This window comes from Schistocerca serialis, chromosome 6 (assembly GCF_023864345.2).
Source record: "Schistocerca serialis cubense isolate TAMUIC-IGC-003099 chromosome 6, iqSchSeri2.2, whole genome shotgun sequence".
Classification (NCBI taxonomy): Eukaryota; Metazoa; Arthropoda; class Insecta; order Orthoptera; family Acrididae; genus Schistocerca; species Schistocerca serialis.
This window is the reverse complement of record NC_064643.1, coordinates 460,210,134-460,328,456: the sequence shown is the minus strand read 5'-3', so window position 1 is coordinate 460,328,456 and position 118,323 is coordinate 460,210,134. Positions and strand designations below refer to the sequence as shown.

Below are 118,323 nucleotides of genomic sequence, written 5' to 3'. Positions count from 1 at the left end.
GATCCTCCATGACCATTTTGTGCACTTTTGCAATGATTTCTGGAGTAGTGACACGTCTTGGCCAACCACTGCGTGGATCATCATCTAAGCTCTCCCAACCAAATTTAAATTCATTTTTCCACTTGGCAACAGTTGAATATGAAGGAACAGAGTCCACCAGTGTATTCTGGAAATTGGCATGAATGTCCTTTGCTTTCATACCTTTCTTTACGAAGTACTTAATCACCACTCTAATCTCGATTTTTTCCATCTTGCAAATCACAACGTGGGAACAATAACAGAGCCACGTCACCGCCACAGCTCTCTTCCAAGAGCACTGACGTGGCACGTGTTTACAGTCCAATGAATATCACGTGAACAACCCATGCGCTAGAGCTGACCTCTAGTGGTGATTCCGAACTTTTCAAACCACCCTCGTAATACGTGCACTTGGCAAGGCAACAAGGAAGACATGGTAATTAAAGATTCACCGTGTGAGAATCCAGTTCTAAATCGTGAAAGAACTGAAATAACATAAAAAGAATAGTGAAAAGGGCCATAAGCGAAATCTAACGTTATTGTGACATTTCTAAAATTCACGCGATACCTAATCAACTACATCGCATTCAGTCAGTTAAATTCAAATACAGAAGCGAGAACACCCCCCCCCCCCCTAATCTGCTGCCGTGTCACCTGTATAGTGCTGTTATAAGTGAGTGTTCAGTGTTGTGTGTTCTCTGTCAGTGTTGCGAACAGCGACCATACTGTCGCTAGTTGTGTTTTTTATCTCGTGTGAACAGAAATCAGACTGTCGCCGTGTTTTTTAATTGAAGGGCTGGGAGAGATATAGTCATAAGCCACAACTTTCACGAAATTAAGTTTTTCATGTTGTGGCATTCTTAACTATGTCTTCTTCACAATGTGTTGAAAAAGTTCCGTGTTACTGCAACAGATGCCAGGCTATGACGGAGTGCAGTTCTATGCTGTGCCATATGGTGGTATTTTCAGGAGATACATAGTCACAAGCCACGGCAAAATGTCAGGTGGGTCAGGAACGTCTGAAGCGTCTTCGGGTCTTCAATGCATATTTGACACAGACAGTAGTGGAAGTGAAGAGCCTTACACTCTGGATCCTGACAGTGATGAATCTTGGCATCCATCGACCAGCAGTTCCAGCGCAGATGATGTTTCGGTAAGTATATAAAACGGTTTATTCTGGTGATTAATTTCCTGTGGCTTGTGACTTTGTTTCTCTCAACATTGCCAACGCATTTGAAAGCCATCCTGTGTGTTAATGATGAAACTTGATGGGCACATTTATATTACTGCTTAATAGTGCAATAATGTAGTTTCAAAGGCAAAAGATGTGTAAAAAATATTTTCTCATTAATGTGATTTTAGTGAAATTTAATGTTTTGTGTGGCTTATGACTATATCTCACGCAAATTCTTGGACTATTTTGCTCTTCATATTACAGCTTGAAATAAGTAGAATAAATGAAGAATCACCCAAAAAACCAAAAGCCTTCACAGAAAAGAAAGCGAAATATTGATCAGTGGAAGAAAAATAAAGCAAAACGTCGACGAAATGCTGGTCAGCAGTATAAGTCTTTAAAAACCCACAAGACTGTTCAGGCTGCTACTATAGGAAGTCCCTGTACTTGTTTAAATAAATGCTTCACAAAACTGCTTGGAGAGGAAGAAAACAAATGGTTCAAATGGCTCTGAGCACTATGGGACTTAACTTCTGAGGTCATCAGTCCCCTAGAACCTAGAACTACTTAAACCTAACTAACCTAAGGACATCACACACATCCATGCCTGAGGCAGGATTCGAACCTGCGACCGGAGCGGTCGCGCGGTTCCAGACTGTAGCGCCTAGAACCGCTCGGCCACTCCGGCCGGCTAGGAAGAAAACATTTTTTATTCATTTTGGGACATAGGAAACATGGTAGGTATACAAATATTTCTATTAGGAAGAGGATATAAGCTCATCTTTCTTTTTCTTTCAGTAAAACATGGAAACTAACCACATAAATTTCAAGACGAAGCTGTACAAAGTGTTAGAGAATTTCTCAACGCCATACCGAAATATAACAGTCATAACAGTAGGCAACAGAACCCCAATAAAATGTATTTGGATTGTGATCTCACAATTGCTTCCTTATTTCGAGATAAATACTCGGAATATTGCAAGGAAAAGCAGGTTCCTGCAATATCTGAAAGTAAATTCACAGAAATTTTCGTATCTGAATTTAACACAGGCTTCAAACTACCAAAAAGTGACACCTGTTCAAAATGTGACGGATTTCTAATTGCAATAAGTAATCCAGAATTATATGCAGAAGAAGTCACAGAAAAGAAACAATAATATGAACTGCATCTCAATAAGGCTGACAGAGGACAAAATATGATTGCGTCTTTAACTGCTCTGGATAAAGAAAATTCGAAAGAGCATCATTTGATAGCAATGGACATGCAGCAAACGTTCCCCACACCTAAACTAACAGCTGGTCCAGCATTTTACAAGAAGAAAATGTGGACATACAACTATGGTATCCATGACGGTGCATCAAATCCGGGTTATATGTTTCTGTGGAGCGAGAAAGATGGCGGACGGGGTTCAGATGAGGTTTGGAGCTACTTATTGAAGTACTTGAGATAACTAATCCTCAGACAAAACATCTCCACATAATCACAGATATCTGCAAGGGTCAGGCAAAGAATTGGACTATTATTGCTTTGGAAAGGTCCCTTGTTGCTACCAAAAGATTTGATTCTGTCCAGCGTTACTTCCCTGTGGTAGGTCACACCATGCTACCTTGCGATCGTGATTTTGGTTGCATTGAACGGTATGCAAGAAACAGACGTCCAATAGTGTACACTCCAGATGAATGGGCAGAAGTAACAAAATCTGTGAGTCCAAAACTTTTCATTGTAACTAAAATGGAAAGAGAAGACTTCAGAAGTTTGGAAAGCCTGGAGACATTGACCTCAAAACGTACAGAATCGACGTCTGGAGATCCCAACCATTTCTGTGAAGCTATTCAGTTTAAGTTTGAGTCTGAAGATCCCTTCAAGCTAAGTGTAAAGCACTCTTATTCAGGCGTAGGAGCTTTCATGTCAGTGGATATTCGTGTCAAAAAGAAAGGAAGGCTAGTTGAACCAAATCCATATCAGCTGCCAATAAAGTACAGAAAGCCACTACCAATTAACCAGAAAAAAATTGATGATGTACTCTCTCTTATGATATACATAGCTGCAGCAAATCAAGATTTCTTTCCGTCATCTACTGGAAATAACGTGTACAATGATGAGGTAGAGGAACTTCCTTGATGTAACTGTATCAATGAAAAAGTAATTTATACATCTCAGATACCTGATATGTGTATATTAATGTGTAAAAATTATATATTCTGCTTGCTGTGTAAGAGTAGTTAAAATAAATCCTTACAAATTCATACTTTGTGTTTTAAACAATTTTTTTGGGAGATATAGTCACAAGCCACCATTGACTATATCTTAATTAAAATCATTCTAAAATTAATATTTTATAGCATGCAGAGAGTTGACTATTTAACAAAATGCTTCGCAAGTATTAAGCAAGTGTTTGCAGTAGAAATAAGGTTTCTATTTTGTATTAAACATTTTCAGACCTCTGTGGAACTTTAAACTCGCTGTATCTCAAAACAAGTTCGATGTGGCTTATGACTATATCTCTCCAACCCCTTCAATTGTGCCTGTCTACTTCTTCTGTGTCTTCATCCGCATCATCACCGCAGTATTTTTATATTTTAAATTCCTCAACTTATCGCCATTTTACAGTTTTTTTACAATGTCACCGTTTTCTGGCCTGTTTTTCTTGTTTGTTTCTATTCTCATTATGTTTTTTAACTTTTCTGTAGGCTGTAGATCAGCATATTACGCTGCTGCCAGCCCCCCCCCCCCCCCACCCAAATCCAATAAAGGAAAAAAAGAGGACATTTACTAGTCTTCACCACACCAAAGTCGGAAACCGATTGCTCAAAAAACTTTGCGTCTCTCTAATTCTGGCGTTCCTTTGAAAAGAGTCCGCCAAAAACCTGCGTTAGCCAACCAAGGCGCGAGGCTATTTATTGCCCTATCAGAGTAGAGGAAATTTTCCACTCGATTCTCCCCCTCTATTCTGATGAATCTCAGAAAAAATGCAAGCAAAAACATTAGTAGCCAGTCAGAGCTCTAGGCTCGTTGTTAGACTGTGAGACAAGAGGAAACACTAAGCCTTCCCTTCCCATTGTGAGTAATACTGAAATATCTTGACCATACTAACGTATCACGAAAAAAGGCGCGCGCTTACTTAGCACACAGTCATCCGCTGCTGCTGACGCTGCCGAATCGTCCGTTGGCAATACCCTCGTAAATCAGAAAACTAGCTACTCCAGCACATTCCAGCCAAAGCTTGCCACACTCCTGCCTTTCATGAAAGACCAGTGACGGACCCTATGCGCTATGGTGTCGCCTGTGTATGCGCCCTAAGACAAAAAATACGATGTACCACAAAGGAATTATCCTAATGGGATGGAATGGGTAGATGTGATCTTCATGTGCAGCCAAATAAATGATTACAATTTCAGAAAAAAATGGGTGATTTATTCAAGAGAAAGAGCTTCACAGATTGAGTAAGTCAGTAGCATGTTGGCCTACCCATGGCGCTTATGGAAGCAGTTATTCAGCTTGGAATTGATTTACTGAGTTTTTGGATACACCCCTGAGACATATCCTACCAAATTCTACCCAACTGGCGTGCAAGATCGTCAGAATCACGAGCTGATTGGAGGGTTCCTGCTCCTAATGCTGCAACTTTCTTAATTGGGAAGAGATCCAGCGATCTTGCGCCTGAGGGAGGGTCTGGCAAGCACAAAGACAAGCAGTAGAAATTCTCGCCATGTGCGGGCGGACGTTATCTAGCTGTAATGTAAACCCGGAATGGCTTGTCATGAAGGGCAACAGAATAGAAGACAGAATACCGTTGACGGACCGCTATGCTGTAATGGTGCCGCAGATGACAACCAGTGGGGTCCTGCTATGAAATAAAATGGCGCTCCAAATATGGCTCTTGTTTGTCAGCCTGTATGGCGGGTGACAGTCAGGTTGATATCCAACTGCTGTCTGGGGCGTCTCCAGATACGTCTTCGCTGGTCGTTGGAGCTCAGTTCGAAGCAGGACTCATCACTGAAGACAATTCTACTCCAGTTAACGAGGTTCTGGGCCGAATGTTCCTTTCACAACTGTAAATGGGCTTGTTGGTATACAGAAGTCAATGGTAGTTGTTGCAAGGAGCGCCGGGAGTTCAGACCCCTTTCTGTGAGCCGCCTATTAGTGGTCCTTGTGGTCAATGAAGCACCAATTGCACATCGCGTCGATGATAACGATGAATCCAGGGCTCCGAGTGCCTCTCTGAGGACTGCTCAATCTTCATGTTCTGTCGTCGCTCTAGGTCGACTGCTTCCTTCCTGAAGCTGTGTTGAGCCATGGTGCACCCATTCCTGTCAACATCGTCGAATAGTGTCATTGCTCGTATCCAAATGTCGAGCGGTTTGTCGATTACGCCAACAAGCTTATTTGAGCCCAGCTACACGACCTCTCTCAAATGCTGATATCTGCATATATGGGTCACACGCCTGTTTGCCAGGCATAGTTACTGTCCAGCTGAGTACACAGAATGAAATTCACTAAGACTTAATGCACTGGTAACGACATGTCCCCTATTCACTGTCGTTGCCAGCTGTGCGGTGAATTTGCATTGCAGCATCACACATTCATCCATCGGCAGCCGAAGTTTACAGTTTCGCATTTTCCGTGGCTACATGTGTGAATACCAATTTGTGGCCATTTTCCATAACTCCTTCATGGTGCTCGTTTTCTTTGTCTTAGAGTGTATTATGTGGAAGGAGTCTCCATTTTCTCATAAACAGTCGGCCTGCTTAGCTGAGTGGTTAATGTGCTTGCCTACCATGCAGCGTGCCCGGGTTCGATTCCCGGCCCAGTTGGAGATTTTCTCCGTTTGTGGAGTGCGTGTTGTGTTGTTCTCATCATCACTGACCTGCAAGTCGCCCAAAGTGGCGTAACCTGAAGTAAGACTTGCTCCCGGCGGCCGCACTTCCCCGGGCGGAGCCACCCGCCCAACAATGCCACCCGATCATTTAATTTTTTTGTCTGGGAACCAAACGGGCATGCAACTCAAGTAAGAACCCTATCAGGTGAACGCTACACCAGATAGTAAATACTGTTATTTAAATAAAATTTGACTTACTTATTTCTTCCTGTGTTAAGAGAGACATTTAATTATAGGTAAATAGTAGTAAAAGGAGTTAAATACGTGTCAGAATTAAAACCAGAAAGCTTCCTGTGTGCAGCAGTAGTCATCTTTATAATTAATGTCACAAATAGGACAGTAGACAGAGCCCTCGAAAATTCCTGTCAAAGTTCTAGGACTTGTAGAGGGGAGTGAGTACATAAAATTTTGAATAGGGACCAATGTCCGGAAATGTACCGTTTCCGTTCTACGACGGTTTCAGTTCAGATGTTTAATTCACCCACTTCTGCTTCAGCAGTTCAATTAGGCATGACGCAGTACTATTATTAGGTAACAATTCGAAGATAACATAACAAATCATTCATTTATCACTTAAGCACATTTGTTTGCATTAACACACATACTTGTTTACATTATTCCAAAACAAAAAGGAACCCAGCATACTGTACGTACAGAAAAGTGCTGATGCATTATAACAGCAGCTCGACGTGGCGATCACCAACATTGTTACTGACTTTGTACCTATGAAGCTTGTTTTGTTACACATTCGCCATCCCACCTGGTGTCTCTTAATTTCCGGAGCAGCGGCTAGAACTCCTGTTAGCAGATCTTCCTCTCTCTCTCTCTCTACAGGAATCTCGCAAATTAAACATTGCATACGACCCCAAAAAATTGCCCACAATAGTTATTGTCTACTCTATTGACCACGAGGACAAGCAACTGTGAGGTCTTCCTCTATCCCTCAGCAGACGTGGACGTGGTACGCATCTGAACTGAAACCGTCATAGAACGGAAATGGTACGTTTCCAGACCTGGGTTTCCTATTCCAAATATTATGTACTTACTCCCCTCTTCAGGTCCTAGAAGTTTGTAACGGGAATTTTCGAACAGCCTGTATGTGTTCGCTTTTGCTGTCTAACACCAACTGTTCGCAATAAGCTTTCTGGTTTTAGCACTAACGCTTGCACGTTATGTGCTCGCTTTCAGATCGGATATATCGCCGTTCATTAACAGGGTAACTGTACAACACATCGACACCTGCTGGGCTTGAAAGTGGCTTGTAAGGCTCAAATTGGCCAGTTGTACAGGGTATAATAAAGTGAACACTTGTGAAAAACAGCGGAGTTGGAAAACTTCGAAATGTCCATTAACAAATATGCAGCCATGGTGCCCAACATCAAAAAGATGCGAGCTGAGTTGATGACCCTTTTCTCACAGCTCCGGCTGTGTTGCTTCCATCACACAGGTTGAGGTTGCTGCCAAGGGGCATCACTGTGGGGGGTCAGACGCGGGGATGTGAGGCACGTCAAACCCATCCCACGTCTCCCCTGATTGGTCCACTGCTGTGGCCACCCTGGGTACTGCCTGCACTGAGGTCAACTCCTCACCCGTGGTCAAGTTGGAGACCACTCCAAAGTCTACATCTACATCTACATCTACATCTACATCTACATCTACATCTACATCTACATTTATACTCCACAAGCCACCCAACAGTGTGTGGCGGAGGCCACTTTATGTGCCACGGTCATTACCTCCCTTTTCTGTTCCAGTCGGGTATGGTTCGCGGGAAGAACGACTGTCTGAAAGCCTCCGTACGCGCTCGGATCTCTCTAATTTTACATTCGTGATCTCCTCGGGAGGTATAAGTAGGGGGAAGCAATATATTCGATACCTCATCCAGAAACGCACCCTCTCGAAACCTGGCGAGCAAGCTACACCGCGATGCAGAGCGCCTCTCTTGCAGAGTCTGCCACTTGAGTTTGCTAAACATCTCTGTAACGCTATCACAGCTCCCAAATAACCCTGTGGCGAAACGCGTCGCTCTTCTTTGGATCTTCTCTATCTCCTCCGTCAACCCGATCTGGTACGGATCCCACACTGATGAGCAATACTCAAGTATAGGTCGAACGAGTGTTTTGTAAGCCACCTCCTTTGTTGATGGACTACATTTTCTAAGGACTCTCGCAATGAATCTCAATCTGGCACCCGACTTACCAACAATTAATTTTATATGATCATTCCACTTCAAATCGTTCCGCACGCATACTCCCAGATATTTTACAGAAGTAACTACTACCAGTGTTTGTTCCGCTATCATATAATCATACAATAAAGGATCCTTCTTTCTATGTATTCGCAATACGTTACATTTATCCATGTTAAGGGTCAGTTACCACTCCCTGCACCAAGTGCCTATCCGCTGCAGATCTTCCTGCATTTCGCTACAATTTTCTAATGCTGCAAGTTCTCTGTATACTACAGCATCATCCGTGAAAAGCCACATGGAACTTCCGACACTATCTACTAGGTTATTTATATATATTGTGAAAAGCAATGGTCCCATAACACTCCCCTGTGGCATGCCAGAGGTTGCTTTAACGTCTGTAGACGTATCCCCATTGATAACAACATGCAGTGTTCTGTTTGCTAAAAACTCTTCAATCCAGCCACACAGCTGGTCTGATATTCCGTAGGCTCTTACTTTGTCTATCAGGCGACAGTGCGGAACTGTATCGAACGCCTTCCGGAAGTCAAGGAAAATAGCATCTACCTGGGAGCCTGTATCTAATATTTTCTGGGTCTCATGAACAAATAAAGCGAGTCGGGTCTCACACGATCGCTGTGTCCGGAATCCATGTTGATTCCTACAGAGTAGATTCTGGGTTTCCAAAAACGATATGATACTCGAGCAAAACACATGTTCTAATATTCTACAACAGATCGACGTCAGAGATGTAGGTCTATAGTTTTGCGCATCTGCTCGACGACCCTTCTTGAAGACCGGGACTACCTGTGCTCTTTTCCAATCATTTTGAACCTTCCGTTCCTCTAGAGACTTGTGGTACACCGCTGTTAGAAGGGGGCAAGCTCTTTTGCGTACTCTGTGTAGAATCGAATTGGTATCCCGTCAGGTCCAGTGGACTTTCCTCTGTTGAGTGATTCCAGTTGCTTTTCTATTCCTTGGACACTTATTTCGATGTCAGCCATTTTTTCGTTTGTGCGAGGATTTAGAGAAGGAACTGCAGTGCGGTCTTCCTCTGTGAAACAGCTTTGGAAAAAGGTGTTTAGTATTTTAGCTTTACGCGTGTCATCCTCTGTTTCATTGCCATCATCATTCCGGAGTGTCTGGATGTGCTGTTTCCAGCCACTTACTGATTTAACGTAAGACCAGAACTTCCTAGGATTTTCTGTCAAATCGGTACATAGAATTTTAACTTCCATATTCAGGGATGCTGCACAGGCCTTGTGATCACTGATTCCCTGTTCTGCACTTACAGAGTCGAAAAGTTCGGGTCTGTTTGTTATCAGTAGGCCCAAGATGTTATCTCCATGAGTCGGTTCTCTGTTTAATTGCTCGAGGTAATTTTCGGATAGTGCACTCAGTATAATGTCACTCGATGCTCTGTCTGGCAGGCAGTGAAAGACTTTTCGAGGGGCTGACCGTAGGGCCTCCCCAGTTCGTTTGACGAACAAGTTTCAGGCGTTGTCTGTGGCTGACAAAGAGTCTGAGCCAGATGCAGTCATCTGCCCTGTTCCAGAGGAAGCCAACGTTAGACGTGTAATGGGGCCCTTCAGGAAAATGGCTGCTAAGGAGGGGAAAGAAGCCAGTGTGCACTCCATGTGGATACCGAGGGGAGTCATTCCAGATGTGGATAGGGTATTTCTGGATACCATGAAGAGTACAGGGTGCAACCAACAGCAGGTGGTGGGTCATATCAGTACCAGTGACGTGTGATGCTTTGGATTGGAAGAGATTCTCTCTAGTTTCGGGCAGCTAGTGCAAATGGTAAAGACTGCCAGTCTCACTTGCGAGATTAAGGCGGAGCTCACCATCTGCAGCATTATCGATAGAACCGACTGTGGCCCTTTGGTTCAGAGCCAAGTGGAGAGTCTGAATCAGAGGTTCAGGCGGTCCTGTGACCATGTAGGCTGCAGATTCCTTGACTTACGCTATTGGGTGGTGAGTTCCCAGGTTCAACTTAATAGGTCAGGAGTCTACTACACACAGGAAGCAGCTACACAGGTAGCGGGGGCTGTGTGGAAGGAACTGGACGGTTTTTTAGGTTAGAGGGTCTCAGGAAACCACAGAAAGAGTGTCTGTCTAAAAGGGGGCAGGTAAAACACAGTAAGGTAGTTGCAGAAACGATCGGTCTTGTAGATGTAAATTGTCATAGCTGTGTTGGGAAAGAACCAGAGCTCTAAGCCCTAGTAGAAAGCAGTGAAGCTAAAACAGTTATAGGTACAGAAACTTGGCTAAAACCGGAAATAAGTTCAGCCGAAATTTTTTCAAACAGTCTGGCAGTGTTCAGAAAGATAGATTAAATACAGTTGGTGGTGGCGTATTTGTTGCTGTCAGCAGAAGTAGTTTACTTTCTCTCTCTCTCTAGGGCATTCTCTCCTGTGCTAACCTCCTCATCTCAGTGTAACACTTGCAACCTATGTCCTCAGTTATTTGCTTGTTGTATTCCAATCTCTGTCTTCCTCTACAGTTTTTGCCCTCTACAGTTCCCTCTAGTACCACGGAAGTCATTCTCTCATCTCTTAACAGATGTCCTATCATCCTGTCCCTTCTCCTTATCAGTGCTTTCCACAGATTCCTTTCCTCTCCAATTCTGCGCAGAACCTCCTCTTTCCTAACCTTATCAGTCCATCTAATTTTCAACATTCATCTGTAGCACCACATCTCAAATGGTTTGATTCTCATCTGTTCTGGTTTTATCACAGTCCATGTCTTACTGTCATACAACACTGTACTCCAGATGTACATTCTCAGAAATTTCTTCCTCAATTTAAGGCCGCTATTTGATATTAATAGACTTCTCTTGGCCAGGAATGTCCTCCTTGCTCTGTCCATCATTGGTTATTTTACTGCCTAGGTAGCAGAATTCCTCAATTTCATCTACTTCATGTCCAACAATCCTGATGTTAAGTTTCTCGCTGTTCTCATTTATACTACTTCTCATTACCTTCGTCTTTCTTCGATTTACTCTCATTCCACATTGTGTACCTATTAGACTGTTCATTCCATTCAGCATTCACTCAGGATAGCAATGTCATCAGTGAATCGTATCATTGATATCCTTTCACCCTGAATTTTAATTCCACCCCCGAACCTTTCTTTTGTTTCCATCATTGCTTCTTCCATGTACAGATTGAACTGTAGGGGCAAAAGGCTACATCCTTGTCTTCACCCTTTTTAATATGAGCACTTCGTTCTTGGTCGTCCACTCTTATTATTTCCTCTTGGCTGTTGTAAATATTGTATGTGACCCGTCTCTCCCTACAACTTACTCCTACTTTTCCCAGAATTTCGAACATCTTGCAACATTTTACATTGTCGAACGCTTTTTCCAGATCGACATATCCTATGAACGTGTCTTGATTTTTCTTTAGTCTTGCTTCCATTATTAACCTCAACGTCAGAATTGCCTCTCTCGTGCCTTTACCTCTCCTAAAGTCAAACTGATCGTCATCTAGCGCATTCTCAATTTTATTTTCCATTCTTCTGTATATTATTCTTGTAAGCATCTTGGATGCATGAGGTTATCTATCTCTTCTGCCTTGTTTGATCTAAAGTCCTTCAAAGCACTTTTAAATTTTGATTGTAATACTGTATCTCTCTTCTAAATCGACTCCTGTTTCTTCTTCTGTCACGTCAGATAAATCTTTTCCCTCATAGAGGCTTTCAAGGTATTATTTCCACCTATCCATTTTGTCCTCTGCATTTGACAGTGGAATTCCTGTTACACTCTTAATGTTATCACCCTTGCTTTTAATGTAACCGAAGATTATTTTCACTTTCCTATATTCTCAGTTTGTTCATCCAACAATCATTTCTGCTTCGATGTCCTCACATTTTTCCTGCAGCCATTTCGTCTTAGCCTCCCTGCACTTCCTATTTATTTTATTCCTCAGCCTCTTTCTATATTCCTGAGTTTCCCAGAATACTTTTGTCTTCCCCTTTCATCGATCAATTAAAGTATTTCTTCTGTTACCCGTGGTTTCTTCGCAGTTACCTTCTTTGTACCTATGTTTTCCTTTCCAACTTCACAGTGATGGCCCTTTTTAGAGATGCCCATTCCTCTTCAACTGTACTGCCTACTGAGCTATTCCTTATTGCTGTACCTAAGGCCTTTGAGAACTTCAGCCATATCTCATCATTCCTTAGTGCTTCCGTATTTCCACTTCTTTGCGTATTGATTCTTCCTGACTAATGTCTTAAAATTCAGCCTACTCTTCATCACTACTATATTGTGATCTGAGTCTGTGTCTGTTCCTGGGTACGCCTTACAATCCGGTATCTGATTTTGGAATCTCTGTCTGACCATGATGTAATCTAACTGAAATCTTCCCATATCACCTGACCTTTTCCAAGGGTAGGGGGGCTACAGGGGCATCAGCGCAATTTGTAAGTGTGGGCTGCCTACATCAGGGGCAGGTATACAATCAGGGGCAAACCTACTGTCCTCCTTTGATTGACAGGCCTTTAACCTACTGTTGTGCTAAAAGGATCCCTCCTTTTGGTTGACAGGCACTTAAGTTTGGAAGGTAGGAGACGAGATACTGGCAGAAGTAAAGCTGTGAGTACCGGGCGTGAGTCGTGCTTCGGTAGCTCAGATGGTAGAGCACTTGCCCGCGAAAGGCAAAGGTCCTGAGTTCGAGTCTCGGTCGGGCACACAGTTTTAATCTGCCAGGAAGTTTCATATCAGCGCACACTCCGCTGTAGAGTGAAAATCTCATTCTGGAAACATTCCCCAGGCTGTGGCTAAGCCATGTCTCCGCGATATCCTTTCTTTCAGGAGTGCTAGTTCTGCAAGGTTCGCAGGAGAGCTTCTGTAAAGTTTGGAAGGTAGGAGACGAGATACTGGCAGAAGTAAAGCTGTGAGTACCGGGCGTGAGTCGTGCTTTGGTAGCTCAGATGGTAGAGCACTTGCCCGCGAAAGGCAAAGGTCCCGAGTTCGAGTCTCGGTTGGGCACACAGTTTTAACCAGCCAGGAAGTTTCAAATCAGCGCACACTCCGCTGCAGAGTGAAAATCTCATTCTGGAAACATTCCCCAGGCTGTGGCTAAGCCATGTCTCCGCGATATCCTTACTTTCAGGAGTGCTAGTTCTGCAAAGTTCGCAGTAGAGCTTCTGTAAAGTTTGGAAGGTAGGAGACGAGATACTGGCAGAAGTAAAGCTGTGAGTACCGGGCGTGAGTCGTGCTTCGGTAGCTCAGATGGTAGAGCACTTGCCCACGAAAGGCAAAGGTCCTGAGTTCGAGTCTCGGTCGGGCACACAGTTTTAATCTGCCAGGAAGTTTCGTATCAGCGCACACTCCGCTGTAGAGTGAAAATCTCATTCTGGAAACATTCCCCAGGCTGTGGCTAAGCCATGTCTCCGCGATATCCTTTCTTTCAGGAGTGCTAGTTCTGCAAGGTTCGCAGGAGAGCTTCTGTAAAGTTTGGAAGGTAGGAGACGAGATACTGGCAGAAGTAAAGCTGTGAGTACCAGGCGTGAGTCGTGCTTCGGTAGCTCAGATGGTAGAGCACTTGCTCGCGAAAGGCAAAGGTCCCGAGTTCGAGTGTCGGTCAGGCACACAGTTTTAATCTGCCAGGAAGTTTCACTTAACCTATTGTTCCCCTGCCCCCTCCCCATCCCTCCAACTCCCCTCGCCCTCACTGCTTTACGTACACTTTCAGGTCTTAGTTATTGGAATAGCTCCTCCCACTCTTATCAATTTGATTGAGTACTTAATTAAATTGATCATTTAATTAACCTCTCACACACTGACAAACCTCCTCCCCTCCCCCCTCCCCCAGAAAAAGGCCGGAAATACAAATTCCATCAGGACAATGCAACACACCATGGCTGCTTCTACTAACCTAAGAAAATTGCGAAAAATAATGGGGGGATAGGTATAAATTGACCAAATATGCACCAAAATGTGAGGAAATTGAGGAAGTACTTGCGTATCTTCTGGTTGGCGCAGAGCAATTTGTACATGGGAACAAGTATGCAGTACCAGGAGGAATCCGAGAAAACATCGACATGGAAGCAAAGGGACACAGGGGAGCAGTAATTTTTTTTGTGTTGAGGAGCATTATACTGTGTGTCTATTGAGGTACCAGTAATACATGCGAGTTGACTACTGTATTTTACGCATTGCAGGAAGACAGACAACCATCCACCTCTAAACTTACATGCATCTGCATTAAAGGATGACAGAGAGTAGATGGGATGATCGATTGAGATGGAGCTGTAATGATTTACAATTTAATGGTAGACTGATGATGCATTCTAGAGAGGGAGAAGTCGCTGTAGGTCAGTTTTTCCACTGTTCTGTCAGGATGCATCAGTTGCGTGATATAGCCTGCATTCAACTTGTATACAGCCACGTGTTCGGTATGTGATTTAAAGCACTGTTTACTTGCGATCGTTAACGCTAGACCTGTCGGTCATCAGAGGACTTCCACCTCATGTGTGATGAAACGTGACACATTCCTCTAAACAGGCTATCGCATGTTGGATGTAACTAACTTCTTAACTAAGTTAGCGATAGGTGCTTGTGAGGCACTGCAATCCCCGTGTATACATTTGCATGACAGATGTGCTGTTTACATAGTTAGTGGTGGAATGACTTGTAATTTTCACGTCGGACACTGCTGCTTTGCATTTATCTGTTCCTTGTAAGAGATATTTCCCGTTACTAACCACAATTTTAAATAGGGCTGATGCAGGCATACTATAATTTCTGAAACGTGATCGGATGTGAATAGTGGACACTATACACCTCTGGAAAGCTATATTGTGCTCGTATCACGTAGAGCCAGTGTTTTAAGGAATAGTTTTCTCATTTTACGGTTCGATAACGTAGTTTGTCGTAGAGAAACTGGGAAGAAAGATGTATGTCACACGCTTGAAATATATTTCTTATATTGGAATATTAACAGCACTACATTTCATACGACTGATAGGTCAGAAACGCAGGTGATATAATGTTATAGCCCGTTTTAAGTGCAGAACGTTGTAGCCTTAGGAATGCATGTGTTTATGTTCTCTCTTACCAATACCTTCCGGGTACTGATCCTAGACTCTAGAATAATTCTTTAAAATTGATAGTTTGGTTGATTTACGTGAAAATGCTTCGAACTCCATCCGTCCGGAGCTCCATCACGCATAAAAATCACCCATTTCGTGTTCTTCTTCGCCGTTTGCTATTACATCACAACACTTTCCAATCTGTTACTCAACATCGATAAGGAGTGCTAACCTCCTCGACATGTACGCATCTCAAGAAATCTTGTGCGCTTGGATGGGAAAGCACTTGGCAAGCTCCATTGATTCAGGAGACGTGGAATGTGGTGGTATACTTATGGTCGAGTGCAGATTAAATTGGTAACAGTGCTGCAGCGTGGGTTGATCAGTGGCAGTGTGAGGGAGTCTTTCAGTCTCTAATCTTACCCTAAGACAGCGAGAATGCTCTGTGACGCTCATCAGCATAGAGATAGATCATAAATTAAGCACTATGTTCGAAGTGTTAGAAATACGTAGTGCACTGTCTGATATACTTTGATGATGGATGTGTTCAAGAATTAACAATGCGTGGACGTACTGCACAGTCATCTATCCACATTCGCAATGATATTTGCGAAGTGGGGGGGGGGGGGGGGGGGGTAGCTATGACACTGAAATTGGGGAGCATGCTGTCACATCATTGGTCGGTGTTGAAATTACTGCAAAATTCTTCACAGAATCAACTGTAATGCTTATTACTTAAGTACATCGGGGGTGTCTTTTCCATCCCATATGTCCATTGGTATGCTGTTGGTTACCACATAATGATTCATGACATCGCTTGTTTGAGTTGGAGAAAGAGTTTTGGTGGAGGTATAACATCTTCTGGGGACAGATAGCACCAAAACAGTGATCGTGTACTTGACTGCAAAATATGAGGAATCAGTTGAAATGGAATGCGGATCCATCAGCTATTCCGTCACTGTGACAGATGAGTTTAAATGTAGAGGTAGGCAATCACTTTCGGACAGCAGTTTGGAAACTCTCCACAATGCTGCCAAACTTTTCCAGTTCCCTTATGTTGTAACTGTCTTTTATTTAAAATCATCCAGAGCGTGTGGCGTGTTATGGTAGGCGGAGTAACAAGATGATTTACACCGTGCGACATCTAGTTTTCTGTGAGAGACAATGGATCAGAACGTGTTGATGTCAGTTTAGAACCTGACACAGACCTCGAAGTCATGGTAGAAAAACAAAATGTATGGCAGTGTACAAAGCATGCTACAGCAGAAATAAACAATGTTTCAAACAACGACGCAGAGTCACAGGGAGCATCTCTTGCGACTTACAGTATGGCCTGTGGGATACCGTTATCCTCCTACAGTACAGGTGATGAGACTTTATACTGCTCTGTGCAGTGGATCAATACCTGTATACTGTATTTAATAGGTTCATCACGTGTGCTCAATGCCGACACTCATCTGGTATTTGTTTTCGATACATGGGAGGAGAGAGATGCGGTAAAAATCTTATCGAGTTCTCTATTGGATGAAGTTAGTGGAGCTTTTATAGTTCGTAATTTTTCTCTGGTGGGTGGAATAGAATAACGATGATAGAATGTTGGGGTGATAGACGTGAATGAGCTCTGAGGGCCGTGGCTCTATAGTAACTGCTTGTAGTTTGAAGAAGCACCACAGTGCAGTAGCAAAATCCACATCCTTCCCCCAGTCCCTGTACTGCCTTTCATACTACCTCGTGTTGCAGGAGCAGGCTTCATTTCCATTGAATGGTCAAACACATTTCCGTTGCAGTAACTCAGCTTCGCCTGTTTCTACACGGTTTGCAGAAGGTGGTAGATAAAGTTTTCCTCCAAACCCTACTCAGTCCCGACTTGCATTGGAATGACCGCGTGCACAAAGCTGCAGGGATGGTAGTGAAGAGTCTGAGGGAGCAGTTGTAGGATGCATAGGGGCTACCTAAAACGAGGTGGGAATTTTACTGTAGCAGATAGGTTTGAGAAAGGTGACTTGTTTCGACGTTGGCTCTGAGCACTATGGGACCTAACTTTTGAGGCCATCAGTCCCCTAGAACTTAGAACTACTTAAACCTAACTAACCTAAGGACAGCACACACATCCATGCCCGAGGCAGGATTCGAACCTGAGACCGTAGCGGTCGCGTGGTTCCAGACTGTAGCGCCTAGAACTGCTCGGCCACCCTGGCGGCAGACTTAACATCTGAGGTCATCAGTCCTCTAGACTACTTAAACCTAACTAACCTAAGGACATCACACACATCCAATTCCCGAGGCAGGATTCGAACCTGCGGCCATAGCGATTGCGAGGTACCAGACTGAAGTGCCTAGAACCACTTGGCCAAACTGGCCGACAAACATGATTCACTTGTGGCTGTAATCATTAAAAGACTTCTCTCCATTGGATCCAATGCATGAATGCAGTTGAATGGAAAGACTTAATTCCAAATCATAGATATCATTTCTAGTGGATAGCATAGCACTAGAGATCTGAAAAGCTTGTGTACATTTCTAACGACCTCAATCAGCACAGCATCTACTACTATTTGTGATCCTTCTCAATCAGTCATCACCTATAACTCAGTGGATATATCACAGAACCTCTGACATGGTATCAAGACAGAATACGTTACAAATACTGGAGAAATATCCAGTGACAGCGGCATGAGAGGGTTGCAGATAGCGGTTTCATACCACGTTCCTTAGCCAATCACTTTCAAAATTCAACGATTTTACGACGAGGTTGCATCGTGGGCTACGTGTAATTGGAATGCTGGTCTGATAATATACACTTCGGCGATCACCATCTCGGTATTTGTCTGGAAAAACCACGTGATTCGCAGGTAATGCCGTATGTGGATTTATAAAGCCGATATAGCTTTTAACACAGATCCTTGTGTGCACATTTAGAACTAAGGCTGCTTGTGACAGTAACATACAGTAGTTGTTAGGATCGGTTTTTTTTAACATCTGGCAGTTTGTAAGATAATTAAACCTCTCTGTCTATGACACGGTGGTATCACTCACAAGAAAAACTTATGAGACATGTCCATCCATCATTGATTTTCGTTCAGTATTCTTTCATATTGCCAGCGATCAGTTATTGACGAAGTATTATCCTTAGTAGTAGGGGGTGCTTGATAGGATCGCCTTGAGCATCAGGCTTATGAAGTATGTGTTTGTGTTCCAACATGTGCAATGGAAATGACTATGTCCATTCGTAAGGATGGTATGGATTTGAGGTAGAGTACTGCGATAACGAAGAGAAGAGTATGTCAAGTCATAAGAATGGTACTGATTTTTCTATTTCCAGAGACACAGCCTTCATCAAGGTGCATTTCCGATACTTCACACATTGTCGTATGTCATTCAACTGAGACCGTGATCGTAACATTTAGTTGTAAGTACAGGTATAAAATATGTGACCGATTTCTTAGGATGATGATTCTACCTGTGAGTGCTTGGCGTGCAGCTCTGGCGACCTGTGCGAGGATGATTCATGTCAGCAATGGTAAACACACGTGCTGCCCAGAGGTGTCTCATGTATGGGACCAGTGTGAGCGCGCCTTGAAGTTCTGTGACGTCAGTGTAACACTTGAATAACTGTAACTGTATACCCGAAACTAGACCCAACTTTCGCCTGCTCACTGTAGGAAGCTGCGGCGTGAGAGCGATTGCTCGCGCTGTCTTGCGTCTGGTGGTGGCTCGTGGCGGCGGCGGCACACATGCGCCCTTTGAGCGTCTGCACTCTGCAAGTAGGTCTTTGCTCCCATCCGCTCACATCAGCAATGCTGTCTAGGTGATCACGTATTTCGAGAGGAATTTCTCAGGTGTCAAGTAGGAAAGGGATGCCGCCGCCTCATGCTTGAGGGACCTGATCTGACACCTAAGCATGGTTTGGCAGCTGGTGGCAGTGTCAGTGTCGGGTGTCGAGTGGCAGGATGTGTTTTTTATTAGCAATCTTTTGTTTATACTACTTTCCATCAGTTTCACTGACCAATAGGATGCTGCAAATTAAAAAAATCTACCCCATACATGTGAAGGATATCGAATTAATTAATTTGCACAATTTTTTTATATCAGCGTGGTAATAGCGGTGACATGGAGCAGAACAGCAGGTTAAGTGTAGAACACTATGTTAATTCGCATAATGTTTATGTAAAATGCAGTACAATAGTTTAAGGGGGTGGGTGACAAATAGGAATGGGGCAGAAGTGGCATTCAAAAGCATGAGAAATTCGAAAAGTGTACCAGAAAATGGTGGGAGGACATAACTAATTATTTAATTTGGTATCAAAGGCGATAAAATAGCTTACGAAAATGGGGGTGACATGGAAAACCACTTAACAGAACAATAGGTAAAGTACCAACAAAGGGCCAAACATTAGGTTAAGATGCCTAGAGTACAGTGCTGAACATTAGGTTACGCAGCATATTTACTCCATGTAAATACTTCTTACAAGACCTACATGTTTCCAAACAGCAGAGAATTATGAGCAACAGAAATCCAACCCCCACAAACTGAGTTTTTCATAAATAAACAACACACCCTTGGATTTCCTGTTACGAAATCCTTCCTGTCCATCACCAGACCGCCATCTTGGATTACATCACGGAAGGGACGACAGGGCCCTCTGATGGCAGTACTATGTACTAGATCAGTTGGACTCCAGACCTCGTGGCAAACACACTTGATGCTGGTACTGCCTCTAATTGCTTAAATAAAAGCACACGTCCTTTTCCCGCCATTTTCCCCCACCCCAGACCACCATCTTGGATTACGTCATGGAAGGGATGACAGTGCCCTCTGGTGGCAGTACTGTGTAATAGGTCAGTTGGACTCCAGACCCCATAGCGACCACACTTGATAGTGGTACTACCTCTAATTGTTTAAATAAAGACTGCATGCAAAACAAAGTCTTACATCCAGCACAGGCCGAGTCCTTTTCCTGTCAATTCCTAGGAAGAGGTGGCGGTCGGATGACTTAGTTTAGTAGAGGTAGCTGTGGTGTGTTGCATTGTCCTGATGGAATCTGAACTTCCCGCCATTTTCTGGGGAGGAGAGGGGAGGGGGAGGGGAGGGGGTTTATCAGTGGTTGAGAGGTTAATCAAATGATCAATTTAATGAAGTACTCAATGAAATTGATAATAGTGACAGGAGCTATTCCATGAACTCAGACCTGAAAGTGTGCCTGTAGCAGTGAGGAGGGGGGGGGGGGGGCAAGGGAACAATAGGTTAAGTGCTTGTCGATCAAAAGGAGGCATCGTTTAAGCAGAACAATTGGTTAAGGACCTCTCAGTCAAAGGAGAACAATAGGTTTGCCCCTGAGTGTATATCTATCCCTGATGAGGCAACCCTCACTAACAAAATGCGCTGATGGCCCAATCAAAAGGAAGGATACTTTTAGCAGAACAATATGTTAAGTGCCTGTCAGTCAAGGGAGAACAACAGGATAAGTACCTGTCAATCAAAGGAGAACAATAGGTTCGGGCCTGAGTGCATACCTGCCCCTGATGTAGGTAACCCGCACTAACAAAACGCGCTGATGCCCCTGTAGCCTCCCTACTTCCAAGTATACCTCCTCCTCTTGTGATTCTTGAACAGTGTATTCGCTATTACTAACTGAAACTTGTTACAGAACTCAATTAGTCTTTCTCCTCTCCCATTCCTTGTCCCAAGCCCATATTCTCCTGTATTCGTCTGTCGTCTGTTTTTGTTTTGAACGGCCAGTGTCAGTTGGTCACAGCCAGTGTGCTTCCTGCCGCCGTTGGATAAGCAGCTGGCAGCAGCAAGTCCTATACTCCTAGCTTACTTATTTGTTACATAGTTTAATTCTTAATTTCTTTGAGTGTTTTTGGGTACTTGCATTGTTTAATTCATAAATTTCGGGCGTATTATAGTATTAGAGAGTTGTAGCATCGCGCTTCAGTACCTGAATAGTGTAAATTCGCGTAGTCGTCTGTCTTCTGTTTTTGTTTTGAACGGCCTTGTCGGTTGGTCAAAGCCAGTGTGCTCCCTGCCGCCGTTGGATAAGTAGCTGCCAGCAGCAAGTCCTGTACTCCTAGCTTACTTATTTGTTACATAGTTTAATTCTTAATTTCTTTGCGTGTTTTTGGGTACTTGCATTGTTTAATTAATAAATTTCGGGCGTATTATAGTATTTGAGTGTGGCCTGAGCTCCCAGTTGGTGCACATCGACAGCGCAGAAAGATACATATATAGCTTCTTCTCTGTGTTTACTTCGTAGATTCTTACTTAAATTGCATGTGAGTTTCGTATAGGAGGTGTAATTTCGAGTTTTAGTTACTGTAATCGTAAATTCAGGCAGATTGTAGCGCAGTCGTTAGGCATTTGTCTTGTTTTGGTACGTCAGTGGCACTTGCCTGTCTAATAGGCTCTCAGAGACCAGTGTGGCTTGAGCTCCCAGTTGGTGCACATTGACAGCGCAGAAAGGTAGGTATATAGCTTCTTCACTGTGTTTACTTCGTAGATTCTTACTCAAATTGCGTGTGAGTTTCGTATAGGAGGTGTAATTTCGAGTTTTAGTTACTGTAATCGTAAATTCAGGCAGATTGTAGTGCAGTCGTTAGGCATTTGTACAGATTAGTTCATACATTATTTGCGTGTTTCCTTGCGTTATCTAGGCACGGACTCGTGTTTCAGTAACTGTTTTTCAACATCGTTTAGAATAGACAGGGACTGTGGTTGCTGTGTTCGGATGAGGGCTGGGTTGGCATCCCTTTGCTCACAGCTCCAGGTGGCGCTGATTTCGGTCGCGCAGCTTGAGGCTGTTGCCAATGGGCACCACTGTGGGGAGCCGGACTTGGGCATCACAGGGATGTCAAACTCGTCCCGTCTGTCCCCAGATCGGTCTGCCGCTGTGGTTGCCCCGGTTGCTGCATGCAGTGGGGCTGAGCCCTCGCCTGTGGTTGATTGGGAGGTCGTTCCAAGGCGTGGCAGGCAGTGAAAGACATCCCCGGAGGCTGATCAGAAAGCCTCCCTGCTGCGTCTGACAAACAGGTATCAGGTACTGTCTCTGGCTGAGCCAGATGCAGCTGCCTGCCCTGTTTCAGAGGATGATTCTCAGCCTTCAAGGTCAGGGCTGTCGCAAAGGGTAGGCTTATTGGTAGTTGTGAGCTCCAATAATAGGCGCTAATGGGGCCCCTTAGGGGTATGGCGGCTAAGGAGGGGAAGAAATCCAGTGTGCACCCCGTGTGCATTCCGGGTGGAGTCATTCCTGATGTGGAAAGGGTCCTTCTGGATGCCATGAAGAGCACCGGGTGCAGCCAGCTGCAGGCGGTGGCACATGTCGGCACTAATGACGTGTATCGCTTTGGATCTGAGGAAATTCTCTCTGGATTCCAGCGGCTATCTGATTTGGTGAAGGCTGCCGGTCTTGCTTACGAGATAATGGCAGAGCTCACCACCTGCAGCATCGTTGACAGAACCGACTGCAAACCTTTGGTGCAGAGCCGGGTGGAGGGTCTGAATCAGAGGCTCAGACGGTTTTGCGACTGTGTTGGCTGCAGATTCCTTGACTTGCGCCATAGGGTGGTGGGGTTTTGGGCTCCGCTGAATAGTTCAGGAGTTCACTACACTCAGCTGGCGGCTGCACGAGTAGCAGAGGCTGTGTGGCGTGGACTGGGCGGTTTTTTAGGTTAGAAGGCCTTGGAAAAGTACGGGATGGGTTGCAATCTCAAAGGGTGCATGGCAAATACAGGACGTGCTTGGATCAGGGAACAGTCGGAATTGTAGTTGTAAATTGTTGTTGTTGTGCTGGGAAAGTCCCTGAGCTTCAAGCGCTAATAGAAAGCACAGAAGCTGACATCGTTATAGGTACAGAAAGCCGGCTAAAGCCTGAAATAAGTTCTGCAGAAATTTTTATGAAGTCTCAGACGGTGTTCAGGAAAGATAGATTAGGCAGGATTGGTGGTGGAGTGTTTGCTTCTGTCAGTAGTGGTTTATCTCATAGTGAAATCGAAGTAGATACTCCGTGCAAATTGGTATGGGTGGAGGTTATACTTAACAGCCGAACTAAGTTAATAATTGGCTCCTTCTACCGACCCCCAGACTCCGATGATGTAGTTGAAAACAGTTCAGAGAAAATTTGAGTCTTGTAACAAATAAATACCCCACTCATACGGTTATAGTTGGTGGGGACTTCAACCTTCCCTTGATATGTTGGCAAAAATACTTTTTCAAAACCGGTGGTAGGCAGAAAACATCTTCCGAGATTGTCCTAAATGCTTTCTCCGAAAATTATTTCGAGCAGTTAGTCCACGTACCCACACGAATTGTAAATGGTTGCGTAAACACACTTGACCTCTTAGCCACAAACAATTCAGAGCTAATAGAGATCATCATGACTGATACAGGCAGGGATTACTGATCAAAAGGTCGTTGTAGCTAGGCTCAATACCGTTTCTTCCAAATCCACCAGAAACAAACGCAAAATAATTTTATTTAAAAAAGCGGATAAAGTGTCACTAGAAGTCTTCCTAAGAGACAATCTCCATTCCTTCCGAACTGACTATGCAAATATAGACGAGATGTGGCTCAAATTCAAAGATATAGTAGCAACAGCAATTGAGAGATTCATACCTCATAAATTGGTAACAGATGGAACTGATCCCCCATGGTACACAAAATAGGTCCGAACGCTGTTGCAGAGGCAACGGAAAAAGCATGCGAAGTTCAGAAGAACGCAAAATCCCGAAGATTGGCTAAAATTTACAGACGCGCGAAATTTGGCACGGATTTCAATGCGAGATGCCTTTAATAGGTTCCACAACGAAACATTGTTTCGAAATTTGGTAGAAAATCCGAAGAAATTCTGGTCGTATGTAAAGTACACAAGCGGCAATACGCAGTCAATACCTTCGCTGCGCAGTGCCGATGGTACTGTTACCGACGACTGTGCCGCTAAAGCGGAGTTATTGAACGCAGTTTTCCGAAATTCCTTCACCAGGGAAGACGTATGGAATATTCCAGAATTTGAAACACGAACAGCTGCTAGCATGAGTTTCTTAGAAGTAGATATCTTAGGGGTTACGAAGCAACTCAAATCGCTTGATACAGGCAAGTCTTCATGTCCAGGTTGTATACCGATTAGGTTCCTTTCAGATTACGCTGATACAATAGCTCCCTACTTAGCAATCATATATAACTGCTCGCTCACCAATAGATATGTACCTACAGATTGGAAAATTGCACAGGTCGCACCAGTGTTTAAGAAGGGTAGTAGGAGTAACCCATCGAACTACAGACCTATATCATTGACGTCGGTTTGCAGTAGGGTTTTGGAGCATATACTGTATTCAAACATTATGAATCACCTCGAAGGGAACGATCTATTGATATGTAATCAGCATTGTTTCAGAAAACATCGTTCTTGTGCAACGCAGATAGCTCTTTATTCGCATGAAGTAATGGCCACTATCGACAGGGGATTTCAAGTTGATTCCGTATTTCTAGATTTCCGGAAAGCTTTTGACACCGTTCCTCACAAGCGACTTCTAATCTAGCTGTGGGCCTATGGGGTATCGTCTCAGTTGTGCGACTGGATTCATGATTTCCTGTCAGGAAGGTCGCAGTTCGTAGTAATAGACGGCAAATCATCGAGTAAAACTGAAGTGATATCAGGTGTTCCCCAGAGAAGCGTCCTGGGACCTCTGCTGTTCCTGATCTATATAAATGACCTGGGAGACAATCTGAGCAGTTCTCTTAGGTTGTTCGCAGATGATGCTGTAATTTACCATCTAGTAAGGTCATCCAAGGACCAGTATCAGTTGCAAAGCGATTTAGAAAAGATTGCTGTATGGTGTGGCAGGTGGCAGTTGACGATAAGTAACGAAAAGTGTGAGGTGATCCACGTGAGTTTCAAAAGAAATCAGTTGGAATTCGATTACCCGATAAATAGTACAATTCTCAAGGCTGTCAATTCAACTAAGTACCTGGTTGTTAAAATTACGAACTTCAGTTGGAAAGACAACATAGATAATATTGTGGGGAAGGCGAGCTAAAGGTTGCGTTTCATTGGCAGGACACTTAGAAGATGCAACAAGTCCACTGAAGAGACAGCTTACACTACACTCGTTCGTCCTCTGTTAGAATGTTGCTGCGCGGTGTGGCATCCTTACCAGGTGGGATTGACGGGGTGCAAAAAAGGGCAGCTCGTTTTGTATTATCACGTAATAGGGGAGAGAGTGTGGCAGATATGATACACAAGTTGGGATGGAAGTCATTAAAGCAAAGACTTTTTTCGTCGCCGCGAGATCTATTTACGAAATTTCAGTCACCAACTTTCTCTTCCGAATGCGAAAATATTTTGTCGATCCCAACCTATATAGGTAGGAATGATCATCAAAATAAAATAAGAGAAATCAGAGCTCAAACAGAAAGATTTAGGTGTTCGTTTTTCCCGTGCACTGTTCGGGAGTGGTATGGTAGAGAGATAGTATGATTGTGGTTCGATGAACCCTCTGCCAAGCACTTAAATGTGAATTGCAGAGTAATCATGTAGATGTAGATGTAACCTGCTCTTCTACTCCTTCCCCTGCAACTGAATTCCAGTCTCCCACGACAATTAGATTTCCATATCCCTTTACAAACTGTATTGCCCTTTCAATATCCTCGTACACTTTCTCTATCTCTTCATATGCATGTTGCGACGTCGGCATATATACCTGAACTATCGTTGTTGGTGTTGGTTTGCTGTCGATTCTGATAAGAACAACCGTATCACTCAACTGCTCACAGTAACACACTCTGTGCTCTACGTTCCTATTCATAACGAATCCTACTCTCGTAATAAAATTTTCTTCTTTCCATTTCACTTCACTGACCCATACTATATGTAGATTGAGCCTTTGCATTTCCCTTTCAGATTTTCTAGTTTCCCTACCATGTTCAAGTTTCTGACATTCCACGCCCCCCAACTCGTAGAACGTTATCCTTCCATTGATTATTCAATATTTTTCTCATGGTAACCTCCCCCTTGGCAGTCTCCTCTCGGAGATCCGAATTGGGGACTATTCCGGAATCTTTTGCCAATGGAGAGATCATCATGACACTTCTTTACCTTGTAGTAAAATTGAAGTAGATAGTTTTTGCGTTTGACTCCCCCCCCCCCCCCTGACTGATAAGATTATAGTTGATAAACAGTTCAAAGAAAACCTGAGTCTCATTTCAAATAAATTCCCCACCCAGACAATTATAATCAGTGGCGACTTCAATCTACCATCGATATGCTGGAAAATTACACGTTTAAAGCTGGCTGCAGGCATAAAACGTCATCCGACATTGTACTGAATGCTTTCTCAGAAAATCATTTTGAATAATTAGTTCATGAGCCCACTCGAAACGTAGATGTTTGCGAAGGCGCACTTGACCTCTTAGCAACAAATAATCCTGGACAAATAGGGAGTATCATGACAAATACGGGGATTAGCGACTACAAAGCAATTACTGCTAGGCTGAATACTGTAACACCTACAATCATGAGAAAGAAACGCAAAGTACATCTATTTAAAAAAGCTAATAGAAATGCTCTTAACGCCTTTTTAAGAGACAGTGTTCACTCCTTCCGATCTGATCATGTAAGCATAGAAAAGATGTGAAATGATTTCAAAGAGATAGTATCGACGGCAGTTGAGAGATATATACCACCTAAATTAATAAGAGATGATACTGATCCCACATGGTACACAAAATGGGTCAGATCGCTGTTGCAGAAGCAACGAAAAAAGCATGCTAAATTTAAAAGCACGCAAAAACCCCCAGATTGCCAAAGTTTTGCAGAAGTTCGATATATATCGCATAATTCAAAGCGAGATGCTTTTAATAATTTCCACAACGAAACTCTGTCTCGGATTCTGGCAGAAAACCCAAAGAGATTCTGGTCATACATAAAGCACACCAGCGGTAAGACACAATCAATACCTTCACTGCATGATAACAACGGTGAAGTCACTGATGACAGTTTACAAGACCCCTCGCTTCTAAACTGCTACTGTTATTACTCAGCTTAGCCACAAGTCCGTAAAGGGTGGTATATGTGACGTACGGTATAACTGGTCAGCATTTCCACCCGGAATTTGCGAGTGTAAGTCGGACCTTCCTTGATCCGCCTTGATGGGTCGTGTCGTCGGATTTCCTCCTACCTGTGCGCGGTGCAGCTGTCGTAAATTGCGTCCCGTGCAGATTCTTCATTAGCGCATTGGATGTCTCTGTCGGTGGAAGCTAATTATCTGAAATTGCTGTCGATCAACTTTGGGGTATCTGTTTCCTCGAAATTAACATTCAGAATGCCGTAATATCACATTTATTCCTATTAGATCAATAATGGAACACTCATGTCACAAACTACTCGTAACCGAGAGCATGGCTACCATCGAACAAGACAGGAAGAGCTCTTAACGCCGACTGCCGACTTTGGCGCGCAGTTCGTATCTCTTACTAGTTTCGTCACAGTTCGTGGATTTCCGATCACGTTCGTACTTACTAAGATATGCATTTGTTAATGAACGGGTGTGAATTTTAACGAGGGAAAATTATGATAAATAGTTTTAAACATCCAGAGGCTCCTCCTAGTGTTCATGTTGTCATAAATGACTTCAATTATTAAATGTAAATAAACAAAATCGATGACTTTGGCGCCAAGATGGCGGTACTTCCCTTCATGTATATTTCCCAAGCTGACGCTTGTTGCTACGGTCCAGCGCCGAGCCCCACCCCACTACGCGCGACTTATGGTCGCTTCGTCACCTAGCCAGCCAGCGTGGGAAATGCTCTCCGACTCATGGCCGGCTACGGACTACAGCACTATCGTGAATACATCAATAAGAGACAATAATTTATTAAAACTAGTAAAAATGTCTTCCTCACGTAAGAGGCACCTTACAAGTTCCACTGATGATGATGAAGGCCCATACTCCTTGACAGAGAGCAGGGGACGATGCGGGAGACCCGCACCGCTGTACTAGGCAAGGTCCTTGTGGAGGTTGGTTGCCATTGCCTTCCTCTGACCGTAATGGGAATGAATGATGATGATGAAGACCACACACAGTCATCTCGAGGCAGATGAAAATCCCGGACCCCACCGGGAATTGAACCCAGGACTCCATGCTCGGGAAGCGAGACCGCTACCTCGAGACCATGAGCAGTGGACCAGTGCCACTAAAGCAGAGTTATTAAACACGGTTTTCCGAAACTCCTTTACCTAAGAAGATGAAGTAAATATTCCTGAATTCCAATCAAGAACAACGGCCAAGATGAGAAACATAGAAGTGGATATTCTCGGTGTAGTAAAGCAGCTTAAATCACTTAATAAAGGCAAGACCTCTGGTCCAGATTGTATATCAGTCAGGTTCCTTTCAGAGTATGCTGATACAATAGCTCCACATTTAGCAATTAAATACAATCTCTCGCTCACAGAAAGTTCCACACGTAAAGACTGGAAAGTTGTTCAAGTCATACCAATACCCAAAAAGGGAAATAGGAGTAATCCGCTGAATTACAGGCCCATATCACTAACGTCGGTTTGCAGTCGGGTTTCGGAATGTATACTGTATTCCAACATTATGAAGGAAACGATTTATTGACACATAGTCAGCATTGATTCAGAAAACATCGTTCTTGTGAAACACAACTAGCTCTTTATACTCCTGAAGTAATGAGTGCTATCAACAGGGATGTCAAATTGATTCCATATTTTTAGATTTCCAGAAGGCTTTCGACACCGTCCCTCACAAGCGTCTTCTAACCAAATTGCGTGGCTATGGAATATTGCAATAGTTGTGCGACTGGATTCGTGATTTCCTGTCAGAAAGGTCACAGTTCGTAGTAATAGACGGAAAGTCATCGAGTAAAACAGAAGTAAGATCCCGCGTTCCCCAAGGATGTGTTATAGGCCCTCTATTGTTCCTGATCTATATCAACGACATGGGAGATAATCTGAATTGCCGTCTTTGATTTTTTTTTTTCAGATTGCCATTTACCATCTTGTTAAGCAATCACATGACCAAAACGAATTGCAAAATAATTTAGATAAGATACCTGTATGGTGAGAAAAGTGGCAATTGTCCCTGAATAAAGAAAAGTGTGAAGTTATTCACATGAGTACTAAAAGAAATCCACTAAATTTCGATTATGTGATAAGTCACACAATTCTGAAGGCAGTAAATTCAACTAAATACCTAGGGATTACAATTACAAATAACCTAAATTGAAACGATCACGTAAACAATGTTGTGGGTAAAGCAAACAAAAGACTGCGATTCACTGGCAGAACACTTCAGAAGGTGCAACAGGTTTACCAACGAGACTGCTCACACCACCCTATCCTGGAGTATTACTGTGCGATGTGGGATCCGCACTAGGTGGGACTGACGGATGACAACGAAAAAGTTCACAGAAGGGCAGCTCGTTTTGTATTATCGTGAAATAGGGGAGATTGTGCCACAGGCATGATAAATGAATTGGAGTGGCAACCATTAAAACAAATGCGTTTTTCGCTGCGAAGGGATCTTATCGTGAAATTTCAATCACCAGTTTTCTCCCCCGATTGCGTAAACATTCTGTTGGCACCCACCTACATAGGGAGAAATGATCATCACAATAAAATAAGAGAAATCAGGGCTCGCACAGAAAAGTTTAGGTGTTCGTTTTTCCCGCGCGCCATTTGAGAGCCGAACGATAGAGAGACAGATTGAAGATGGTTCATTGAACCCTGTGCCAGTCACTTTATTGTGAATAGCAGAGTAATTACGTAGATGTAAATGTAGATGTAGAAGATGATCTAGAAGAGATTTGTTTCACAGTATCCAAGATGAAGAAGTGCTTACAGCTCTTAAGCTATGCGTTTTAGGGCCCATGCCCACAAGACTGTTTTACTTCGGATGACCATTCCTGTCATATCCCTGAATATTGACCATTCCTCCTCAGGCACACTGTATAAACGATAGGAAAAGTGCTCTCTCTAGACTGACAGCAGTTACTTCTGCTGTAACTGATATCTGATTACTCTTGCACTGAAATAACTGACAGAAATTAATGTTAGACGACTGTTTCATCACAACAAGGGGATGTCTCACTAAAGGTGCAAAGACGTACCAGCATCTTCCTAGGCTTACTTCATTAGTTACTCTCTTTGTTACCCATTGTTCATTTTCACATTAGCTGGCTGTCTCACTAAAGGTGCAAAGACGTACTAGCATCTTCCTAGGTTTACTTCATTAGTTACTCTCTTTGTTATCCATTGTCCATTTTCATATTAGCTGACTTAGGAAGGGACTAAAGAGTTTATGCCCACGTAACACTATTTATTGATAATGAAAACCGAAAGAAAAGAATGGCAAACTTCCTTCCTTCGCTAACAGGTAGTGAGTGGTAAAGCAAATAAACTGTTAGAAAAAGCAGAAAGATACATGAGAGGGATCTGACGGATTCCTCTTAAGGAAAATGATCAATCGAATCGATTCGGAACGCATGGATAGCGATAAGAGGGTAGTGGCGGCAGTGAGTGAAGGGCTTAGTTGGAGCTGCTGAAAAGCATAGGGCAACTTATTATTGTTGGAGCGGTAACTCTAAGGGTAAACTTGGGTTCTACTTGTTTCAACATGATGCAGATGTCTGTAAACAAGGTGTCGGCTGTAGAACTCAGTTGCGACGAGAACTCAGGGTCCATTCGAGTAAGCTGAAATGTTCAGAGCGTGGAACACAACTTCAATAGTACCGGTTGCTAAGAAAGAGGGCTGAAATCTGAATCTTGTCTCTACAGTACAATTTGACAGGGAACGAGTACTTGCCAGGTTGTACTAACTCATGCCAGGGAAAGCTGCACAATGAGAATTAACATGTGAAAGGGTTTTGTAAATATTGCAAAAGGGATTTTTGGACTGGATTGGGAACAGTAACCTCCTGACCATTACACAGCGGTTTCTGCAACCCAGAGTATTGCGCATTTATTGTTGGGTTATATGTTCCTCAACAAGGTAAAATGGAGTTCGCAAGGAAGTATCAGACAAGAAGGACTGTACGTTAGTCATGCTGTATCAGCAAAATGATGGTCTGAAACGTGGAGTGACGATAATAAGCATGGGTGTCCTTCAGATTGTGCATAATCACAGGCACATACGAGGTCATGCTGAAAAGTAATGCTTCCGAATTTTTATGTGAAACGCTGAAAGCTCTTTAAATAAAATCTTTATTTTTCACGCCTACATATTTGCAGCCCTCTGTCACACAGCTTGTAACATGGTGATGTGTAATGTAACTATGTCAGTGAATGAGAAACAGCGTGCTGCAATCAAGTTTTCGATTCGAACAGTTCGTCCAAAAATAGAGCACCCTCTCCATCAGCACAACTATGGCATACCAGTCACGAGCGCTGTGACCTCTGCGGCAATCCAACACCTTGGGTTCATTGTCATCTATCGTCCCCATACAGTCTCGGCTTGATCCCATCCGATTTTCATCTGTTTCCAAAACTTAAAGAACATCTTCGAGGACTTCTGATAGCGATGAAGCAGTCAAGCAGAGGTCAGGTTGTGGTTCCGTCAACAAATTCAAACATTCTATAGTGATTGTATCAACAAACTGGTCTCTCGTTGGGAGAAATGTGTTAATGGCCAGTGTGGTTCAAAGGCTCTGAGCACTATGGGACTTAAATTCTGAGGTCATCAGTCCCCTAGAACTTAGAACTACTTAAACCTAACTAACCTAAGGACATCACACATATCCAATCCCGAGGCAGGATTCGAACCTGCGACGGTAGCGGTCGCGTGGTTCCAGACTGTAGGGCCCTGAACCGCTCGGTCGCCACGACCGGTTCGACAGTGTGGTTCTGTTGAGGAATAATTACGCAGGCATGAAGAATAAAGATGTGGAATGTTATAATGCTTGCTGTTTTTAAAAAACTTTAAGTGTTTTCACGTAAAAATTCAGAGACATTACTTTTCAGCACGCACTTGTACAAACACTACTTGACAATCTGCAATAGGTTGACGGCAGAAGGGGTACAAGAAACATGAACTAACTTCCTTGTTGGCTGGGTCCCCAATACAAGAAGAGCTAGAACACAAGGTAAACACAGTACAAGATGACGAGGCCAACTGCTTACCGGTTATGCACAAGGAGAGTGAAAAGAATGGCTCCTTCCCTAGAGCGAAGGCGTGGAAAGGCGCACTAGTGAAACGCTGTAAGAAAGAAGGTGCATTACCTCATTGGTCGGTGAAAAGACGGGACAGAAAAAAATTGGTACTCTCAAAAGCATTTAGTGTGAACTATCCTTCTTTCACACAAGAGGAAACACAGAACAGCGTCACGGCGAGAGACCAAGTTTAAAACAGAGGTTGGCTTAAAATTAGCTGAACAGTGTTAGATAGCAATTGCCCACCGAAATATCACAATGCAGATTGGCATCTTGGATGATTGCGATCCCACTATTTCAGCAGCGTGAAAAACAGTACCACTGAAAAATGTTCAGACTAGTCCCAGCTCACTGTGGGTACGAGGCAGACGATCCACATATTAAGTATATTAGTGGTAAATTGTCTAGGGTAATCTATTTGTTAAGGAGATTAATCCACTGTGTACCTAAAAATTATGTTAGAGTATCTTACTATTCATTTCTCCAAAGCATAATATCCTATGGTATTATTTTATGGGAAACCCCATTTGTGTGCATGATATACTATTGCTGCAAAAGAAAGCTATTGGGATAATTACAGGCTCACCATACAAGGCTCATTGTAAACCTTTGTTTAGTCAACAAAAAATCATGACAGTAATAAACCTATATATTTATTATGTTTTAATCTACACAAAAAAGAACTTACCTAAAGTAAAACGTAGGGCAAATATACATTGTTACAACACCAGGACAAACAGCTGTATCTATACGCCCTACCACAGACTGTCAAAATCAGTTAACGGTTATGAACTTATGGGCCACAAATTAATTAACAAACTTCCACAAGCTATACAAAATTTACCAGAGCAACAATACAAACAAACATTTTATGACTGGTTAGTTGTATACCCATTCTACAATATAAAGGATTTCATGACCTGTGATATTAAACTGTGACGTTATTATTATTATTATTGTTATTATAATGCTTAACCAGCAAGGGAGCAACAGTGTGAACATGAATTTAGATGAATCCTACCTTTTCTTTTGTAAAGTCTTGACAACAATTTGGTGATTGAGTCCACAACTGATCTCACAATTGTCCTATGAGGTTATTCAGAGCATGAATAAACAAGAAATTCTTGCCTACTGCTTGTTCACACTGTCCACTACTACTCTGCTAATCCTCACGAGGCTGCAGTGAAAGATCATACATCCTACTTAAAAAATGAAAACTCATTGATGTAGAATGTACAGTCAGCATGTCAGAAATGAATGGATCTGTGAAAGATCTATTATAGTCGGTGTGTGTGGTTTATACACCAAGATGCTTGATCCAGGGCTAACCATAATTTTCTCAAGACGGAAACACAGGGGTTGGACTAAAATGTGGAAACACTGAGAGAAGTTCGTGCTTGGACATAAATGCATATGCTAACCAAGCCTGTAGGTTGCGTTGTTGTATTGACCATGAATGGCATCTGTGCAATATCCTCAGTTCGTTTTGAGTGTCAGTTGTGGTTAGAGCAGTGTTCTGCGTAGCTCTAAATGCATTATGTTGGAGCTAAGTGAATTCCAACATGAACAAATTGGTGCTTGTATGGTGCATGCTTCAATAACCAAGGTAGCCAAAGTCTTTGGTGTTTCAAGAGGCATTGTATTGAAGATTTATCTTGCATAAGGGAAAACGTAAAACCATAATCTGCTAAGTCACAATGCAGAAGAAAAAGTGTGTTGAGTGATCATGACGGATGGTGACTGAAGATGATTGTGGTGAAACATAAGAGAACGACAGTTGCAAAAGTCTCTGCAGAACTGAATGTCGTGCTCATGAACACTGTCAGCATTGAAGAAACATGAAAGGAACTCCAGAAGCTGGGAACTGCAGGGTGAGCCAGGATTCCAAGGCCACTCATCAGTGATGCCAAAACCATAAAAGCTTGACTATGGAGCAAGGGAAGAAAGTTATTTGGTCGGTTGAGTCTTACTTCACACTGTTTCCAATATATGTCCGAGTTTACATCCCGAGGGTGAATACTGGCGAAAGTTAAATGATGATTTGGACAGTCACACCATAGTATTTCACAGGCTTCATAGTTACCATGTAAAGTTGCATTACTGCCAAGGACTATATGATCATTTTGGCTGATCAGTTCTATCCCATAGTACAATATTTGTTCCACATTTGTGATGCTGTTTTTCGAGACAGCACGGATCCTGTTTAGACATGTCACATTGTCCAGGACTGGTTTTGTGAGCGACAGGATGAATTGTCACGTCTCCTCTGGCCACCAGTCACCAGATCTCAATATTATTGAGCCCCTGTTGTTTACTATTTAGAGAAGGGTATGTAATCACTCCATCATTGTTACCTGAACTTGTCACTATTTTCAGGAAGAATAGTATAAGATTATCCATCCCGAGAAGACTAGAAGCTGTTTCAAATGCCAATGGTTTTTCTTCACTGCAGTATGTTTGTGGTGTTTCCATTTTTTGTCGGCCCCCTGTATATAGGTGATTTATAGCAATCCAGCTAGGGCAAGAAAAGGAGCAGACAATACACTAACATGAAATTCATGGTTGGATGTCACGAGCACACATATGGAATTCACAGGAAAGTTATAGAAGGCAGATGCAAATGTTATTCCACAGCACAATGGCACATGGAGAACATGAACGTGGCAACTAGTGGAGTGGAGCATGAAATGACACCCTGAGTGGAAACGCAGGTGGCAGCTATTAATCTATCTAGGGCTCATTAATCTGTCTAGTGCTCATGAAAAGAAATCAGAAAATGCAGCCATAAACACAAAGACATCAATCGATGTACAAGTGAACTCACTTTCTTGGTGAAATGCAAACTAACAGTGAAGCACTTGGAACCATGCGACATTCATGCTGTTGTTATGACTCAGCCACAAGTGATAACAGTGCAACAGGGGTGTGACTAGGGCCCTGGCAGCCATGTTGATTAGTGGTTTACCATCATGTTAAGTTCCACCTTCTCGCTATCTATGCATGGCTTTAGCTTGCAGGTGCTTTAAAGATCCATCACAATCTGAAACAATGTAGTGATCACACATAGATAAAACATGCTAAATCTTTTTTTCAAAATAGTAAAAGAACATATGATTTATAAAGAGAGAAATTCCAAATGTAAATTCGGTAGATGAATGGCAGAAACATCAAGGTGTAGTGCGTAAAGGGACACACCAGTTCAACACAGGATAAAAGGAAGAATCAGACTCTGGTAAATGATGAATACATAGCATCACATAAAGTAGTATGTGAGACCTGCAAAGGTGGATGTTTCATCTGAAATCAGAAACTAAGGAACAGAATATGTGTTTCTGTTTCTTTGCTTTAAGTTGTCTGTTCAGCCAGTTCTTAGTATCTGGTTTAAGCTCATGTGTTTTTGTTTTTTCGGTATCTGACAGTTATGTTAATAGAGTGCTCAAATTTCATTACAACAGTATGCAAGTGTTATTGCACCTACTTGTCATCAAGGAATTTCCCACAGTAATGACCTGCAACAACTATAATGAATTATCAGCATACTGGTAATGTGCAGTGCTACGTTCCCACCAAACAATGGATTGTGAAACTAGAGTAAGGTTACTGATACCTTTGGTCCAACCAAATACCAGTTTTATAGGATTGTAAGGTTTGAAGAACAACATACAGCAGATTATTTCTGAGATGCCAGGTGAGAGTGATTAAGCTTCCCTTCCTACATGGCTGTACTACCACATGGAACACTTGCAACAAATAAGCATGGCACTACCCTTCGATCTTACTTACTTCCTCAATGAGATGGATCAAGCTACTTTGCAGGAAAACTGTGTCAATGTACCTGAATGAGACAGCCACGTGAAATTTCACCACCAAGACTATTTCCCATATGCATTCCACTGTACTTCCATGCCAGAAGTTGAGCAGACAAACCAGTTTCTTCCACCATGTGAGAGCTGGCCAGTTCTGTTCCACAAGAAGAATTATGGTTTATCTCCCATGCCACACATGATCTATGGGGTTTCATATGATGACACCCTATGATCATATTACCTAGTGTCATAAAGACAAAATTCAGTGATGTTCCTACATCACAATATTCATTACCTAAAATGCTGTTGTTTCAACCTAAACATCCACAGACTTGGTTTATCATGACAGAGACCTAAAAATTTCGTTTTGTGTTACACAGTCTATGGATTTGCCAACTGTGCTTAATATGACAAAATTGTTTTCCATCCTTATGTTGAAGTGCATACTGTTTTTTTTCTTAATGTTAATGTATTACATACTGCCCAATCATAAACATCCTTGAGAGGGTTCCATTTAATTTCTGTAATAGGAGTTATGATGTTTTACGAATGACTATGATGTTGCTGTCATCAGCAAAGAGAACTTTTTCTCCTTGTCTTAAACTGTCTGGAAAGTTGTTAATATAGAATAAGAACAGAATTTAATCCAATATACTACACTGAGGAATACCTATGTTTATAAGTTTCTTGTTTCTGACAATTGTTTAACTAAAAATTCATCAGCTGGTGTGTGAATTACTTCCATCTTTTGCACCCTTTTTTTCCAGGTAAAACTGGAACCACGCAATTACTATTCCTCTTACACCTACTCCTTCTATTTTGTTTACTTGTATTTTATGGTCAACATTGTCAAAAGCCTTGCTTAAGTCTAGGAACATACCTGTAACACAGTCATCCTTATCAAGAGCTTCATGTATCACTTCTCTGAACTCAGTAGTGCTGATATTGTACTTCTCCCAGTTCAAAAATCAAACTGTACTTTGTTAAAAAGGTTGTATTTGTTCACATAACTTATTACTCTATTTTCATGATTTATTCACTTATTTTTAAGAATGCTGACAGTAATGGGCTGCCCTGTAATTTTCAATACTTTCTGCAATACATTCCTTACTGAGGGCACAACTTGTGTGCACTGTAGGTACTCTGGAAAAATATCTCAACAAAAGAATTCATATATTAAGTGTGTTACTTGGCTTGTCTTGATCTTTCACACCTTCAGAACAGAGACTGGACTATCATATAGGCCTGCTACCTTTTTATATTTAATTTATGTATTGTCTTCCTGACTTCAAGCCCCGTTGGGGAAATACCATCATTGGGCTTGCTGTGTAAGTCATTGTGGGCACTACATGTGTTTTATGAAGATTTTGTTACAAACTCTCTGTAACACCAGAGAAATGAGTCAGTCAAAATTTGCATTTCCTGACTGTTTTTCTACCCTCATCTCCATGTTATTATACTTGTGTCTGCCTTTTCCAGTTTCTTGTTTTATGACATCCCACACTACTTTGTTTTTATTTTCTGTGTTGTATCTTACCTGTCAATGAATGATTTTTTGCATCAAACAGCAATCTTCTACATATTTTATTATGCCTGTAAGTGCTTTTGTACAGAACTGAGCAATTTAAGCGTCTGGGATGATTTTCTAATACCAATCTACCCATCTTTTGCTGATGAATGCTGTGTCTGAAGCTTTATGTAAGTATCTGTTAACTGCATCTGTCTTCAACTTAATGTGTCTTCTTTATGGTAAGCAGCAATCTGTCTTTTCCTACATTGTTGATATTCCTAACTGGAGTTTTCATTGTCCGTGTTCAGATAATCTCTAGCTTTAACATGTGCGCCTCCTCTGACAAATGCTCTGCAAGCCACCCAACGGTGTGTGGCATGTGGCGGATACATGATCCTCTATCTTTTAAGATGGTTTACAGTAGTAACTTGCACATTCATGTGATAATAGTAGTATAAGCTGTATTTCATTATCTCTATACCAGTGCTCTTTAATGTATAACCCATGCTGTTTAAAGACTTTACTTCAAGACAATGTACTTCCCTTTTAACAAAGTGGCCATGAAGAATCGATAATTCTAAGCAAATACATATGGTATTTGTGCATTCCAGTGTCATACATTCTATCTTTAATGTACATGATGAAGCAATCTCCGAAGTGGTTTTTGTCCCAAGAAAGGCCTGTTTCTCCTATCTATGACAACAGGTGTTGGACTATGTGCAGCTGCACACAAACCTGCTACATTCTCAGTAATTAATTCCACCACCGTCCTTTTCCCAGTCCTGTTGAGGCACAGACCATGCTTAGTGTAGCCCATCCCCTGACAGTCCTTGGTGGCACCAGTGCAGTGTGTGCCTGGCCAGCACTCATCAGTGCCATCTTCACCTCCAAACTGACTCACCGTACAGCACTGCCAATACAAGGCTGACCATGCTGCTGGAACAGCTCATGTTGGTGCTACTAGTTGCAAATCTCTCTTACACAGGTCACCACCTACATTGAACATACTGTCCATATACGAGCTGTTCCCTGCTGCAGCCACTACCTGATAATCTTTCAAGAAATTCTTACACAAAGGTCATAAACATTCAATTATTTGATTCAGTCCAGCACTTTTCTTGAAACTGATACTCCTCCTCTAACTTCTCCTGTAACTGAGGGTCTACATCTCTGCCATGATGGTTACCTATCGGCAATACTCTCTTCTTCCTAACCATCTGTGATCTTCCTGTTGTTCATACTTGTGGGCGGAATCTGTTCCACATTGACCTATTCTTATACCATATTGACTTCTCTTCTCTCAACTCCAGCTTCTGGAGCCTGTTGCTGGCAGATGCAACAAAACTGCCAGACCACATCCCCCTCCTGTTAACCTTCCTACCAACTGCAGGTTTCCAACCAGCCCCCTCACCACTAATTTCCTTCGTCCTCACTATCTCTCTCTTAGCTTCAACCAAACATGTCTTTCAGGCACAGATCTTCCTTTCCTGCTCCTTTGTTAACATATTCTTGCAGAATATTTTGCCCTTCTAAGAGAAGGCTTCACCAGCCTCTAAAGTGTTCTCTTTACCCCCCCCCCCCCCCATTTGAAATGATTTGCTATAAGTCTCACAACCCCTCCCCCTCCCCCCCCATGAACCATGGACCTTGCCGTTGGTGGGGAGGCTTGCGTGCCTCAGCGATACAGATAGCCGTACCGTAGGTGCAACCACAACGGAGGGGTATCTGTTGAGAGGCCAGACAAATGTGTGGTTCCTGAAGAGGGGCAGCAGCCTTTTCAGTAGTTGCAAGAGCAACAGTCTGGATGATTGACTGATCTGGCCTTGTAACAATAACCAAAACGGCCTTGCTGTGCTGGTACTGCGAACGGCTGAAAGCAAGGGGAAACTACAGCCGTAATTTTTCCCGAGGGCATGCAGCTTTACTGTATGATTAAATGATGATGGCGTCCTCTTGGGTAAAATATTCCGGAGGTAAAATAGTCCCCCATTCGGATCTCCGGGCGGGGACTACTCAAGAGGATGTCGTTATCAGGAAAAAGAGAACTGGCGTTCTACGGATCGGAGCGTGGAATGTCAGATCCCTTAATCGGGCAGCTAGGTTAGAAAATTTAAAAAGGGAAATGGATAGGTTAAAGTTAGATATAGTGGGAATTAGTGAAGTTGGGTGGCAGGAGGAACAAGACTTCTGGTCAGGTGACTACAGGGTTATAAACACAAAATCAAATAGGGGTAATGCAGGAGTAGGTTTAATAATGAATAGGAAAATAGGAATGCGGGTAAGCTACTACAAACAGCATAGTGAACGCATTATTGTGGCCAAGATAGATACGAAGCCCACACCTACTACAGTAGTACAAGTTTATATGCCAACTAGCTCTGCAGATGACGAAGAAATTGAAGAAATGTATGATGAAATAAAAGAAATTATTCAGATTGTGAAGGGAGACGAAAATTTAATAGTCATGGGTGACTGGAATTCGAGTGTAGGAAAAGGGAGAGAAGGAAACATAGTAGGTGAATATGGATTGGGGCTAAGAAACGAAAGAGGAAGCCGCCTGGTAGAATTTTGCACAGAGCACAACATAATCATAACTAACACTTGGTTTAAGAATCATGAAAGAAGGTTGTATACATGGAAGAACCCTGGAGATACTAAAAGGTATCAGATAGATTATATAATGGTAAGACAGAGATTTAGGAACCAGGTTTTAAATTGTAAGACATTTCCAGGGGCAGATGTGGACTCTGACCACAATCTATTGGTTATGACCTGTAGATTAAAACTGAAGAAACTGCAAAAAGGTGGGAATTTAAGGAGATGGGACCTGGATAAACTGAAAGAACCAGAGGTTGTACAGAGTTTCAGGGAGAGCATAAGGGAACAATTGACAGGAATGGGGGAAAGAAATACAGTAGAAGAAGAATAGGTAGATTTGAGGGATGAAGTAGTGAAGGCAGCAGAGGATCAAGTAGGTAAAAAGATGAGGGCTAGTAGAAATCCTTGGGTAACAGAAGAAATATTGAATTTAATTGATGAAAGGAGAAAATATAAAAATGCAGTAAATGAAGCAGGCAAAAAGGAATACAAACGTCTCAAAAATGAGATCGACAGGAAGTGCAAAATGGCTAAGCAGGGATGGCTAGAGGACAAATGTAAGGATGTAGAGGCCTATCTCACTAGGGGTAAGATAGATACTGCCTACAGGAAAATTAAAGAGACCTTTGGAGATAAGAGAACGACTTGTATGAATATCAAGAGCTCAGACGGAAACCCAGTTCTAAGCAAAGAAGGGAAAGCAGAAAGGTGGAAGGAGTATATAGAGGGTCTATACAAGGGCGATGTACTTGAGGACAATATTATGGAAATGGAAGAGGATGTAGATGAAGATGAAATGGGAGATGTGATACTGCGTGAAGAGTTTGACAGAGCACTGAAAGACCTGAGTCGAAACAAGGCCCCCGGAGTAGAAAACATTCCATTGGAACTACTGACGGCCTTGGGAGAGCCAGTCCTGACAAAACTCTAACATCTGGTGAGCAAGATGTATGAAACAGGCGAAATACCCTCAGACTTCAAGAAGAATATAATAATTCCAATCCCAAAGAAAGCAGGTGTTGACAGATGTGAAAATTACCGAACTATCAGTTTAATAAGTCACAGCTGCAAAATACTAACACGAATTCTTTACAGACGAATGGAAATACTAGTAGAAGCCAACCTCGGGGAAGATCAGTTTGGATTCCGTAGAAACACTGGAACACGTGAGGCAATACTGACCTTACGACTTATCTTAGAAGAAAGATTAAGGAAAGGCAAACCTACGTTTCTAGCATTTGTAGACTTAGAGAAAGCTTTTGACAATGTTGACTGGAATACTCTCTTTCAAATTCTAAAGGTGGCAGGGGTAAAATACAGGGAGCAAAAGGCTATTTACAATTTGTACAGAAACCAGATGGCAGTTATAAGAGTCGAGGGACATGAAAGGGAAGCAGTGGTTGGGAAGGGAGTAAGACAAGGTTGTAGCCTCTCCCCGGTGTTGTTCAATCTGTATATTGAGCAAGCAGTAAGGGAAACAAAAGAAAAATTCGGATTAGGTATTAAAATTCATGGAGAAGAAATAAAGACCTTGAGGTTCGCCGATGACATTGTAATTTTGTCAGAAACAGCAAAGGACTTGGAAGAGTAGTTGAACGGAATGGACAGTGTCTTGAAAGGAGGATATAAGATGAACATCAACAAAAGCAAAACAAGGATAATGGAATGTAGTCTAATTAAGTCAGGTGATGCTGAGGGAATTAGATTAGGAAATGAGGCACTTAAAGTAGTAAAGGAGTTTTGCTATTTGGAGAGCAAAATAACTGATGATGGTCAAAGTAGAGAGGATATAAAATGTAGGCTGGCAATAGCAAGGAAAGCGTTTCTGAAGAAGAGAAATTTGTTAACATCCAGTATTGATTTAAGTGTCAGGAAGTCATTTCTGAAAGTATTCGTATGGAGTGTAGCCATGTATGGAAGTGAAACATGGACGATAAATAGTTTGGACAAGAAGAGAATAGAAGCTTTCGATATGTGGTGCTACAGGTGAATCCTGAAGATTAGATGGGTAGATCACATAACTAATGATGAAGTATTGAATACGATTGGGGAGAAGAGAAGTTTGTGGCACAACTTGACCAGAAGAAGGGATCGGTTGGTAGGACATGTTCTGAGGCATCAAGGGATCACCAATTTAGTATTGGAGGGCAGCGTGGAGGGTAAAAATCATAGAGGGAGACCAAGAGATGAATACGCTAAGCAGATTCAGAAGGATGTAGGTTGCAGTAGGTACTGGGAGATGAAAAAGCTTGCACAGGATAGAGTAGCATGGAGAGCTGCATCAAACCAGTCTCAGGACTGAAGACCACAACAACAACAACAGGTCTCACAATACGTCCCACTACTTACCTCCTGCAGCATATCCCACAAGTTCCGGTCATTGTCAAATAAAATATCTACAGCAAATAAGAAAAGGTTTAAATCAGTGAAAATAAAAGAATATTCTGAGATGTATCATGTTTATTTCACCACAAAAGAATGTAACCTTCAATGTAAAAGTACAAGTTCAGTAATGTCAGAGTTATGTATGTAAACAAAATGTTAAAGTCACACCTAAGGAAACATTTAAAACACAAGATATTTTCGAAATATAATGCAGAAAAGCCAAATCTTCACTTGTGTGACAAGAAAAAAATATGCTAGTGTGGTCATTCACAGTAAAAGGTATATATAAAAATACACACAGACATGCACAGTTTGTTGCAAGTGAGCTCATTATGTAAATGAAAGTCAGACCTAGATATCAGACTATCAAAAATTCACTCTACATATACACTTTCAATACAAAAACCACTAAATATAGGTACTGCAAAGGTATTCAATATGTGAAACAGAGAAGAAAAGAATAAACATACAATCAAAACTTCTGTTTTGAAAAGCATTAAAACACACTTGTCACTTGGTCATCATCCTGTCAAATATGACAGTCTGATGGACAACTGTTGTTTGATGTCAAGCATTTACTGAGTCATATTTGTGTATGAAATGATTTGCTGCATAGGGGATGCAAGAGTATAAGCTTATGAAGGAAAGACCTGAAATTTATAATAACAGAAGCATGTATGTATACAGATTTGTATGAATCATTTTATATTATCTTGGGTGTATTGTTTTATGTACATATTTGTACATCCCATTTCCCTTGTAATTACTTCACTTAAAATTTACATGTTCATTTGGAAAATATCCATACAGTATTTATTGCTTATAGATGGATTGACAAATAATTTAAAAATATTAAAATAATGACAGCTAAAATTTGCTCAATACAGATGTAAATGTAAAATTTTCATTTACAGCTTTGAATCATCTTATTCTCATATTTCTTCACATTATTATGAAATACAATGTATGTAGAATTGGTTTCTACCTCACATAACAAAGTGCAGACAGCCTACAAATAATTGAATGATACAGCCATGTCATGCTACTCTTTTACAAAATGAGTCACTGCTTACTGCATGAGACCTCTGTTGTTTTGTGAATTAAGAATGTTGGGCTGTTACAGGAATAACTTCACAAACATATTATGGAATTAAAATAACAACCATACAGCTAAAATTCTGAAATTATCAATGTGGTTTATCATTTCAATGTAATGATGAGCCACCAGGTTAACATCAGAGTCAGTTAATGGTACTGTGTAATTGAGTCCTATGTACTTAGATGACAACAAAGGAACAATGTTACATCAAACTTAGACTCTGTTGGCCTTCAGTCATATCTCCCCCTCTCCTCCCCTCCCCCCACTTTTCATAAATATCATTCTGCTATCTCATTTGCTGAATGAATAACAACTATGTGCGCCACCAGATGCAAAAATTTTCAGAGCCATTTTAACATTTGATGTGTTCATTGACTAAACACATTTATTGCATCTTTGAAGCTAAGGTAACAGTTTTGATGTCTTGAGAATGTGACAAGTATTTTACTTGATAACTGCGACCCATATCTGTTGCAATTTATTTACAATCTGTTCGGACTGAGAACAATTTTAAAGAATTTTTATTCATAAATAAAACAATATACTCCTATGAAATTTGTCTATAAATTTCACTAATAACTACATGGTTCCATTTGACGTCTGCTGACAATAGTGTAGGCAAACAATCACAACACACTGGGTGTAAACATAGTGAGCCTTGTTGATGCATGGTACTGAATGAGAAAGTCAGAAAAAATTATTTTCTTCTCCATGAGTTGTACTGCTGTCCAGGGCTCTGCTTTTGAAAACAGTAATCTGAAATTTTGAAAATTTAAAGGCTGAAACAGGTTTCCTTGTGTATTAAATATGTCCATTTTCTATGGCATATTTTACGTTATCTGCTAGCCGCTTGATTGTTTGCTTATTTGTTAATGGAGGAAATTTCCAAATTTCATGCTGTGGAATAAATTCTTCTCCTTCCATTAAATTCAGTTTTGGCTTATCACGGTCATCCATTGTGCTCACTGCAACAGCATCCAGTGACATAATGAATCCAACACCAGAGAATTGTTTTACTTCAGCTTCAAATATCTTGTATGGGTAAACAACTTGTGGATCAGATCCCAAATCTTGAATCATGTCAGACAGGCTTTGGTGATAAGTTTTAAGCAGATCTGAAATATTTGACTCCCTAAATTCCTTGGATGTGCTTGAATACAGAAAGAATGAGAGATCACATACTGGATTTGCCAAGCGTGACATCTGAAAATCAATTAGACGAGTATCTTTTATGTGTTGCTCATCAGAACCATCATAAAGGAATAAAAAATTTGGACCCCATGTATCTCCATTCAGAATAACAGAGTGAGGCTTGTCAGGCTTAACAAAATCAATGGCTTTATCGTAAACTGCACTTTCACAGAATTCTCTCATCTTTTGTTCATATACACTGTCAGGATATTCTAAGGAAACTGCCTGCATAGAATAATTCAGTATATTTTTCATCATTCCTCGATACCATTCTCGCAGTGCTTCACTGTACCATACTTCCTGTAATAAAGGATTGCTATTAGGTAGTGCTAACTTACTAATATAACATTTAAGACTAATGACAAAGATAACATGACAGATATCAAAATATAAAATTTGCCCCAAGGATGGTCCCTGAGATAAAGTTTGTGTGACAAATTAAATGCAAATTGTGTTCAAATGTAGACCATACAGTGTAATGGGTATACGGATTAATATTTTAGGTTGGCTTCATAAATCAGGACCTGAGTCCCTATTCACACATCAAATAAATATACAAAAATGTTAAACAGTGCGCTGAACATTTGTGAGCTCTTCTCAGGAGCACATACTTGTGTAAGATCTTGCACTCTCTTGGAGAAGAAGTTTGTTTGCATTTTTGTGATGTCAGAAATGTTGAATCATTTCTTCAGTTTTCTGAGGGTAGCACAATACACTTCAGAGTTGATGGTTTCACTATGAGGAACGACATCAAACAGAATAAACCCTTCAGAGTTTAAAATCTTGAACATGGTAGCAGTAAGCAACTGTGATTGTGGAAATCATACAGCTAACCAGCTGCATGCCAGAAGTTTATTCAAACCTTTACCAAAGTTTCAACAGATGTAAACCTGTATTCCTCAGAAGAACTACAAGTAGTAACACCTAAAAATAGGATAGATTATGATCAGTACATGGAAGACTTATGTGTATCAAAAAGAAACACAAAAATTACATACAGTGGAAATATAAAATTAACTTTTATGTTGTATGAGAAAAGAAACAAAGCCATAAGACTTAGTCGGCAGTAAAATGATATGTACAAATGGTGTGGCATAGCCATAAGGCTTAGTCAATGGTAAAATGATCCATGTAAAATCTAAGGCAGACACGCACCATACACACAAACAGACTACTAACATGCCAGAAGGGACAAGCCTGCAGGAAACTTACAACCAGGTGGCACTCATATAAGAAGCAGTGCCAACAACAAAAGACAGCTGACATGTTAACAAAATTGCATTAAAATAACATTATAGAGAGTAGTAACACAACAAAAATTATGTAACAGTATATAAATCTAAGCAAAAGATGAACAAGGCTATGATGCACATTAAAACAGGATAGTGACAGATTGCATCTTTGAGAAAAATAACACCCCGAAACAGCATGGAGAACCTGATTCAGGTGCTGTGTTTATTTAAGAACAAGCCAAAAGCCACTGAAAAAGTTTCTGTTTTTAAGCTGTAACTAATCATTACAAATAACGTCCCTATAATTGAAAGTGTCCTTAAAAATGTGAAATTACTCCAGCACATCCAATCTGAAACCCTTGTTTTCTCTATGCAAAATAACCCTCTCTCCCAGTTTAATAGGGGAGAGTAGACATTGAATGAGATGCTTGGCATAAATATAGCCATGAACTTACTGTGTCCTTTACCCAATAAATGTTATTTGAATCTAATTGTGACTGATCTTCCTGCCTGCCCTGTGTAGAAATAGGGACAATCATTAGACCTTATTTTATTGATGGCAGTATGCAGGAAGGGTTTATCATTATGCTTTAAGGAATGATTCAATTTTTTTCCCAGACCATTATTAGTTGAAAACAAAACTTTACAGCCATATTTATTAGTAAGAAGGCAGCTTATCTTATACAAAATATTTCCTAGAAAAGGCAAGGAAAAGAAATTCACATTCTCTTTACCTTCTTTTTCCAGTTTGTAATCTCCTAAAATATAATGAATTTTTGTGTTTTTGTGATCCAAAATTTGGCTACTAATGATGGTTTGTAGCCTTTATTATTGACTGTAGTTTTAATGAAATTTAACTCTTCCCAAAAATTTTCCAGGTAACATTATTTCAGTTCATTTGGCTCTCCAAAAGCACACAAGTTAGCCTTTTTCCATTCTAATATTCATCATGCTTTGGTTACTCAATTACCCTGAGAAAATTTTTGGGAAGAGATAAATTTGCTTAAAACTAGCCACTAATAGTGGCTACAAATCATCATTAGTAGAACCAATTTTGGACAGTAAAACCACTAAAAAATGTTCCACTCTAGGAGATCAAAAACTGGAAAATGAATGTGAAGAGGAAGGGAATTTCCTTTTCATGCCATTTCTAGGAATTATTTCATATAACCTAAGCTGCCTTCTTGCTAAGAAATATGGCTGTAAAATTACCTTTTCAACTAACAGCAGTCTCGGAAAAAATTTAATTCATGCCTTAAAGTGTAATGATGAACCATTTTCTCATTTGGCCCATATAAAACAAGGCATAATGATTGTCCCTGTTTTTATATAGGGCAGACAAGAATATCAGTCAAAGTTAGACTCAAATAAAATTTATTGGATAAAGGAAGCAGTTATGTTCATGACTCCACTTATGCCAAACATATAGTTGTCGATTTGTGTGTATGATGTGCATCTGCCTTTCATTTTACACAGATCATTTTACTGTTGACTATACCTTACAGCTTCATTTATCTTTCCGCATAATGTGCAACATGTACATTTATCTTATATTTCCACTGTACATAATTTTTGATGATTCTTTTTGCTGCACATATGACTTCCATGTACTGGTTGTAATCTATTCTATTTTTAGGTGTTACTACTTGTAGTTCTTCTGAGGAAAACAGGTTTATGTCTGTAGTTAAAGGTTTGAATAAAATTTTGGCATCCAACTGATTGACTGTATGATTCCCATTGTATCCCTTCAGCGTCCCAGAAAACCATCGCCATGACTTTAACAGCTGAGAGTACTGCTTTGAACTTGTTCTTCCGATGAGAGATAGTGTGGTGCCACTTGATGGATTGGTGCTTTGCACCTCAAATTCTAACATTCCAGGAGTCACAGCTGCATGTGGCTGGCTGACGTGTGGGAGATCGGACAGGTTTGTGTGACTTCATTGCAACTATGACAGATGTCTCGTCCAACAACTCACCCCGCTCTTGTTCACCACCAGGTTTTCATGGACATTCTGCAAGTGCCTATTATTATTTGCGATACTCTGGTTTTCTGCCAAAAGAAACTCAATGTCACCTCTCTGCTAAGGATGCATCTCTACTATAGATGGCAAATTTGAAGGATACATACAGCAATGCCACCTATTGGAAATATGTGAAACAATATGGAATAAAGCAGGAATATTCCACAATGTTCCATAACAGATTCCACATTTTTTCAACCAAAACTGGCCAAGAAATAAAAGAGTTGCAATACTTATTGAATGCCCCTTAACATCACCAGAATTTGGAGAGTGGCCTTCTTTAGCTACAATGTTGATTCATTTGTCTTTTTCAGCATCCATTCTCAAGAAGATGGGTGATAATAAAATTACACTGACAACAACATGCAACTGAGATGTGTTTGATGGGCAAGCCATCAAAGGATATACCTATCTGCATTAGGAACCTGTAGACTTGAAACAAGCACATAAAAGTTATACTAACTCTTTAACTTCTGGAACAGACTCAGCTAAAAATAACTATCTGATGCGTAAGAATATGGGTTACTATGAAGACAAAAGAAAAATTGTGTGATAAATAATAATTGTACAAGCTTTCAAAGTTGTACTTGATGTATATTTATAAAATTTGCATTGTATAATCTCTGTAGGAAGTGCAATGTGTATCTGATTTTTATAAGAAAAGAAATCTTGTAAATGTGCTGAATCTAAGCAACATAAAGAAAGAGTGAATACCCATTTCCTTTTTATCATTTGACTCAGTACTACTTTTATACAGTGCAACTTAGCTTTTTTCTCCCTTTAAGCAAAGCTTCCATCTTCCACTGGAAAATCTATAATTGGGAACTTATGTCAAAAGGAATATAACAATGCTGAAGTGTAGTTGCTACTACCAGTGGTGTCTCCTGACACAGCTTCCTGACCACACCCAGTGAAGTGGTATCATTGAAAGGCGTGTGTGTGTGTGTGTGTGTGTGTGTGTGTGTGTGTGTGTGTGTGTGTGTGTTTAGTTCTGATGACATTCTTTGTTTATAAGCTAACGAGTTTTTCAGTCTTTTCATTTGAGAGTGTCCTCTACTCAGTGCCACCTCCATTTGATGAGTGTTGTCTGTCCTCTTTATGTATTAATTCAGATGTACGATACTAGTGTTCTAAGGTATACGTTACCTGCAAATTGCCTGCAGCAGCTCTGAATTCTTCCGGTTCCTGGTCTTTCATAGCAAATGAAAGACCGTGGAACCTAGCTATGCATTTTAGAACTTCTGCACAATGTGCAAAGTTATATGTTTGTTGTCCTTTGGCTGCCTGGAAACCAAGCACACTCAAGTCTTCCAAAATAATGAAGTCATGGTCACCATCTGTAAATGCTTTAAAGCATCTGTGAAATTGGAATATGGTATCAGAGAAGTCAGAAAGTAATTTTAAGGCATTAAACCCATGAGCAATTGAATCAGATTTAACTGATGTGTTGGAGAGCACTCTTACCACCAGACAAATAGAATAGTTCAAGGTATCATGCAACTGGAATTTTAGTGAGACAATCAAATGCAGTATGGGAAGGACCCATGATAGAAAGTGCATATGATCGTCACCACTCAATTGTAACTAAGTGACTTAGTTCACGATGATCTCTCCACATCTACAGTAATGCAGACACTGCGCTATTCATGTGAAACCTTTTCAAGAGTGTGTCGTAATTTGCAAAAAATTGCTGCTGCCTGAGTCAGCTCTCATGAGCAATAATGTGTTATTGACAGAGGATGGCCATTGACTGTCAAGCACGGTACCCATACATAGACATGCTACAGAGGAGCATATGATTTGCTGATTCACTGCTGGACAACACAAAGTGTACCTTAGTGTACAAGTGTGCACATCACAGAACTAAGTGGTTAGCATAAACCTAGGAATACAGACTCTGGATGCTTGAAGAATGGGAAAAGGGTGCTCTGACTCATGATCCATGGTACGAGCTAACAGCAGTGACACAGCAGTGACACCCATAATTACAATACTCGAGCCAAAAGCGACTATCATAGGATACGAACTAACAAGAAAGCTACAGACCACAGTCCATATGTAACTGGGAGACAAATCTATTATGAGTTGCCAAAAAATATAAAGCAACTCCAAGGCAATCTTTTCAAGAGCAAGTTGAAAAATTTGTTAATAGAAAGATGTTTATACTCATTAAAAGAATTCTGAGCTGCAGTACTGTTAGTTTATTCTTTTACATACTGCAGTATATTAGTGGTGGTATTGTTATAATTGGCTAATTGATGTATATAATCATTATATGTATGGAGTGATATATAATGTGCTAATGTGTTTATAACATTATTGCATGGAATGATATACAATGTGCTACTTGATGTATATATCCGTTCTTGGACTGACATGATATTGATATAATTGTACAAAAAATGATGATGTCCAAGACTGTAAAGTTAACATGGACAAATAAACATTATTATTATATGAATGTTAAAAACAACGTGACAGGAAGCATTACCTCGCCAACAGGGCACCATTCAAGCAAATGGAGGTATTCCCCTGTGAAGGTGTTTACCACAAGATGAAATGGGGCCTCTTATACAGCTGCCACCATGTCTCAGTAGCCAATAATACCGGAATGTACTGCTGTATTATGTCCATTCATTTGTTCAGCCACAGCACTTGTAACTTCATACAGACAATGCACCATCCCATTTTTCATCTTCTGTGTCAGAATGGTTAGAGGAACACTATAAAAACATGAGGATGCTTGTGTGCTCCCTCCTCCAGGTCGTCCGCAGCTCGTGGTCGTGCGGTAGCGTTCTCGCTTCCCGTGCCCGGGTTTGATTCCCGGTGGGGTCAGGGATTTTCTCTGCCTCGTGATGACTGGGTGTTGTGTGATGTCCTTAGGTTAGTCAGGTTTAAGTAGTTCTAAGTTCTAGGGGACTGATGACCATAGCTGTTAAGTCCCATAGTGCTCAGAGCCTCCTCCAGGTCATCTGACATCACTCTTATCAAGTACATCTGTGACATGAGTGAAAGGTGTTTGTCTCGGCTCCAGCTTCATTGCACCTCAAAGCTCTTGATTTGTGGATAGCAGTTGAAGTGGGCATATATTAAGATGGCTTTCCCTCTCTTGTGGAGTTCATGCCATAGTGTCTCACCAGTGTCATCTGGATGAGGGGGTTAACAGTTAACACTAATAGGTAGGTTTGTGTACTTCAACTGCTCATGAGTGTATATTACAACAGAAAAATAAATTTTAAAATTTGTTTTCTTATAATATTTTATTAGGTTTTAAGATACTACGTGTACAACTCTGGCAGTTCTTTATATGACAAAACTTCCACTATAGATAATGATACGTCTGTAAATTATGCTTTCAAAGTTACAGTCATACTTGCATTTGTAACATACCAGAAAGGAATAACACCATTTGATATAATTCTTTCCCTTAGATAACTTTTTTCTTTTCTGTATTATACTGGTAGTACATTTACCATATATCCGGTAAAGTATCAAAATTTATAGCTAGATGAAATTTCAGTATAATTCATTATTCATTAGTTTATTGGAGTTCTGCTAATGCCAAATGTATAATTAGTTTTTCAGCAATGTCTTTTTGTAACAGAAATCTGTAGTTTGCTATGTCACTGCCATTAATTTCAAGACTGTGCTCCTTATAAAACAATTTGTATTTGCAGACTGCACTAAATATTCAAACACTTGTCTACAAAGTATAGCAACTAGAAAACAGGTCCAGAAATTGGAACTTACTAGCTATATGGCTAAGATCTCTATGCCAGAGTCAATGCCTAGTAATACTGTAGTTTTAGCAACATCTCCATGAGATAATCCATAATTATCTATTTTCATGTTAATATCTCAGTGTAAAAATTCATGTTTTGGATTCATATGATTTTGATGTCAGAGTTACTAATATCTGTAGATCTGAATGTTATAGTCAAACAGCGGAAAATCCAGGATGGAAAAATGACAAATCTTCATAAAAACTGATAACAATAAATAGTTCACAGTGTGAGTCACATTGACATGAAGAAGTTATGTAGATGACTACAGCTGGACTATTCAAATAAGTTCATAAAATATTTACACTGACTGACTGTTACATTCAATATTATGAGAAGGGAAGTAGCTACTCACCATATAGTGGAGATGATGAGTCGCAGATAGGCACAACAAAAAGACTCTCACAATTATATCTTTCATCCATTATGGCCTTCGTCAACAATAGACATACATATGCACATGGCTGCACACTCTTGCAAACGTGGCTCACACACACGACTGCAGTCTCAGGCAACCGAAACCACACTCAGTTTTGGTTGCCTAAGACTGCAGTCACGTATGTGAGTTGCATTTGCATGAGTGTGTGTGCATGTGTGTATGTATGTCTACTGTTGACAAAGGCCTTAATGGCCAAAAGCCATAATTGTGAGAGTCTTTTTGTTGTGCCTATCTGCGACTCAGCATCTCCACTATATGGTGAATAGCTACTTTCCTTCTCATAATATTGAATGTTACAGTCAGTCAGTGTAAATATTTTATGAACTTAATAGAACAGTCCAGCTGTAGCCATCCACATAACTTCTTCAAATCAATGTGACACACTGCAAACTATTTATTTTTATCAGTTTTTATGAAGATTTGTCATTTGTATAGACACAAGTGACGACTATCCAAGGAAATGTGTGCTAAAGGAATTACTGCGAAAGCAAAGAGAGCTTCAATCCAAGTTTAAACGCAGCCAAAACCTCTCAGACAAACAGAAGCTAAACGATGTCAAAGTTAGCGTAAGGAGGGCTATGCGTGAAGTGTTCAGTGAATTCGAAAGTAAAATTCTATGTACCGACTTGACAGAAAATCCTAGGAAGTTCTGGTCTTACGTTAAATCAGTAAGTGGCTCGAAACAGCATATCCAGACACTCCGTGATGATGATGGCATTGAAACAGAGGACGACACGTGTAAAGCTGAAATACTAAACACCTTTTTCCAAAGCTGTTTCACAGAGGAAGACCGCACTGCAGTTCCTTCTCTAAATCCTCGCACAAACAAAAAAATGGCTGACATCGAAATAAGTGTACAAGGAATAGAAAAGCAACTGGAATCACTCAACAGAGGAAAGTCCACTGGACCTGACGGGATACCAATTTCATTCTACACGGAGTACGCGAAAGAACTTGCCCCCCTTCTAACAGCCGTGTACTGCAAGTCTCTAGAGGAACGGAAGGTTCCAAATGATTGGAAAAGAGCACAGGTAGTCCCAGTCTTCAAGAAGGGTTGTCGAGCAGATGCGCAAAACTATAGACCTATATCTCTGACGTCGATCTGTTGTAGAATTTTAGAACATGTTTTTTGCTCGAGTATCATGTCGTTTTTGGAAACCCAGAATCTACTCTGTAGGAATCAACATGGATTCTGGAAACAGCGATCGTGTGAGACCCAACTCGCTTTATTTGTTCAAGAGACCCAGAAAATATTAGATACAGGCTCCCAGGCAGATGCTATTTTTCTTGATTTCCGGAAGGCATTCGATACAGTTCTGCACTGTCACCTGATAAACAAAGTAAGAGCCTACGGAATATCAGACCAGCTGTGTGGCTGGATTGAAGAGTTTTTAGCAAACAGAACACAGCATGTTGTTCTCAATGGAGAGACGTCTACAGACATTAAAGTAACCTCTGGTGTGCCACAGGGGAGTGTTATGGGACCATTGCTTTTCACAATATACACTCCTGGAAATGGAAAAAAGAACAAATTGACACCGGTGTGTCAGACTCACCATACTTGCTCCGGACACTGCAAGAGGGCTGTACAAGCAATGATCACACGCACGGCACAGCGGACACACCAGGAACCGCGGTGTTGGCCGTCGAATGGCGCTAGCTGCGCAGCATTTGTGCACCGCCGCCGTCAGTGTCAGCCAGTTTGCCGTGGCATACGGAGCTCCATCGCAGTCTTTAACACTGGTAGCATGCCGCGACAGCGTGAACGTGAACCGTATGTGCAGTTGACGGACTTTGAGCGAGGGCGTATAGTGGGCATGCGGGAGGCCGGGTGGACATACCGCCGAATTGCTCAACACATGGGGTGTGAGGTCTCCACAGTACATCGATGTTGTCGCCAGTGGTCGGCGGAAGGTGCACGTGCCCATCGACCTGGGACCGGACCACAGCAACGCACGGATGCACGCCAAGACCGTAGGATCCTACGCAGTGCTGTAGGGGACCGCACCGCCACTTCCCAGCAAATTAGGGACACTGTTGCTCCTGCTCCTGGGGTATCGGCGAGGACCATTCGCAACCGTCTCCATGAAGCTGGGCTACGGTCCCGCACACCGTTAGGCCGTCTTCCGCTCACGCCCCAACATCGTGCAGCCCGCCTCCAGTGGTGTCGCGACAGGCGTGAATGGAGGGACGAATGGAGACGTGTCGTCTTCAGCGATGAGAGTCACTTCTGCCTTGGTGCCAATGATGGTCGTATGCGTGTTTGGCGCCATGCAGGTGAGCGCCACAATCAGGATTGCGTATGACCGAGGCACACAGGGCCAACACCTGGCATCATGGTGTGGGGAGCGATCTCCTACACTGGCCGTACACCACTGGTGATCGTCGAGGGGACACTGAATAGTGCACAGTACATCCAAACTGTCATCGAACCCATCGTTCTACCATTCCTAGACCGGCAAGGGAACTTGCTGTTCCAACAGGACAATGCACGTCCGCATGTATCCCGTGCCACCCAACGTGCTCTAGAAGGTGTAAGTCAACTACCCTGGCCAGCAAGATCTCCGAATCTGTCCCCCATTGAGCATGTTTGGGACTGGATGAAGCGTCGTCTCACGCGGTCTGCACGTCCAGCACGAACGCTGGTCCAACTGAGGCGCCATGTGGAAATGGCATGGCAAGCCATTCCACAGGACTACATCCAGCATCTCTACGATCGTCTCCATGGGAGAATAGCAGCCTGCATTGCTGCGAAAGGTGGATATACACTGTACTAGTGCCGACATTGTGCATGCTCTGTTGCCTGTGTCTATGTGCCTGTGGTTCTGTCAGTGTGATCATGTGATGTATCTGACCCCAGGAATGTGTCAATAAAGTTTCCCCTTCCTGGGACAATGAATTCACGGTGTTCTTATTTCAATTTCCAGGAGTGTATATAAACAACCTAGTAGATAGTGTCGGAAGTTCCATGTGGCTTTTCACGGATGATGCTGTAGTATACAGAGAAGTTGCAGCATTAGAAAATTGTAGCGAAATGCAGGAAGATCTGCAGCAGATAGGCACTTGGTGCAGGGAGTGGCAACTGACCCTTAACATAGACAAATGTAATGTATTGCGAATACATAGAAAGAGGGATCCTTTATTGTATGATTACATGATAGCGGAACAAACACTGGTAGCAGTTACTTCTGTAAAATATCTGGGAGTATGCGTGCGGAACGATTTGAAGTGGAATGATCATATAAAATTAATTGTTGGTAAGGCGGGTGCCAGGTTGAGATTCATTGGGAGAGTCCTTAGAAAATGTAGTCCATCAACAAAGGAGGTGGCTTACAAAACACTCGTTCAACCTATACTTGAGTATTGCTCATCAGTGTGGGATCCACACCAGATCGGGTTGACGGAGGAGATAGAGAAGATCCAAAGAAGAGCGGCGCATTTCACCACAGGGTTATTTGGTAACTGTGATAGCGTTATGGAGATGTTTAGCAAACTCAAGTGGCAGATTCTGCAAGAGAGGCGCTCTGCATTGCGGTGTAGCTTGCTGTCCAGGTTTTGAAAGGGTGCGTATCTGGATGAGGTGTCGAATATATTGCTGCCCCCTACTTCTACCTCCCGAGGGGATCACGAATGTAAAATTAGAGATATTCGAGCGTGCACGGAGGCTTTCAGACAGTCGTTCTTCCCGCGAACCATACGCGACTGGAACAGAAAAGGGAGGTAATGACAGTGGCACGTAAAGTGCCCTCCACCACACACCGTTGGGTTGCTTGCGGAGTATAAATGTAGATGTAGATGTAGATGTACCATGGTTTAGAGTTCAAGTGTAGTTGATAAACTGGTTTATGTGAACTACAAAAGCAGTTGATAGAATAAGCTGATCATCATCAATATGTGTTTTGACTACTAAATGTGAAATAATCTGAAGTTTAAATCAGTTTAAACCAGTTTTAGAGAATGAGACAGTGAAACGTCAGTGTTATCAAAGAACAGCAGCAATATAAGTGAGCCAGTAACTTCACACATTGAGAGATGATCTGAAACGTCAGGCTTTCAGAACCAAAGGTTCTAAGGAACATTAGATACAAAAAAATTCAGTTTTGGTGAATATATACTGGAAAAGGTTCATTATCGAAAATCAAAATCCAGAGATGTGTAAATTGTGCCTAAGAAACAGATAAAGCATGAAAAGAGTTTGGTAAATGAACTTGGGTTTCCTATTTAAAGTGCAAAAATCAATTGCACACAACCATTTGGATGTTATGCTGGACACGAGCACTCATAACTTTCTTTTGGGAAACTCCAGTCATAGAAAGCATTGTGTGGTCTACTAAGAAGGGAGGTAGTGATATGTGTTCCACTTTTTCACATGATTTCTCTTCATGAACTCATCAGCCATCTTAGATAAGATGAAACATTGCACCAATATTTTCCAGAGGAATTATTTAGTGAATAATTCCATCATTTTCGAAGAAATAGATCACAGTGTCCTTTATTATTTGTATTTGCCACTTGACTTCAGGATTGTACCAATAAACACAAATTTTGTTACCACAGAGACTCTCAAAAGAGAAATGGGTCCCTGCTAATTCTGTTATATCCCTTTTTTTTACTTGCATAAGTAGAAATAGTACGTAGCAGTTTAGTCATAGCTAACTGTTAATACAGCATAGAGGAATACTTTCTCATACCCAGTTTTTTAAAAATTAATTTATACAAGAGGTATTCTGAAAGTAAGGTCTGATTGCCACAAAATGGAAACCACTGTGAAAATCAAAAGTATTCTATTTACAACAGTTAGCTACGACTTCCAGTTGCTTATCTACATAGTTGCAACTCCAACTTAGACATTTGTTGCAGAGTAATACCAACTTTGCAATACACTCGTCATACATGACACCCATAAGTGCTTTCTGTCAAGTCTCTATGCTGGTCTACAGCATGTTTACTGTGCCAAGATGTTGTCTTGAACTGCTGGTTCATGTTAGCAGAGATGAAACTCAGGGGGAGCCACTTATGGGCTATATTGTGGGTGATAAAACACTTCCCTCATGGCCAACCCACATTCCCACCTACATACAGTCCCTGCCCATTTCCTCCTTGCTCACTATTCTGAGATTCCTGTAGGAGGTTGGACATACTTGCGCATCTGCTGTGAAGAAGGTGGATACAATGTCCATCTAGATGAATCAATTATATGAATGTGCCTGAAAGAACAGACACCATGGATTCATATAGCAGATAATTGTCTTGAAGAAGGAAATGCATTACAGTTATTTTATGTGGGCTGCTTAGCTTCAGGTGGAATTTCTCATCAGGCCCTTGTACTTGTCCGGAGACACTATTTTCTAATCATTTTTATGAGCTTACTGTGCACTGAGAACTGAAAAAATAAAAAATAAAAACACTGTCACACGATTGATGGGCATACCAGAGACACTGCCCGACAAATCTGTGCACAGCTTCATATGATTTTCACAGTGGTTTTCATTTTGGGACCAATTGTAACTTACTTTCTGAACAGACTCGATATTTTGGCTCATTTCACACAACCCAACATCCTCATTCCTGATGGGACACATGGAACACAGTCAATGAATGGTTTTCCTTGACCATGTTCACTCCTGTTCACTAAAAATCAAGTGTCTTGAAACTAACCTTGGAATTTGTGTAAAGGGATTTTTTGGCTTTTTCTTCTTCTGGAATGCCATCAACTTCTCAAGTACCTGAAAAGTAAGATGAAAGATACTGAGAGTGTTGCTGCAGATCAAGAGAAATTAAATTTGTATGGTCTTATTTTCAAAAGCTTCAACCTTATATATCTGCAAACTGTATAACATTGTTACAAGGGTGTATGATGATTCATAACTAAAACTGAACATACAAGAGTACTGAGAAGCACCAGCTTTTTCTCACTTAATATTCCTCTTTCCTGATCTAGCTGGTTCAATTTCTTTCTTTGTCACCTACCCGTGGTCTAGGGGTAGTGTCTTTGATTCATAATCAGAAACGTCTTTGGTCCCGGGTTCGATCCCAGCCACTGCCTAAATTTTGATAAATAATCAGCATTGGCGGCCGATGACTTCCGGCATAAGAAGTCAGCCTCATTCTGCCAACGGCCTTGTCAAAGAGGGTGGAGGAGCAGACAGAGGTTCAGGGCACTCTCTTGTCCTAGGGGTGGGAAATTGCCCCTAAAGGCGGAAGAATCAGCAATGATCAACGACATGAGGGTGCAGAAGGCAATGGAAACCACTGCATTAAAGACACATAACGTGCATCCACAGGACATGTGGCCTGTAATTGAAGAAGTGTCATGATGATCTCTCCATTGGCAAAAGATTCCGGAATAGTCCCCCATTCGGATCTCCGGGAGGGGACTGCCAAGGGGGAGGTTACCATGAGAAAAAGATTGAATAATCAACGAAAGGATAACGTTCTATGAGTCGGGGCATGGAATGTCAGAAGCTTGAACGTGGTAGGGAAACTAGAAAATCCGAAAAGGGAAATGCAAAAGCTCAATCTAGATATAGTAGGGGTCAGTGAAGTGAAGTGGAAGGAAGACAAGGATTTCTGGTCAGATGAGTATCGGGTAATATCAACAGCAGCAGAAAATCGTATAACAGGTGTAGGATTCATTATGAATAGGAAGGTAGGGCAGAGGGTGTGTTACTGTGAACAGTTCAGTGACCGGGTTGTTCTAATCAGAATCGACAGCAGACCAACACCGACAACGATAGTTCAGGTATACATGCTGACGTCGCAAGCTGAAGATGAACAGATAGAGAAAGTATATGAGGATATTGACAGGGTAATGCAGTATGTAAAGGGGGACGAAAATCTAATCGTCATGGGCGACTGGAATGCAGTTGTAGGGGAAGGAGTAGAAGAAAAGGTTACAGGAGAATATGGGCTTGGGACAAGGAATGAAAGAGGAGAAAGACTAATTGAGTTCTGCAACAAGTTTCAGCTAGTAATAGTGAATACCCTGTTCAAGAATCACAAGAGGAGGAGGTACACTTGGAAAAGGCCGGGAGATACGGGAAGATTTCAATTAGATTACATCATGGTCAGACAGAGATTCCGAAATCAGATATTGGACTGTAAGGCGTACCCAGGAGCAGATATAGACTCAGATCACAATATAGTAGTGATGAAGAGTAGGCTGAAGTCAAGACATTAGTCAGGAAGAATCAATACGCAAAGAAGTGGGATACAGAAGTACTAAGGAATGACGAGATACGTTTGAAGTTCTCTAACGCTATAGATACAGCAATAAGGAGTAGCGCAGTAGGCAGTACAGTTGAAGAGGAATGGACATCTTTAAAAAGGGCCATCACAGAAGTTGGGAAGGAAAACATAGGTACAAAGAAGGTAGCTGCGAAGAAACCATGGGTAACAGAAGAAATACTTCAGTTGATTGATGAAAGGAGGAAGTACAAACATGTTCCGGGAAGATCAGGAATACAGAAATACAGGTCGCTGAGGAATGAAATAAATAGGAAGTGCAGGGAAGCTAAGACGAAATGGCTGCAGGAAAAATGTGAAGACATCGAAAAGGATATGATTGTCGGATGGAGACTCAGCATACAGGAAAGTTAAAACAACCTTTGGTGACATTAAAAGCAACGGTGGTAACATTGAGAGTGCAACGGGTATTCCACTGTTAAATGCAGAGGAGAGAGCAGATAGGTGGAAAGAATACATTGAAAGCCTCTATGAGGGTGAAGATTTGTCTGATATGATAGAAGAAGAAACAGGAGCTGATTTAGAAGAGATAGGGCATCCAGTATTAGACTCGGAATTTAAAAGAGCTTTGGAGGACTTACGGTCAAATAAGGCAGAAGGGATAGATAACATTCCATCAGAATTTCTAAAATCATTGGGGGAAGTGGCAACAAAATGACTATTCACGTTGGTGTGTAGAATACATGAGTCTGGCGACATACCATCTGACTTTCGGAAAAGCATCATCCACACAAGTCCGAAGACGGCAAGAGCTGACAAATGCGAGAATTATCGCACAATCAGCTTAACAGCTCATGCATTGAAGCTGCTTACAAGAATAATATACAGAAGAATGGAAAAGAAGATTGAGAATGCGCTAGGTGACGATCAGTTTGGCTTTAGGAAAAGTAAAAGGACGAGAGAGGCAATTCTGACGTTACAGCTAATAATGGAAGCAAGGCTAAAGAAAAATCAAGACACTTTCATAGGAAGGTAAGGAATGAGGAGGTTCTATGCAGAATCGGAGAGGAAAGGAATATGTGGAAAACACTGATAAGGAGAAGGGACAGGATGATAGGACATCTGCTAAGACATGAGGGAATGACTTCCATGGTACTAGAGGGAGCTGTAGAGGGGAAAAACTGTAGAGGAAGACAGAGATTGGAATACATCAAGCAAATAATTGAGGACGTAGGTTGCAGGTGCTACTCTGAGATGAAGAGGTTAGCACAGGAAAGGAATTCGTGGCGGGCCGCATCAAACCAGTCAGTAGACTGATGGGGAAAAAAAAAAAAAAAAAAAAAAAAAAAAAAAAAAAAAAAAAAAAAAAAAAAAAAAAAACTTTATTCTGTCATTTTTCCCCACCTTCAGAGAGAAGGAATCTCTAGATGTGAAAGCCAGTAAATGTGAGGATCATGTTATATTTTCCATGCCACCTGACTGGCAGAAGTATATTACTTTACTTCTCATTACTCATAATACCTGTTAAAATATCGTTTAGTAAGAGCAAGAAATAATAGAAATTATTCTTTTAACAATATTTTGTACAACCAAAAAGCCACAGAAAATAGTGTGTAGTATGGAATGCATATGTGGGAGATACAACTGTTCTTCCCAAGTAACATAGTCATACATTTTTCACTTGCCTGTGAATAATCAAAAGCTCATGGGAGAGGGGAAGAAGTAGAGAAGGGGAAAGGACTATGTAGGTGCACTGGTGGGACAGAATCATCATCATCATCATCATCATTTAAGACTGATTGTGCCTTTCAGCATTCAGTCTGGAGCATAGTCCCCCTTATAAAATTCCTCCATGATCCCCTATTCAGTGCTAACATTGGTGCCTCATCTGATGTTAAGCCTATTACTTCAAAATCATTCTTAACCAAATCCAGGTACCTTCTCCTTGGTCTGCCCCGACTCCTCCTACCCTATACTGCTGAACCCATGAGTCTCTTGGGTAACCTTGCTTCTCCCATGTATGTAACATGACCCCACCATCTAAGGCAGTTCGTCCTGACTGCTACATTATAGAGTTCATTCCCAGTTTTTCTTTGATTTCCTCATTGTGGACACCCTCTTGCCATTGTTCCCATCTACTAGTACCTGCAATCATCCTAGCTACTTTCATATCCGTAACCTCAACCTGTTGATAAGGTAACCTGAATCCACCCAGGGACAGAAGGCATGTTTAATACTGGAGTGGGAGTAGTGGCAGTAGAGACAGAGATAGGGAAGTGGAGGACAGGGACTAGCGAAAGTTGAGGCCAGCGGGATTATGGGGATGAAGGATATGTTGTAAGGAGAATTCCCACATTACAATTCAGAAAAGCTGGTGTCAGCGGGAAGAATCTATGTGGCTGAGGCAGTGAAGCATTAAAGAGAAGCACATCATGCTGGGTGTCATGTTCAGCAACTAAGTGGTCCACCTGTCTGCTGGTCATTGTTTGGCAATGGCCTTTCAAGTGGACAGACAGTTTGTTAGTTGTTATGTCCATATAAACTGCAGCTTAGTGGTTGCAGTCAAGTTTGTAGATCACATGGCTGCTTCCACAAGTGAAACTGTGACAGGACTGAAGTAGATGGTAGTGGAAGGATGTATGGGGCATGTCTCGCATCAAGGTCGGTTGCAGGTATATGAGCCATGAGGCAAGGAGCTGAGGATAGGAGTGGAGTGGGGATGGACAAGAATATTGCATAGATTGTTGAAATATCAGTGTGGGAGATGTTGCGAGGACAGTGAGTAGTATATTTATCATTTCAGGACACAATGTGAGATAGTTGTAACCCTGATGAAGACTGTTCCCATTGCTTTATTTTGAATATTACAAGTTTTTGTGGTTACTCTCCTAAAATTAGTTCACAATTTGTTTTTTAGTTGGTGACTGAAATTCATAAGTTTGAATGCAGGGTTTATAGAAGACATTTTAAAAGAATTGCTTCAGTTAACTTTTTCTAGCTGGCCAAATTATTCCATTAATTATTATATCTTTCAGTAGCTTGCTTCACTTCCTGTCAAAGTTCATACATTCAAGTACTGGCTGTTTGCAGTTGATTGCCTCCAGTGCATGTGTACATGATGTCATTGGTCATTCTGAATTGATAATAATAACCCTTCAGTTTTCCATATCCCAATGCTGTGAAGTTAGGAGAGAGGGGTAATTTAATCACCAGTCATTGGTACACTGTTAGAAAATATTCTTTTGTAATGATTACTGTTGTAGTCTGCAGTCATTCTTTCTCTCTTTCTTCAGGAATTGATTTTCATAACATTTGTACTACAGACCTATATCATTGACGTCGGTTTGCAGTAGGGTTTTGGAGCATATACTGTATTCAAACATTATGAATCACCTCGAAGGGAACAATCTATTGATACGTAATCAGCATGGTTTTAGAAAACATCGTTCTTGTGCAACGCAGCTAGCTCTTTATTCGCATGAAGTAATGGCCACTATCAACACGGGATTTCAAGTTGATTCCGTATTTCTAGATTTCCGGAAAGCTTTTGACACCATTCCTCACAAGCGACTTCTAATCTAGCTGCAGGCCTATGGGGTATCGTCTCAGTTGTGCAACTGGATTCATGATTTCCTGTCAGGAAGGTCGCAGTTCGTAGTAATAGACGGCAAATCATCGAGTAAAACTGAAGAGATATCAGGTGTCCCCAGGGAAGCGTCCTGGGACCTCTGCTGTTCCTGATCTATATAAATGACCTGGGTGACAATCTGAGCAGTTCTCTTAGGTTGTTCATAGATGATGCTGTAATTTACCATCTAGTAAGGTTATCCGAAGACCAGTATCAGTTGCAAAGCGATTTAGAAAAGATTGCTGTATGGTGTGGCAGGTGGTAGTTGACGCTAAATAACGAAAAGCATGAGGTAATCCACATGAGCTCCAAAAAAAATCCGTTGGAATTTGATTACTAGATAAATAGTACAATTCTCAAGGCTGTCAATTCAGCTAAGTACCTGGGTGTTAAAATTACGAACAACTTCAGTTGGAAAGACCACATAGATAATATTGTGGGGAGGTGAGCCAAAGGTTTGCAGGACACTTAGAAGATGCAACAAGTCCACTAAAGAGACAGCTTACACTACACTCGTTCGTCCTCTGTTAGAATATTGCTGCGCGGTGTGGAATCCTTACCGGGTGGGATTGACGGAGGACATCAAAAGGGTGCAAAAAGGGGCAGCCCGTTTTGTATTATCACGTAATAGGGGAGAGAGTGTGGCAGATATGATATGCGAATTGGGATGGAAGTCATTACAGCAAAGACTTTTTTTGTCGCGGCGAGATCTATTTACAAAATTTCAGTCACCAACTTTCTCTTCCGAATGCGAAAATATTTTGTTGAGCCCAACCTACATAGGTAGGAATGATCATCAAAATAAAATAAGAGAAATCAGAGCTCAAACAGAAAGGTTTAAGTGTTTGTTTTTCCCGCGCGCTGTTCGGGAGTGGAATGGTAGAGAGATAGTATGATTGTGGTTCGATGAACTCTCTGCCAAGCTCTTAAATGTGAATTGCAGAGTAGTCATGTAGATGTAGATGTAGATTTGAAAGTTTTAGAACATAACTATAGCTAACTTCCTCTCGTCCATCTTTGTTCAGGTTGTCTGCAAATTCATTTCTACAGATATTGTTTTTTATAAAGAACGCTGGCTATTTTTATGAAAATTACTATTCCTGTGCCTGCTCATTCTATAGTTCTATACTCATCAGTGAATACTTCTATCATACATTGCCTCATTACTACTTTATTGGATAATGACAATATCAGTCAGATGAGGCCAGTTTTTATAATGAACGTCACAGTCTAAAGTTTAATTACTATTTCCAGCTTGCATTGCATTGTACTGATCCAGTATTTCCTAATTTTAACATAAGCAAACAACAGTAACAGAAGAAATTGTTGCACACTACTTAAGGGAATGATATGTAATTAGTTCATCATGTGAAGTATTATAAAACATGGCACGCCTGTAAAAGGAGCTATTAAAATATGGGCAAATTGATTAAGAATTTCTAAGTGAATGATACATCAATAATTACTGGAGGCTCAAATGACACTGATAAGCAATTGAAACAGTTTCAAAGGAACAAGACAGATTCTCTGTAATGCATACTGAAACTGGCATGAACATAATAATTCATGCAGTACCTGTTAGACATGACACCCAAGGCCAGACTAGAAAAATAAAGACTGTGTATTACTTCATGATAGAAAAAAATCAATATTACTACAAATGTGAATTTTGTTCCTCTAAACAGACAAGGAAAGATGCACAACTGAAATAGGGTTGTCTCTTTCATACTTCTGATGAAAGTAAAAATGCCAACAACAGTACCAGTAATAAAATACACAAATGGACAAATAAGTGACTATCCTGAAATGAAAGGAACAAACTGATAACAATGGACTACTATGTGAGCAGAAACATGCGTAATTGAAGAAACAGCAACATGCCTGGCAAGCTGAATTTTAAACCTAAAAATACAGTAACAAGGCAGTTATTAAAAGACAGATTGGTAAACAAGGTCACTAATAAAGTGCCACAACAAAGCAAGAGTACAGGTTTACAAATAACTATGGAAGGGTGAGGAAACAAGAACAAAAAAGAAAAAGCAAATATAAACAAACTGAATTTAAAATAATAGTATGCTATGCTGCAAATGTGACACAAAACTACTAAGATATGAATGGGCCCAATCTAAAAGTTTATCACCATAATGTACAATCCCAATCCCTGCATAATAAGACCGATGAAACTAATATATTGCTAACACATGAGCTACATGATATCCCAGTAACATGCAATTCTGAGCCCTGGTGTAAACCTAAATTAATATGACATACAAAAATAACAAGCAGGATGGTGTAGTGAATTACACAAAGGAAAATCTACATTTTACTGCCATACCCAACTCAACTTGAAAGAATGCCAAAAAGAACTATGAGACTGCAGCTATAAAAATTACTAAGTAGAACTCGACAGTATAATTACAGTACAGAAGGTTCTGGCAGAATGTAAATACTTTAGGAGTAAAGTGCTCCCCCCTCCTGTGTACCTTCATTGTGCTGGTTCCATGGAATTGCAATTTTGCAGGTGGACTGTGGTGCAGGATTGTGTTGGATGGTGTCAGTGGAGGGAGAAAGAGATGGGAAGCAGGAGAAGGGATTGGGGACATGTAGCTAGGGGCTCAGAGAAAGGCAGAGGATGTCACCTCCTGAACGTTGACCTCCACTTCTCTGATGGCTCAATTCATAATCCTGTTCATATTAGCCCACTAACCACCAATACTACCTGGATTCTGACAGCTGTTACCCTTGTAAACCAAGAAAAGTGCTCCCGCACAGCCCAGCCACCAGTTGACAGCATATCTGCAGTGATGAGAATTCCCTTGCTCAGTATGCTGAAGGTCTCACAAAGGCATCACAGACAGACACTATCCTGCATCACAACCTCAAATACCCCTAATCCTCCCATCTACTCCAAGAATCATCTGCAAAGGAGCACTCCCCTCTTCAGGCAATACCATTCTGGGGTGGAGCAACAGAATCACGTACTTGTCCAGAGTTTTGATTTTCTATCATCATGTCTGGAACCGAGGAACATCCTACCCACAATTCTACCAACCCCTCCTAAAGTGGTACTTCATTGCCCTCCCAACCTGTACATCATCCTGGTCCATCCCTATGCCATTCCCACACCCACCTCCTTGCAACAGGGCCATATCCCTGTGGAAGACCTTCACGCATGTCCTGCTTAGTTCACTTATCCAGCACATCCCACTCCAGACCCATCAAAGGCTTATCCTATCCCATCAGAGGCAGGGCCAGCAGTGAAAGCAGCCACATCAGTCATCAGCTCTGCTGCAATTTCTGCACAGTACTTTATGAGAGCATGAGCACCAACCTGCTGTCCACCAGAATGAATGGCTATCCCCTGCTGTGGCCAAGAACAGAGTCAACTATGTGGCACAAACATGACAACATGCTGCTGAGCACAACATGCTTCAGTTCAATGGCTGCTTTACAACCTGTGCCATGTAGATCCTTCCCTCCAGCACCACCTCTTCTGAACTTTCCATTGTTTGATTTTGTCTACCATTTTTCTTCAATCCCACAACTCTGTGATGATTTCCTTTGTTGCTATTCTCTGCAGCATTAATCTTCTCAGTGCTTTTACTTTGGCTTCTTTCCTGTTTTTTTTTTCACCACTTTTCAAACTACACACACTTCCAGTTCCTTATATTCTTGATAATCCAGCCTGGAATTCTTTATAGTGTTGATATTCTTATGCATTTGGGAGTTATTGTTGCAACACATTCTTTGTTCCTGTAATCCTCCTAACTTAAATCTCTGCTAAACCACCATTTCCATCCTCTCTACCTAATAGTTCCCCTCCTCTCTACTGCTGACTCCTCCGAATACACCCCTACATGTCATCCACATACCACACCACACAAACTCTAGTGTCCGTGTTCAATCTGTTCATTTGCCACTCTTCCCAAATAGAATCTTTCAACCCAGTTCACCAGCCAAATTGTAATCCTGGCATTGTGTGTCTAACTGGCATAATGTGGGTGTACAGGTATGTGTGTGTGTGTGTGTGTGTGTGTTTGTGTGTGTGTGCACAAAATCCATTTGAACTAAAACACCACCACTCATGAAGAAGCAGAAGCACTGAGTCCTTGATAGCTTCTGGATTAATCCTTTTTTGAACTCAAATAACACATGGTGAGTAGAAGGAGAAAGAGGCAAGAGGCAGGGAGAGGGAAAGGCCATGGGTGGCTAGTAGTTTGGAGGCAGCCAGTTTGCCAGCTAGGAATGTGAGAGGGAGAGGTGGCAGGTAAACATGTTAGGCACCTGATGCACAGTTGTTAGAGCCTTGTAGAGTGGCGCACACTGATGGTGACATGGGAGTGGGGTGATGTGACAGAAGAATGGGAAACTGTTGGGTGGACAGTGTGGAGACAGTAGGCTACTGGGCATTGAGGCGAGGATGGTTGGGGGAGCAAAGGGTGTGTTGCAAGGATAGCTCCCATCTGCATAGTTCAGAGAAGCTTGTGGTGAAGGGAAGAATGTTGATGGCCAGGTAGTGAAGCAGCCATTGAGGTTGAGTATGTTATTCTCAGTTAAATGTTGTGTCGCTGGGTGGTCAACTTTGTTCTTGGCAACAGTTTGGTGGTGGCCATTCATCCTGATGGACAGGTGGTGTGTAGTCATATCAACATTAAAAGTTGTCCAGTGTTTGCAGCAGAGTTGGTATATGACTTGGCTGCTTTCACAGATGGCCCAGCCTCTGGAGGGGTAGAATAATCCTGTGACACCTCTCCAGGGGACACCACCTTGACGAAGCACTATCCTGAGGGTGGAGATGCTTGCGTATCCCTGTGAAGCTGAGGGCTATGCCAAAGGCAGAGGACCTATTGCCTCAGCTGATGGATCAGATTAAGAGTGTCCCACTATGTCCCATCTTCCCTATCCACTCCTACTCCTTACCCAATTCTCTGTCCCAACCCAAGGTGTGATGCGATCCATGTTGAGGGTGCACATGTTGAGGGTGCATGTCACATGGGAGGATGTGTCATAAACAGAGCCTCAGGGATACTGGGTGACCTCCCTGAATAAGTAGCCTTAACCGTGCAGGGTATTCCTGGTGTGGGCCGTGTAGATCCCCAAATCTTGTGGGATCAATATGGACACGACTTAAGAAAATAAATTAAAACAAACTGAGGGGCAAACTGAGACCTCAGACACCCAAACATCGGGGTCAGGACTGATGGAAGGCATTCCCACTAATGAATCAGGGTATAGACCTGAGCCAGAAGTGGGTACTGTAACCGAGAAGTTGGACCAGATCAAGATTAAAGCCTTGTCGGGGTCCAGAGGAGGAAACTACTTAGGGAACAGAGAAAATGGGAAGGAAAGAAAGGCTTCCTAAAGACAAGTGGAGGGAATTAAAGGGGCTTGAACCCTAAGAAAAAACTGTCTCAGGTTGAAGGGGATACACAGACCCTCACAATGAAGAAGACAGGCAACAAGAGGATAAGGAGGAATCTGACTCCTTCCTCCATGGATAAGCAAGCCCAGAAAAAACCGAGGCAAGAAATAGGGAAACACACCTATAGTACTGCAGTCTTGGATTTTAAGAAGGCAGTTATCCAGGAAGGCTATCCAATGGTAGCCATCACCTCACAGCAAGAGGAACTCGTACAGATGGCCCTCTTTGAAAAGACTGGGAGGGGGACACTGGTCCAGGACCCAACTTCAGGAGGGTCTATCTAGATCGTGGTGCCCTCATTTTTGTCTGTGAGGGGGTGCACATGATGGAATGGCTTAAGGACAAGGTGACCATGATATCCCTGTGGGAAGATGCAAAGCTACTGGTCAAGATGGCAGCGGAGCTTCTTAAGACCACAAAGGTATCAATATGGGTACCAGAGATCCTTAAGGATGTCTCCCCTAAGACTCTGTTCGAGAAAATAGGGGCCCAGAACCCAAAAGTCTCAACAGAAGACTGGAGAGTGATCAACCAGAAGGTCGTACTGGAAGAATGAACCCTGGTGGTGGAGGTCGGAGAGAAGTCCCTGAAGGCAATGCAAGAGCAAGACCTGAAATTGTTTTTAGGGTTCTCGCAGGCCACTCTCAGGGTTATCAAAGACCTCAAAGGCAATGATGGCAGCAAGACAGAGACTGGAGGTGCTGCAGATTAATCTTCAGCACAGTAAAGGGGCCTCTGCTGCCCTGAGCCACTGCCTGGGGAGGCAGGAAGTGGACGTGACCCTGATACAAGAACCCTACTTATATAAAGAGAGTGTAAACGGCTTCAGTGGCACTGGAGGTGAGCTGATTTATGCTAGAAATCTAAGGAACTCCAGAACATTCATCTATGTAAGAAATGGAATTTCTTTGATGCAAATGATGGATTTCTACTCCAGGGACCTAGTGACCATTAGAATGCAACAATGTGAGGAAGGTATCATGAGGGAAATTGTTTTGGCCTCAGCATACGTTCCTTATGAAGAGAGCTCTCCTCCTCTTCTTCCTCGTTTGGAGGTGAGGAGACTGGTACAAGCTTGCCATTGGCAAGGTGACCAACTGTTGATGGGATGTGACGCCAATGCCCACAACCTAGTATGGGGCAGCAAGGACACCAACACACCTTCTTGAATTTCTTTTAGCTAACAACTTGGAGGTCCTGATTAAGGGCAATGAACCTACATTCAGGAATAGCACAAGGGAAGAAATAATTGACATAACCTTTGGTTCTATGATGATGGGCAGCTATGTCAAACAATGGCATGTGGTGTTAGAGCCACCCTCATTGGGCCACATGTATATTAAATTCAAGGTTGAAATGGGTATCAGACAGACCATGACCTATAGGAATCCCAGGAAAACAGACTGGGAGACATATAGGAGCAACCTTGAGTTAGGCTTATCAGAAATTAAAACCTCGATAAGGAATCCAGTAGAGTTTGAGGAAGTAGCAGAGGCTGTTACCTGTGCCTTAGTGACCTCATATCAGGACAGCTGCACAATCACCAAGAAGTGCACAAATAGGCATGTGCCTTGGTAGAATAATAACTTGGAAAAGCAAAGAAAACAGGTACGAAGACTGTTTAACCTTACAAGACGTAAAGGACAATGGGCAACATATCGTGAGGCCCTTGTCAACTGCAACTTTGCAATCAGACAAGCAAAGGAGGCGTCCTGGAAGGCATTCTGTGAGGAGGTGGACAGCATGTCTGCTCAAGCCACACTTTACGGAATCCTCACTAGAGTACCAACCAATCCTGGAGGTACATTGAGGAAGAAGGATGGGCAATATATGAAGACAGCACATGAGATGCTGGAATTGCTCCTCAAAACTCACTTTCCTCAATATGCTCTGCTGGACAACACAGACCAGAATGAGATCCTGGAGACACAATGGTTCTCAGCCACTCGAAGAGAGGACTGGGATTCGGCCAAGGAGTGTGTGGACTTCATTAAATTCAATGGATGGTGGGAACATTCCAACTGTTCAAGTCACCTGGCCCAGATGGAATCTTTCCAGCTCTCCTGCAACAGGCAGGAGAGAATCTCATAAGAGTCCTATGCAGGTTATTCAGGGTTAGCCTGGCAGCAGGAATCATTCCCAATGCTTGGAGGGCAGTGAAGGTTGTCTTCATTCCAAAGCCAGGGAGAATCGGTCACACCAAGGCCAAGGATATGAGAACAATCAGTCTGTTCTCCTTCATTCTCAAAACATTGGAAAAACTGGTTAATGTATATGTTGGGGGCAGGAGGCTAATTAGGGCCCCCCTACATTCAGACCAACACACATATCAACCAGGTAAGTCATGTGAGATAGCTCTCCATCAACTTGTTGGGAGGGTGGAGAAAGTACTTCATTTCCAAGAAATAGTGCTCTGCATCTTCCTGGATACAGAGGGGACCTTCAGTAACATGACCTTCGATTCCAAGGTAAGGGCAGCAGAGGTGCATGACCTATGGACCACTATATGTAGGTGGACCAGGGCCATTCTTAGTGGAAGGCAGGTAGAGGCTACAATGATGAATGAAAAGATGCTAATTAATACCGCTAGAGGTTGCCCCCAAGAGGAGTTCTGTCCCCTTTATTGTGGAATCTAGTGGTGAACAAATTAATGAGGAACTGAATTCCAGACAATGCTTCTGCCAAGAACTGTGTCATAGTAATACTTGGCAAATTTACTGACACAGTTAGAAATATGGCAGGAGGAGGATTGGACACTGTGCAAGACTGGTGCATTAAACAGGATCTAAGGGTTAATCCTAAGAAGACTGTTGTATTGCCATTTATGAAGAGGCATATCCAACACTCAAGTTGGAATCTAAAGCTCTTCGATGAAACTCTGCCAGTGAAGAGGATAGTGAAGTATCTAGGGGTAGCCTTAGATGAGAAACTAACAAGGACCCTTCACATTAAGAGCATCTGCTCCGTGGTGAAAAGTACTCTAGCAAGTACCAGAAGGGTTTGTGGTAAAAACTGGGGCCTAAGCCCAAGAGGTATGCACTGGATATACACCACGGTGGTTAGACCTAGGATCTCCTACGGGGCCGTAGTGTGGTGGAAGAAGGTAGAACAGCAGATTGTAGCTAAGGAGCTTGCTAAGGTGCAGAGACTGGCCTGCTTAACCATAACAGGAGGAATTAGCAGCACACCAACTGCTGGAATGGGAGTCATGCTGAACATGCCTCCACTACACCTTTGGTCAAGATGGAGGCAGCAGCTGGGGCATACAGACTTAAACCTGGTAAAAACTGGATCTCATCGGAATATCCAGAATCACACAATAAGATAGTGAGTGAAGTAAATACAGGAATGTCTGGAGAAATGCCAGCCAACTATATAATAACTCCCAACTGCTTCAACAAGCCTTACAATATAATAACTGGAAGCAGGGAGCAGTGGGAATTCATGCTCAGTTATCAAGATCCCCTTATAACCACTCAAATCACCTAACACTTTCACTAGTCCATTTTCTGCATCATTTCCTGTTTCCCCAACACCTTCTCTACCCTAATGGACACTTGCTCCATCTATCTGCACCAGTTCAGAAAAGTATCCCCTTCCCTTTATTTGACTATAACCCAGACCCACATCCTGTTCATTAAATGCTGCCTAAGACTGGAATCCCTTCCCCCCTCCACCAATAGCCTAACCATAAAAATCTCCTTCTTTGGATCCCACACTCCTTTCATAACGACCATCAACTTTTTAGATTTTGCCAGTTCCTGCCCTTCACAAATGTGGTACAGTAGAAATAATTTTCCACGGTACAGGCACTCCAGCACCACCTCCGCTCCCTCCACAAGATATTGTTAGTGTGCAGTCCTTACCACATACACCACATCTCCAAAACTGAAACCCTTGCACTCCAAAACCTGGAGGAGCATCCTAGACATCACCTCCCTAAATAATTGTCCAACCTGTTGACAACCTACTGCTGCCTTGGGGGCACCGCTATCCATCAACACCCAGCCTACTCACAGTGAACCCCCTTGTCATCCACTCATAGCATCCAGACCTTGCCTAGATAACCTTTTCAATTTACCATATGCTCCTAAAACCCTCTCTCAATGCTCCACAAAATTCAGAATCCAAGCAAACCCAGAAAACTGTTGTTAACCTTTACACCAAAACCCTGAGTCCCATAGAAGCTTCAGTTCTATCCAAAGGAATCACTTTCAGCTTCACACCCAAGTTTAATCATGTTGGACTTGTCAAAGACCTAGTCTCCTTCGCCCAATCCCAACAGGGGAAACACTGCTTTGCCACCAGTCCTTCCAATCAAAGTCTGCCTAATCCCAACACTGAACCTTGTCTCTCCCAGTTCATATCACAGTCCAATTTGACCCTCCCCTGCCCCCCCCCCCCCCTTCCCATCCACCGGCCCCTTGTCATCTTCCGTGAATTCCTTACGTCCAACTTGACATCACCATCCTTCCCTGGGTCCATTCCTAAGGACACTAAACTTTTAGCAAAAGAAAGGACAGCCATACACATGCTAAAAACATATTCTGACATAATCACCCTCCCTCCAGACAAGTTTCAACCACTGTCATGAAGAGTCACAGTGGCTATTGACAGAAGGCCTGCCAGCTGTATACGTCCTCCACCTACAAGCTCTGCCATAGTGATCCCATCCCAGAACTATAACATAATCCCCAGTAATTCTTGAGAACATTTCTCATGGAGAAATTGTTTATGTTCACTTTCAAGTCCATCTCCATCCTCACCCTGATGTCACCCCACACACCCATCTTCTCCATCCCCCAAAATCGAGAAACCTAACAATCTTGGACGATCCGTTATAGCTGGTTATTGTACTCTGGCTGAAAGAATTCCCACCCTTGTTGACCAACATCTCCAAGCAACTGCCCAAAACCTAACCCCACACATCAAAGATACTTACCAATTTCTTCATAGACGCTGCATCTCCTGGATACCTACTAATCAATGTTGATGTCACCTTCCTTTACGGAACATCCCTTATACCCATGGCCTACTAGCTACTATTGAACACTACCTCTCCTGATGTCATTCAATCTCCAGAACCACCATCTCATTCCTCATACACCTCAACAACTACACATTTCCTTTGAAGGGAAGGTATACAGACAACTCTATGGCACAGCCATGGGCAGCTGCATGGCACCCTCATATGTCAAGCCGTTTATGGGTCATCTAGAAGAGATCTTCCTCACCTCTCAAAATTCCCAACACTTAGTCTCTTTAAGGTTTAACAACCCCCCCCCCCCCCCCCCCCCCGATACCTTTATGATCTTCATTCCAGACCAAGACACGCTATCCTTGTTCCATCACAAAATCACTGTCTTTTTCCTTTGCTACACCTCATCCTCCTCAATCCAGTGTACCACCTTCCTGGACATCAACCTCCACCTTTCTGATAGTGCCATCCACGTCGCTGTCCACATTAAATCCACTAACCGCCAACAGTACCTGGATCTTGACGGCTTCCATCCCTTCTGCAGCAAAAAGTCCCTCCCATACAACCTAGGTATCTCACGGATGACATATCTGTAGTGATGAGAACTCTGTTGCCCAGTATCCTGAAAGTCTGATGAAGGCCTTCACATTATACCAGAATTTTCCTGCAACATGAATACCCAATCTAATAAATGTAAAATAAGCACACGTAGTAGGTCAATGTACAGGAGCACAGCCACATAGGATGAAGTAACAAAAGGATCCAAAAGCTCCAACTCTGCAGTCACTGATGGTGTCCCTCCCGCATTCTTAAAGAAGAGTGCTGTAAGCCTAGGTGTAATATATATATATATATATATATATATATATATATATATATATATATATATATATATATATATATATATATATATATATATATATATATATATATATATATATTTTAAAGAAAGTTATGAAACAAATACTAAAAAAGAGATAGAGGGGCTGGCCAGTACTTACCTCAGCTCAGTACAGCCGATAGATACACATAAAACAGAACCAAAAATTTACGTTCCTAGCTTTCGGAACAAATGTTCCTTCATCGGGGAGGAGAGAGGGGAAAGAAAGGGAAGAAGGGAAAGGAGATTCAGTTACTCACAACCCAGGTTATGAAGCAACAGGGAAAGAAAATAGGGAGGGTAGCAAGGATGGAGGCATGGTTGTCAGAGGGAAGCCAAAGATATTCTACTGTAAGTACTGTGCCAGCTTCAAACCAAAGAGGATGCCTACAGAAGTAAAGAGGTATATAGTATAAAGATAAACACAACTATGTAGGATGAAAAGATGTGTGAATGGCTAAAGAGGAAAGGGAAAGAGGATAAGACTGTAGAGTAAATGGGAGTGAGGTTGTTTAACGTAGGTTCAGTCCAGGGGGATGACGGGATGAAAGGATGTGTTGGAGTGCAAGTTCGCATCTCCACAGTTCAGAGGGACTGGTGTTGGGTGGGAGAAGCCAAATGGCACATACGGTGTAGCAGGTTCCTAGGTCCCTAGAATTATGCTGGAGGGCATGCTCCACTACTGGGTACTGGGCATCTCCTAGGCGGACAGTTCGTCTGTGTCCGTTCATGTGCTAAGCCAGTTTAGTTGTTGTCATGCCGATGTAAAAGGCTGTGCAGTGCAGGCATGTCAGTTGATAAATGACGTGTAGTTTCACACGTGGCCCTGCCTTGAATTGCGTATGTTTTACCAGTAACGGGGCTGGAGTAGGTGGTTGTGGGTGGATGCATGGGGCAGGTTTTGCAGCGGGGTCAGTTACAGGGGTAGGAACTGCTGGGTAGAGAAGGTAGTCTGGGAATATTGTAGAGTTTAACAAGGATGTTATGGAGGTTAGGGGGGCGACGAAAAGCAACTCTGCATGGTGTGGGGAGAATTTTGTCAAGGGATGATCTCATTTCAGGGGTTGACTTGAGAAAGTCATATCCTTGGCGGAGTAATTTGTTGATGTTTTTGAGGCCAGGATAATATTGGGTGACAAGGGGGATGCTTCTGTGTGGTCTGGGGGTAGGAACATTGTTGTTGGACGGGGAGGAATGTATTGCTCGGGAAATCTGTTTGTGGACAAGGTCTGCAGGATAGTTGCGGGAGAGGAAAGCACTGGTAAGGTTATTGGTGTAATTGTTGAGGGATTCGTCACTGGAGCAGATACATTTGCCATGAATACCTAGGCTGTAGGGAAGGGAGCGTTTGATGTGGAAAGGATGGCAGCTATCAAAGTGAAGGTATTGTTGTTTGTTTGTGGGTTTGATATGGACAGAGGTGTGGATGTGAGCTTCAACAAGATGAAGGTCAACATCCAGGAAGGTGGCTTGGGTTTTGGAGAAGGACCAGGTGAAATTCAGATTCGAAAAGGAGTTGAGGTTATGGAGGAAATTAAGGAGTGTTTCTTCACCATGAGTCCAGACCACAAAGATGTCATCTATAAACCTATACCAGGCCAGGGGAAGCAGTTGTTGGGTCTTCAGGAAAGCCTCCTCCATGCAGTCCATGAAGAGGTTGGCATAGGACAGAGCCATCCTGGTTCCCATGGCCGTTCCCCTGATTTGTTTGTAGGTCTGGCCTTCAAAAGTGAAGTAATTATGGGTGAGTATGAAGTTGGTAAGTGTGATAAGGAACGAGGTTTTTGGAAGATCTTCGGGTGGGCGTTGGGAGAGGTAGTGCTCAAGGACAGAGAGACCATGGGTATGTGGGATGTTTGTGTAAAGGGATGTAGCATCTATGGTGACAAGAAAGGTTTCAGGTGGGAGAGGGGTGGGAATGGATTTGAGGCGTTCTAGGAAGTGGTTTGTGTCTTTGCTGTAGGATGGGAGTCTGCGGGTGATAGGTTGGAGGTGCTGGTCTACCAGAGCTGAGATACGTTCGGTTGGGGCTTTGAAGCCTGCTACAATGGGACGGCCAGGATGGTTCTCTTTGTGGATTTTGGGTAATAGGTAGAAGGTAGGGGTACGTGGCTCAGGTGGAGTGAGTAAGTCTATGGAAGCCGTTGTGAGGCCTTGTGAGGGACCTTGGATTTTTAGGATTTTTTGCAGCTCAGTCTGGATGGAAGGAATGGGATCCTGGGTAACAGCTTTGTAGGTTGAGGTGTTGGAGAGTTGACGCAGTCCTTCTGTCACATACTCCACACGGTCAAGTACAACAGTTGTGGAGCCTTTATCCACCGGGAGGATGACAATAGAGCGGTCTATTTTCAGCTCCTTAATGGTGTGGGATTGAGATGGGGTAGTGTTGGGGGTTGTCGGGATGTTCTTCAAGAAGGACTGGGAGGCAACACTGGATGTGAGGAATTCCTGAAATGTCTGCAAGGGATGGTTTTGGGGGAGGGGAGGAGGATCCCTTTGAGAAGGCAGTCGGAACTGTTCTAGACAGGGTTCAACACTGGGTCTAGTATTTGGGGGCTCATAGACTTACTCACTCCACCTGAGCCATGTACCCCTACCTTCTACCTATTACCCAAAATCCACAAAGAGAACCATCCTGGCCATCCCATTGTAGCAGGCTTCAAAGCCCCTACTGAACGTATCTCAGCTCTGGTAGACCAGCACCTCCAACCTATCACCCGCAGACTCCCATCCTACATCAAAGACACAAACCACTTCCTAGAACGCCTCAAATCCATTCCCAGCCCTCTCCCACCTGAAACCTTTCTTGTCACCATAGATGCTACATCCCTTTACACAAACATTCCACATACCCATGGTCTCTCTGCCCTTGAGCACTACCTCTCCCAATGCCCACCCGAAGATCTTCCAAAAACCTCGTTCCTTATCACACTTACCAACTTCATACTCACCCATAATTACTTCACTTTTGAAGGCCAAACCTACAAACAAATCAAGGGAAAGGCCATGGGAACCAGGATGGCTCCGTCCTATGCCAACCTCTTCATGAGCCGCATGGAGGAGGCTTTCCTGAAGACCCAACAACTGCTTCCCCTGGCCTGGTATAGGTTTATAGATGACATCTTTGTGGTCTGGGCTCATGGTGAAGAAACACTCCTTAATTTCCTCCATAACCTCAACTCCTTTTCGAATCTGAATTTCACCTGGTCCTTCTCCAAAACCCAAGCCACCTTCCTGGATGTTGACCTTCATCTCGTTGAAGCTCACATCCACACCTCTGTCCATATCAAACCCACAAACAAACAACAGTACCTTCACTTTGATAGCTGCCATCCTTTGTCACATCAAACGCTCCCTTCCCTACAGCCTAGGTATTCGTGGCAAACGTATCTGCTCCAGTGATGAATCCCTCAACAATTACACCAATAACCTTACCAGTGCTTTCCTCTCCCGCAACTATCCTGCAGACCTTGTCCACAAACAGATTTCTCAAGCAATACATTCCTCCCCATTCAACAACAATGTTCCTACCCCCAGACTACACAGGAGCATCCCACTTGTCACCCAATATTACCCTGACCTCGAAAACATCAACAAATTACTCCGCCAAGGATATGACTTTCTCAAGTCAACCCCTGAAATGAGATCATCCCTTGACAAAATTCTCCCCACACCACCCAGAGTTGCTTTTCGTCGCCCCCCTAACCTCCATAACATCCTTGTTAAACCCTACAATATTCCCAGACTACCTTCTCTACCCAGCGGTTCCTACCCCTGTAACCGACCCCGCTGCAAAACCTGCCCCATGCATCCACCCACAACCACCTACTCCAGCCCCGCTACTGGTAAAACATACGCAATTCAAGGCAGGGCCACGTGTGAAACTACACATGTCATTTATCAACTGACATGCCTGCACTGCACAGCCTTTTACATCGGCATGACAACAACTAAACTGGCTGAGCACATGAACGGACACAGACGAACTGCCCGCCTAGGAGATGCACAATACCCAGTAGCGGAGCATGCCCTTCAGCATAATTCTAGGGACCTAGGAACCTGCTACACCGTATGTGCCAATTGGCTTCTCCCACCCAACACCAGTCCCTCTGAACTGTGGAGATGCGAACTTGCACTCCAACACATCCTTTCATCCTGCCATCCCACTGGACTGAACCTACGTTAAACAACCTCACTCCCATTTACTCTTCAGTCTTATCCTCTTTCCCTTTCCTCTTTAGCCATTCACGCATCTTTTCGTCCTACATAGTTGTGTTTATTTTTATACTATATACCTCTTTACTTCTGTAGGCATCCTCTTTGGTTTGAAGCTGGCACAGTACTTACAGTAGAATATCTTTGGCTTCCCTCTGACAACCATGCCTCCATCCTTGCTACCCTCCCTATTTTCCTTTCCCTGTTGCTTCATAACCTGGGTTGTGAGTAACTGAATCTCCTTTCCCTTCTTCCCTTTCTTTCCCCTCTCTCCTCCCCGATGAAGGAACATTTGTTCCGAAAGCTAGGAACGTAAATTTTTGGTTCTGTTTTATGTGTATCTATCGGCTGTACTGAGCTGAGGTAAGAACTGGCCAGCCCCTCTATCTCTTTGTTAGTATTTGTTTCACATCTTTATATGAGATTTTCCATTAATCATTTAAAGAAAGTTATGTATGACAAACTTATGGAATTTGTAAATAAAAACAAAATCCTAAGTAATGAACAACATGCAATCAGAAATAAGAGGTTAATAATAACTGCCATTTATTAGTGAATTTATTGTATACCAAGCCTAACAGGCGCAACAGCAATCAACAGGACTATTTATTGACATATCCAAAACTTTTAACATGGTGGAACATAATATTCTGCTGTCAGAGCTTGGAAAGTATGGTATTCAAGTTCAGTGCAGCAGCTGAATAAGTTCCTTCTTGAGCAATAATAAACTAGCAGTGAGCTTCAAGCACACTAATGCCAACCTTAAACTATTTATGAACATTTATCAGAATACAGTCTAATTAAAAATGATGTACTTCAAGGGTCAGTAATGGGATCACTTCTGTCCCTTTTGTGCATTAATTATCCAAGCTTAAATCTGAATGCTCATAGAATGATCATATTTGCAGATGACACCATAATTCTATCAAAAGACGGAAGTAAGGAAGAATTACAGCAATCAACACTGTCACAAAACAACATAGTAACTGGGCATAGGGTAATAAACTTTTAATAAATAGTAGAGAGACTATTACATTAAACATTCACAATTCTCTGAACAAGGACATGTACATCCCACTTCTATCATTGATAAACTGGTTCGTAACAGTACAGAAGCCAAATTGTTAGAATTATTGTGACATAGCAATCTGAAATGGAATAAGCATATACACTATCTTATAACGCTTAATTGAGCAAGACCTGTTACCCTCTCTGCTCATAAAAATCCTGCTGTAGTGAGAAAACAGTAAAGAGTGCATTATATGTCTTATATTTTCACCTTGAATAGAGGGTCACATTTTGGAGAAAATCTAAAGCAACTATCAGCACATTCAAACTGCAAAAATGGGCTATTACAATCATGACTGAACACAAAGTTACAGACATACAGAAAGGACTGTTTAAGATCTCTGGCATCCCTCCTTTAACATCTCTACATTACATAATAAATGAAATAATTATGGATAAATAAATAACTCAATCTGTGATACTCATGATAACTTTACCACACAAAACAAAAACTTGCATATGATAAAAACCAACAAATTCCTGTGCCAAAATGGTACTTACCACATGGGAGTCAAATTTTACAACAAACTTACTGAAAACATAACAGCAAATACTGCAGTTAAAATCTGTGGGAAATCTTTAAAGTCATTTTTATAGCATCACCACTTTTACTCTGTTGAAAAATAATTAAATTTATGAAGTACATGATATGTATGAGAGTGTTATTTGTAATTTTAGATATGTATGCATGGAAATTAATTTCATTTCTATACATATACATTGGCTTGCCCAATGTCTTATGCATAAGCTCCTTTTGTAGGCACAAAAAAAAAAAGACTATAAAATTGGTGTTACACCCAGCAGAACACACAGTGCCTCATTTGATACTGTTTTGTAACTCTGACAATCTTGATGTTAATTAATCATTCTTCTTGTTTACAGTTATGGCAGTTGTACTTTCTCATTAGAGAATTAATACACACTGGAGATGCATTTAATAAGCTGGGCAATATGGCTCCTCCATAGATGATTCTTGGAACCTGAGAGCAATCTCCTCAGTTATGTTTGTTTTGACAACAAGTGTTTCAGTTCTGCATGTTGGTTCTTGACATGATGGATGTGGCTGTTAAAGCTGATCTTATCCTCAAAATTATCTCAAGATATTTTAGTTGGTCAATTTGCTCCAATTTTTTATTGTTCAATAATATGTTTACCTTTGCTTTATCCCTTTTACTCCTAATTTCTGCTCAGTGAAACAAATTTTGTTATTATTGGCTTATTTTTTTTTTTTTTTTGCTTTTGAAACACTTTCTGCTGCTTCCTTTCATTAGTGTAGCCACTACTCAAATAGTGCTGGTAATCAGGAGCACTCTCCAATAGGACCACACCACAGTCTGCCATATAAACTGGTCCAGGTTGTGACTGAGTCAGTTGTGATGTTGAATGCAAGGCATATGTGCTACTGGTTTGACTTGGGTGCTGTTATCACGCCCTCTGTTTACCATGGGTGGAAATTTGATATGGTGTGCACTGGGCTTTGCTTTGAAATAGACTTAAGTTAGCTTGTATTGTTTCTGAGGAGCCCCCTGTATATATCCCTGCTGGTAAATAAACTGGGGCCAATCCCACTATATCATGTGTAACTTGAATTTACAAATCCTGATATTTCCAAATCTTCAGTAAACGTGATCGTTTGTCTTTATGTTGTGTAATTTATGTTTAGGGGCGGTATAATATGTTCATGATCTTAGCTGACAACAGGAACTTTGGTTACTTTCATCTCAATCTTGACAATGCTGACAGACAAAAAAAAAATTCAGTTTTTGTGTGAAAGTAGCTTTTAACTAAAATGTACAACAAAATTTCTGCAGAGTAGAATACTTTACTAGGTCATCAACTGGCATCAAAGGCTCCTTATGCATCCAGAATACACACTGCCCATGCACCAGACTATCATCAACAAATTTATTTGCCTCTGTCTAGCAAACCCATACTGGCTGTTCTATAATAGCTTCACTGAGGAATGAAAGTACATTAACTTGAAGTTTTTTCAGCACTTTTGCCTTTGTATACAGGGCACTTGGTCGATATCTTACTGTTCTTCTTTCCTGGATCTACTACTGATATTATTTTGATTTATTCCAGTGTTTCAGAAAATATTCATGTTTTAAGCAAGTGTAACTTTCTGTGACATACTTTGGGAGAAAATTGAATGCCTGAAGAGTGTTTTTCTGTTTATTTGTTGTCACCAGAGCTCCTATTAGGATTTATTCTTTTTAGTATTTCAAGAATTTCTTGTTCCATAAATTTTCTGTGTTTATTTGTTTCTGTCACTCTCTGTGTCCTTCATTCTACTTGTTGGTGGTGATGTTTCATCTGTTTCTTCAACTATTGGTACAAAATAATCTTATGTGTGATTGTGTAGGTGTAGTGTTATCTGGTTTCTTCAGAGTTGTTGCCATAGTTGTAACCCCAATTTTTCTTTATGCTAGACAATAGGCTAGTTTTCAAAGGATAATTTTTGGCATTAGGTTACAATATTCATCCCACAACTAATTTTGTGTTATGTATAGCTTTTCAGTGAGGTATAGTGTTTTTTGGTGTGCCGTAAGTTCCTCGTCCTTTTTATTCTTTGAACAAGTTATTTCAATGCATTATCCTTTCATTAAATCTCCAATATAGATTCAATTTGTTTTGTGTGTGCCACTAAGAAGTAAAGATGGTTTTGGAAGTTTTACTGCAGTGTAAGATTGTTTATTTATTTATTTTCTACTTCTGTTTCTCTTTCAACTACCTGTCTATTTACCTTGCATTCATTGAGATAGGGCCTATATGTTTTCATATACAGGTATTTTCAGGCAAGCTAATCTACTGTATATCCAAATTCACTGTGCATTTGGGTGGTTGTGTGTACTTTTGCTAAAAAAGGAGATAGTGCTCGAATATTAGCAAGAATGCTGTTTTCTGTTACATGTTTCTGTGGTCCTTCAGAGAAAATGAGGCAAAAAGTCATGAAAATTTATAGCTCTATCAGTCTCTTTTGCACAATATTTACAGTAGTCATCACAAATTCATAAAAATTAACACTAGAATCTCATAAGGAAAAAGAACATGCTGGCTTCAAAATTGAATGTAAGACAATTGGCAATTTTTGAGGTGTGAACAAAATTATAAAATAACACAGTGATTATGAATGACCACCCACACCTTACCACTTTGACCACCAAACCAATCATTGTTGAACCTGCAGACTTTACCCTTCTCCAGCAAGAAGTGGGAACACACAATGCATCCAGGAACATTGTTGAACATGGTCATTACGGTGGTCTATGTGTTATGTTGTGTGAAGCATAATGTTGCATGGCCATACTGTCTTTCAAGGTATGCATTCAGCCCTGACTTTATTTTTATGGATGTTAATGCACAACCACATTGAAAAGCACTGGTACTGGAGCTCTTACAACATAATGATATTCACTAAGTGACTTCAGTGTTATTAGTGGGAGGTCTTCAAGATGGTGGCTAGTGTTGATATACATAGTGTTCATGTGAAAAAAAAGTGAAAATTACAGTGATAAAAACAGCGTGTGTGCAAATTGTAGTGATGAAATCAGAAAGTTAAATGACTGTGTAAGCAGTCTGCAACTAACCATTAATATCCTGATGAGCAAACTAAAAAAACTTACATCTAAAAAGTGTGAACCAACAGCAAACTTGCCTCACAGTAACATTGAAATTCCAGGAAAAGTGAAAAATAAAGTGCCACATTCTCAACGAAGCTTATTAAATGAAGCTACTATTGTGTTCACAATCAACTGTGCAAGATAAGAAACATTGTGCTAGTGATAAAATTCATTTGCGAGCTGAATGTGAAACACAAATACGTGGAGTGATACATCCGAAAGAATGCTTAATAATTCATTTACTGTTATGAAAGAAAAAGAGTCTGAGAGACCTGAACACTTGTGTGACTTAAATATCAATTGTTTCTCCAGTGCTGATACTACATGTTTTGGCTATAATGCTGGTGACCCATCTAAGCATGCAAAGAAACCTGAACAAAAAAAAGTAGTTGTTATGGCATATAGGCATGGTCATGAATTTGCTCACATTCTGAACGGTCAGTCCAGTGTACAAACAATCACTTACATAAAACCAGGTGCTTCTATGTCAGAAGTTCGCAAGCATGTGCGATCCATAGACATTGCTGACTTGTCCTCTGAAGACTTTGTTGTGCTATTTGGTGGGTCAAATGGCGTGTACAAAAATGAAACTCACAAAGCAAAACAAGAACCAAAAAGGTGCTTAGGACAGTTGATACAAACAAGTGTTTTAGTGCTGAACACCCCATATTGGTATGACTTACCGTCTTGGTCATGCATAAATAAAGAAATAATCAATGCCAGCCAACAAATTTCATTCCTTTGCAGACATTTCAGAAATGTACAACTTGTAAATGTTAACAATATTGGGTGCAAATTCCACACATTACGTGGATTGCACATTAACAACATGGGGAAAAAACTGCTTGTTGAAAAAAATTAAAGAAATTATCAACAAGAGGCATCAAACACTCAAAAGTAAAATCATTCTGGATAGCCCCCCTCAATATTCAAAGGAAACAACACCAGCAAGATCTCTGTCACCAACATCAACAACAACAAAAGAAGAAACAAGGTGCCTCCAATATTCAGTCACAGTTACAACAATGAATGCAGTAACAGCTACACTAATTGTAGACCCAGCACTAACACCACCAGTAATATCATCAACTGGAGCAGCTGAACAACTAACAGGGGAGCCAGGTACAGAAGAAAATTCTGCAGCAGATGATAATAGAAGAATAAGTGCAGTAGGTAAAAGAAAAGCAGTACTCCCAGTACACCTGAATGATTTTTTATTGACAAGATAAAGGTAAGTGATAAATTAAATATGCCAAAGTATAAAAAATCTTTTAATTTCATGCTGATTCATCAAAATGTCCAATCATTGCAAAACAAATTAAGTGAACTTGAAATTTTATTTACTGATGAGTTAAAAAACATTTCTGTAATGTGTATAATTGAACACTGGCTGCCTAAAGATGCAATGTCAGTCACAAAACTAGCAGACTTCAATCTTTCACCATCATTCTCTAGAATTACACCTAGTCATGGAGGGTAACGTATATTTGTTAAAACTGGTATTGATTATTGTAACATAAAACCCACTGAACTTTTAGCTAAAGAGAAAGTTTTTGAAGTATCTGCAGCCAAACTCTCTCCATTGAAATTAATAATCATCTGTGTATATAGGAGCCTTGATGGGAACTTAAATAATTTCTGTCATCAACTAGAAGCAGCTTTAAATACTATAAAAAATTTCAACAAAACAGTGATCATACATGGAGATTTTAATATTGATTTTCAAGAAATCTCAAAAGACCAGGAAAGCTTAACTGGAAACATATAACATATAATCCACCACAGATTCTCCTTCAAGGGTTACTCCAACAACAAGCTCAACAATTGATCAGATATTAATAAACACAAACGTATATCACAAATTCGGTGCCAGAAATCTTAATACTAGCTTCAGTGAACACTATGCACAGCTTATTGTTTTACACCATCCAAGAGAAACAAATGAGAAAGAGGAACTCATGAAAGAAACACGAAAATTCAGTAATAAAGAAACAAATGTTTTTAAACAGAGACTAAGTGGAGGAACCTCGTATGAAGTGTATACTTGTGAAAATACCAACAAAAAGTCTGAAAAATTCATGGAAATCTTCATATCATACTTTGAAGCTGCATTTACACTATAAAAAAAATGTCAACTTAACTTCAGAAAGAGCAAATGGATTACAACAGGTATTAGAACCTCTTGTGCAGAGAAGAGAAAAATACACAATATAGCAAAGACACAGAACATACCTTGTGAATTTCATTTATACCTGAAGAATTACAAGAGGATCCTCAAAAATGTTGTAAGGAAAGCTAAAACAATGGCAAATGAGAGATACATTGGAAATTCAAAAAACAAATCTAAAGCTATATGGGAAGTTATAAAAAATCAAACAGCAAGTGAAACCAAACAATATAAAAACATAAACTGATGAAGGGCAAATGATTTCTTGCCTAACAAAAATTGCAGATCCTTCAACAAATCTTTTGCAAACATAAATGAACAGTTGGTGAGTGTAGTGGAAGAACACAACAAAATATCACCTCCATCATTAAATAGAATGAGAAATGTGTCTGCGTCATTGTTCCTTTCACTACAAATACTTAAGAAATTTTATCAGTTATAAAAACCTTGAAAACAGGGTACTCATGAGGAATTTGCAGAATACCAGATGCAATTATTTAAAACTGCTGTTGTGCCTTAGCTGATCCTTTGACACTCTTGTGCAACAGCTTAGTGGCATCAGAAACCTTCCCTTCATGCTTAAAACAAACAGATCTGAAACCGCTGCTCAAAAAAAGAAATCCAGAAGATGTCTCAAATTATAGACCAATAGCCCTAAAGCCTGTATTTTCAAAAATTTTAGAAAAAAATGTTTATAAGAGATTGTCTGATTTCTTAAATAAACATAAAATTCTCTCTCCCTCAAAGCATAGTTTTACGAAAGGCTATTCAACTGAGAGTGATATATCTGAATATCTTAACGAAATCTATGCTAAAGTGGATATGAGTGAGTTTGTGACTCGCATATGTCTTGAGTTATCCAAAGCTTTCGACACCATTGACCATAATGCCCTACTACATAAGCTTAACCAATTAGGAATTAGAGGTATATCCAATGAGTGGCTCAAGACATACCTATGTGGTCGCAAACAGGTGGTTGAAGTGCAATATACTTACCATAACAAAATCAACTACTACTATTCAGGATGTGAAAATGTGAAATACGGTGCCCCTCAAGGATCAGTATTAGGACCCATTCTGTTTCTCCTCTATGTCAATGATCTTATGTACTACAGGTATTGCCAAACTACCCTTCAGTTTGAAGACAATACAAGCTTTCTTATTAGTGGGAAAATAGAGGAAAAACTAAAAGACTCTGCTATCCAAATAATGAACCATGTAGAACAATGCTATAACAAGCTCATTATAAACAATGAAAAGACAGTAGCACTCTACAATCTAAAAGGAAGGTACCACACAAACACACAAATAGTACTGAGGGACAGAGTTCTTGAAAGTGTTGTCAGCACAAAATTTCTGGAACACTGCCTCAGAACAACACAAAATGGGAGGTACACATTGAATATTTGCAAAGAAAACTGAGCAAAACCTACTACATATACGGGTCTTAAAAAGATGTTGTAGCAAAGCCAGCCTGTTAAATGTACACTACTCCTATGTGCATTCTGTAATTAAATATGGCATAATCCTCTGGGGCAATGCAACAATAAATATTAAACTTTTCAGGATGCGAAAGAGAATATTAAGAATTATTGAAAGGTTAACAATAGGAAATTACGCAGACCCATATTTAAAAAATGTCAGTTCTTCCTCTTCCTTGCATTTTTATCTATGAAATATCAGTTTTCATAAAACAATATATTCATAAAAACCCAGATATCTTATTGAAAATGAAGATAAACATACATACAATACAAGAAAAAATCTGATCTTAATATCAAACAGGTGAGAACATCATTGTGCCAAAAAGGCACTCTACATATTGGGATAAAAATTTACAATAATCTGCCAAACCATATTAAATCAATAAGTAAACTCAGTAGTATTAAGGCTGAACTAAAAGCATATTTAACTGATCATTGCTCTTACAATCTGACAGAGTACCTAGAGACCAAACAACAAAAATAAATATGCATTAAGAATATTCTACTTTGTATGTTGTCTCTAATGTTTGTTGTATATACGATTCTTTGCTAAATTATTTAAATATCTAGTCCTTAGGAATGCAACATGAACTGTACTTCAGCTTGTAAAGACTTAACCATGTCCAATATCCTTGTATATATTCTATACATGTAGGATTAGAAGGACTAAATAAATAAATAAATAGATTATTGTCTTTGAATAAAAGTGTCAGTTTTGTTTGTCCCATTGCATATTTCTTTCGGTTACTTCATGTACTGTACTGAAGCTGTCCACTCTTTGTTTCATCAAGCTATGTTAATTTGCAGTGAAACATCATGTGAAAGTTATTTTCATCCTTAAGTTTTGCCTCCTGTGTGTTATTGTCAGTAGCCCTAGGGGAAATTTTCATTTCCTTAATCCAAGAAAACAAAGGGAGGATGTGAGTTAATGGGTTATACCTGAACTGCTATCATTTGCTGACAATATTTTACTATTTGCCTCTAGTGCAGATAAATTTCAACAACTAAATGAAGAACTTAATACAGTCAGTGTGAAAGTAGGCCAGAAAATCAAATATAATAAGATTAAAATACTATACAATCAAAGAGTTTTAAAAACATCAATGGTGATTGTGCATTTATTGCTGTAAAGAGAATGATAATATCTAGTGTGGTTACAATAGAACCTGACAACAGATATTTCAGAAAGTTACTATGAAAGCAAGGACAGCTCCATCACAGATTTAAGTGAAACAGAAGTCTAGCTACAAATAAAAGCTGAACTAAGCCAAAATGAACATAAGGAGAGCAATGCAAGAGGCGTTCAATGAATCTGATAGTAAAATTTTGCCTACTGATCTGGTTAAAAAATCCCAAGAAATTCTGGTCTTATGTAAAGTCAGTGGACCAAAAGCATCTGTTTATTAATTACTTGAATACAATGTATTAATGTTTTACAATAATATTTATTAGTTTGTTAAGGACTAAGACCTAAGAACTGAAAGCTGCTTCATTATGAACTAATAGATATTACTGTGGAACATTAATATGTTGTATTCAAGTTATCAATAATTTTATGTTACTCCATGAGACAATGGAATATTCCATAAATAATATCTATTTAGTTTATTCAATGACCATAAAGGCACCAAACCAGAAAATGACAAAGAGAATTCAGTATTTAGGAACTGTTTCACTGTGGCAGATCTCAACAGAGTTCTACTTTTCAATCACTGCATGGACGCCAGAATGGCAGATATCAAGATACATGATCATCATAGAACAGAAAATGAACTAAAATCACTCATTAGAGGAAAGGCATCTGAACCAGATGAGATACCTCTGAGATTTTACAGATTTTATGCCAAAGAACATGCTTCCCTTATAGCAGTACATTATCGTAGGTCACTGGAAGAATAAAGCATACAGACATCTGGAAAAAAAGTACAGGTCACTTCTGTTTTCAAGAACAGTAATCAAACACATGAACATAATTATAGGCCAGTATCACTGACGTCTGTCTGTTGTAGGATTATGGAATGTGTTCTATGTTCATGCATTACAACATTTCTGAAAAATGAAAATCTGCTGTATAAAAAGGAACGTGGATTGATTTCTTCAAGGTGTTAGAAACAGTTCCACACTGTTATTCAGTGATAATTATGCAGGCATACTGATATCAGACCACATACTTTCTATGATACAGACATCAAAATGTTATTCTTAATGGGACAAAACTGACTGAATAAAAGGTATTTACCGGAATACTCCAAGGGAGAGTTGTAGGGCCATTACTGTTTACACTATATATAACAGATCTAGCTGATAACACTGGAAGTTTCATGACGCTCTTTGCAGATGATGCTGTTTTCTACAGAAAGATGGTAATGCCAGAAGACTATAGTGGAATTTAGAAAGACCTGGAAAGGATCTGTGATTGGTGCTGGGACTATCAGTTGACCCTGAACATAATCGATCTAGCTGATAATGCTGGAAGTTTCATAATGCTTTTTACAGACAACGCTGTTGTCTACACAAAGATGGTAATGCCAGAAGACTATAGTGGAATTTAGAAAGATCTGGAAAGGATCTGTGATTGGTGCTGGGACTGTCAGCTGACCCTGAATGTATATAAATGTAATGTAATACTCAATATAATAGAGGGAAACATTCCATGTGGGAAAAATTATATATAAAAACAAAGATGAGGTGACTTACCGAACAAAAGCGCTGGCAGGTCGATAGACACACAAACAAACACAAACATACACACAAAATTCAAGCTTTCACAACAAACTGTTGCCTCATCAGGAAAGAGGGAAGGAGAGGGAAAGACGAAAGGAAGTGGGTTTTAAGGGAGAGGGTAAGGAGTCATTCCAATCCCGGGAGCGGAAAGACTTACCTTAGGGGGAAAAAAGGACAGGTATACACTCGCACACACACACATATCCATCCACACATACAGACATATCACTACGTAATACTCAGAAATACGCAAAGAGATCCATTACTGTTTAATTATGTATCAGCAAAAATTCCATGGAAATAGTGGCAAATTTAAAACAGCTAGAAGTAATCTTCTGACGTGACAAAGTGGAACAACCACATAAAGTTATCTGTAGGAAAAGCAGATACCAGGCTGAGATTAATGGAAGAATCTAATGGAAATATAATTAATCTACATCTAATTGACTGTTCTGCGATTCACACTGTAGTGCTTGGACAAAGTATGGGAAAAATGAACACTTAAACCTTTTCATGAAATTCTGATTTCTCTTATTTTATTATGATGAACATTTCTCCCCTTTAGGTGGCATCAGAAAAATATTTTTGCCTTAGAAGGAGAAGTTGGTGACTGGAATTGCAAGAAAATTAGTGATTACCACCCCAACTTGTATATCATATCCGTAACATCTCTCCTCTATTTCTGATAATATGAAATGAGCTGCCCTTCTTTGAACTCTTGAAGTGTCCTCCGTCAGTCCTCTCTGGTAAGGGTATCCATACCACATAGCGATACTCCGAAAGAGGACAGAGATGCATAGAATAGACAGTATTGTTAGTAAATCTGTTGCACCATCTAAGTGTTTTACAATAAAATGCAGTCTTTAATTTACCTTCAACACAACATTTTTTATGTAAGTGTTCCAATTTAAGTTGTTTGTAATTGTAATCCCAAGGGATTTAGTTGAAATGACAGCCTTTAGATTTGTGTGACCTACTGAGCAACAGAAATTTAACAATTTCCTTTAATACTCATGTGGATGATCTAACACTTTTCGTGAAAAGTATTAGGTCATCCATATGAGTATTAAAGGAGTTTAGAGTCAACTGCAACTTGTCGCAACATACAGATATCTTGTCTAAATCATTTTACAATTGGTTTTGATCTTCTGATGCCTTTACTAGACAGTAAACTACAGCATCATCTACACAGAATCTAAGAGGGCCGCTCAAATTGTCTTCTAAATTCCTTATATAGATTAGGAACAGCAGAGGGCCTATAACACTTTCTTGGTTTAGATTACGAACAGCAGAGGGTCTATAACAGTCCCTTGGGGAATGCCAGTAAATACTACTGTTTTACTTGAAGACCTTCCATCAGTTACTACAAACTGTGACCTTTCTGACAGGAAATCACAAACTCAATCACACAACTGAGACAGTACTAGATACACCTGCTATCTGATTAGAAGCTACTTGAGAGGAACTGTGTCAAAAGTCTTCTGGAAATCTAGAAATGTAGAATCGATAAGAGATCCCCTGTCAATAGCATTCATTAATTTCGATGAATAAAGAACCAGTTTTTCACAAGAATGATATTTTCTGAATCCGCGCTTACTAAGTGTCACTAGACTGTTTCCTTCAAGATGCACAAACGAAATGTCTTACAAACTACTTGTTTGACCGATTCTTGTGTAGTGCTCATCTCTGGGACCCTTACCTAGTGAGATTAACAGAAGAGATAGAGAGACTAGAGTTAATAGTGACATGTTTTGTCACAGGATTGTTTATTTGGTGTGAGATCATTACAGAGATGCTCAACAAACTCTATCGGCAGTCTCTACAGGATACATGTTGTGCAGGGTTACAGCTGAAATTCTAAGTGCATACATATGAAGAAGAGTTGGGCAAAATATTACTTCATCCCCCATGTATCTCACAAAATGATGATGACCAGAACATCCATGAAATTAGAGCACATACAGCAGTTTGTAGAGAGTCATTCCTCACACACATCATTTGCGAACAAAAAAGAGAAGGGGAAAATAGTAGTAACACCAGAGATACCCTCCACCACACACTGTAACTTGGCTTATGGAGTGTAGATGCAGATGTAAAAACTGACATTATAGTTATAAGACCAACTAATGAGGTTTTGTATTATGAAACTTGAAAGCAATGGCTGGATAGACGCCACAAGAAACAAGCAGACAGTGAAAGACATATTTTTATTGTAAAAACAATTCAAAAACTGAGAGTTGCTCAGCTAGCAATGGAGAAACACTTGGTGGAAATTATTAGGAAGCACAAGGAAACAAACAAATGTATCAGAGAACAGAATAGAATGGAAGACATAATTATGACTGCAGTAAAAATGAAATGTATTTGGATAGTATATGTAGCCAGACATTGGATATCAGATGTTCCTATGAATCCAGCAGTTGCTGATGAATAGCTGATGATGATGGCGATCTTCCTGGAATTTCTGCTGCCACATACCTTCCAACTTTTCTTCCCCTTGAAAGTAGTTTACTCTGGCTTCATTTGTTTGGTACACATAACATGTTAAAGAAAGTCTGGAACACCAACAGAAAATATTCACACCTTAGCTGTTTCAAAGAGATGTGAGGGTATGGCGAATTTTTCAAATATGTTAGTAGGAAGATTATATTGTGTGACCATATCCTGCTGTTGTGTCCAAAAGAGTGCAGAGCAACACTATAAACATGATTTTGACTATGTGAAGTTGCAAACAACACATTCAATCTGACTGTCCTTTTGTTGTATTATGATTTTGACTATTTGATCCACTCATCTGTATCGTCATTGTCTTTCATGGTGGATGTAAGTGGTATGACCTTATTATTATACAGCATACACAAGACCAGTGTCATGGCCATCTGATACTTGGACAATGAAAAACTGACTTTTTCGTTTTCAAATCTATTTGTTTTCACTCATTAGTCAAATAAATTGTAGCTCTTCTGTACAGAGCCACTACCTACTGAACCAATTACCTGACTTGGCATTTCTTTCTCTTCCTTTAATGTGCAATTAAATATGTGGTATTTAGGACTGCTTTCCACAAAATAGATGTGTTCAGTTTCAGTTTTGAAATTCTCATCATCGTGGTCTCCATCAGCTATTTGGTTTATGAAAATCAAGATCTTTGTTAAGCAGCAAGCAATGTAGTTGATATAACATATTTCTTGTTTAGCTAAATAAATATGACAGTAGTGTACCATCTTCTTGTTATTCAACACTATACAGAACAAAAATAAAACTTTGTATGAAAAAAATACTATTAAGAAACAATAAACTTACCTGAAGAATGTATTGTGACCACGTCGTGTCTACAGTAATATTTTGGATTTGAAATGTGATTTCATACTCTTTTTGTCACACAAATATTACCCTGTCTTCTCAGTCATGTATCTAAGCCTTAACTGTCAGAATCATTAACAGCACAGCTCAATAGGCTGATAATACAACAATATGCATACTGTTTCTGGTAAGTTGACACTCTGCGTGTGAGTGAGTACTTACATCAATTAACAGTGTATTTATCAAGTATACAATTCTTTTCTTCAAATTATACTCGATAATTTTTGCTGTTAATTGGACACAATGATAAAAGTAAATAACAATCTGAATGTTTATGCTTTCTGGGTTTTTCTTACCTCTTTGTAGAAGTGTACTTCATTTCTGTAGAATTCTGCCAATCTAAAAGATTTTTTGTGGCAAATATTTGATGGTAGAGCTTTGACAACAACTGCTACAGTATGTGCTTTTGAGCCATTACCTGACGTGCCTTCAATTCGTATTCGTCTAATGTCACTCATGTAGCACTCTCCCTGATCACCTAATGGAGACAATGTGTAACTCCTAAGTGCTACATCTGACTGCCCACTCACATCTTTCAATATATCAATAAGAATGTGTTCTTGGAACATGGGTGAAATTTTCAGTAACTCTGCTTCTGTCCCGATGACTTCACACATTGTTTTGCGTTTAACTGCAGCACCTGTAATTAAGAGCATCTTCAGGTAACATCGTGCCGGCAATACATTTAATATATTCTTCAGATCTTTTGCGAATATAGTGAGTGACTGAAAATTATCCATTTACTTTTTACTATTTTTACATGTCTGAAAAAATGATAAGCGTTGTGATACAATTGAACACTTAGTTTTCACTCATTAGTCAAATAAATGGTAGCTCTTCTGTACCTCAATATTGCAGCTCATTAAATTTACATAATTATAAACTTAAGAGTGCATGTGATCATTGATCATTTGTAGCTTTAATGATAGGAAACTGCATTACCCTGCCAAAGACATTCCATTTAATTTCCAAAATTAGTGATAAAATTTCAATTCTGTAATGATAAAAGCACATTGAAAACAGACTCAGAGACATTTTGAAATTACTTACGCCTTTCCATCCTCCAACTTTACAGTTACATGGAATAACAGATTTTTTCATCATAATGTATCATTCTGCGAAAGGTTTGTATTGTTTCTCATTATTTTCCAGTATATAACCTCATGTACTTCTTGGAAATGCTACAGATCCCAGTAACAATGCTCTGATGAATAATTAAAATATGCACAATATTTGTGCATATTTCTGAATTGTGCTATTTTCTATTTCAGATTTCTAATGTTTACTGTCAACCTAAAATTAATAGTATCTGATTAAAAATACCTGTTTTGAATATTTTCTTGCTCTACTTCCAAACATGATAATTTCTCTGGACACCTGCTGGATTTAACAATATTTTGATGTAATTTCACCAGTAACAATTTCAACTTTCAATGATTTCAATAATATAAAACAATCTAAACTGGTCAGTTCGCATTAATGATCCATGTAAAAGACTGAATTCAGCAGCATTTGCCATTCGCTCAATTTCATCTGTTTGTGACTTGGAAACATTTAAAGCTGCATACCAAGGATATTTCCATTCATCTATGACATATGGTATCATATTTTGGGGTAACCAGTCATGAGCAAACAAAGCCTTTATTGCACAGAAAAGTCACCAGAATTATGACTAGAGTGCACCCCAGATGCTCTCACAGAAACTTATTCAAACAGCTCGGGATCCTCACCATGCCATCTCAGTACATTTTTTCACCAATGTGCTTTGTGAACCATGATCATACAATTTACAAAACAAACAGTGAATATCATGATCATGATACGAGAAGTAAATATGATCTTCATAAAGATATAAAAAGTCTCAGCATGGTACAAAAAGGAGTACATTATTCAAGCATAAAAGTGTACAATAAACTACTATTTTATGTTAAATTAGCCATTGGGAATATGACTAAATTCACAAAACAGCTGAAACTTTGTCTTTTGAATAGTTCTTTCTATTATTTACAGGAATTTTTTGATAATGTGTAACAAAACAGCTGAAACTTTGTCTTTTGAATAGTTCTTTCTATTATTTACAGGAATTTTTTGATAGTGTGTAACAATTTGTACAATGTGTTTAATTTTGAGCATTCCTCTAAGATAGTAACTGTTCTCGAAAGAACAGATACCATTGATGACCGTGCAGCTTCTCTAGAATAAATAATAATCATTTATTCCTATAAGAACTGACTACGTAGCACTGGTATATCAACTGATAACAGAATGCTTTTTATATGTATTAGAATGTAAGACTTGTCATTTGTTTGTGTAATCATTATTACTGCTATAATCTGGGTTGTTCTTTCAACACTTGATCCTCATGTATCTGTTTATATATGAATATAATAGAGGGAAACATTCCACGTGGGAAAAATATATCTAAAAACAAAGATGATGTGACTTACCAAACTAAGCGCTGGCAGGTCGATAGACACACAAACTAACACATAAAATTCAAGCTTTAGCAACAAACTGTTGCCTCATCAGGAAAGAGGGAAGGAGAGGGAAAGACGAAAGGAAGTGGGTTTTAAGGGAGAGGGTAAGGAGTCATTCCAATCCCGGGAGCGGAAAGACTTACCTTAGGGGGAAAAAAGGACAGGTATATACATTCAGCTATCTGGGTAGCAGCCTCAGGTGTATAGTGCACACTTGATCTGTTTATGGGGGTCCTACACTGTGGTGCAAGTCCAGGAAGCCACAGCCTAGCTTGTCATAGAACATGCGAAGGCTCTAATTCCATCCTGCTACTTGTCTCAGAGTCAGGAAGCCATGATCAGTTCTGTGGACAAAACTGCAAATTATGAGGTTAGCTGGAACTCTGTGTGCAAGGCTGGTCTTCTCAACCTTCTCTGCCAGTTGCTGGAATGATCCAGGCATGACCTGAAAGCCCAGAGAACAGGTATTGTTTGTTCTAACATGTGCCACAATTTGCAGTTTGTTGCACTCTGTTCCCTCAATGGAAAAACCTCTTCACCATGTTGAATGAGGCCCCAAAGCATACACATTAAGTGCACCTGTTGTTCCTTCCTGTTCCTTACTGCTGTCTCCCTAAGGGATATCATTATTTTCCATAAGTTTGAAGTGCCAATGATTAATATATCTGTACCCTTAGCATTTGCCTCCTCTTTACAAAGGACAAAGCTGGTTTCCCAATGGGTAAATTGGGTTCCACTGGCTCAGTTTCAGTGGAAGACAGTACCTCAAATCTGTTGATTAATCCATGTCTATATGAGTACAGGATGGCTTTACCTACCACTGACATGCCACTTTGAAATCAAATGGATGAGCTGTGACAGATCCAGTACTTCCTGTAGAGGAGACAGGATTCACAGGAAAGGACAGTTTTTCATATACCTTTAGTGGCAGCTGCTGCCAATCATTTGAGAGTAGTTAATTTGATTTCCAGCTGCTTATGAACATCAACTAACTCATCCTACATTTGAAAACACCATTCAAAGCAGAGATGCATTGTGGCTGGTGCAGTTTTTTACAGAACAGGAAAGAAATAACTTTAAACTAAGCCTGCTGATTATCTTTTACTTTGTTGAGCTAAAAAGTTACTAAATCCCTTTAAGACACAAAGCAATTAATACACAAAATGAGATCTCTATTGAGTTAACAGAAAATCCTGTTGCAAAAATTACTAGGTTGTCAAAACTTTTTGAGATTATGTCACTAAATCAAAAATAGTGTTAACTTACAGTAAATGTAGTGTTGGTGGTGAAGCTAGGTTCAACCATCTCTGAATGTGAATGTCCCAAATAAACCTTCCAACTACCTGAAGTCACATGAATTAAAAATATACATTATTTCTGCATCCTGTGATGGTAAAATGTTGCACTGGGTTTCCCAGCAGTTGATCACCACTCTGTTTTCTATATTATAAGCCATATACCGGTGTTCTGCTCTGCTACACTATTTGTTAAATAATTCACACTGCACTCCACGTCTTTCACAGTGTCATTTGTGTAGAGAACTCAGCATGGAAGCAAAACTGAAAGACATTTATCAAGATTTTCCCAGAAATGCGGATGATCATTAAATTGTGCGCTACATTACACAAATAATGAAATGACTCGAGGGAGGAAATGGATGTGTAATTAGAGATTGTTTGTTTATGCCTGTTTTTCCTTGATAGAAGTTAAAAATGGTAATTTCTTTATGTAACTTAGTCAATGACTTTGATGACCTTTCATGCCCCAAGGAAGACAAAGAACACTTACTATGTTCCATAGAATTGATAGATATCCATTCAGATTATTTTTCTAGTTGGACTACACTAATAATTAAAAGTTCAGCATGACTTTATGTTTACATTATGGCTAAGTAGCTGACATCTATTTGTTGTTGTTGTGGTCTTCAGTCCTGAGACTGGTTTGATGCAACTCTCCATGCTACTCTACCCTGTGCAAGCTTCTTCGTCTCCCAGTACCTACTGCAACCTACATCCTTCTGAATCTGCTTAGTGTACTCATCTCTTGGTCTCCTTCTATGATTTTCACCCTCCACGCTGCCCTCCAGTACTAAATTGGTGATCCCTTAATGCATCAGAACATCTATTTATTTATTTACTTTTGTGTTCCATAGATCCTTGATGCAAGTGTATCACTAGGATGTAGAATGTGTCAGATTATTACAGAATAACCAATTTAAGTGGTCTTAAGGCTTACAAACTAAGTCATATATAAACATATCTAAAAACAAAGATGATGTGACTTACCAAACGAAGCGCTGGCAGGTCAATAGACACACAAACTAACACAAACAAACACACAAAATTCAAGCTTTCGCAACAAACTGTTGCCTCATCAGGAAAGAGGGAAGGAGAGGGAAAGACGAAAGGATGTGGGTTTTAAGGGAGAGGGTAAGGAGTCATTCCAAACCCGGGAGCGGAAAGACTTACCTTAGGGGGAAAAAAGGACAGGTATACACTCGCACACACACACATATCCATCCAGACATATACAGACATATTTAAAGACAAACTCTTTGTCTTTAAATATGTCTGCTTGTGTCTGTATATGTGTGGATGGATATGTGTGTGTGTGTGCAAGTGTATATTTATTTTTTATTTAAAGACAAACTCTTTGTCTTTAAATATGTCTGCTTGTGTCTGTATATGTGTGGATGGATATGTGTGTGTGTGCGAGTGTATACCTGTCCTTTTTCCCCCTAAGGTAAGTCTTTCCGCTCCCGGGACTGGAATGACTCCTTACCCTCTCCCTTAAAACCCACATCCTTTCGTCTTTCCCTCTCCTTCCCTCTTTCCTGATGAGGCAAAAGTTTGTTGCGAAAGCTTGAATTTTGTGTGTTTGTTTGTGTTAGTTTGTGTGTCTATCGACCTGCCAGCGCTTCGTTTGGTAAGTCACATCATCTCTGTTTTTAGATATATTTTTCCCACGTGGAATGTTTCCCTCTATTATATTCATATATAAACAGATACATGAGGTTCAAGTGTTGAAAGAACAACCCAGATTATAGTAGTAATAATGATTACACAAACAAATGACAAGTCTTACATTCTAATACATATAAAAAGCATTCTGTCATCAGTTGATATACCAGTGCTACGTAGTCAGTTCTTATAGGAATAAATGATTATTATTTATTCTAGAGAAGCTGCACGGTCATCAATGGTATCTGTTCTTTCGAGAACAGTTACTATCTTAGAGGAATGCTCAAAATTAAACACATTGTACAAATTGTTACACACTATCAAAAAATTCCTGTAAATAATAGAAAGAACTATTCAAAAGACAAAGTTTCAGCTGTTTTGTTACACACTATCAAAAAATTCCTGTAAATAATAGAAAGAACTACTCAAAAGACAAAGTTTCAGCTGTTTTGTGAATTTAGTCATATTCCCAATGGCTGATTTAACATAAAAAATGTAGCTGAATATCAAAAGGACAGACTAATGCAAAATGGAGGTGAGGTATTTATCGCAATAGACAAGAAACACAAGTCCTCCAAGACAGAAATTGAAGTTACATGCGAGATTGTTTGGACACAGCTCAGTATTAGTGATGGGCGTAAAATTGTAATAGGATACTTCTATTGGCCACCAAACTTGCCTCCTGATGTAACTGGAAACTTAGAGAAAACCTCACTTCAGTTATACATAAGTTCCTCAATTGTACCATAATACTCTATGGAGACTTTATCATCCAAAAAGTAATGTGGAAAATTAAAGTTTTGTTAGTGGCAGACATGAGAAGACATGGTGTGAAACATTATTAAACACCTTGTCTGTAAACTACTAAGAAAAGAAAGTTCGGAACCCCACTCATGATGGAAATATATTAGATCTATTGGCAACAAATAGATCTAATCTCTTTGAGGATTCCACATTGTATCAGTGGTACCAGTGGCCTTGAGGCAGTTGTGGCAAAAAATTATCAAAGGACAAACAGGAACTAAAACAAGTATGAAGATGGCTATAACAGAGGGATGCTAAATGAAATTCATTTGGCTGTCAAGAGAATAATGCATGAACCACCAATGACTACCATAGCAGAATTCTGTCAAATGATCTTTCATAAAAACCCAAAGAAATTCTGGTTGCATGTAAGGACTGATAGTGGCAGCAAAGTTAGCATCCAACCTCTCACAGATGAGATAGGAATTGTTTTTGAAGACAGAAAAGCAAACACATAAATGCTCAACTCCATTTCTGAATGTTCTTTTACACAAGAAAACCAAGAGAAGCGCCCTAATTTAATCCTCGTACCACTGAAAAGATGAGTGAAATAAGTGTTAGGGTCAGTGTCTTTGAGAAAAGCTGAAATCGTTAAAACTGAAATAAGCTCCAGGGCTCAATGGAATCCTTGTCAGATTTATACTGAATTTGTGGCTGAGTTAGCCCCTCTTTTAACTATTAAAACTGAAATAAGCTCCAGGGCTCAATGGAATCCTTGTCAGATTTATACTGAATTTGTGGCTGAGTTAGCCCCTCTTTTAACTATAATCTATCGTAAATCCCTTGAACAAAAGCCCAAGCCCAGTAGCTCAAAGAAAGCAGTTCACACACATTTACAGGTGGGGTAATAGGAGTGTTTCACAAAACTACTGTCCAGTATCCTTGACATTGGTTTGTTGTAGAATCTTACAAACATATTCTGAGATCAAACATAGTGAGACATCTCAAACAGAATGATCTCCTCCATGAAAGCCAGTATGGATTTCAAAAACATTGGTTGGTTGGTTGGTTTGGGGAAGGAGACCAGACAGCGAGGTCATCGGTCTCATCGGATTAGGGAAGGACGGGGAAGGAAGTCGGCCATGCCCTTTGAAAAGAACCATCCCGGCATTTGCCTGGAGCGATTTAGGGAAATCACAGAAAACCTAAATCAGGATGGCCGGACGCGTGATTGAACCGTCGTCCTCCCGAATGCGAGTCCAGTGTCTAACCACTGCGCCACCTCACTCGGTTCAAAAACATTGATCATGTGAAACGTAGCTTGCACTTTTCTCATATGACATACAGTACTGCAAGCTTCGGATCAAGGCAGTTAGGTAGAAACAGTATTTTTTGATTTTTGAAAAGCATTTCACTCAGTACCACATCTATGCTTATTATTAAAATTGTAGTCATATGGAGTATCAGGTGAATTTTATGACTGGATTGAGGATTTTTTTGGTAGGGAGAATGCAGCAAATTACCTTGGGTGGAGAGTCATTAACAGAAGTTGAAGTAATTTTGGGTGTGCCCCTGGGCAGGTTGTATTAGTGATGTCATGAACAATATTAACAGTAACCTCAGACTTTTTGCAAATGATGCACTAATCTTGAATGAAGTACTGTCTGAAAGAATCTGTATAAATAATCAGTCAGATCTTGATAAGATTTCAAAGTGGTGCAAAATTTGGCAACTTACTTTAAATGTTCAGAAATGTAAAACTGTGCACTTCACAAAATGAAAAAAAAGTAATATCCTATGACTATAATGTCAATGAGTCTGAGTTAGTTGGAATCAATTACTTTACACAAATACCTGGGAGTAAAACTATGTAGGGATATGACATAGAATGAGCTCACAGGTTTAGTCATGAGTATAGGAGATGGTTGACTTGATTTTATTGGTAGAATACTGGAGAAATTCAATCAGTCTACAAAAGAGATTGCTTACAAATCACTTGTGCAACTCATCCTAGATGAGTGCTCAAGTGTGAGGAACCTGTTCAAAACAGGAATAAAAGAGGATATTGAATGTATATTATTTTGCAGTTCATTGCACAGAAATCAGTCTTAGTAAATGTCAACAGAAGTCTTCTAGAGTTGATAGCCAGACTATATTTAATATGGCCTTCATTGTCTGTACAATGATGAGGAATATAGTGAGGGATGGGTCATTCATTAATTTTCCACAAGATCTAAAAAAAAGTGAGATCTGGTAATTCAGGGGATCATTCAAAATTACAAATATCTCGACTGTTTCTTTTTCTTCTCCTTCTTCTTCAAAGTACTGCATAGGGTATGTAAAATGGATAGGCACAGTGTTCCATTAGTACTTGGAGGAAAGTGCATCATTAGACTCGTCCAGTGTACAACTGACCAGATATTCGTTTATGTGCAAATGAACTATTTAGCCAAGACACAGGACGGAGGCTTTGTGGACCACTTAACACAAAAACTTACTCTTTGCTCGAAAAATCAACTCGAGAAACTGCTTAATAAACACCAGTAGGTGCTGAGAATATAAATAACTTTCACTACGGCTTGAGCAGAGAAAACTGGGAAGAAATATATAGATGTTCAAATATTGATTACAAATTTGACAGCTTCATCAGCAACTTTAGTTATTACTTTGATCTCTGTTTCCCCTTATAAAGAAGAAAATACAAAAAGGAAATGTAAAAATAATTTTATTGCCACTGGAATACAAATATCTGCAAAACAAAAAAAGCTTACTTCAAAACATGTCCAAACAGAACACATATGCAGAGTTTGACATGTATTTCAAAATCTATAAGAAAATCTACAGTAGGATCATAAAACAGGCATAAACAATAGCAAATGACAGAAACATAAAAACTCTGAAAATAAAATTAAAGGTACGTGGAATTTTGTAAGAAGGGAGACAGCAGCAGAACATCCAGAATTTCAAAAAATTAACTTCTCAAAAACCTAGACCATAGAAAAATTGCAAATCAATTTCATTCATACTTCACACAGGTAGCAGGATAACTCATTCAACAAAACTCACAGTGCGCAGTAGAGAATCAGTTCAGATGTATTTCAAATCAAAAGACTCTCTTCCTACATGTGACTAGTGTGAAAGAAATGCCAGATACCATTAAAGAACTCAAATCAAACCACCCCTTTGGTATAGACATTATAACTGACTATTATAAAGAAATATGCTCCCTTCATAGTCAAGCCTCTAGTCAACATTTGCAACTGTTCACTCACAGATGGTGCATAAAAAAACCTGGAAAGTAAAGCCTCTCTATAAAGAAGTGATTAAAACAGATGTCTCCACCTACATGCCTATATCACTCCTATCTGGGTTTTCCAAAATAATGGAGAAAATTTGCTATTAGAGATAAATAACCTTTAAAGAAAAAATAGCTATGTCTCAATTCTCAGCGTGGTTTTTGTAAATCAATATCTACTGAGACTGCCATCTTTGCATTCCTGAATGAAGCTTTAAATGTAATTGACAATAAAGAGCACATTTCTGAAAATTTTTTAGGCATTTCAAATGCATCTGATGTCATAAGTCACAACATCTTGCTTACGAATGTGGAGTATGTAGGTGTTAGGGGCAGCTAACAACTGGTCACAACGTTAGCTGCAGAATAGAGAACAAATAGTTGAACTTCCATTCCAAGAAGGGAAAACCTTGAAGACTTGTCACTCAGAAAAACTGTGTATTATGTGCAGTGTACCACAAGGCTCCATTATGGGACCAATTTTGTTTTTGCTCTGTGTAAATAACCTGAAACCAACTAGCCTTCATTACAAATATATTTAATTTCCTGATTACACAAAAGTGTTAGTCAAAGAAATGACTGAAAAAGTTGTAGAATGAAATTAAAATACGCACTTAATATGTTGCAAACTGGTTTCCTGCAAACAATCTGATAATAAATATCCAAGAAACAGTTACTATGAATCTAGACACCAAACAGAATAACTCTCTGCTAGTGCCTAAAGTTATTCACTAGAAACTTGGAAAATGTAAATGCTACAGAGTTTCTTGGATTATGGATCCAGGAGGATCTGAGATAGATCCAACATATAAAATATGTAACTAAAAGACTGAACATCATCTGCTAGTGCATGACAATTCTTTTAAGTTCCAAATTGAAGCAAAAAATAAAATAAAAATGTGTAGTTTGCCAGAGCAGAATCTCTACTGTGATGTAGCATAATCCTCAGGGGAATCTCAATTGCTAGCAAAAGTTGTTTCACACCCCAAAAGAGAGAGAGGTTTGTATGAGTCGTGGAAATTGCAGCTCTAGAAACTTGTGCAAGCCTTTATTCACAAAACTTCAAGTTCTTACATTGGTTGTTAGTATGTTTTGTGAGTAAAATTTTTTATTAGGAAATTTTAGATGATAATAACCAGCTGTTAGCTAAAAACCAAGGTATTCACTCAATAACACAAGAAGAAACCAAGATGTACATTTCCAAAATTCAAATAAACACTGAAACAAAATGGACAACTCAATCAGGAAACACGCTGTACCATAAACCACCTTGTGACATCAAAATGATCAGCATTTCAAACAGTTGTTCATACCTAACTACTGCAGGAGTGTTATTGTGATGTAGCTGAGTATCTACCAGATTAAAACCTAAATGTGTACATTATTATTGTAATAAACAGTGATAGTAGAAAATTTGTATAGATTGTGTTACGCATGAAACAGTGGAACAGAATGTAAAATTTGAAGATCTGTACACAACTATGTATTTTGTCAGTAAATGTTCTTACAGTATAAATAAAGATTTGTTGGCGTAAAGAAGCAGAATATTATACAACATATTTTCATCACAATGTTGTATAAATTGTAAATACCTTTTAATTTTTAAATTTTTGTCTTTTACACAAAACGCTGCAGCCTATAAACGATGGTCACAAAGATACTGCAACAACTCTAAACATCTTCTTAACTTGATTAATTGTCGTAAATTCATAAGCAGTGTATGACAAGGTTGTGTACGTTTGTGATTTTTGAGTGAAAATGATGATGATATAAACTATGATCACATAATGGGATAAATATCATATTGCTTTTTTGTGTTCTTATGAAAAATATCCATGCATGTATCTTTTCTATTATTTAATCACAATCTGAACTGATGAAACTAAGTTAACTGTGTGTGTGTAATTTGCTTACAGCTTTTTGTATGTAGACTCCTGTATATTTGTAACAGATACACAGTTTATAATCATTACACTAATTTATATTGTCTCATCTCATCTTTTCAGGATACTGACAGTGTGTATGTATGTACAAGCATGATGAAGAGGATCAATGAAATAATACAATACAATAAAGACAACAGATGGCCCACTGAGAAATAGGATGAAACTATATACACGAAAATACAAAGGTTCATATTCCAAATATCCCCACTCTGAGGTCAAGGGATGGATGAGGGGTCTTTGAAGTCTAAGATTTATATAAAGATTACCAAAAGTTTTCATTGGAACTACTGCTGAAGTAAAACTCATGATCTATCTATCACATGTAAAAGGATGAACCAAAATGTATAAGCCTATACATAATTTAAACAAAGATTTATTACTTAAATTTATGGCAATCATTTTTCCTCTAACATGTGAAGATAAAAATGCTGCTTTTACAGCACTGACCCATCCACAGGGTGACATTAGGACAATTTCAGCATATTTCTTTCTGTGGCTATTGCAGACATGTATTTGTACTACTCAAACCTATAACAAGGAAATGTGTCTTAAAGTGTGCCCAAAAGTTCATTTGGCATTTCATCTAGAACTCGCGGCCCAGAGTAATAAATATATAAAAGCTGTTCAAAGCATCCCCCAACTTCCAGCAGCCTATATTGCAAAATATGTTTATATTTTTTTCTTTCTAGTTCCAAGGTTGTAAATGTAGTGTTTATAGTAAAATGGTATTTTTATAGCTTAATAGTGTATTATATATTGAACAACCACACACCAGCTCTTCAGCCTTCACTTGATGCACTAGACATAAATACCCTCAGTCAGTCTTCATCAAATTGATAAATTGTATCTCTCTCGCTGTGTCCAAACACTTATTACCTTCTGATCGATTAGACCAATTGGTAATTGCTTAAAAATTCCTCATAAAAACCACTGGCACATACGGATTTCCATTTATATTGAAACCATTTCACCTGATAACCAAAAATGATAGACACAAGACAAAATTTAAATGTCCATCCGACTGAAATAGAATGTTCAAGCTGACTTACATCATAGATTAAGTACACAAAAGCTCCTAATATGTTAAGCCTGGATATTCCCCAGAAAGGTCAATCGATTCTGGGCCCAAGGTTTGTTCAGTTGGTCTAATGTTCCATTTTCAATTTTTTTTTTCTTTTTTGCCATTATGTGAAACCGACAGTGTCAACTGCACTAATGTTGTTATATTAGCAGCAGTAGTAGTAATAACAACAGCAGCAGCACAGTAGTAATAGTAGTTGATGCTGTTGTTGTAGCATCTTTATTCATCTGCAGTTCTCTTCTACTAGAATATCAGACATGTCTTGATATAACAATTTAAGAAAAAGAAAAATAAAGCAATTCATATATCCAGGCTCTTACAAACCTACAGGTCTAGTATCTGAAGGATGGGACAGTCAGCAGTGGCCTTATAGTAGGACCCATTCTGGCATTTGACAGAAATTGTTTAGGAATCCCGATGGTTGGATGAAGACTTGGGCCTCTATCCTCCCAAATATAAACCTGCTCTATTTAAAACGGTGCTACTGTATTGTGTTTGCCCCTAGTGTAAAATACTGTTTTACAAATAAGTTATTTAATAAAGAAATGGGCTAATGCTACACAACTAATTGATTTCTCATTCCCAGCCACTGCAAACACTGTACACAGATGGTTTTATAATAGTACACACACTATCAGTTGATTCAGGGCCATTAGTAGTTGCCAAAAGTGAGTTAAATTATATTGAATCCCTGAATCTGGACCACAACAGCGTGGTGTAATACGGCTAATAAGTACTGGTAGCCAAAGGAAATGAAAATGTACAGCATACTTCGAGAAGACATATATAAAATGACTGAATATAATCAATGTGATGTACTATATAGCTTCTTGACAAACTAAACGACACCCGTACAATACTTGGAACGGAAGAATAAAAGATGTTAGTTTCAAATTACGATCTACTTGTCAGAACAAAGAATCCTGTTTTTCCCTGAATTCCGTGCGAATGCAGGTACTAGTGTACCTTCTCAGCAAATTCTTTCCAAACACTGACAGCTCTCTCTCTCTCTGTGTGTGTGTGTCCTCGTTCACCGGTACTTAATTAAGCATTTATGGTTTCTTAGCTGATAACTCATATCGACGTTTAAGTTTTATAACTTTACGTAAGGTATGTTGTAATTTATAAATGACATTACAGAACTGTAATTCATTTAATTACATTGCATTTACGTACACGAACATGTTCGGTTCACTTCTCAGCCTTCTTTTGTTGGGGACTGTTTAATATTATTTACGACTCGTAGGCCGAATGTTGTTGCATCGTGGTTCGGAGTGCAAATAAAATTGTTATCTGTAGATCTCTTCATATATGGCTTGAAGTCAAAGGTGGGAGAACGCAAGACCATACCATCTGTTTGGCTGATGTCAGCTTGAATTAATGTAATCAGTGTTAATGTAGTAGAAAGGGTGAAGGGAAAGTAGTCGTCCGCTTGCGATGTCTTCGCGACATTCCGCCGTCTTGAGGAAAAAAAGCATTCATTTCTGCAACGCTGTTTATCGCTAACTTTTCCACATGTCTTCCCGTTGTTCACGGGTATTAAAATTACGCTAATGACACTTCAAGCTGAGACTGAAAGAATGCTTCAACATAATTTTTCTCATGGAAAGACGGATGTAACTGCCAGTCAAATACTATAATTAATGAAAGAAGTATCACTGTAATGTCTTTCACAACGAGAGACTGGCTGGGCGATTGATGAGATTTATTTAGTCAAAGGCCAACGTTAACCTCATTTACTCACGAAAGCAGAGGGCGCAGATGAACCATGAACAGTTTGCCAACTTCTGCGCTAGTGATGTCTCTGAAGAGATAGGCTCTATCTAACTTGATAACTTTCCACAAGATATTACGGGAATAATGCAACAAAAGACTACACAATAATACGGCGATCTCAATAACTTAGAACCAGCTTTGATCATCACTATGCTAGCTGTGGAGTGCCAGTATTCGGCAACGATAAGACAAGTTTGCGGAAATGACATGTCTCGGCGGCAAAAGTTAATACCAGCTTCGGCCTCCTTCGGATGCTCTCGGGTGCACTCGGCTGAGCGGCAGTTGGCGGAGCGCTCAAATTACCGGCAGGGGGGTTCTGCTGGCACAATGCACTCGGCAGTCCAGTCCTGGCTTTCATCAAGTTGTCACTGATTTTAGACTTTTTTTCGCAGTTTTTGGTATATTTGAACAGTTTTAAGCAGAGATGTCAATTCTGTGAAATAATGTGTTTGTAAAGCAAATAAAAAATCCAAAATATAGGTACCCGTTTTTATTTTGCATTTGAAATACTTTTCTCCAAAATGCATTACCTGTTTTATTTGAAATACTTAAAACATAAATATTTTGTATTTGTAAAGTGCAAAACGCTTTCTTCGGAATTTTTATTTCATGCTTCGCAGTTTTCGTTCGTTTAATGAGCCATCTGCTTAAACAATAATAGTTCTGCGATGGACAAGGGGGTGTAATAAGACCAAAAGTATATCTGTCAAGTGGTTACAACCATGACCCTAATTTTTAGAAAAGGCAGTAAGCCTTGAGTACCTATTATATGTTTACCATCATTGTTACTTTAATGGAAAACGTGCCTGAAATCATCTGATAATGCCTAGTGATCTCAAAAGGAAGTGAAGAATGGAGTGAGATCAATATCGCATTTTTGTGAGATCACGAGTTTATCATGGGCAACACTACAGAGTTCATTCAATGTGACAGTGACAGCTATACCTGTGTAAACAATGTCTACTACAGAACACCAAGATATAAAAGTGCAAGGCGATACGGAAACAGAGACCGATAGTATCGCTCCCAGTGGCTTGCAGTAGTTTGAATACTGAAAAATATGGTACGATTATCTGTATTCTTGCTTTGCGAAATGCAAGTACTCGATGATAACATTTTTCATTTATATTTAATGTGTGTTCTGGTAGTAAAGTTTATTTATTAATTGTAAAACCCAATGTGGAGTTTCGTCAATGTCGCTGTTACCAAGTGGAAATTATGTTCTTGATTAAACCACTTCTTAAGTGTATTGCACTCTTTCAACTGTATTGTAAATATGTTGATAGTATTGTGCTTAATCTTTGCTTTCATTCGTAATATTGGGTGGAGAAACTAGTTCAATATATATATATATATATATATATATATATATATATATATATATATATATATATATATATTTCATATGAAACAGAAGCCGGTATTCTGTGGATTGATTTATGTTTGTTTCGGCTTACGACTCCACGCGCGAATTGCTCGATTTAAATGCATTGTAAGTATATAGCCCGTATTCTGCGTTATTTTTATTCCCATCCATTTTTCATACTCTCGCATTTTATGAAGGATACAGAATGTTTCATTGACTTCTGCTGAAATGTGCTTATTATCGTACTGTATCTGTTAATAACATGTGAAAGCATTTGTATTAACTACTGTCACATTTTCAGCATTTGCAAGAAAGAATGCTGTAGACATTAAAACTCAAAGCATACTCATCTACGTCTACATCCACGCTCTGCAAGCCAATGTGGAATGCATGGCACTCAGTGATAAGAATCAATACAAACAGAATTACATACTCATTATGTTACAAAATGTAATAAAGCTGAATACCAGTAATGTCAAAACTTATTAACATGTAGTTCTCGGTTAAATGTGAGAATACGGCAAACGGGTGCAAAAAAAGAATAAAGCAAGCAACGAAAAAGCAGCTTCTGTTTTATATGAAACAAGAACAAATGTGGAATCATTTATGAGACCGGGTATTACGGATGCGAGCGGAGCGCAGCCAGAATACGAGCACCATACTTACAACGCAATTGAAAGAGTGCAATACACACAAGAAGTCGTAATTAGAAACACAATGTGTTAAACCAACTCCCGTTAACTACGAAAAGAAAACCAACATGGAAGACTCTTAGTCAGCTAATAAGAAAGTTAGATGGATTGATAAACTTGCTGCGCTCCAAGTGGCCTGGCAGCAAACCAAGATCTTGTTACCGGAAGTCCTTCTATGAGTTTCACCCTCGTGATGTCTACATCTATGCAGTACTTGAAAAACTGTTTGTTCCTTTTGGATTAGTATTGATAGTTTTTACCAGACGTCGATAGTTTCGATATTATTGTTGTACTATCGATGTTTATTCATCACTACGTTGTAAGTGCAGACATTGGATTTCCAGGTCAATAAAACATGAAACAAGAAATGCGTTTGCATGCCAAAATTACAGTTACTATGTACCTTACAATTCGCCAAAACATCTTCCCATGAAATAATGCGTCATACCTACCAGTGAACCACAAGTCTGATGGTCAATAGCTAAGTATGAGATGAACTGACCACAAGCACATGTGTCACTGTAGTGCATAGGTTTTATAAGTGAAAGTCAAATACGTAATTTAAAAACAACCATGATTCGAAATACACATATATAAAAATTTTTCTGAAATGTTTATAAAATATTTTTGAATACTGCTAAGAAACCGTATACAATGTATTTGCAGTACTTGCATTACCTCATTACGAAACTGCAAGTACCGTTTTTTGACAGTATCGCTTAGAAAGTGACAAGCATAATTTCAAAAGAAATATAAAAAAATTTAAATTTATTATAAGAAACAGAATGTACATTAGTTGCTAAAAAATTTTTAGTAAATTATTAAATTCAAAATACAGTGGTGCTCAACCTAAAATTAGCTCAACCAATCTAAAAATTAGGCCATTATGGTGAACGCATCATATTTAGTGCATCAGAAAATTAGGTGATGTGGTAGCCTACATCACGGCCATGAATACTACGTAGGATACCAACGGAAAACCTTCAGAAACAATATTACAGTCTGCATCACAGACTGGGCGCACGGACGTCTGCAGCGGTTTTCAAAAATATTTTATAAACATTTCAGAAGAAAATTATATTTATGTATTTGAAATCATGGTTGTTTTTAAATAGCGTATTTGACTTTCGCTTATAGAAGTTATGTACTGCAGCGACATCTGAGGTGCTTGTGGTCAGTTCATCTCATGCATTAGCCATTTTCAGTTAGTCTTGTGACGCCCAGGTAGGTATGACATGTTATGTTGTGGGAAGGATGTTTTGGCGAATTTTGATGTACATAGTAATTGTAATTTTTACATGTGAACACATCGCTTATTTCATGTTTTATGTATCTGAGAATTGAATGGAAAGATTTTATGTGTAGATGGCACAAGATGTTTGGTATAACCTTTATGAAGGGATGTTGCATTCTTTGTATAAGTTTGTAGCACGTCTTGTTATTTTATGACAGATCTGAAAATGGTAACTTAGTTTTACTGATACAGTTTGTCTACAATAAAGTTTTTTTTATAGTGATCTCGGCTAAGAAGTTCTTCTTCTCCTAAGTAATCACTACAGATTGCCCCTATGAACTCAACACGAGTAAATTAAAGCCTTAATTTAATATTGCAATCTTTGCTGCAAATAAGTACCGCTTTTGAAGCATTATCATGCACTTTCGTTTATAATATACGAGGTGCGACAATAAAGTAATGAGACTGATGTGAAAAAAAATGTTACTTACCGTTTTAGTCAAGTTTAGTGTTGTCTCCTTCAAAGTAGTTCCCTTCTGATTGCACACACTTTTTCCAGCGCTTCTGCCATTGATGGTAACATTTCTGGCATTCCTCTTCTGCAATATCCACCAAGACCCTCATCACAGCTTTTTGGACATATTGTGTTGTTTGAAAATGGTGTCCCTTGACTGCCGTTTTGACTCTTTGAAATAGAAAAAAGTCGCAATGAGCGATATCTGGTGAATAAGGTGGCTGTAGTAGTACTAAAATTTGTTTTGAGGTTAAAAATTGCTATACTGACAGAGCAGTATGGGATGACGCATTACCGTGATGCAGAATTCAATCATCAGCAATGTTGGCATGGACACGAGAAACTCTTTAATGAAGTCTTTCTAAAATTTCTTTGTAGTAATATTGGTTAACTGTTTGTCCAGGAGGCACCCACTCTTTATGAACAATTCTCTTGGAATCATAGAAGAACACAAGCATGCATTTCACTTTTGACTGACGTGAGCTTTTTTTGGCCTGAGTGATCCCTTTGAGTACCATTGCCAGCTTTGGCGTTTTGTCTCTGGATCTTACTGAAAAAACCAACTTTCATCGCCAGTAATAACATGGCTCAACAGTTCTGGATTGAATTCCGTTTGCTCTGACAGATCGGCTAGCACATTTTTCCGTGTTTCTCGCTGTTGTGGTGTGAGATTTTTGGGGACCATTTATGCACAAATCTTTCTCATACGAAGATCTTCAGTTATTGTTAGACCAACCGTTTCTCGATCGATGTTCAGTTCTTCTGCAATCATTTTCACAGATAATCTTCGATCAGATCGTAAGAATTCACGCACCCTGGCCAAGTTGACATCTGTCCGTGATGTTGATGGTCGTCCACGCCTGCAGGGTTGCCACATCTTGCAAAGAAAATCAGTCTCATTACTTTATTGTCGCGCCCCTCATATATTACAGTTTACGATCACTGCGAGGTGCATGCACTAAGTTGGCAATATGTAAGTAAAAATAATTCCTCACACGTCCCTTCACTAAGTGTGCGATTTGCACTTTTACCACAGGCAGTATGTCTTAGTAGGTTATGCAGTATATATATTTACACATTATATGGCAAGTGTAGTACACACTTTTTCTAGTATATAAAGCCCTTCAATTACCTATATATAATTTGTGATTATCTTCTTGATGCAACTTAAAAACACATCATTGATAAAGCTTATTTACAAATCATACTATAGTATACACTTGTCATTTTAACTTACAGAGTGCTGTTGAAAAGACTAAACGAATTAGAGTGCTTGTCGATTGATTTGTCAGGGGAACTATTGTATGAGACTTGAGCCATCTTGCTGCAAATTTTTCTGCATCGAAGCAATACAGTGAAGGACCATTTACTGAAGTAAAAAGTAGATTTGAAAGTGTCATAATTCGTAAATGGTTTCTCAGATCAAACAGTGTTAGACTCATGGCGCTAAATCTGTGTTCACATTCAGCTGTAGGTATAATTTCAACTGCGTTCAAAAGTTCTTCCACATAAGTGGGTATGTGTTGAGGATTTTCTTTATAGATTCGAAAATCTTTGACTAGTGGCACACACATGCATTCACTTATTTTAAAATGCACCTTCTTACATAAAAAGGAATTGACATGTCACCCATAAAATACACGTTCATAGTCATCTGAAGGCCATGTGTCTGAATATAATACAGCTGCAAAGCGTTTTTTTATATTGTCTACGAAAGCCTGAAAAATTTCTTCTGAAGTGTTTAAAATTTGTTATACTTGTCCCAAGATGTCTCTTTAATTATGACTCCTTTGAATGAACACTTTTCCTCTAACTCTTGTACTATCATCGCAATTCACATCAAGGCATTTCTTTTCAGTGTGTCAAGAGATTTATAGCCATGTCAATTTCTTGTTCTGCTTTCAGGACTGAAGAGTTTCTGTTTTGCATAAAGAATGATAATACTTGCAGAGTTTCTAGGGCCTCATAAAGCACCACTAATTCCATTATAAACAACCATTTCGCTAGATATTTTAGCAGCCCTTCAAATTTAGATCTGCCATGAACTGATCGGGAACCGTCATGATTTAGTTTTTCAAAACGACGGACAAGAGAACTGTGATTTTCAAGAAGAACTCGAATAGCATGAAATGGCGAAGCAGCCCAACGTACGTGAAAAACAAAGCCTGTTTTCAGTAGCTGAGAGGATACTTCTTATGAAACACCCTGTAGTAGTCTCTGATTTTTGGGACTTTGAGAAAACGCAGAATATAAGGAATCTGAAAAAGTCACATCAGTCATATCTCATGGACAGCTAGTTCCATTTTGTGGTTCATACAAAGCAAGGCAATCAATTTCTTATATAAATGAGTATGCAGCGTAGCGACTACGTCTTTGTAAGGTTCAAGCAATGCTGATGCACCATCTGTTGCAATACCTAAGAGATGTTATCTTAGTACGTCGTATTTAATGTTATACTTTTCAAGAGCTGCTAACAGTGTACTGAAAATACTTTCTCCTGTCCCACTTTCTAATCCGACAATGTCGAGAAAAATTGCAACTCCGTCAAAGGGCGAATGTACATATATTATTAAAGAGGTTTTATTGGAAATCATTGTACTTTCGTCCATCATGGCACTAGACCTTGTACCCGATTCTGTAAGGAAGTGAGCAAGATTGTTTTTTATTTTTTCCTCTGTAAACATAATGATATTTCGGCATGCATGGTCAGAATGAAGCGTATTACCGACTGATTAAACTTTTGTAGTTCGATTACAGCGGGATATGATTTGAATGATAATTTCTCTTTAGCTACTACATAAGCATAACTGAGCAACATAGCACTTGCGATTACTTTTTCTTGATGTTACTTTCTCCACAACTTTCCACTTTCACTCATGGATTTTTCTAAACTTTGCTCTTCTTTGCCATTTCTACGCCTTTCATCTGTGATACGGACTTTGCATGAACGTTGATTTTATCTTTTAGCTTTTTGGCATTATTGGCAGAAACACCAGCTAAAAACGGGTTATCGACAGGCTCACGTTCCATGGTTTCCACATTAAGTTCACGAACTTCTGGACACACTGTGTATATTACTAAATTTTGCCATTTGCAGACAACCACGACTTAGTCTTTTGATAGCTTTGAAAACACAATGAAGCATCACAATTTCCTACTATAATTTAAAGCCACTGTTACTCCAATTCCTACCTTGATTCGTCTCACAGTTTTCAGTCCATGAAGATTCGCTATCTGTCTCTCTGTTAGCAGCACCATTACCATTTTGTTTTTAACTCTTTTAGCACAACTTTTTTCTGATTGTAAATGTTCGCTCTCGTTTACGGTAACGCATTGTTCTTAAGGACTGATGGAACTTTGCTTTGTTTGGCGTGACATGATGAAATTCAGTAGTTCTTGGCCTGAACACCCTCATCTCACTAACAATGCTACTTGCCTTGCAAGGTCACAAGTAACGGACGTTGCAGCTTAGGGTGTGAAAGCAACAATGACTGCACGAGAATGACGATCCAGTTTGAAATGTTTAAATACATAACGCCTTCTTCCAAAATTAACCAGCAAACATGTTAATGCTAAAATAGTAGATGTATTAATACTTCCTGTACAGTATATAGCTCCAGAAACTTAAATTAAAAGTGAAGTTTTACATAACCGATGAGCAGGAAATAAACATCCCTGGTCGGTATTGGTAATTTAAACCAGAGGATGGTATGGTTTGAGAAAAGGGAGGGGGGGGGGGGGGGAGATGGCACACTCAGCTTCCCCCTACGGTAGCATATCAACTTGTAATACGTCCGACAATGGCCACTTTCTCCAACGCGCCGCGAGCGGCCCAGCCGGACACCCTAGGGCAAGCCCCCAGTTGCAGTCATTCTGCAAGGATACAGCGGGAAGCTGGGGCCGACGTCCCTCGCTCAAGGAGGCCACGATGCGAAGGGCCTGTCTGACAACGAGAAGCGTGCCGAGAGCTGATGGACACCTGCAGCCATTAGGACGGAACGCCAAGACTGTACGCGCGAAAGCATCTGAGTTCTTCTGGCGTGGCGGCAATCACTTTACCTGCCTTAAAAAGCAGGTATGTGCCGACAATTCCAGCACCCCACGGGCACAGGGAACTGCGTGCAAAAAGCGCGGAAAATGGCGCAGGGAGGCGTGTGAAAGAAGCCAGCATTCATAAGAAGATATTTTTTCTCGACAGTGAGGACATTCCTTGTAAATGATGGACGCCAGCAGACTCTGAGACGGAGTCCAAATATGAGTCTGCCCAGGGCTCACGCAGGGAGAGCGGTTATAAAGAAGTGTTGTGTAGCTGCTCTCCCAACAGCTTCGGAATGCAGGAAAATATCTTAAGAATGTGAAATCGTGAGAAAGATGCCAATTCGCGAGGCACACGCCAGCTCACGCCAGACAGAAAATTTCCACCCTGTACGGAGTGCCGTGGCGATGAAACAGCGATCTGTCATTGGGCTACATTGAAAATTTCGTCCGCCAATGACAACGCCGAAGGGAATAATGTTTGGAAGAAGAGTTGGGCCGAGAGATGGATGAGAAGCGAGAAGGGGAAGTGGCTGAGACACTGCAGTAGTATTGTAACAAGGCCGGTCCCATTCCAAAATGCCGTTATCCATGATGGCGGCCATGACGTCAGAGTCATTATGAAATGTTTTCATAACATTCCATTCCAAAGCATCGTTAGTCGACAACAACAAGGTCGCACGCAGTGTGTCCAGCACGTGTTGCCTCTCTAGTCTTTATTACCGCCACCAAAGTAATCTGTCATCAAGTCAGCTGATGGTTTTGTGGGGTGGTGGAAAAGGCTGTATCCAATACGATCCCTTAATTGAGTCACATGTTCGACTTCTACCAATAGGATTCAACTATCCTATGACCTCATTGTAGGACATATATAGGTTAAGTTCCGGGACCTCAGTCTTGATCACTCAGTCAGCGGGAGACTAAGAAGAACAATCATGAAGCACCAGTCGACCTCCAGTGCAGTCACTCAGAACAGGATCAAACGGAAAAGTAAGTATCATATTTCACATTATTCTATCTCGTTCATTATCCTTATTATTCAATGTTTTCACTTATTCGCTAATATCTAATCATTCATCTAATTTTTTCAACAGAGTCAAACGCAACCATGCTTAGCTCCGCAGACGCGTCAGAACCTGCATCATCATTAGCTTCGTTAACCATCTCATCCGGACCTACACCAGCGACAGCCGACTCATTTGATCCAGTAGCGACCACGTGGGATCCTGTAGCTTACATGTTGGAGCAGGACAAGGAGTTGCTGCTCTCCGTCCCACTCAGCAACTTGTGTGATGAAGACGCTCGATCTGCTCACCACACAACGAATTCAACCACTGGTGGTGTTAAAGATCAACTAAATGGTGGTCAGTACTGGATGCCTACATATAACCCATCACAATCGAACACTCCCGTGATAGTGCAACCACCGATTTTAGATACTGTAAATAAAAAGAATACGTCTAGTGCGGCTACGCTATTCACCACGACATATAATTTAACCTCCAGTGGTTCCAAACGTGTGAACATTGCTATAGACGTCCATCATGTCTGGGGGATCCAAGCTATAATGGAGATTGAAAATATTTCCAAAAGTGTTAAAGTCCCGATTTCCGAGTTCGACTGGGCTGGGATCTGTCATGCAGGGCGCTACATCAATCAACAAATGACCACCGAATATGATCCAACTCATCCCCCACCAGAAATTCGTCTTGCCGATGTCACACTTTCCATTACTACTGTATATGATGACTGCGCCTTATGCATTAAATCAGGTGTCGACAGCGTCTATCTAAGGCATACGTCAGTTATCAAATTATTCAACCTAGACTCCTCTATACGGTTTGCTCTCGAGAGACTGAATCGTTGGGTTCCCAGCATAGAGGCAGCATATAGTGATGTTAAAAACTCTCTACGTGTTAATAATATACATATTGACGATTTTGAGCAGCATCTTCGTTCGCTTATGGCCATTAAAACTACAGACATCCAATTGAAATGCGTGTGTCAAAAACCAGAGTACTCAGAGTCACCTATCGTATTGCGTGAGATACGTGCAGAATTTATTGCCAACCAAAGAGAATTATTTGGTATATATTGTACAGGTTCTAAGAAGAAACGTGCAGATTATGATAACACCTCAGAAATAGTACATCCAATGTATGATTTTTAAATAAATAATTTATGTTTAATCTTATCTCCTGTTTCTCTTTTATTTCAGACCACCACTCCTATTATAATCAAATTGATCCAATAATTTTTTAATTCTACTCAAATTATGACCATCTTACTCTTCATACATGTGTTCCTCGTGTAGGCAGTATAGCTCAATCGGTTAATTGATCGAACTATACTGGCTACACACAAATATTATTATTATCCTCTCAGTTATATTTTCTATATATGTCAAGTACTTGTTTGTACATGGCTCATTTAGTATCATGGCTGGCTGGGTGAAGCACCCTCACCACAAGGACTTTGTTGTCGGTGACTGGTCATGTGAAGATTCAAGTGAAGAGCAGAAGAAGAAGAAGAACAAGAAAAACGGAATTCTCCTTCCCGATAATATAAGAGCAATTATTGTAGGCCCATCCAACTGCGGCAAGACTAATGTCCTCATGACTCTGCTAACTCATGTGCAAGGTGTCCGATTTGAACATGTCTGTCTATTCTCAAAAACACTCTTTCAACCCAAGTATCAGCTATTGCATGAGATATTTCGAGGTGTAGATGGCGTTACATACACAACATTCAGTGAAAGCTCTGATATCCCCCCACCTGAAGAAACAAAACCAAACACAGTATTCATATTTGACGATGTTGCAGTAGAAAACCAAGACCAAATTCGCAAATATTTCTCTTTCGGTCGCCATATGGGTGCTGACGTATTTTATCTAAGTCAAACATACTCCAGAATCCCCAAACAACTTGTTAGGGATAACGCAAATC

At 40.2% G+C, this 118,323-nt stretch overlaps 1 protein-coding gene across 3 annotated transcripts; it reads right to left on the bottom strand.

Annotated features, from left to right (window-relative positions):
* Window positions 1–42,834: 42,834 nt before the first annotated feature.
* Window positions 42,835–107,715, bottom strand: LOC126484646 (uncharacterized). 3 transcript variants are annotated; one of them, XR_007587902.1, is made up of 6 exons: window positions 107,505–107,715; window positions 93,554–93,897; window positions 58,179–58,246; window positions 49,446–49,656; window positions 43,135–45,346; window positions 42,835–43,082 (listed from the first exon to the last, which is right to left on the bottom strand). XR_007587902.1 is itself a non-coding variant. In XM_050108234.1 (5 exons), the coding sequence occupies exons 2-5, from the start codon at window positions 93,872–93,874 to the stop codon at window positions 44,657–44,659; spliced, it is 1,290 nt and encodes a 429-aa protein (XP_049964191.1). In that variant the 5' UTR covers window positions 93,875–93,897; window positions 107,505–107,715; the 3' UTR covers window positions 42,835–44,656. The 3 variants fall into 3 exon arrangements, 2 of the variants coding, with proteins under 2 accessions (XP_049964191.1, XP_049964192.1); XM_050108234.1 differs by having other exon boundaries at window positions 42,835–45,346; XM_050108235.1 differs by lacking the exon at window positions 107,505–107,715 and adding an exon at window positions 106,937–107,386 and having other exon boundaries at window positions 42,835–45,346.
* Window positions 107,716–118,323: the final 10,608 nt, after the last annotated feature.

Bases quoted from the DNA above. Each gene is read 5' to 3' on its own strand.
- LOC126484646 (XM_050108234.1), bottom strand. From the start codon at position 93,874: ATGTGTGAAGTCATCGGGACAGAAGCAGAGTTACTGAAAATTTCACCC. The intron at 49,657-58,178 runs GTTAGTTTCAAG...CCAATTTCACAG, and splicing joins CCCTTTACACAAATTCCAAG to ATGCTTTAAAGCATTTACAG. The intron at 45,347-49,445 runs GTAACGTATACC...CCTTTATTACAG, and splicing joins CTGCTGCAGGCAATTTGCAG to GAAGTATGGTACAGTGAAGC.